Source organism: Acanthochromis polyacanthus, chromosome 11 (assembly GCF_021347895.1).
Source record: "Acanthochromis polyacanthus isolate Apoly-LR-REF ecotype Palm Island chromosome 11, KAUST_Apoly_ChrSc, whole genome shotgun sequence".
NCBI lineage: Eukaryota > Metazoa > Chordata > Actinopteri > Pomacentridae > Acanthochromis > Acanthochromis polyacanthus.
In genome coordinates this window covers 23005531-23149709 of record NC_067123.1, presented here as the reverse complement: position 1 = coordinate 23149709, position 144179 = coordinate 23005531, and the positions used below count along the sequence as shown (strand labels likewise).

General features: G+C 40.9%; 4 protein-coding genes across 4 annotated transcripts; 3 read left to right on the top strand and 1 right to left on the bottom strand.

Moving 5' to 3' along the window:
* Nucleotides 1–50187: 50187 nt before the first annotated feature.
* irx1b (iroquois homeobox 1b) lies at nt 50188–54364 on the top strand. The gene is made up of 5 exons (XM_022211952.2): nt 50188–50904; nt 51656–51898; nt 52353–53145; nt 53334–53394; nt 53995–54364. Exons 1-5 carry the CDS (start codon nt 50668–50670, stop codon nt 54041–54043), a joined length of 1383 nt encoding a protein of 460 aa, XP_022067644.1. The 5' UTR covers nt 50188–50667; the 3' UTR covers nt 54044–54364.
* An 18269-nt stretch (nt 54365–72633) lies between these two features.
* irx4b (iroquois homeobox 4b) lies at nt 72634–76491 on the top strand. Its single transcript, XM_022211953.2, has 6 exons — nt 72634–73200; nt 73602–73784; nt 74026–74138; nt 74528–74684; nt 74873–75020; nt 75108–76491. The coding sequence occupies exons 1-6, from the start codon at nt 73156–73158 to the stop codon at nt 75689–75691; spliced, it is 1230 nt and encodes a 409-aa protein (XP_022067645.1). The 5' UTR covers nt 72634–73155; the 3' UTR covers nt 75692–76491.
* A 4927-nt stretch (nt 76492–81418) lies between these two features.
* ndufs6 (NADH:ubiquinone oxidoreductase subunit S6) lies at nt 81419–85214 on the bottom strand. Its single transcript, XM_022211948.2, has 4 exons — nt 85030–85214; nt 84661–84714; nt 84173–84295; nt 81419–81556 (listed from the first exon to the last, which is right to left on the bottom strand). Exons 1-4 carry the CDS (start codon nt 85207–85209, stop codon nt 81488–81490), a joined length of 426 nt encoding a protein of 141 aa, XP_022067640.2. The 5' UTR covers nt 85210–85214; the 3' UTR covers nt 81419–81487.
* Nucleotides 85215–91572: 6358 nt separating this feature from the next.
* On the top strand, nt 91573–126627 carry lpcat1 (lysophosphatidylcholine acyltransferase 1). Its single transcript, XM_022211954.2, has 14 exons — nt 91573–91759; nt 101295–101434; nt 103397–103611; nt 105691–105803; nt 106021–106081; nt 109858–109916; nt 112081–112115; nt 112382–112436; nt 112658–112740; nt 112864–112989; nt 120618–120771; nt 122882–122980; nt 123055–123196; nt 123700–126627. Exons 1-14 carry the CDS (start codon nt 91694–91696, stop codon nt 123837–123839), a joined length of 1488 nt encoding a protein of 495 aa, XP_022067646.2. The 5' UTR covers nt 91573–91693; the 3' UTR covers nt 123840–126627.
* Nucleotides 126628–144179: the final 17552 nt, after the last annotated feature.

Genomic DNA, 144179 nt, shown 5'->3' with positions numbered 1-144179 from the left:
AGTCTCTCTGGGACCGATGCACTGCTGTTTATGTTAGTAATTACAGAGTCATTAAACCACAAGCATCCTCCTCAGCTGCTGAGGCTGAATATTATCTGTGGATCAATAATGCGTGTGCGCTGCAGTGTGGATGTGGTGGGAATGAGGGTTAGACGGAAAACTTGGGGTTGACTGCGATTAATGGGCCGTAATTAGGGGTGAATGTTGACACAGTCGCACACACACAAGACGTGCACACATGCAATAGCCCGAGGTAATTTGGCGGCACTAAATGAGATTATCAGTAGCGAAGTGATTAATGAGCATCCCTACTGCAGAGCCTTATAATCAACAGTCACTGCTCTGCTGTGATACACACTAGCTGGAGCTCTGCTCAGGTACATGATACGCAGCACCTGCTGCTAACATCAGCTTCTCCCCATCTCATCACCACACCAGGACACGCGAACAATCAAGTCTGAAATCTGAACTGATCTCTGGGGTGCCAGGAAAACTTTTTATTTCATTATTGGCTACTGATTGAATACAATCCCATACAGCAGTGGTGGGTTTAATTCACTTTGTCATTTTAGAGGGAATGGCTTAAATGGAAATTGAAATTAGGCAAATGGGTGAAAACTGATCTCTCTATGATTAAGATAAACTATAAAAATGCATATAAAAATATACAGCAGCACATCAGCATTATAACAATAAGAAAAGATCATCACTGACAGAACAAGTGCTCTTTTGATTAAATCTCACACCACATTAATTTGTGACAAAATTTGCCAACAAATGGAATCAATAATTTTTATAAAAAAATTTACAAATCAAGAAGATTTTACTTTGTACAGGAAATAAGAGGATAAATGGCAAATTAGGGTTAAATCTAAGTAGTACAAACACAATCCAAATAAATACATACATGTACTGTTCTTATCTTCTTATCTCTCTCATGCAGTGCTATGGCATGAATTCATGAAACTATAAAACTATTAAAAAAATAAAAATAAAAAAGCTATTGACCAGGAGCTTCCACAGGATATAAATAAAAGAAAATATGACGTTTTACAAACATTACTGGGAATTTGGTGTTGGGCTTTTTGTGCAAATGGAACTAAAATCTTCACTTTCTGTCAGCACCGTCATCAAAAAAACAAAAGAAATCTCTTCACACCTGAATGTGTGATAGATTCTGAGGAAAAACTCCAGCAGGCTTCTTCTCTTACGGCTGTAATGTTTATTAATTCACAAGGTTGGGTCTGATTTCAGCGGTCATCTCACTGGATAATGTGGGGATTCTTTGCAAAAAGATAGAAAAAAGCGGAAAATTGATCACTTAAAAAAAACCACGCTCCAAGTGTGTTTTCTCTCCCATGAAGCGAAAGCGAAAACAGTTGATACAAAGCAGGAGGGGGCAACTAACACATACACCTTTCATATTACAGCTAATATTAGGATTTATGGGAAATGTTCTCAGATGCTGTGAGATAAATAACAATAGAATAAAATTTCTTTAATCATTTATAATACATTTAATAAGCTATAATATACTGGTCGGCATGAGTTGGTGCTGATTCAGTTTAGGGGTTGATCTTTTAAAATGCTTAATATGGCCCAGCTCTACAGCATCTATTTTATTCTCACCTCCTACTCAGCGGTGGACTGAGCTGTTTCACCATCTCTGTGTGCAGACACCTAGATCAGATAATGCTCTCTAAGTCTCTATAGTGAGCCGTTTGAAGTAGCTCGAGTGAACTGCAGCCCTCCCCAGCCTTCGCCTCTTGTTCTGCGAGAGCTGTGTAGTGTGTGCGGGGTGACGGGGTCAGGGTGACTGGGTCCCCTCCATCTCCATATAGGCTGTAGGCTACAGCTGCTCCTATGAGATTGGTACCTCAAACACACAGACTGTGCCTTAGATGTCGCTGCATGTGTGTTTGTGTGTGTGATAAGGGCCAGAGGATAGGGACATCTTTACGGTGTAGAAGTGGGAGGATTATCCCATCACTGCTGTATTAAATACAAAGACGGGGATGGTAGGCCGGTTAACCAGGTGCTGCAGCACCCACCCTGACTGCAACCTCTCACCTTTACTACAGCAGACCTGGATATTCACTCTCTTTAAAATCCTCTCATCATGCAAGTTTTCACTGCTCAGCTACATAAACTCTGACGAATTGTCACTCTGCTGTCTTCTCCTACTACTTTCACATTCATTATAAGGTGCTATAAAGTGTAACTAAAAGTTTCATTACTATATTAGGAATAATTTGTTGACATCTAGTGATGCTCTGTGTTCCTCCAGTCAACAAACCATTAATGAATTGATCCTACTTGCAATTATCACCTGCATATCAAAACTCGGTTGTCCGAAAGCTGTTTATTAGTAGTTTATTATGACACGATCCACATCCTGGCAGCGCAAATACTCACTAGAGCAAGAGTGTCCTCAGTTAAAAATGGTCCCTCGCAAATACACTCCAGACTTCAGCGTTGAGCGATGATAAAATTATAAACTACAGCGCCATTTGTAGGAAGTAATGCACTGAAAAACCCCTCACAATATATACATAACCGCCTACCTTTTCTTAATGTAAATATCTTCACTAGGAAACAGTATAAAATTGTTGAACATCACACGCTTTCTACTTTAATCCTGTTATAGCTGTGCCTTTATTTTATATATCAGTAACAAGTGATTAACAGAACAGCTTTTCAGCTTACCAGATTAGTAAAAGGTACTTATTTGCTAATAACAAATCTGTTAATAAATGATATATGAACTACTTTTAAAGTCTTTTTAACAATTTCCCTAATTTCCTACTGATAACAAATCATATGTAAAATTGTAGTTTTTACAAAATTGTTCATGTGTGTCTTTGGTTTGCAAAAAGCTTAATACAAAGGGTTAGTTGTGAGCTTCAGACAAAACCTCACATACAGCAAATCATAGTGGGGATTATGCTACAAAGTGATCCTGTCAGATGATCTCACATGCATTTTATTAGATTTTTAAGTTTTTATTGTAGTGATTTTATTTTTACAGCCATGCAAACTTTCATCAGAGCAATAATCCATATGTTCTACTGTGATCCAAGGTGAAACGCTGCACTATGAAATGATCTATTAATCTGACAGTACTTCAAATAAAGGTGGAATTAGTGATCAACACATTAAGGAGACACAGTTCAGAAGCCAATCATATTCTGCTGAAAAGTCATCATTTCAGCATTCCCTAAACACTGCTGACACTGATGCCACTGTTTCCAAGTTGTGTTGGCCTGCAGCGCAGCCACTAAGTGATCCCAGCGACACAGGGCGGCGAGTGAAAGTGTGTGTCTGTGTTCTCCACATTTATCATCGCAGCCATCAGCACATGACTAATATTTACCCTGACCTCATCACTATTCATCCGCTGATGCCTCAGCGTCGCCGGGTTTGATTGTTTATCATCCTAAACAAACATGTGCTGTTGGACAAAAAGAATGCATACGGTAGGAATATGAAACGCTCTCGTGTTGCTTTCTGAATCAGTAACATGTGAGAGCGACTGCTGTCCGCCCAGGAAATCTGCTGATGCCGGTGTCCCTCGTAATCTGTTCAAGATGCTTCCTTAAATCACAGAGAGACAATCTAATGACACTGCACATCACTGTTATAGTCACTGCACAAATATGTGCTGCTGCATGTTGTTTACAGTTGTGCCTTCACAGTTTGATCTTTGGTCAGATTCTACAAATACCACATATAGTATCTGTATGTGTTTATGTGCTAAACCGTGTACAGTGTCGTATTCTAGTGGCCGTGCTCTTTCCTCCTCTGGCTCTGCCCGTGCAGATTGCCATTTAAAGTGGTTGAATAATTGAGGAGTAACATTTGCGTCAGCCTTCCTGGTGTGTGTGTGTGTGTGTGTGTGTGTGTGTGTGTGTGTGTGTGTGTGTGTGTGTGTGTGTGTGTGATGGAGAGACTGAAAGAGAGAGACACGACTTCAAGCAGGTCACACACACCTGCTGGAGTGGCTGCAGCTGAGCAGCCATTATTAATTGTGTCATTCTCATATCACATAGAGCAGAAATGACACCTTTGTACACAGAGTTAATTAAATACAAACTAAAGCTTTAAAAGTCCATTAAGACTAAAACATGACTTCATATTCTTTTTTAATAGCCAGCAGTTAAAGGAGCCCCTCAGTGCTCTCAACTGTATTTTTTATAACAACCAAAAGCAAACACATATGAAAGGATAACTCTTCGTGTGTGTGTGTGCGTGTGTGGCAACAATACAAATCGAAACAGATCATTATCAATAATGCATCAGTGGTTTCCAACTTTTTGGCCCTTCCTGTATCACGCAGCCCCAGATGCATAAATCTTCAAACACAACTTGTAAACTAGTCACAAATGTAGAATTTTCTTTTAATCATAAAGTTTTAAACTATTTTGAAACACACAATTCACCTCCCTTAAACAACTGGGAACTGTAGCTTTTAACAAATGCAGCTAAACAGCAAATCAATTGTGCATTTGTTTGGAACTATTTTCAGCTGTGGATGAATACACATCCATTTACAGAAGCAGTATGGTGTAAGGCCTAATGTATGTGTTTTTAATGTTTTTTGGACGTTAGTGGAGGTTGTACGGCAGTAAAGAATTATACATATATAAGACTTTGACAGTATTTCTAATACAGTTTGTTCATTGTTGCGTTTCAAATTTGGGATTTGTTAAAAAAAAAAACCTTTAGAATACCGCCAAACACTAATTTAGCTAAATTCTAGGTGGCTGTTCCCTCGTGTACGGCATTTTGTGCTTTTTGTCGGTGATATAGTTATTCAAAAATTATTCATTTCCTCATGGGATGATTTGAAATTTATACAATTATAGAGCATTTAAATTTTCCTGGATCCCCCTGAGCGACCTCTCCTCATCCCTGAATCCCAGTTTGAAAACTTAATTACTTGAATCTGCGAGACTCTCTGTTCATTAGTCAGTGAATGTGTGCCGCCATTTTGTGTTTCTCTTCTAATAGTTCATAACCCTCACCTCTGAACCTCAGCGTCTCGGAGGTAACCGAGGCCGACCCGAGGATTAATCCCCAAAATGGCCGCCTCACCGAGCTGTTTATCCACTGACCTTTTATTAAGAGAAGGTCCCTAACCTGAATGAATACTGTTTCACTGGCAAACACAGGCAGACTCAATTAATCAAAGCCTTGTGTGTGTGTGAGTGCATGTGTGTGTGTGTATGTGAGTGAGTGTCAGATTTCAGGCCGCACACCTCATGAGTGTGTTTTCACACTGCGCAGTGTTTCTTTAACCTCTCTTAAACCCATCCAGGCCTCACCAGGAAAGGAATCACAACAGACTTAGGTTACACATGTCCTACAGGGTGTGTGTCTGTATATGTGTGTGTGTGTGTGTGTATGCCTGTGCGTGTGTGTGTATGTGTGTGTACTGCAGGACTTTCAATTTTAACAAGGATTAGCTCTATATTTTCCTTTCATCAGTTTTGTGACGGATCCCCAAATATGTCCAAAATCAAATCGGGACAAGCGGCGCCCTGTGCGGATGTTTGGCCAGTAAAGCCCCTTCTACCTGAGCGGGTTTGAGGTTGTTGAACCTTCACTCAACAAGGGACAACACCCCTGCCCACACACACGTACGCGCACACCCAAACGTCCTCTTAAGTCATTACAACAATCCCCCTCAGTCCGGATCTGGGAGCTGCACTGGGACTCTTCGAACTTTCGATTAAACCAGACGCTGGCTAACTGCAACTCAAACAAGAGGCCGCAGCAGACCACCAGTGACGGTGTAGAAAAAAACGCATAGAAGAAGAAAAAAACATGTGGGCCCGTGCACACATTTGCACAAACACACACACACACACATATGCACATGGGCGGGAACGCAGTTACTCTTCATGAAATGTACAGTTGAAAGATGCAGCACAAGCTAAAGCTGAACAGTGAGCGTGCATAATGGTATTTCCATACTATGTCACACAAACGTATATTGACAATGCGCACGCACAGGCGCGCTCAGAGATGTGGGGGCACTATAAACAGCTCTTTATATCTCTCCCATTCAAATCGATTTGTTTACGGTCGGCTGCCAAAGGGACCAAATCTAACTGTTTCCCCTTGAATACATTAGACTGCGAGTGAGGTTAGGAAGTGATAATGACTTCCCCTGCTGCTCTCCCTCTCTTCTCCTCGTCCTCTCTTCACCCCCTCTCCTCCCTCCTCCCCTCCTCCCCCCACCGTCTCTCCATCTCCACTCGTCTGCATCTGTGTCTCAGATGGGGATTTTGACTTGTACTCGTCTGATTGAAGCCGGACGGACTCCATCTTTCTCCCCCTCTCTTCTGCCTCTCTTTGGTCTCAGGCACAAAACTGCTAAGTCAAAGCGCTGCTGCCTTCGCTGCCGCTCTCTCTCTCTGAAGGAAAAAGGGCCTTTATCCTCCAGGCCAGGACGCTATGGCTGCACACATCAGGACTGTGCGCTGAATAGCTGAGGGCCAAGAACCCTGAACACATAATTTCCTCTTTCGGATAGCTGCTTTCACTCCATTTGTATGTTCAAGTTAAACTTTGCGCTCACAAACACTGTGCTGTTCCTGAGGTTCAACTGTCAGATAATAATATAAATATGTATGTGTATAGGTGAAAACTGCAAATTTGCCTACTAATAATTTGATAAGCTATGTCTATAAAATACCCCATAAAAAGTGTAAAATCTTAGGATGGAGGCAGAAGTATCATCAGTAGAATTGCAATATAGAGAAACAGACTGAGCACATTAAGTAGATATGAAGCTAGATAGCATCAGAATAAGTTCAAGAACGTCAGGCAGGATTTCTGTGTTGTTCAGTAGGAACAGCATTTACTTCAAAACTGTCATTTAAAAGAATTTGTTTTCTACCGTAGTCACAAAGAATTACAAGGTTGTTTGTCCAGATAGGCCACGTAGACTGGAGGAGCACCAAAGACTTTGTTGCTGGTGAAAGTGGCTAAACTGATCTTCCTCCCAGACATCTGGTGCTGTCAAGTTAAGCTCCCTTGTGTGCTGAGTTTATTACGAAAGGTAACTCACTCATAAAGTGACAAAAGTATTCCACATCTCTGGTGTGCATTTGTGATTTCACAACTAACTTGTGTATTTTGGTTAAAATTAACTCAGGTGTGTTAGTGCTGCTGTAGAAGAGGTCAGTCAGCCCTTTTTATGGACACATCTCTAATGATTCAGAGCAGACAATGCTGCTCAAAATTTGCATCTGGATTTTTTTTTAAATCATTCCCATTTGACAGCATGATTAGTGACAGTTTTCTGTGGTGTGACAAATTCTAAACACATTGGCTTTTTGCTTTATAAACAGTAACTTTAAAAGCATATAAACATTATTTCAGTAGCTTACATATGTTCCATGTTACACCGAGATCAACCAAAATCAAGACATAGACACGGTTTGGACACAGATGTATCTTTACCGCAAATCAGGTAAAAATAATTAATCAGTTGTTTTGCTACTTTTGAAGTTAATGGATGTCTGTCTAAATCCTTCAGACCTTCCTGCTAACCATTTGCTCCGATAGAAAATATAACAGAAAATACAGGAAAGAACAACGCTGTAAAATAGAAATAAATGTCTTATAAAACATGGCCAGAGTGTGTTATCAGTAAAGGGAAATGAGCTTGTCTGTAATGTGGAGGAATCAGAGACACTTTAACCACAATAATGTTAGAATCATACAGAGATATTCATACTCTGCACCACATCCCTAATAAGGTTGAGGCTAGTATGAGAACAGGAACGGGGTGGCATGTCAAAGTACTGACACCTGATTATGCTGACAGAATGACAAAGAAGTTGAGTAAATTAGATTACAGTCACATTATTATGTTTATGATGTGTATCAGAAAAGTGACAGTCAGAAATGTCTTGTTCTATTAGCTGTGTAATATTTAATTTATGAATGTTGCTGCTCAGCTGACTGACACGCTCTGTGAGCCAATGAAGGAGATGATACCAACAAGTTTAATTTCCAAGGAACTACTTCTCCAAATATGCTCTCTAACCTCACTGGAAATCAAATGTCCTCAATCGACAGATAACCAATGGCAGAGTGAGCCGATGTCCAACACAGGAAAGTTTCTGTGTAAGGCTAGGTAGATGGTTTTCTGAATCTCGTCGATCATGAGAGCACTAATTGTGACTTTTGTGCTGTGCATCAACATTCTGCTGAATTTCACAATTTTCAGGTGAAGTGTTCTTGAAAGCCACACGGAGACTGATATTCTACATTTACATTGCTGACATCAAAGCCTCAGAAAAGGTCAAAATCAATCATGTGTTGGTCTGTACCTCAGTGTCCTTCAGACTCTTTTGCCTCTAAACTCACAGTTAAAGGTATTAATCTTTGAAAATAAACAGGTTACAAATTAATACTTTCATTATTTAAAAGGCTTTTTATCAAATGCTACTCAGACAGGGGCAGTGGTGAAAGAATTTACATCCTTTGTTAATGTTAATACTCTCCTTTATGCAAAGTAAAAATACGGAAATATTAACAGCAAACTGTAGTAGATATTAAAGTATTAACGTTAAAGTTCTGATTTGGTCCATCTGATTGATGTATTAGTATTATACCTGACATCTTTAGATCATTAATATTGGATCGTCAGTGTGTTAGCAGCACGTTACTGTTGCAGCTGCTGCTGGTTTGAACTACTTCATATCCAGTTTTATACACAGGAACAGCAGATAAATCTGAGGGCTCATCGGATGATTAACAGGAGAGAAAAAAAGTTCTGATACACAGAACTGTTTTTGGTTTTGAGACGTTTTCTCTAATCATTGATTTTTGGTGTGATATTAGATCATTTGAACATTTCTTGAAATGAAACCATGTCAGAAGTTTAGAGGAAAACATCTCCATTTCATGCTGACAACTCATGCACATCTGAAATGTGACCCAAACTGCACACAGCTTTTTGTAATATGGTTGGAAACCACTGGTTTACCTTTTAGCACTGTGCTGTATTTTAAAAGCTTGTTCTGTTGTCTGTTTTGTGTAAAATGTTCATCTTAAAAGTAACTAAAGCTGTCATAAATAAATAATAATAAATAATGATGTAGTGAACTGTCAATATAAACAGCATAACATAGCAATACATGAAAGTAAAGTACCCCAAAATTGTATGGGGGTACAAGAGTTGAATAAATGTACTTAGTTACTTTCTATTACCAGACAGAAGTAAATGATGTACATACTAGGAACTATTTTCTGCAGCAGATTATTACACATAATGAGTGTTGGTGTGGTGTTGGTGCTCATGCTCCTCTTTAGGAATGAATATCCTCCAGTGCAACAATTTGGCTCAGTCATGTATATTTGAAGAGTGCAGTATGTCATTCTGTGGCTACACAGGTAGAACTTATTATTAGACTGTATACAATTTTTAGGATTTTGTTAGCAATAGTGCAATATTCAATATTTAACCAAATTGTTAATATTGGAGGAATACAGTGTTTTAAGTGGTGTAATATATAAAGGAAGCTAGAATTGATGTGAGTTAACAGGTAATAGCAGTACAATACGGCCATTCTGAGGACTCATTTTTCTCAGATTTCATGGGTAGTTAATGCCCTGAACCTTAAAATTTAAGAGCAACAAGAGCAAAGAGAGAGAAAGATTGAAAGAGACAGAGAGGACTTATTGTACCAGTGTTAGCAGATGTACAGCAGTGGGATGTGTGACCAAAGCTCTGTCAAGCCTGCGGGTATCAACACAATGGGGACAGACTGTCATCCCCCCTGGCTATTAATATTACATTACTGTCACTTCAGACCAATCTCTCAGTTAAAGAGTTGTGTGTGTAGGTGTGTGTGTGTGTGTGTGTGTGTGTGTGTGTGTGTGAGCGTGTGCATGCAGGAGCTGTGAGTGTGTGTGTGTGCAAATAGAAAAATAGAGTCAAATTTGCAGCTAAAGCCAGATTATTCTTTGATCCATTATGCAGGGAGGCAGGAGCTGGGCCTCCATAAGTGAGTGCTGAATTATGTAAAGCAGCATGTGCGTGAGAGTGGGGGACCTTGGTGGGGAGGTGACTATCAGAGGTGGAGATCAGGTAGGACATGATGGTGATGGTGACATACATTGGCCGGTGAGGTCATGTCTGGTTCTCAGGGAAGCACAAAACTGCCAGAAGGTATCATCTGACTAACATGTGGATCTGGTTTAATACTGGATTACTGCCTGTCACAGAGCATCCACAAGTGTTTGTCTTTCTCAGTCTTTTGCGCGGAGCACAGCTATTAGGGGTTTGGACTGAGCAGTTTTGGGGACTGATACCAAGCATCCCCCTCATTGTCTAGCCTCTTTATCTTCAATGTCATATTTTTAAGTGATTCCTTTAAGGCGTAGTTTTGTTATTTACTCACTAACAGACAACATTTGCAGCAATGTAGGACATGAAGACTGGAATCTCAACTAATGATTCCCTCACTTTTGTTAGCAGCTTTCAGGTTTTATAGACTCCCACTGCCGGAAACTCATTCCAGGATTACTTAAGAATTAATTACCAACATCATCTCTATGCATATTTATGTGGCGACTGTTCAAAATGCCACGTTAAAATTTCATTTAAAGTAATTTGGACAAGCTGTCATGGAGGAACTTCAATTACACTGTGCTACAGACAACAACGCCACTCAGTACTTAACATTGCATCTAAAAACATACATAAACAGTGTTGGGCAGGCTACTGGGAAAGTGCAGCGAGCTAAACTAGCAGTTACTCTACATTAAATGAAGCTTCCCCCAGAGAAATACAGCAAGAAGCTACATCAACATGGCAAAAGTTGTTTACTGCATCAGAAGTTACTTTATTTATTTATTTTACATTTAATTTTATTCATTTGCTGCCTGCTGACAGTGACAAACAAGTAGCTGGTGTTTGCAGTTGGCACTAAGAATTAGTTCTTGTTGTCATGGTCGTACAGAGATGCTTCTGTCAGCTATGTAAGTCCGTGTGGGGTGATTGTGTCACATACTGATATTTAGTTTTATTTTAGACCACACTAAAAACTCCCGCTGTCCTTGTTGGTTCAGAAATGCTTGGGATAATGTAGCTTAAGTGGATGGTACCACACTACCTCGTCAGTAAAAGAGACTTGCTGCTAAAAAGTTATTTGAATAAGAAAATAGTGCTGTTACAACCAGTGTTGTGCATGAATGAGTTCAATGAACGGCGTTCACTGAATACGTTCATATTTACGGTGAACTGTGAACTGAACGATTCAGTTTTCATATCATGAATGTGAACGACAGCGCCGCTCACTTTGGTAAGAATGAGTGGCACACGCAGTTCACGTTCACGCTCATTTGAAAAGTCAGGTTTTACGGCACAGTGGAGGGCAGCGGGGGCGGGGTATGGCGGGGCAGCGTTGCGGAAATTAAACGACGAAGAAGAACTGTTTACGGCAAACACCATGACGGTCCAGCATGGCTAGTCCTGCTAATTCCCGCGATTCAGGCTCAGCTACAGGCATTGCTGAAGCCAGTTTTACAGAACACTTGGGAGAGTTTTGTGTACAAACAGAGGAAGACTCAGACGGAAAAAAACTCACGTTTTTGTGCAAACTGTGCCCACCGGGACTTCACATGCAAGTACGTCCGTCAGCCACATCGAGCTCAAATTTGAAACGCCACATAGAATTAAAGCATCCGAGCTATCTTGGCAAATATCTGCGACTGAATGATGAACGCAAGAAATCATTAATGAAGAGAGGCCCACCGCCGAGCAAACCCACCCAAGTGAAGCTCACTGCATTTAGTAAAGAACCAGCCGTTTCCTTCGTTTCTCAACAACAAGTGGACAAGCTTGTATTGGATTACATCGTGCGAGATCTCCATCCTTTGAGTAAGGTTGAGAAGCCATCATTCATCAAACTAGTGACTGGTTTGTAGCCATCCAGGCACGTCCCCTCAAGAAAGCAGGTACAGAAACTATTGAACAATGCATTCCAGGTGAATATTTCTGACTTAAGAACAAACTCTCTGAAGTTGATGCCGTATGTATGACAGCAGATTGCTGGTCCATTTTTGGGCATTACTGTTCATTGGCTCAACAAAAATAATATCTCTCAGAGAAGCTCAGCAGTACTTGCTTGCCGTCGTGTTAGAGGAGCACACACTTTTTATTGAGTACTAACAAAAGTAACAAATGAACGTGAACTAGTTCATTTTTAGATATGTGAACTGAACTTTGAGCTAGTTCTTTTTAAGTATGAACTGGCACAACACTGGTTACAACCAATTATATGGAGAAATGTTGATAAACTACTAATGCCGCTTCTTGCAGTGACACTATACAGTACATATTGCTCACTTTGGTTAATAACGGTACTTGTAAATGACAGTGCTATCGTTAGTTCTGGTGTCTCTCCAATCAGGACAGCCTTTCTAATGAGCACAGGAGCCAGCCCAGGAGCAGATCTAATAGTGTGGCAAGAAGTGGCAGAGAGCATTATGTTGTGGAAATGTATCAGCAATGAAAGGGTGGACATGGTCTGCAACAATGTGTAGGGTAGGTGTTTGTCAAAGGAACACCTAGCTGAATGCAGGACCCATGGTTTCCTGGCGGATCATTGCCCAGAGTGGTCCTAAAGAACCTAAAACAGAAGTCTAGCTGCTTTTAATGTAGCTTCTAGGATTATCAAGAGCATCCTATTACTTTTCTTCATATGGTGCCTTCTGCTGCCTTTTCTTCTCCAAGTAAATGAAGCATACATACTGGTTATCCACATGATGTTAAAGAAAACATGGGTAATCAGAACAGACCACCTTCTTCCATTGCTCCAGCTGTAGGTGCTTTCATCCATGGACAGAGGTCAGAACGGCTCTGACTGGTCTGCAGCTGCACAGTGTTCTGACACCCTTCTATCATAACAGCATTAGGGTTTACTTCTGTGGGATCGGACAACACAGTTCAGCCTTCACTCGCCACGTATATCAATAAGGTCTGGGCTGTAATGATCCTGCTGCTGGTTCACCAGTTTGTCTTTCCTTGGACCACTTCTGATTGGTGCTAACCACTGGATACCAATAGCACCCTGCAAGACCTGCAGTTTGGAAATGCTCTGTCATCAAATCCTCTCAGATCCTCTCACTGCCAATTTCTCCTGCTTTGAACACATTAACTTCAAGAACTTGCTGTTGACTTGCACCCTGGTATATCTCACCCTTGTGGCAGGTACTATTTCAACAAGACAATCAGTGTTTTTCACGTCATCTGTCACTGGTTTTACTGTAGTGCTTAATTGCTGTACGGTTCTGCCACTCATTAAAGACTCCATCCACCCTCTTGCCACAATTGTTGTAGATGTGCCCCTGTTTGCATATTGGATATTTATTTGAATAAAAGTCACAGCACTTCACAGTCTCCATAGAGGGTAAACATGTTACCAGCTGGAAGGCAAAAAGGAGTTTTTGGTTTCCTACTCTTATTTGAACTCGGCTTTGCTCTGTAAATCAATTAGGTCGATTTTTGGCCAAATATGACCTGATCACCTGTCACACATTGTAAAACTGTCGAAGCACTTTAGTGTTGTTGTTGGCCCAGGTGTTGTCACTGAGGAGAATGAAGGGTCAGTGCCACCTGCTAATGCTGCTGGACCTGTAAACTGAAGCTGAAAGCTGCAGCTGCTCCCGCGATTGATACACCAGACCCTGCCAAGAAAAAATATCACATTGATGCTTTTGTGAAACATAAAGATTCCAAAGGGACTCTTAAGCGATAGGAAAACAAAAATCACTGAAAGAAAGCTGAGGACTGTGAGGAGAGAGGTATAATTTGAATTGAAGGAATTCTTGCTGACTTAATGGGTTGGTGAATGGTAAAACTGCGAAGAATTAGAAGTCTTCCAGTTTAGTTTTATTCAGTTCTTCTCCGAAATAATTTTGACCTCTCACAAAATCTATTCGAGGCTGTGCAATTGCTCTAAAAGATTGCATAAGGACTGCCAACTTTCCCAATGATAATAGTTCTGATTGTTTGTTGTAACTGACATCTTAAAATTTGAAAAAAAAGACACTTGTTAAAGTTCTATAGCGGCACAAGGTGTTTCAAAAATTAGCCAGACTCCCCAAAGAAATCCCACAGATCTTTTTCAAAATGGCATTACAGCATACGCAACTTTTCAAGAAAACTTGCAATACAGATAAGCAAACAGACGACGCGCGCACACACACACACACACACACACACACACACACACACACACACACACACACACACACACACACACACACACACACACACACACACACACACACACACTCCGACTCTGAGCTTTGTGGGGAATATGGCTGGAATGTGAGATCGTCAACAGAGCATGTGGAAGAGAAGAGGAGGCAGCAGCCTGCCAGAGTGTTGTTATTCAGGTCCACACGCCTCGGCATCTGTGTCAGCTAATGAGAGAAACTCAGCTCTGTTTCATCTAGTCTCCCCGGACCAGGAATTAGCATCTCCAAAGACAGACGCAGCGAGAGGGACGGAGGGAGGGAAGAGAGAGAGACATAGAGGAGGGAGATGGAGAGAGAGAGGAAAAAATGTGGCAAAAAAATAAGTGTGATCGACAGAAAAAAAAAAGGGGGGAGAGAAGAGACGAGGGGAGAGAAAGAGACTGGCTTCCTAGACAGGGAGGTGAATATAAACACAAACTCTCTGTCTCTCTGTCCCTCACACACATGCTGTAGCATATTGACAAGGCAGAGTTAAGTGAGGTGGCGGAGTGTGAGACAGCCCTTAATAGGTCCCTGATGGACCCCCGAGATGAGAGGGCAGCCTCACAACACAGAGGAGGGACGGGAGGTGGGAGGGAGGGGGAGGGAGGGTCGAGGGTTGCAGGTCAGAGGTCAGCCAATCATTACACCACCACCACCACCCCCCCGCCTCCCTCCCCGATTCACCCTACCGCCGCCACCCATTCCTCTCCCACTTGACTGAACAGTGCCTAATGATTATTAACACGTTAAAACACTTAAGGAGCACTGGGAGCCAACGTGCCCCAGAGAGAAGCAGAGATGAGAGGGGAGAGGAGTGGAGGGGGAGGAGAGGGGAGAAGGAGAGGTATGGTAATGATGTGCTTGCGCATGATTTGCCGGATGGAAATCGCTAATCACTCCGTCCCTATGGTGACACCGTTGGGACACACGCTCACACGCACACTCGCACTAATACACTTACACTTTCACACAGAAACACTGATATCAACCTAATAAATATTTCTCTTTTGCATTTAATTTTTTTTCAAAGGCACGGTGCATATTTAAACGGCTGCTCATTAGCATGTGTGCGCATGTGTGTGTGTGTGTGTTGCACATGGGATCTAAGTGTGTGTGTGTGTACAAGTGCATTTTTGCAACCCCGAATTTTGTTCTCTTGTGTGTGAGTATCCGTGCAGTCGATTTGTGTGTACACAAGTGTGCGGAGCAGCGGGGAGCCCTCTCATCTGTGCTTAGCCCAGTAAATGGTGAGTGATTGAAGGGTTTGATGTGGAGTGATTCAGCTGGGAGCTCGTCTGTCTGCGTTGAGCCCCACAGCTCATAATCTCATGTAGCGAGGCTCTTCTTCGCCACACCGAAACTGAAGCCAGCAGAGATATTTTTCTTTTCCGCCGCCGAAGATGAACTCAAACCAAAGAAAACCCACCCACAAAAGTTTCCCAAAAGGAAACGGTACCCTTCAGCAAAGCAAAATGGGCTAATGAGATGAGAGCGAGAAGAAAGAGGGAGACAAACAGAGGGAAATAGTGAGGAATGGTGGGTCCATATTGAATTCTTAGTGCTTAGAAAACAAAAATTGTGCTGAAATCCTTCGAGAGCCTTAGAAAAATCAAGAATATTTAAACATTTTATTACAAACATTTCTGAATAAGTGTACCCACTAGACATTTGAGTGATCCCACCGCTAAAAATTTGTGATGAATTCTAACAATTAAACAAATCCATTGATGAGCTAACAATGAAACCAAGAACAGCTACAGCAATAAACATTCATAATGTAATAAAAATTAATAAATAAATCTGCTGTGAGCCTACACGAAGGCTGACAACAACGGTCAGAATCAATCTGGCTCCAAACTGTCATTTTCTTCCATCTCCAATTTATTCTCTTGATTTCCAGTCACACAACAAAGTGGCCCAGTAAAAATAAGCCACGTATCTTTGCACAAAATGCAATAAATATTACAAAATCCATGAGCCTTGGGCACTATTGACGTGAAGAAGAAAGTAGTCCACAGTGTGAACATGGAGTTCAAATGCTGCTGTGAATCCCAAACACTTTGGTGTTGGGAGGAAAAGACGGCACTGTACCGGCTGAATTCATCAAGACATTATACATTAGCTGGTTTAAGCTGTTAATAGTAAAATCAGCACTATATTCTAACACCTAAAGAAATAGATCGACTGGCAATGATTATAAAAACGACACAAATAAAACACACAGATCAGACAAAACACAGCCACTGACAAATGAAGTGAATAACATTAATCATCTCATTGCACTGCAGTGTTAGAAGCTTGGGAAACTTTGGGTCAACTAATCAGTACTGAGCCCCACACAACAGTTACCTCTCAAAAGTATCTACCTCTGGGTAAGTACTTCTTTCTCCCCCCAAAAAAACTGAAAGAGGGGAAGTCTCGTGGTGGGAAGACACACAAAGGTTCAAACTGTCCTATTAAGGTCTGCAAGTTATGGCAACAGAAACCAGACGCAGGTTGGATTAATAACCGAGTCAAAGCTGATGTCCTTGTTTTCTTAAACAAAATGGCCAAATGATGGGATTGTGATGGCTTAATGATGGACAGGTAGTGGCAGGTAGGATCCAGTCAGAAAGTGATGGGTGTTTCCGTAAGTCTCTGTTTCTCATTGTCCAGACTAAATAACAACCATTTTCAAATTAACAGCAGCATTTCCAAAAGTCTCCACTCTAAAAGTCCTAAAACGCTGGAGTGTCATGGACACTAGATGTAAATGCAGCAAAAATCATGCATTTTAAAACGAAAATGCTCTAAGTTGGATGGAACCTGAGCTTCTTCCTGTTTTCTATATCCTGGGTGTCCTACTCCACTGTTATTTTTATTTACTAACTGAAATGGAAAATAGCTTCCAAACTGTCAGCCAGCAAACAGGACATATTCAAAACACCTATTTGTAGCCCTGAGTGCTGTCTCAGAGCTGTCCAAATCGTTCCTCTTTTGCCCTCCTTTGCCCTGAACAGCTTCTACTCTGACAGAGGGGTTAAATAAAACTAGACGCACAGCTAATCAGTTGCAAACTCCTCCTCTATTTTAGACTCTCCTGGTTTCTGTTCCCTCATAGGTCAGCGCTGATCAGCCTGTTGTTGGTCACAGGAGCAGAATCGATGTACCCGTCGTAAACACTTTGCGCAGGTTTACTTCTGCTCCCGGACTGAATGCACTAATCCACTGGAACTAATTGATGATAGTGATGTGATTTCACCCCTCAACTGACACCTCACCTGTTTTTAACTCGCTCTGCAGCTGATAAACTCCTGATTCGCACACAAACTGATAATTTACCTAACTGGGTTGACACCTCAAACTAAAATGCTTTTAGCTCTTCCACTTCAACTAACACATTAAACCCCTTTAGTGCAAATCACACATTAATAAATAAGATTATTACGTGCAATTCACAGTATAGGCAAGCATTTACTTTTGGTAAACGAATAAAAAAGGACTGAAATAGCACTTTTTAAGCCTACATGACCAAATACAGTCAAGATGAGTTTATATGATAATGAATTTGTGGGTTCAGTGCATTTATGCGCTTGTATAAAATAGTAAATTGAGCTGCATTTGACTCCACGGTCACCGCTCCATCTGTCATAGATGGTAACATGCAGCATTTCAGGACGGACATGAAGCATTTCATCTGTTCCATCAGAGAATGTGTGTGTGTGTGTGTGTTTCTGTGTGTGTCCCAGGGGTGTATTGTGTCAGTGGGGGTCAGCTGAGCGGCTGCTGGGGGAGGATCTGCCAGTGAAGTGGTCAAGCAGCCCCAGATGGGTTTCTAATAGTCTTAATCCAACAGGTCACCGTGCTGGGTTCTGCCTCGCTGCCACTCCCCCCCATAAACCTGGTTTTCCTCTCCTTCTGCCTCCCCTCGCTCTCTTTCAACCCTCCTCTGCTTATCTAACCTCCCCCCCTCTCTGTCTCCCCGCTCCTGTCTCGCTCTGGTTGTCTTTCCAGAGAGGCAGCTAGAAGCTAATGAGGCTTGGCTGGCGTTTATCCAGCACCTCTATCCCCTCATGAGCGCCTGTATGCCTGCTTGTGAGGGAGCAGTGTAAGTATCTCCAGGCTAAATTTACTGTATTTATGTGGATCAAAATAAACATTAACATAAATAGCTTTTTATTTTTTTGCATCTGTAGGCACATTAGTAATAAGGATATCAGAAGAATCTCAAAAGTAGCAGACGTGAAAGGGAAAGCTGCTCTGGAAAGACAGGTAGTCATAGGCAGTTGGAAATGGGAATTGCAATCTGGATTTTTAGGGGCGGAAGACAGGTTTTCCGCCCCATTAAAAGGTTCCCAGTGCAGGGAGATGCGCTCCACCTCGGATAAGACGATCTCCTTATCTTCGGAACAGACAGATGGAAAATCACTCCCGCTTTTCCCTGTGTCCGTGAAGCACCTGCCTGTTTTTTTTCCACACAGAGGGACTCTCTCCCTGAGACACAAACACTAAACAGCCTCCTGGTGCACGCTTTGATGCTGAGATCTCCTGTTTCCCCACCTTGAGAACATTCTCAATGCATCATTAACTCCTATTGCTGTTATTTGCAGACAGATCGAGCTAATGAGACACATTTCAGAGAGTCGATTTCAAAAGCGGTTCACAGTTTGACAGACCACTACGACGGTGGTACACATTTGATATAATTTACAGAGAGCAGCAACAGATAGGAAGCGAGGCGCTGTGGAATCACGTGTGATGCTGCTGGAGGATAGAGACGGAGAGGAGACCTGTCACACACACACCGCTGTCGCAGTCATTAGTGCTAAGTGACAGCTTCTGGTGGCCCTTCAGTCAGCTGGGGAGGTAGAGGAGGGAGAGCGTGTGTGTGTGTGTTGTGTCAGGGAGGCGAGACAGCAGGATGTAATGTATTATATCAACAACAGGTTCACTCCAGCACCCCAGCCAACGTGACAGTGTTAATATTGCAGGATTATTATTCAGCCGAGCCGAGCTGAAGGTGTGATGACCTGAGCAGGTGACGGGACTAATTAACCATCGTTTGACCCTGCCTGCCTCAGACAGCTGCTCAGTCTGTGTGTGTCTGTCTCTGTGTGTGTGTGTGTGTGTGTGTGTGCACTAACTGTGGGCTTAAGAAATGATTTTTTTTATTCCTCTGCCAGTGAGGGTGAAGTAATTGTTCGTGTGCATCCACCTGTCCGTCAAACGTTTTAGGCATCAAATTTCAGGTTGTATCCCAAACATGACTTGATTTGCATAGGAAACAAATTAAATGATCTCACAGCTGTTGGCAAAAAAATAATAGATTTTTAACACTCCTGGTTGAAAATGCTCATTTGAATCAGGTGTTACGGGGTAATTCTGCAGCGTGCAGTCAGTCAGCCAGTCAGAGGGAAGTGTGTATAGAAGGAGTTTGTTTAATGAACGTATTGAAGTGTCTGTGTGGGATGCTGCTTCCTGCCTGCTGATAGACTGTAAATAACAACATGTGAATGAGGGTTAATCATCGGTGTCCATCAGCACAGAGAGAACACAGTTTGGGCTGAATGAGGCTGTGACTGGTTTGGGAGGCTCAAAATGGCAGCTTTTGCATGTCTTTTATGTTCATCTATGTATTTCAATGCATTTTCATCAGAGGCAAGCCGCTGAAATATAGAGCTTTATTCATTTAGCGAGACATATAATATCACCTGCCTTAAACTGAAAGGTGACAACAGAATATGCAAGATAAATAGGAAAAAATAGATGAGTAATACATGGATACACTCCTGAACAAAATCTTAGGACCAGGGGAAAAATTACAAAACTTCGCATTTCTTGTTAGTGGATCATAACCAGGTTGTAAGTAGAGCTTCAAAATGCAAAACAGAAGAAACAGGAGCAAGAGACTAAGAAACAGTAGGTAATTTATTTAAAACTGCATTTAAACTCAAACAGGGTGCTCATCAGCTGATCCAAAGTTTAAGACCATAGCCCCAAAAACACAAAGTAGAACTAAAGGTGTCAGAAAAGAATTAGTAATGAGTAGCCCAATTGTTCTTGTTGATCACTTCAGAAATTCACTTACACACGTGGACAAAATTGTTGGTACCCCTCAGTTAAAGAAGGAAAAACCCACAATTCTCACTGAAATCACTTGAAACTCACAAAAGTAACAATAAATAAAAATTTATTGAAAATTAAATAATCAAAAACAGCCATTACTTTTGAATTGTTGATTAACATAATTATTTAAAAAACAAACTAATGAAACAGGCCTGGACAAAAATGATGGTACCTCTATAAAAGATTGAAAACTATTTGACCAGAGTGACATGATTAACTCAGGTGTGTCATTTAATTGACATCACAGGTGTTTCCAAACTCATAATCAGTCAGTCTGCCTATTTAAAGGGAGACAAGTAGTCACCCTGCTGTTTGGTGAAAAGGTGTGTACCACACTGAACATGGACAACAGAAAGCGAAGGAGAGAATTGTCCCAGGACATCCGAAAAAAAATTATAGACAAACATCTTAAAGGTAAAGGCTATAAGACCATCTCTAAACAGCTTGAAGTTCCTGTGACAACAGTGGCTCATATTATTCAGAAGTTCAAGACCCACGGGACAGTAGCCAACCTCCCTGGACGTGGCCGCAAGAGGAAAACTGATGACAAATTGAAGAGACGGATCGTTGGAATTGTATCCAAAGAGCCCAGAGCAACCTCCAAAGAAATTAAAGGTGAACTCCAAGGCCAAGGTACATCAGTGTCAGATCGCACCATTCGTCGTTGTTTGAGCCAAAGTGGACTTCATGGGAGACGACCAAGGAGGACACCACTGCTGAAAAAAACTCATAAAAAAGCCAGACTGGAATTTGCAAAAATGCATGTTGACAAGCCACAAAGCTTCTGGGAGAATGTCCTTTGGACAGATGAGACCAAACTGGAGCTTTTTGGTAAGGCACATCAACTCTATGTTCATAGACTCAAAAACCAAGCATACGAAGAAAAGAACACTGTCCCTACGGTGAAACATGGAGGAGGCTCAGTAATGTTTTGGGGCTGCTTTGCTGCATCTGGCACAGGGTGTCTTGAAAGTGTGCAAGGTACGATGAAATCTGAAGACTATCAAGGCATTCTGGAGAGAAATGTGCTGCCTCGTGTCAGAAAGCTTGGTCTCAGTCGCAGGTCATGGGTCTTCCAACAGGACAACGATCCAAAACACACAGCCAAAAACACTAAAGAATGGCTGAGAGAAAAGCGTTGGACTATTCTAAAGTGGCCTTCTATGAGCCCAGATCTGAATCCCATTGAACATATGTGGAAGGAGCTGAAACATGCCATTTGGAGAAGACACCCATCAAACCTGAGACAACTGGAGCTGTTTGCTCATGAGGAGTGGGCCAAAATACCTGTTGACAGCTGCAGAACGCTCATTGACAAATACAGAAATCGTTTAATTGCAGTGATTGCCTCAAAAGGTTGTGCAACAAAATATTACGTTATGGGTACCATCATTTTTGTCCAGCCCTATTTCATTAGTTTGTTTTTTTAAATAATTATGTTAATCAACAATTCAAAAGTAATGGCTGATTTTGATTATTTAATTTTCAATAAATTTTTATTTATTGTTACTTTTGTGAGTTTCAAGTGATTTCAGTGAGAATTGTGGGTTTTTCCTTCTTTAACTGAGGGGTACCAACAATTTTGTCCACGTGTGTAGGCATGCTTGATGTGAGTGATTCCCGGACACTGGTGGGAACATTGCTCCATGTGGAGAAGACGGCTTCACGAAGGGCATCCACAGTCTGGAACTGACGTCCATTTTTGTAAACTTCCCAAACGTTCTCATTGGGATTAAGATCAGGCGAACACGCAGAATGGTCCAAAAGAGCAACGTTATTTTCCTGGAAGAAGTCCTTCGTCAGGCTGGTGTTGTGAACTGCAGTGTTGTCAAGTTGAAAGATCCAGTCATTACCGACCGGACAAATGCCCTCAGTACAGAGTGATGCCCACTGCAACATCTCCACATAGCCAGCCACAGTTTGACGCCCCTACACAACCTGCAGCTCCATTGTTCCATTGAAGGAAAGAGCACCACAGATTATGATGGATCCTCTTCCACTGTGCCGTTTAGAAAACATCTCCAGTGGGATCTCCTTGTCATGCCAGTAATGCTGGAAACCATCAGGACATCCACATACATTTTTTCTCGTCAGAGAATAAAACTTTCTTCCACCTTTCAATGTCTCATGTTTGGTGCTCCTTGCAAAGTTCAGATGGGAAAGTTTGTTATATAGCAGGAGATGTGACCCTTGAAGACGTTTTTTGGTCTTTGCGTTGTAGGCAGCATCAATAAGGGCCTGAATCTGGGTCAAGAATCGCCCTGTCTTTTCATGGACACCTGTGGATCCTCTAACTCTGCAGGTGAAATTTTAACCCTCAGGATCTTTTAAGATATTAAAAATGACTGTCTTACTGCATCCAACCTCGACAGTTGTGGCGCGTTGCGAGAGGCCTTGCTTGTGCAGCTAAACAATCTTACCACGTTCAATGACAGAAAGCTTTTTTGCCTCTGCTGTCAGGAGATTATGACAAAGTGAATATTTACTAATTAAGTCTGAAAGTCTGCACTTAAGCCGCATTTGAATTGTGTCATTTAAAATTCATTGTGGTACTTTACAGAACCAAAATCTCTGTCCAAATATGTATGGACCTAATAGCAAATTGGAGGGGAAAAAAAGCTGCCAATCACATTCATCTCTAGTTTTGTGTGCTTCGTCTCCTTTTTTGGCAAATGAATTACACTCAAACTACAAATGTGAGGAGATGGAGAGAAAGTAGGTAATCATAACTGCACGAATGTGTACAACAATAAACATTTACAATTCATGGATAGGTAAAAGGCAAGCAGATGAACAGATAAACTAAAGTTCCACAAGGTCTAGCCAGTGATAGCCGGATAGTTTTAATGTGGGTGATCAGACTCAGACCATGCAAGCAAAGCTGCCATGCACAAGTACATGAGAACTCTTGTAAGTTTATGAAGCTTTAATAAGCAACCCACTGAATAAAACCTGGAACGGTTGCGAAAGCTGTGTTTGTTTTAATTGTTGTTGAAGCTTGTTAGATAATTACAGCATAAATGACATAAGGTAAGTACACATAAGACACTTTCATTTGGCTGCAGGCTCTGGGTCAGCCTTTCATTGTTCAACAATTTGTTTACGCAGAAATTCAAAGTATGTTTCATCTCTACAGACTTAAAGAGTCTGTTTAGGAGCTTCAAATATATCCACTTCCAAATCAGTCAATTGTAGGTCAAGATATCAAATTCCAAAAATTCTTGGTCCTGTTTTTCTCGTGATGCAGCTCAATGATCATTACACAACATGAGTCTTTAAAACCACCAGTTTTTAAAACTAGTTTTCCGTGAAATTTGTAGTCTCCAAGCTTCAATGAGGTTATTTTTTTCACGTTTTGAACCCCCCCCTGCAGTGCTCCAGTTTGTTTTCACCAGCAGAGACTCTGTCTACACTACAGTTTTTAAATCCTTCTTTGCCCTCTTCTCAGGTGGCAAACAACTAAAACTGTGCATCACAGCCAACAGCTGATGAAGAAGTGGAAAAAAACTCAGCCAAAACATTACTTTCTGGCTGACAAAATCATTTGACAAAAATCAACGCAAAACCAAGTTAATGACAGTTACTTTCCTGTAAAATCATTTAAATGTGTTGTAACCCACTTCTGGGTAAGCACACGTCGCTACCTAGGTTCTTAGGAGCTGGGAGTAATAGTAACAACCACTGGACACAGGTATATGTCGCTATTGTGAATTTTAGTGATAGAAACTATTTAACAGCACACATCAAAATTACAGTACAATACCTATGGGCCCAATAAACTGAGAAAAAGACATAAAATGTCCATTTGAGGTATTCTGGTGCAACTAGTTCGTTGTGGATCCAATCAGAGTTCAAGTCAATAAGTCAAGCAGTGTAGCAGATAACTGCAAAATACTTCAGTTTGTGATGCAAGCACGAAATTTTGCACAAATACTCTTTAAGGTCCACTTTTTGTAAAAAAAAAAAAGGCATTAGCACGCAAAATTCCAAGATGGGGACCATTTTTCAAGATGGCCGCCATGTGCACCATAAATTTGTCTTCTGCAGCAAAATATTTGAAACAAAATGCAACATTAAGGGTAAAAACCAAAGATTCTAGTGTCTAACATTTTAGCCTGATTATTTTTTGTTATGTAACATCACACAGCATAGTTGTAACAGAGATGGCATCCAAAATGTCTGCCACGAAACCAAAAAAATGCTCATACTTCAGGAAATAATAGACATAGTGATTTTTGATCTATCACTAGGTTTTTAGGATCAATTCATTAGATGGACACCATTCTAGATTCCTAGTTATCATGTGTATTGCTGAAACAAAGATGCAGTCCAATATGGCTGTTACAATAGCCATAAACCATTGTTCACGAACTAGCAATTAGAACTAAATTAGGGTTTGTATGATTTGCTAACTTGATATAGTTTTCACCAATTTGTGATAATATAGTCTGCACTGTGTTTGTACCGGCTCATGAAAGTAAAGTGCATGGCGCAACTGTTCTGGCCCATGACATAACGTAGCACAAGCCTACGAACACATGCGCATGGCCAGTTGGCCTAAATTTCATACTTACGACATAAGATATTCTGATGAACATAATGGAAGTAACTTCAGCACAGTTGTTAAGACATTGAGATTTATAGATTTCATGGCAGCCATCTTGGACGCCATCTTTGCTTTGATCATTTGATTAGGTACGCTAGCCCAGAAAATTCTTTTAGATACTATAGTCCATAAAACCGAGATATACATGCAAAATATAATCTTTCATTCAAATACTTGGCTTGAAAATTGAACTTTTCAATCAAGAATGCAGCCATCTTGAAAAATGGTCGCCATCTTTGAATTTTGTGTGGCTAACTAGTGGCCTTTTCTTTTTTTTTTTTTTTTTTTTTTTACAAAAAGTGGACCTCAAAGAGTATTTGTGCCAAATTTCATGATTGCATCACCAACCGAAGTATTATGGGGTATTTTGCAGTTATCCGCTGCACTAAAGGGAGTAGTCAAAGTCAAGGAAAGGTGTCCAAGTAGGCCCTCGTTGGTGTCGGTAAGTGGGACTGACACAATCCTACCACAGAATCCGCTGAATGGTGTGGTGGTGGTTCAAAGTTCGACTGGGAGGCTCGCCATCAACTGGATCGCTGATCAGCCTCGTTGGACACAAGGGCTGGAGCTTCACAATTTCCAGGCATCAAATAAGACCTGACCTGTATTTACAAAACAGGTCTATAGTCCATGCTGTAATGCAGTATCATTCAATGAGATCTATTCAAAGTGTTGTACAACATTAAAATTTAACTTTTCTGTTAGGAAACAAAATACCACAGTTTACAAATCTATAACCATAGTTATTTCCAAAATAAATGTTTCATAGTGGCAGAATATACCATTTTAATCTACTGTAACTACAACAAAGTGCAACTGTATGATCACATTTTTCTAATGAATTCACTAATCTATAAAGCACACATTACCCTTTAAGGTAAAGTGAATAACTTGTACTCTTCCATGTATGTTGTCTCTCTTTTTAACCCTTCCGAGCATAGGATTTAAAATCTTTAAAGAAATAAATTAACGACATTGCTTTTAATTAACAACTTTAACATAAATTACAGCTTTGCTGCTTTTATCCATCTTAGTTGACTTAAAATGACATTTTACCTTTCTGTTGATCATGGTTTTAACCTTCAGTCACATATAGCAAAAGTAACTAGGCACTTCATGGCATAAAAGTCTCACAGTTTGCTTATTTTTTTTGCGATGCAAAAGGGATTAACATGAATTTTCAAGTCAAACTCTCAAATAAATGCTTTTTAACATTGCATTCTTCAAAAACAACATAAAATGTACAATGCACTGTACCATTGTAGCTAGCATGGTCACCGCGTGGTATTTTCACACACACACGTTAGAAAACAAGCAGACGCTAGCTTACCAAGAAGGCGGTTTTCATTTGGAGAAGGCAGGAAAAAGTGCGTCTTTGACGGTTCTCCAACCTCTAAAATAGAATGTCAATCAGTTTATATAATCGACTAAGTAATTTATTGGTTTTTCGTGCAAGACAAGCAGTTTTCCATACCCTTTTCTCTCGTTTTCAACTCTACGACAGCAGCATTAGCCATGGTAAGCTCCGTCGAATGTTTAAGCGCACTACTTCCTGTCTCATCCAAATAAAGTTCCGGTTTTCAAAATAAAACTCACAATACTTAAGGTGGAAATAACTAATGATCCAAAATTAACGAAAAAGATTATTTAGCCCTTTTGGCGGGTAACAGTGTGATCACAGACAAAGTTAAACAAGAAAAGTTGTCTTCCAATTGTTCTTTTCTTTGCTGTAACACAGTTGATTCTGACTGGATAAGCTTCACACACAGCTACTTAGTTTACAAATTGTTCCTCTGTTCTGCATCTTCCTCCTCTCTGTGGACCTTCACAGTTTTTTCTAAAGAGCTCAAATCATAACATAGTTGCTTTCACTTACATAGAAACCACTCAAAAGTTTGGAGTCAGTTAGAAACGTCCGCATTTTTGAAAGAAAAGCTTTTTTTTTTTTAATGAATCTGTATTACGGTCTAGACATTGATAATGTGGTGAATGACTATACTGGCTGAAAATGGCTCATTTTTAATGGAATATCTACATAGGGTACAAAGGAACATTTCCAGCAACCATGACTCCTGTGTTCTAATGCTACATTGTGTTAGCTAGTGGTGTTGAAAGGCTAATTACTGATAAGAAAACCCTTGTGCAATTATGTTAGCAAATGAATAAAAGTGTGAATTTTCATGGAAAACATGAATTTACCTAGGTGACCCCAAACTTTTGAACGGTAGTGTATTTTCCTGCTTATGTTGTTTTAAAGCAAACAGTAAAACCAGTGAACATTGTGGGACCACTGGTTGGTAAACTTGATATTCTTTGGTTAATCGACAGCGACTCTAAATATTTTCTACTCTGGAGGATTTCTGCTCTCACACCTAAAGTACTTCTCTGCTCTGTGCTCTGCTGTGTTTGACATTAACAATGAACTGTCCAAATAATAGTCTAACAGCTGTAAAGGAGCTAGAGTTGTTATGTAACAAATGATTTAACTGCAGCTGATGAACTGTGACTCTGTGTATATAATTTATCATTTTGAGTAAGTAGTGATCTGCATCTGTTCCATGTAGGAAGCTCTATTGTTTTGGAGGCAGTGGCTGCTGTGTGATGCTACAGATATCTAATAAACTCAGAGGAAAGACTCCTACAAACAGCTGGAAGTATCAAACTGAACTGCAGCTTCCATTAAGGTTTGTCAAAACCTGGATTACATTCATTATCGGTGATTCTCCTGACTCATTTCTGTTTATGTTCCCAGTCTAACTGAAAACCCAGATGTAACATGCTGTGTGGCCTCCTACTCCCCTCACTGTCAAAAAATGTCAGCTGTACAATGTGATACAAGTAAAGTAAAGCAGTTTATTCAACTTCAGAGCTGTGCAATACCCACAACAACGAGCAAAAGTTCACTATCAACCCAAAAACTCCATGACAAACAATAAACATATGACAGGTCTTTAACTTGTTCTCCTAAAACAAAAACACAAGAAGAAGAAAGCAAACAAAAAGGTCTTCTTACTCCTATTAAACTGCTAGGTGCCTCCAGTGTACAACGTGATATTTACAAAGATTTATATAATCAGAAGAACAAACTAAGCGGGTCTCTGTTTAACTGAATCTCCATTTGATACTACCAAAATATCCAAAGAGCTGTTCTAACAAACACTCTATATACACAGAGATCTAAGATACCAGCTCATGGTTAGGAGTGGTGGAGGTGAGGAGAAGAAGGATGATGTCAGCTGCAGTTTAAAAACCCTGTAATTCCCTCAGTCTGACCAACCCCAGATCTTCACCTGTTCCAACTCCATTACCACTCACAGAAGCACAGACTTAGGCTGAGAGGACGACAGTGAGATCAGGCTCATCAAAAACAAATGCCCAAGGGTCATAACACTTCATGAGAGTAAAGCTTTTATTTTTATGGACATTTTAGTTAGTAATAGATGTGAAATTGCAGAGAAAGGTGAATGAGGTTTTATTATTTTGGCAGGAAACTGTGTCTTTTGTGATCTCAGTGATGTTTTTGGACCGGTAGTGGTGCTAAAATGTGGACATAACCTTCCCCAAATCACTTCATAAACTGGAAGTAGGTTGCATCACTTATTCATATTAATGATATGGCTTGTGCTGTGTTGAAAGGAATACAGAAATGTTACTTAGTTTGACCTAGTAAGATGGTTGTGGGGACATTTACAAAAAAACAAAAGGACCAGGGTGCTCAGTCAATGAGGAGGTCGAGGTGTTGAGATGCTGTCAGGTTAATGGAGAGGAGTGCATGTCTGGAAGGGATTTTAATGACAGTATGCCATCACTTTACCACACTGATGAAGGCAGTCATGTCACATATTCCATGTCTTGATTTAAGACAAGGCAACCCCTTGCACATCTATTTTCATGAGGCAGCTTTGTACACCGTTTAACCTGTGAAAATACAGTTAATAGGGGGAGTCTTTTTAAAACATATCCCATGTCTGAAAAGGAGTTTATAGACACCTAAACTTTAGTGTATGTTCTCAACTTACTTATCACTGCCCCTGACCCTCAGTGCTTTTACTTAAATCTTCATTTTGGGAAAGTTTACCCACTCATGCTCACAAACCAAGCAGGCATTTTCAGATTTACACACTCTGCTGTTGTGGAAAAGCAACATCTCTTGGGCAGAGAGACTAAGGGTGCTTTCACACCTGTTAGTCCGTTAGAGTGGTTCGTTTGGACCCAAAAGTTGTTACGATGTTGCCAATTTCAACTGGTTCGGTTCGCATTCACACCAGTGTTTTCGCAGTTGAACCAACTACGATGAATGTTATATCTCCCCCCAGTCGTTTGGCGGCGCTGTTCACAAAAATAAGGTGTTTTAGATGACGTAGGTGAACGCTGATTGGCGCAGCATGTGAAGAGGGAAAAATCCTGGAAGAAAACATTCCATGGATCGAGGTTTATTCGTAAACAATGAACTATGCTCTCCTGTTCGTTCTTGTTGCCATATATTCGTATCATTGCTTTATGCAGCAAGCACAAATACTGCTTGTTGTTCCAGCATGAAGCTCGCATTTGGTACGAGAACATTACACAGTCATTTTTGGCTATGGAAGCTCCCGTAGACCAAAAAGTCTGCTGCGCCACCAAGCCGGTCCGAATGGAGACATGTTTGTGTTCTCACCAGGAGCGAACCGAACTGGAGTTCACATAGAAGCGGACCGAGACCACCTCTCGAAGGTGGTCTCGGTCCGGTTCTTTAGTCCGCACCAAAAACATCTGGTCTGCTTTCACACCAGCCCAAACGAACCGTACTTGCTGGTGTTGCGGACTCCAGTCCGCTTTAAGCGGACCAAAAGGCGTATGTGTGAAAGCACCCTTACTATATGGTATACTGATGCAATGGTTGTAAAAAAAAAAACACATTAAGTTTGAATGAGGACTTACATTAACATTATTCATATTCAACATGCAAAGCCGCGTCCTGAATTACACTGCAAAGTTTACATTGTTTGCCTAATTTAAACCAACTCTGCTGCTTCGCTTGGCTGACAACTGATTGACTACTCAGCTGTGTCTCTGTGGCGCTATAGAACATTTGCATCTCAGAAAATACACAGTGTGGTTACTGATTGGCCCACATGGGAGCTGACTCATTCACGGGGCTTTCTCGGATTGTTTCAGTCCAAGTTCTGAGCTACTACCTGTAAGAGAAACCAAAGCAGACACACACACCGACGCTGTGGAATTCTTGTGGGCCCCACACACACCGCACACTTTAATCTTTAATGACATGGTGATGATGGAGGACTCTTGACCTCCAGGTTTGCACACTGGCACGTACACACCTTAAGTCTCCGCAGCTCCTTTCCTCGGCTCGTACGTCGTGTCTTTTGGCTTCTCAGCGTTCCTACAGATTGGTGACTTCCCCGGTTCAACTCGTCGACAATAGGCAGGTCCTACACGGAGCTGGGGAAAGCTGGCCTGCCATTGTCCCAGCTGAAAGCCCAGTTATTCATTGCCCACGAGTTAAAGAGCTGACCCCGGTGTAACACTGACGGAGCTGGCTAACAACACTGAGGCCCTTTGTCTGGCCCTGCCTCGTCTCTGATCACCCTGTAATGAACTGAGAGCTCTGTCGAAAATTTACAGCCTTTCGCCCCTCTTCTCCCTTTCATCCAGCTCTCTGCCTTGTCTTCAATTTTAGTGCTCTTTTTCCTCAACAGACATCATTTTAAAGCGCTCCCCTCCCTCCAGAGCCCCTTATACAGCAACAATGCTGACAGTATGAAATGGGCCATTAATTTCCCCTCAATGGATCCCAGTTGTTTTCCCCTCTTCTCCTGTCTTCCCTCCTTTGTTTGGCTTGCTGTGTTTTGTTCACCTTCTCCTCTACGGGTGATGTGGTTTCTTCATCCCATAGGGGTCCGTTTGACACACACACACACACACCCAGACACACAACTAGGCAAGCGTTCTAAATGAATCACCTCCTACTGTTCTGATAATGGGGAGTTAAACGCTCTAAATGCTTTACGACATTTAATCATTACCTCACAGAGGCAGAAGTCCCACACACATACAAACACACACGAACACACACACAAACTGTTGCCTCACATGTTATCTATAAAACATACATTCGGGACATATGCAAAAATGTGTCCGGATCCGAGCAATGCCCAAACATTTTTTGGTCTGGCTAATATCTTATTTCCCCCCCCCCCCCGAAATATTTTCTCAATCTGGAATTGGTGATGGATTTCTGTGAACTGCGGATGGACCTGCTGTAATAAATCCTCTCCTTGAAGTGTGTGTGTGAGTGTGTGTGTGCGCGTATGTGCGTGTGTGTGTGTGTGTGTGTGCGTCTGATATCCCGGGGTAAATTGTTTCCTCCAGGCTTTGAGAGGTGGGCATTCAACAGCCTGCCAAAAGAGCTATAGGCGATAATTAAATGATTCCACGCTTGAAAGGAGAAAGAAACAGAGACAGAGAGGGTTAGAGAGAGAGAGAGAGAGAGAGAGAGAGGAGAGAGAGATAGTGAGACAGAAAAGGAAGGAGGAGAGAGAGAGAGCTGGAGCGAGAGTGGGGAAGGGAAACAGAAACAGAGAGAGATAAATTTAGAGAGAGGTTTTTGCCACAGTGTGGGACGGTATCACACTCTGTTGGCCAACACACAGTGGATCCAACCCGGTGCCTGAAGCCAGCGTGGAGATAAAGAAACATCATTAATCAGCCATGTTGGACCAGTCTAAACCGAGTGTCTAAACAAACCAACACGTCTAATTCCAACTCCAGTTGTTCTTACCTTTATTTCTGCATGTCTATAGACGCAGTAGCATTACAGTCATCTCCTGAGTGTTGAATGCCTTAGTCCAGGAAAGAACAGCAGCGATTGTTGATGGCAGAGATGGGAAGTACATTTACTCAAGTTCAATTTGGAGGTACTTTACTTGGGTAATTCCATTTTATGCCACTTTACAGTTCCAAATTTCAGAGGAAAATACTGTACTTTCTACCCGACTATATTTATCTGAAGTTGCTCAAGCTGGTGATTTCCAACCTTTTAGGATTCTTACAAACAGCAGTGTGTGGTCGGGTCACATTTTTCATGTCCATGATTTGTTAACGGCTTCACCAAATAGTATATATTCCCTTAAAACTTGTCACATAGTTTCATTTTAATAAATGTTCCGTTGATCCATTATCTCAGAAAAAAGAGAGAAAAAGTCCAAAAATTGAAAACAGATTTTTGGATGAGAGCTTTTTATTTCCTCTTTCCTCTTCCAATAATCACATGAAGACCTCTCAGATTTATCTACTGGATCAATATGTGTATCAAACTGTAGATAGTAGTTTAAACCTGCAGCAGCTACAACAGTAACATGCTGCTGACATAATGATGTACTTATTAATATTGTAATGATGCCAGATATAATAATAATCAGTCAGAGGGACCAAACCAAGACTTTCACTTTAAGATTTTAAATGAGATTTTTCATGCAGTGGAGTATTTTTACATTACTGCATTCATGCTCATACCTAAAAGTGATGCTGCTTTATTGTTTCAGCACTTTTTCATTCTAACGTTATTCTAAAATTTAACAAAAAACAACAGATGTTTTCATTTTAACTACAAATGTAAAAGTGAATTTAACCATATTACATTTTATGATTCTTATATTGACACTTTACAAATCAATAAATTGATGATGATGATTAAGATTTAGAGTTAATCTTTAATAAAGTTAAAATCAAACACGAGAAATTGAGGTGCTATAACTTCATTCTGTAGTTTGAGGTCAAGTTGTAAAAATACTGGATTCCAGGTCTTTCCCTGGTGCAGTTTACGAAGCTAATGCCACTTCTCTCCATGTCCTAAGCTTGCTCATATGGTTCTGTGTTTCATTTTTCTCCAACCTCCAGCTGATATAACTTATGTGTCGCTCTTTCTATGCTTTCTGTCCACATGCAAATACAGGTTCAGGGCACTGAAAACTGAGGTTTTAAAAAAAAGTTCTTCCAGGGTGATGATATTCAGCAACTCTATCTGCAGTGTTGCACTATTTGAAGATGTCACTGGGGATTTTTAAAATTGCTTTCTTAATATGAAGAAGACATTGTCAAGTTAAGCAGATGTCACATGTGAGCGCTCCATTTATTCCTTCCCTTAATCTTTCCTTACCTCCTGACCACACACTGAACTCAGGATGTGAACTCTGGTCTCTGGTATGTGCAAAAACAGCATATTTGCAATCACATCATACATAAAACAACCTTTCATGTGTGAGAAATTCACCTTTAGGCATTTCAGGACATCACGCACATGATGCAGACACATTTACACATTAAAATACAGCAATTCACATGTTAGGTGTGATATTTCACTCTTTTCTTTTTTTGGTTGGAGTAACTTATATCATACATTGTCTCTTTCTCCACTTCCCTCACCTCTTCTCCACCTCCCAGGTTTAGTATACGCTCATTTACATTCCTCAAACTGCCACTCACAAGCAAGACACACACACACACACACACAGAAATTGTTGCTGTATGTGCCAATTTTTTTTTTCAAGACTCAGAGCATTCAGTTCTCATCACTTGACACTCCGAGTTGCTCAGGTTTCAATGCTCAAACAGGGGGGGGAAAAAAAGAAAAACTCTCTCTCTCTCTGTCTCTTCTCTCTTATTCTCTCGCTCACTCTGACAGTAGGTGTTGCATACTAATGTGGTGTGTGTCTCAGGGGGGCGAGATGAGGAAGTCCTCTCCCATTACTCAGTGCCCACCAGCTGGGCAGGGGCAAGGGCTACAGCAGCCAGACAGATGGTACTGTCACCCCCTGCTCACACACGCACGCACGCACACACACACACACACACACACACACACACACACACACACACACACACACACACACACACACACACACACTGGTGTAACAGTGAGGAGGAAGTCATTAGCTGAGAAAACCACAAGATTCCTTATTGAACGGGGGGAAGACGAGGGGTGAGGGAGATATAAAGAGAGAGAGAGAGAGGTTTTATCCAAACTCAGTTCTGCTGAGGCAATCTGTCATGGTTGAAGTAATTGCCCCCGTCTTGCGTGAATGAAGTGATCTGTCATCGGCCACTGCATTACTGCTTTAAGAATCGCTCTGACACACACACACACACACACACACACACACACACACACACACACACACACACACACACACACACACAGAGAAACACACACACTCTTGGTCAGAAAGCCGTGACCCTCCTCAACGCTCCAACTAAGACGCAGGCAGCTGTGACATCTTGAATAAACCGCCCTTCGAAATATTTCAAGAGAGCGAGGGGGGGAGGGGGGGGGGGGATTGGAAGGAGGACTCACGGCTCGTCTCTCTTCTTCCCCTCCATCATTCATAATCAATCTTTGTCTGTGCAGAGTGTTGCGGAGAGAGAGAGGTGGTGGATGCCTGCCTCTGTTTTATCAGTAAAAGTAGAGCGGGCTCAGGTCTCGTTAGGTCAACATCCTCTGGTCTTATATTGTAGCTTGTTTGACTTGGTTGATACACTGTGTTGAATGAGAAAACAAAGAGGGGAGGGGAGGTATAATTGCACTTTAACTGCTGCTATTGGACTAATATTTGTCCATGTGGTGAAAGGAGGCATTAGTCACATTGATTAGGGGTCATTATTGGACTGTCTGGTTGTGAGTTGAGCTGAATGGTTGCACACGTTGGATGAATGTTGAACGCTGACGTGCACGGACAAGTGTCAATTTCAGGCTGCAGCTTAATGCCAATGTTTCAACACAATGAATATTTTGTACACAAATGTTAAGCCCCAAATTATTTATGCTTGTGCCAAATTTAGAGGTGAAGTGACAAAAGCTATGGTAAGACATTGTGATGGAAATGTTAGATGACTTCTGTTTATCTTTTATTTTTTAACATTTGTACTAATGATGGCATGCCTAAAATGATCCATACTCCTCTGTAACTGATAGGAAAGGCTTTATTTATTTCCTTAAAAATCAAACGGTTCTTAAATTTTCACACCAGCTTTCTTTATGAGATTTGTTCCACTCTTCTTCGTGATGATTTCCTGGCCTTCAGATTTCTGGGAATTCAGGTCTGGGCTATGGCTGGGCCACTTCAAAATCATATTGTTTCTGTGAACCATTCCTTAAACACTGTTTCAGATCATTATCTTCTTTAAAGGTCCAATGGTTCTCAAGGCCAATTTTCTCTGCGGACTGCTAATGTTTCCCTCTACAATCTTAGTGTGGTCGTCGTTTCTCATGATGTTGCTTTCTTTGAAAACCATGCCTGCTCCAAGACAGCCCCAAAGCATCACATTCCCACCACCATGCTGAACTGTAGGGATGGTGTTCATAGAGCTGAAAGCATTTCCTTATCTTCACCAAATGAAAGTCACATTCCTGCATCCAAACAGCTCTATTTTCATTTCACCACAGAACCGATGACCAAAAGCGTTCTACTTTATCCGGTTGAGCTCTGCATGCCTGTGCTGACGAACAGGAATCCTCCTTCGTTGGCATCCAGGTAGACCAGCCTAGTTCAGGGTCTGATTAAGATGTTGGTACAAGAACTGCTCAGATTCATCAGGATGGTCCTGGTAGTGATTATTGAATTCTTCTTGGCCTTTCACGTGACCATTTTTGGCCACGTGGTTCTTCTTTGAGGTTTTTGGCAGTGTGGAACTCCTTGTACTTTATGATTCTGCATGCACGGTGGACACTGGTACTTGAAAACACTTGGATATTGCTTTGTAACTTTACTAAGCTCTTTTAGCCATGACTTGCAGTTGACAAGTGATTGACTAGAGAACTTCCACATCAGCCGTTCTTATATTCTATTGTATTAGAATGCTGTAGACTTTGGTAGAAATGACCAGGAAAATTAGGAATGGCATGGAAGCTGAATTTTCTCAAAACTTTGTGACAGTTTTAAGTACACTGTCTGACTTTCCAAGCCCAAGAAACATATTGATAAAAACTTAGCATGTACATGAAAATTTTGGGGGCCTAACTGTACATCACATCAGACTCTACATGCTCTAACACTTACCAAATTTACAAATTACATCTTATTTAATAGCTTTGTCACAATACCACAGCCCCTCATGGAATACTTCGTAAGCTGTGTAATAGCTGTAATATTTTAGTTTTCTTCTCAGTGGCAGAAAAGCAAAAGAAATGCTGCCTGATCCGTAGGGAAAAAAATAGAACCTTTCCACTTCTGTTCTTACCGTGGATCAAACTCTTCTCCCTTTGTCACCAGCTCACGTAAGGAGAGGACATCACAAAGGCGATTCTTACCAAGCAACATCAGAGACATGAATGGTTTTCTGAAGGCTAATGTGACTATTTGGTGTTTCAAGAAAAAGATTTTCAAAGCAACACTGAATTCGTTTGAACTTCTTGCATTATCGTTGGTCATGGCCACCGCTTAACAGCAGCTTAACAGTTCAGACTCCAGCGGTGCCAACGTTGTGTGTCAATACAGAAAGTAGTTTGCCCAACACGTACAGTAATGGAAGTGTAAATACAACGTACAATGGCAGCATCACCTTTCATCGTGCTAAATGATACTTCCATTGCAGACAACGGATGTGTCATACACACAGAAAAAGGTGCCAGGATGTGCTCATTGCTCCCTTATGGGTGAGGGGGAAATAGAACAGTGGCATATCCTGACATGTTAATATGCATCAACGTGCAATTACAACCATTGAGATGGTGCCTGTCTGCCCGCTTATGTACACAGATGGGTGTGGAGGTTTTCATGTACCTCATATGCTGCTGGTGTGTGTTGCTCTTATGGGCGTGAAGGATTGGGGCGGTGTACGGGCATGTAACACATCTGAGGTAAAAGACGGAGACCAGGATTTGCGTTTTTCCTATTTTTAACCAAGTGCAGTCATGCCTTGCTTAACAAAACTTAAAAGAAACAGTTAAGAAATTCTTGAGCTGAGTTTGATACGACCTTCATATTGCTCTACTCTGTATGAACCGGAAGCAGCAGACAGTCAGCTTTAAGAGTGCTTCAGTCCACGGTTGTCAGCTGATGTCAGTTTTAAATATCTTGATCGGTGGTCTCTCTGAAGACTGGAAAGCATTGCAGATTAGATGACACAAAACTCAAGACAATTTGCTCAGCTAAAATGGCTTCACTGGCTTCATCTGTCTGGTTTCCGAACAAGACAATAAATGAGCAATTTCCAAGAAAAGTCCCAAGGAAATCCACTGTGGAGGAAAACCACTAAAGCACTTCAACACCATGAACCTCATCAGACATTTGAAGGTTAGTCACAGAAAGGAGTATGATGATTTTCAAAGCGATCAAAGGCAGAGAGAGAGAGAACAGAACTGTGCAGAATTACAATCACCACTCACTCATTTGTCAGTGTTTTTGAGCTTCTTGTTTCTTGCTGGGTACTTTATTGCTTGTGGTTCATTATCCTTCATAAATAAAGAGAAAAATGGAGCGTTCACGTTCTTAAAATGAGTGAAGTGATAAAGGCCATTTGTTTAATTCGATCAACTGGAATTGATTTTTGTTGCCTCAGTGTAAGTTGTTGTTGTGTGCGGTTTTAGTTTTTATTCATATTTATATTTTGCAAAATTGTTTTCCACTAAAAAGCTTTATTTATTAAGCCCTAAAGCTGTTTCCCGTATTCTGCTATGACTCATTGTCTTTCTCATCACTTAATTTTCACATTTAATAAACAGTGTTTTTAAGAATAGTTAAAATCCCTTCCAGTTGTCGATAAAACCCCTTCAAAGCTCATTGCTGTGTATCAAACTTTCTTTAATAAAAACAGTCCCCTCTTGCTGTAAAATAGCATGGATTAATCTCGACACTGTTGCTTGTTTTAGAATATGCAGATCTATGAGGTCTTTAAAGTACATCTTGCCACTTACACACACCACCACCTACAAGTCTGCTCAAACACTCTTTACACTATGCAACGGTAAGTTGTGCTACTGGAGAAATTCAGCCACACATGTTCAAACTGAAAACAAATTCTGAAGAATAACAATTATGCAAAAATCCCCACCTCACAAGTTGACAGGATTGGTCCCTTAGGTTTGTTATGTCTGAAACCCCAGAAGACTCAATCTGCGTCTTTAAAGACAAATAATGCTATGTGATAAAGAGAAGGCTTAAAAAAAACACTGTGATCCATATTAGTTGATTCTGCCTCCAGCAGTAAGTGATTGGCCCCAAAAGACCTGATACAAGAACCCTCTTTTAGTTTAGCACAAGACTGGAAGCAGAAAAATATATAATAAAAAAAAATCTATGACCACCTTGTACTCGACATACACTACTGTTCAAAAGTTTGGGGTCATTCAGGCAATTTCATAGCCTAGTCGCACTAGACAACCCACGGCAACGAATTTAATTCTCTGCCAGGGTGGGTCTAGTTACCCTCCATAAGGCTCGAGGCTGGATTCTCCTAAAACTGGCCGGACCAATCACCATGAAGCGTAGAGTCAGAAGGCGGGCGTAACTAAGTGATGACAGAGGCGCGACGATTCTGACAGAAACAACCGGCGCACAATAAACAGCTATCTTTCGACTCGGCTTTGGCCACAGCCCTTAAAGATTTGAAGCTAAAATTCAACTTGAAAGATAAACAAAGGACGGCACTGAAGTGTTTCATTGAGAAGAAAGACGTATTTGGACTTATGCTGACGGGATATGGCAAATCCTTAATATACCAGTTGGCTCCGCTGGTTGGGAAGCTAATGGGACTTAGCCACAATCCGGCGCTCTAGGAACTACGTCAGCCTATTCGTTGCATTGATTGGTTGTATACCTACCCAATTGCTGCAGAGTGATTTGATAGACAACCTTTTAGCCCACCTCCCTCCCTGTCGAGCGGCCCTAGACCCTTGTGCCTTCAGAACATGGGTCTAGCGCGGCTAGGCTAGCAATTTCATGTTTTCCATGAAAACTCACACTTTTATTCATGTGCTAACAGAATTGCACAAGAGTTTTGTAGTCATCCATTAGCCTTTCAACACCATTAGCTAACACAATGTAGCATTAGAACACAGGAGTGATGGTAGCTGGAAATGTTCCTCTGTACCTCGATGTAGATATTCCAGTAAAAATCAGCTGTTTCCAGATAGAATAATTATTTACCACATTAACAATGCCGAGACTTTATTTCTGATTCATTTAATGTTATCTTCACTGAAAAAAAACAACAGTTTTTCCTTTCAAAAATAAGGACCTTTCTAAGTGCCCCCAGATTTTTGAACGGTAGTGTGTACATTATACTGTATATCTCATCACTGTTTGCTTTTTTCATTTGCATTTGTCAAGAAGGTCGAACTGTTTCTTTACCTCCAGTTTATTTTTCAGGATTTTTTTCTTCACAATAAAATGCAATGCAACAGTAAATATGCAAAGGTACTGTAGAAGGAAGCCATTTTATAAGCAGTGGGACAGGATGTAATCTGAAGTGGGGAAGAACTGTCCAATATTCATGTTCTCTTTAGCTGTCAGCATCTCTGTTTCAAAGATGTTGTCATCCATACATGATTAAAAAGCGTCACACAGAAGTGAGCACTTCCAAATGAACTGTGGCACGGATACAATAAAATAACCAAAAACAACTGTCCTGCCTTAAAATGTACCTTGGTGAGATGTGAAATACTGAGTTTTTGTTGATGCTGTCGGGTCCTGGGTGTTGATTTAACTTTATGGTAATGTCTGGGGAGTTAGCACAGATTTTAGATTGAATTGCATATATTGTACAGGTGTTACTGTGTCCACCTTTCTGTACGTACTGCACCTTAAATCGCAGATACACCCCCCCGCCACACACACACACACACACACACACACACACACACACACACACACACACACACACACACACACACACACACACACACACACACACACACACACACAAAAAAAAAACTCACCACCTCCTCCATCACCTCCACACATGCACACTCACACAAACAGACGGTCAAATAGACATACAGTCTGTCATATTTGCGGCTGGTAAACAAGCGCTGAGAGGCTGTTAAAGCCGGCAAGCTGAGTAAACCAGAGACAACGGTGTGCTTAATGAACTGGGCTGCCTCCCAGCACAACATCTCATCATCACTTGGACTTAAACAAACCACTCAGCTGCTAATTGGCCGAGCTGCATGGAGCCGCTCTGAGGAATGTATGCTCCCCACCTCCACTGTTGCTTCTCAAAGGCTTGACAGACAGCAGCAAGACAGACTCTCTGTTATTGAGTCTTTGCACAGATATGTGACAGTCTGGCCTTGTGTTGGGCTTGACTGTGTACATCCCCACAGTCGCCGTATACTCTCATTTATTCTTCCACTGTAATTGGTATTGATGTTTTTTTCTTTTAACAAATTTGCCACTCGCAGTGTATTTGAGGTTAAATTTTTTTTACTTCACTTCCCAGAGTGCACTTGTCAATCAAACAGTGCAGTCGCTGGGATGGCAACGTGGCATCTTTCTTCTGGATCTTTGTGTTGATCAAGTGTGACTTGCTGCAGGTGTACTGCTCTTTTCATCAGTTTCGCTGTAGCAGCTTTCAACGCTGATGAAAACTATCCACTTCTTCCTCTTCTTCTTCTTCCGTTGTTCTGAACAAACAAATAAAGCCCATCACTTACTGTGTGCCAGAGGATTTTGCCCAGGAAAGCCCTACCAGACACCAGGTGTTTAGATTAGCAAATGCAAAGATTCATAAAGTGGGTATAAGCTGATTTATATTATTTGCAAACAAACATTTATTTATATGAAATGTTGCAGATTATTCCTGCCTTCTTGTCTGTGTTAGATCAAATCACTTGTGCTCGCTGCTGCACCATCTGAGTTTCCCCACATGGATCATCTCAGATCATCTTACTGTTTTTATGCAGCATTTAGAAACACACATCTATGTTGATATGTTGGAATAATCATATGACTTCTATGTTTACGTATTTAGGGTGTTGCCTCCGTCAGACATGTGAACAATGATCGCTTGTGCTGCAAGTTATTCACTCACTACATTGTTTTCACGGCGGTATGGGTTACTCCTCCAGGTCAGACCGACCTTGCTGCAGGGTGGAGATGTTTCCAGCGAGTGTAGGGTTTAGGAGGAAGTTGATAGAGCTTAAGTGCAGGAAGCACACCCAGCAGCACATCTCTGCCGTTAGTTCAAATTCATGTATGTGTTTGCTTTACTGTACCTTAGGTTTATTCAGGGAGTGTGCAGATATTTGTAACAAGGATATGAACGAGGTGGATACGGAGGGTGGAATTCACGACTAATAACCCTCAAAGCTGATGAAGTGTGTCTTCATGCTAAAAATTCTCTCGAGTTACACTTGACTTCTGTTATTCATACAGATAACCTCCATTTAAAAGTTGATCTCTGTGTTTGAAACTTCATATAAGATGATCAGAAGATCTTTAACATTTCCCCGCAAGTTTACACGAATTTCCACCGAAAACCCTCGCCTGCAACTTCACCATGAAGATGAAACTGTAGCCCATTCAAGACATGCACTCCTGTCCATTATTCTGCCAATAAATGAATTTAATCAGCTTCATATCTGAATGAGCGCCCAGATTGCTTTGCTAGATAAGTTACAGTGGCAATTTTACGAGGTCGGACCTAGTAACATTTTCGAATCACTTTTAACCAGTCTGAATTTCACTGCTGTCACACTAACTGATGAGCTTTCTTCTGTTTGGGACGCAAAGTGCTGATGTAGTGTTCACTCCGTGGTTCCAGACTAAAAGTCACATCACTGCCAAAATCTAAACAGTTGATCTTTGTGTCATTTCTGACCTTCTCTGAAAATTTCATCTAAAACCGTTAGTAATGTTGTTAACAGACGGACAGACAAACCAATGTTGATCGTTACATAACTCCACCATTCCTTGGCAGAGTAAAAAAACTTTTCTGCCATGATCAGATTAATGATCTCATCAGTAATAATTTTGACCAACTGTTAAAATGGCCTGAAGTTTAATTTGTCTCTTACAGTTGTTTGTAGGAGTCTTTCCTCTGTGTTTATTAAATACCTACAGCATCAAACAGCAGGAGGATCCTTATGATCATCTCGAAAGAGAGAGAGCTTTGTACATTTATATCACTTCAGTAACATCATCAATTACCTTACTTATAATTTATCCCCAACATGGAGACAGGATCAGTCAGGGTCTAATGGTAAATGACACTGTGTGCTTTTCTTTACCTCAGACAGATGAGCTGTCACACAGATTCATAGTGTTTTAGCTTCACCTAAATCATTTATTACTTATTGGTCCTTCAAAGGTTGAGTCTTGATTTCCATTGTGGCTTTTAAGACAATTAAATTTCACTGTTAGTAAAGTTAGTTAATCATCACATATGGGCACAATTTTCTGTGTTTAGGAAGTCATAGTTAAACTAAGCTGTTAGTTATTTGGGGTTTGGTAAAATCTTATTCGTTTTGATTCAATCTGTTGTTTTTAATTAACATTACTGAAAAAGTGACCTATGTCAGCCTGACAGAAAACTGTCATTTTAATGACTTTAAAGCAATGCTACATGTGTGAGAAGAACTTCTGTGAAGTCATAAGTGCTAACATTAGGCAAACTCTTAATAGTCAGCAAGTACACCCAATTTGTAGTCATTCTCCGTGTTAAACATTCTGTCCAACTCTTTTATATTCTTACCATTTGTTAAGAACAGAAACAGAATATGTTGCATGTGGGTGAAGGATTTCTAATTTTTTAAAGTTGACTTTAAGCAAATTAGGCTCTGTAAGTAAAATATTGTGGCCAAAAATATAACAAATTACTTGCAAAGTCAGATTTTTCATGAGCAGCATGGAGTGAATGAATTAACCCTCCCCATAAGATTATGGCCAAAATCTATCACAGCGTCAGCTGGGATTTGGTGCCCAAAATTTCAAATTAAAAAGTTGAACATATGAAAATTACATTAAGTGAAACTAGAAAAGCACTCAGAGTGCAGACCTCTGCCAAGAATAGAGAGGAAAACAGGAAAGCCATGCAGTAAAGGATCATGAGCTTGAATCAAACCTGCGTCTCTGACACAGTTCTGTTTGCGAATCACCTGCTTAACCAGTTGAGCTATCTGGACACCTTGCTCCAATTTGTTGGATGACATACTAACCTATGATGTTTTTGTCATATTTTGGACCACATACTAAAACATACTAAAAAATTCAAAGTGATCCAGAATCCAGGATCCTTTCCGGATTGCCACCAAAATTAAATCAGCTCTTCCTCTTACCATAGTCTACATCCTCTCAAAATTTCATGTGAATCTGCCCAGGCGTTTTTGAGTTATCTTGCTAACAAACAGACAGACAGACACACACACAAACGCTGGGTGTCACATAACCTCCTTGGTGGAGGTAATGATGGCAAACGACAACCTGATGTAATATGTAAATCTGACTTTGGTGTTTGATTTGACAGTTTCTGAGAAGTCCCTTTCTTCCAGCCTTACTTCATGACAGACTGTGTTTGACTGAATGACAACCTCATTTGTAATGACAGGTAAGTATAGGCTTATGTGATTCCACAATCATGTTGCAATTAGTCAACACACTCAGGCATATCTATAATGTACGACTTTACCATAAGATCTGATGTGAAACTTGTTCAAACACACAACAGTACGACTATATAAAGCAGAGGCTTCAGTTTCAGCAGGATGAAAGGCAACCCAGATCTTCACCATCTCCTTCTTCGCTAGCAGTTAATAGGTGATTAAGCCTCGCTGCCGACAGTGGGCCATAGGGAGCCAATTGATCTGACCTTTGGCCCCTCACTCTGATGGAAGGGGTGCTCGAGGTCAGGCCTGTAAGGGATACCGTCTTTATCCTTCCCTCAGAACGGCTGCTCAAAGCCGGGGGAGGCACCCAGCCAGGGTCCAAGAGTCTCTGGGGCCCCACCAGCACCGGCATCACATTCATATGGTCAATAAGAGGCAAAGAGCAAACACCTCTGTGGCCCTGTGATGCTTTGACCTGCACTGAGTATCTTTGATTTTCCCAAGGGAAGCTCACTTTTGCATCCAATAGACTCTTATGAGACAACCAGAAAGCAAATGTTGCATTTTTAAAGACATTTTAGACAAACAGAATATGTCAGAGGTGTGTTGAGGCCGAACTCGTCCAGCTGGCTGATCTCAGTCAGTTGTCAAATGAAGACTGGGCTGATCCTTCTCTCACTCAAGGACTTGTAGGGGATTTTCAGCGGAGAGGACTGTGTAATGCCACTTCTCTTTGAGGTATCCATTGAAGTCAGCACTATTGCATTAAGCTTACTGGTCTTCCTAAGGGCACCTTTTCATCACAACCCACTCACACACACAGCCACACACACACACATCCCTTCCCTCACACTCCCCCTTTTAAGTTGAGGTATTGTCTTTAACAGCATTATAACGGTATCATTCCGCTCCCACTGTGAACAACAAAGACAAGAAACGCCAAATCCTAGAACACAGCAATCCGTATGTGTGTGTGTGTGTGTGTGTGTGTGTGTGTGTGTGTGTGTGTGTGTGTGTGTGTGTGTGTGTGTGTGTGTGTGTGTGTGAGTGTGTGTGCATGCTCTTTAAAGCAATGCTAATGGGCCCTAAGAAGCATTAAAGTGACCCCTACTGTAACAAAAGAGTTAATAATCCGTTTAGAAAACAATCAGATCCACGGCCATGAGAAAAGCCCCCCGCTAAGTCTTTCTGTAAAGAGGAGGAGGAGGGAATTCACCTTTTTTTCAGTCAGCAATCTTGTTGAACATCGCTTGTTTTTATCGCTCTCTCTACGGGGAATGATGGAACTGTATTTAACGGCAGCTCTCAGGCCGCAGTCGGCGAGTAAAAAGACAGCGCGGCTGAGTTGCACAAGCGGGGCGACCATTTTGAGGGATTCAAAGTGACCCTGCTTGCTGGAGGTCAGGGTTTGTTATCATCCCCATCCACTGTAAATGAGCCCCATTGGACTTCTAAAGGAGCTGTTAACAAACAAACTCTGGCTCGCCCGTTAATTGCTAATGATAGGCTCTTTGTCGTGTGTTTCCCCTCCAGGTCAAAATGTTCTACCAACAGGATCCATCTCCAGGCTGTCAGGTCACACTGATACAATATGTGATATAAGCCATTTAGAAATGGCATTGACCGTGCTGCATGTCAAATATCGCAATGATTTTGTTAAAAAAAACTGCCAGGGAGTGATAGAATAAGTGTGAGCTCAATGTGAGGGATCATTTGACTGAGTAAGCTGACTGTGTTACCTCAGGCTGGCAGGCTTATCTGTTATGCATCAGAGTGATCCATCTGTTTTAACATCAGGTCAGAGCTGAATCTATCACTGCTTATCTTTGCTGTCAAGTAGGTGAGGACAGGTTTTTCTTTATCTCCCGGCTGCTTGTCCTTCCTTCCCTCTACCCCCTCCTCCGCAGTCTTTGACATCCTGGAAACTGATTACAAAGCCTGCAAAAGATCACTTATTGAGCCACAATAATAAGCAGAGAGAAGAAATGCCACAACGAGGAGAGGTAATTTGGCGCCTTTGCAAAGCATATCAGCTCTTGTCAAGTGTCATCGTCTTGACAGAGGTGGAGAGGTTTGGCTTGTTCTGCTTTTCAGGAAATTAACGTTTGTTTTGAGGGGTGGGAAATGAATAATTTCAGTGTTTTATTTTTGGGACTGTTTCATTGATTTTTAGATTTTTGCAGGATTGTTTATGACTTGAGAAGAGTGTTGGGTGCCGTTACGTTTCACTAACTTCGCACTGTGCAGCAACGCATAGCAAAAGTAAAACTTTGTTGCATTACTTTTGTTACTCAGTCTGAAAAAGGTGCCTTTAAACAATTTCAAATCCTTCATATGCACTGTAAAAGTCAGAAGATTATAGTATTTAACATTAGCAGCTATGTAATTATTAGCACTGGTGACTGCATACATTTAGAAGTCTTATCCTTGGGCTACATTGATACTAATTTGTTTACATTTTAAAGAGCCCCTTAAGTAAAAACCAGACCAGCAGACAGACAGACAAATGTATGCTGATGATCACGTAACTCTGCCGTTCCTTGCCGGAGTAATTCAGAAGTACATGCTGTCATAGAGAATTTTTTCCATGGATAACAATCTCAAAACTAAGAATTCAGACTTTCAGGGTTTCATGTGTTAAACATTTAAGGAGTCTGTCCTGTCAAACTTCAGGGTAGAGCTTTCTGTATCAATATATATTCTTCATTCTTCTTCAGTTTCTATTTTGAACACGTATGGCGGAATTGCTTCAATATCACAACTTGCCATTGTGAGGTGTAAAGTAGTTTTGCAGTGTTTAAAGGTAGAGTTGTAGGTGAGCGGGAGTGCTCCAGCTGCAACGAGCTGGGAGGGGTGAGGGGAAAAACGCTCAGGGACTTTATAGATCTGTACAATGCAGAGGTGGCAGCATTTAAGAGAACATCTAAGAGTGGCTATATGAATATGTTTCAGGTGTGCAAAAGTAGTTTTTTACAATCTACAATTTTATTTTGCAGATGCTTTTATCCAAAGCGATGTACATCTGAGAGTAGATACAGGAAAAGCAAGGATCTAGTCAGGAGAAAACAAGCAGGAGAAGTGCCATAAAATGAGTTCAAGTGTAAAGTTGAAAAATAAAGTCAACGTGTACTGCTGGCATGAGATTCAAACCCTGCTGCTGCATGTTAAAGTCTGCTGTCTAAGGTCAGTATTATACTTTGCATGTTTGCAAGGGGGAAGTTGAATCCTCAAGACTCAATACAGATATGTGGAGACTTCTACCAAGCATGCAAACCCTTGCCCTTGCATGCTTGGTAGTAGTGTGCGTACATGGAATACCTAGATATGACCAACTGCACATGTATGGAATAGAATCTTCCAAGTGGACTCTCATAGCCCAGAGAAGCAGCACAGTACCAAAAAGTACACATCTGTAAGTGTGCACGTCCGCATCAGAGTATAATCAAGGTTTAACGTACTGCTCCACCACATGCTACTCTCACCATTGACTTTTTTGCTCCTTATACCATCTCACCAGCTCTCGGTAAAAAGGCCTGTGAAAATAGAGCCAAGAGGAGATGCAGACTTGAATTACAAATTATTGAAAGGTTAAAAAGGATTTTTTGCCCCCTGAAAAACACTGCTTACCCCAGCTTTAACCCTACAACAGCTGGTAGCAAAAACAACAAGGTCAGCAACATCTGTAGTCTGTTATCTATGCTCAAGTATCCATTGGTAGTCCTGGCTGATGTCTTTGTTTTCTTTTGGAAAACTATCATATGAAGCATAAATACATGAAATACCAGCAAAAGTGTGACTGCCACACAAGGAGGACGGTTGTAAAACTGTTGACAGGACAGTTTAAATCCTGGGTTTGGCATGCTGCAAAATATCTGAGGTGTGGCTATAAAATAATAAGACTGAGCTGATGTCTGTTGGACCACAGTGAACATGCCTTAATCTTGAAGTATACATTGATCAATGGGCGGCTTAAACAGCTCCTGAAAGTTTCCGCTTCAGTGAAATGCAGCTGAATTGCAGCAGCAGTTTCCTTGTTTAAGAGCAACACTTCATATGTCTTAAGTTGCAGGCTTTGTCATTGGCTAATTAACTTTTTCAAACAGAGATTTTGGTTTGAAGTCAGTTAATTGGTCAGGCCTACAGAGCATAAATGTACACTCATACTTCAGACACTCAAAGAAAATGGCAACCAGTAAATATAATGAAACAGAGGGTGATTTTGGACCCAAAGATGAGTCTGGAGTCACAGTGGGGATCATTTCTCCTGTTTTGGTTGAACCATGTCGCTGCACCTCCAGCTCTCACACTGAGCCAACATGTTTTCCAGCACTGAGGTGGAATCAACCTTTATTTAAACGGCTGATAAAACAATAAAATAGTCAACCCCCAGAGTGAAACTGCAATCTCTTACGCTGCTAATTGCTGTAATGTTACTGCCCCACCCCGCTAGAGGGACATTTTTATAGATTGCTTTGTCTTTACTCTTTATCGCCGTTGCAGATTCATGTCTTCACACACAGCAATGCTGAGGTCTTGCCAGCAGTATCTATGAATGCCAAACAAGTCAATAATTTAAACATTATGGCATCACTGTTGCTGTCTCCTCTTTGTTGACCTGTTAGGAAGTACAAAAAAAATCCGCTCTATGATGTTTTGGGGCATCTTCATTTACCTCACTGCAAATTACCCAGGAGGAAATGGCCAGAGTGAGTGGATTGTGGGACTTTATTTGAATGTTTCCTGTGGTAAGTTATTCCTTTGTCTGTGCCGAGCTAATAGCAGGGAATGGGATTCAAATAGAGTCAAGCTGCCTCCTGAGATCCCTCAATCCACCGTCGCCATAAAAAAGAGGTCTGAGGCCAGTCTAAATATTTGGTAGTCTTAGCAGGTTCATGTTAAAAGACACACACACAGTCGCGCGCGCACGCACGGCACACACACACACAAACACACGCGGTGAATGCACAAGCAGGCCGAGGCTGTGAAGTTGAATGGCATAGCTCAAAGCCTTCCTCCCCCTATCCCTGCCTCTTTCTCTCTCTAAACCGCCAAACCATTCTCCCCCTTTCTCCAGCTCAGAGGAATTCATTAACTGCCTCTCCACAGAGACACTATGGAAATCAGGCAGCTACAAAGGCAAGAGAGGGAGAGGGAGAGAGAGGGGAGGGCGAGGGGAGGCGGTGGTGGTGGTGATGGTGGTGAATGGGGCTATATTATCCTATTAGATGGTGGATATGTCTCGTTTCCCTCCCCTGTCATGAGAAAAACATTAATTTAGAGTGAGAAACGAGACAGAGAGGGAGGGAGAGAGAGAGGCAGAGAGAGAGAGAGGGATGGAGAGAGAGGGGGAAATGGTGAGGGTCTTTAACATTGCTCTTTTATCGAGCTGAAATGGAGAGTCCCCTGGCTCCATTTACCTTGGCAATGAGGATAGAGCCGCTCTCCATGAATGCCATTTAAAATGCCATGGAGATTAAGCATCCTCCCTCTCTCTCTCTCTCTCTCTGTTTCTCACACACACATGCAGCAGCAGCAGCAGCAGCAGCAGCAGCAGCGGCGGTGGTGGCGGCGGCGGGGCTCGTCATAATATGTGTTTAGGAAAACAGCTTTGAGATTCATGAGTAAAGCCCTCTAGGTGCCAGCGCCGAGGAGGGAAGAGAACGGAGAAAGAGACAGAGAGAGGGCCATCACTTAGCTAGAGTGGGCTTTAAGCACTGTAATTAAATCATTAGACCCCCTCCCTCCCTCTCTGCCTCCATCCCTCCTTCCATCCCTCCCCTCTCCCTCCCTCCCTCCTTCTCTCTCTCTCTCTCTCAGCTCAGCCAAGCTCATCAGTGGCTTAGAGTGTGAAATGATGAATCTGTATTTATGGAGGATGGAGTAATTACACAGCTAACCTCTGAGGGAACCCAGGAGGGCCACAGGGCCACCGAGCAGGGTGCAGGGTGCTCAACCTCATTAGCACTGCCCAAGTGTGTGTGACAGAGTGTGTGTGAGGTGTGTGCGTTCAAAAGGAGCACAGTTTTGATAGCTGATTCTGTCAACGAGGAAACATCAAGCTGCACCCTCTCTCGTGTTGGATTCCATTGTTTCTGCTTTGTTTTTAACAGTCCCCCCACATGAAAATGTTGCATCTTTCACACCAAATAGTACCTTTTCCCCCTGTACAACACCAGTGGCTGATCCCAGGGCCTGACACAGTACAGTAGTCCATTCTTCTCAGCCCAACAGCTGTCATTTTCCAGTCCACAGCTCCTGTGTGCTCCATATCTCTGCTATCTCATATCCTCTCCGATCTCTGTCATTACCTTCAGCCTCCTTTATCCTGCCTCTCTAAAAAAAGTGCTCCACTGACTTCCGTCGATCACCAGGGACATTCCTCGCGGATCTGGCCGGCCATATCGATGTCTCCCAGCCCATCTGCTGGCCAGGAATGTCCCGGCATACCCCGCGAGTCAGCATGGAGGGAGAAATTACGGAGAGAATATGCAAAAGAAAGTGTTTCAAACGCATTGTCTTATTAACGGAAAGCTACACTTTTGAATAATTCCAGATGATATCACTGATATGAATGTGCGCATAACAACGTGATTACTTCATGTACAGATGGGCTGAGGTGGAGCATTTGTTAACTAACGTCACACTGACCACAAAAAGACACATTTACACTGCTCACACACACGCTCACACACACAGGTTTCCTTCTCTGTAGACACAGCGAGGACTGTAGGAATTAAATCACACACACACACACACACACACACACTCACACACACACACACACGACCTAGGCTAACCAATGCACTAATCGCCTGCCCCGGGCATAGGAGGAGCTTGGTGCTTAAGTAGGCTGCCAATCAGTCAGTCAGCTCCACATCCAGAAGCTCCTGCGGCCAGACACACGCATCACTCCGCACTCGAGGTGCCAAACTGCGGCTCTGACACAACTCGGAGGAAGAGGAGAAGTGGGGAAGCTTGACAGTTTCTAAAAAAAAAAAAAAGGGGGTATCTTGTGATTTAGACAGCCCCCCTTTCATCCTCCTCTTCTTCTTCTTTCTGGGGATTCCTACTTTCTCTGTTTTTTTTTCTCTGCGTCCTTCTTGCTGTTGTGTGACTTTGGAGAGAGATTTACTGTACGCGCTCTCCGGACATGTCTTTCCCTCAGCTGGGGTATCCCCAGTTCCTCAGTGCCGCACATGAGGTGTACGGGAGCGAGCGGCCGGCCTCTGCCCGGGAAGGAGCTGCCGAAGGCGGCGTGAGCTCCTCCGCCACCGCGGCGGCTGTCGGCTCTATGCTGGGGATGTACGGGAGCCCATGGGCGGCTCATAACTACAGTGCCTTTCTGCCGTACAGCGGAGCCACAGACCTCGCCCTCATATCCCAGATGGTGAGAGCTGATACTTGTTTCCTCACTGAAGCTGCTCAGGTGTTAATAATAGAGCAGCTACTTTGCGCTTTACTCATGTTGGTGTGTGTTTTTTATTGCAATGCGTAATTTAGAAATTACTCAAACATATCTAAATACACATATTGTTGCTTTTCTAGAATATTTGCATTCATTTTATTAATTAAAATCTCAACTACTATTTAAGTGTCTTTATGTTTAAATTGCAAATATTTATAGAGCTGTTTTGCACTAAAACACTCAATTAGAACAGAAAGTAATTATCATTTGGAGCGAGTCTAAATTTCACAATTTTGGGTTCAGATTTATTTTTGCTTCTCTGTAAATAATGCAAATTTGAGGGAATTAGATCCTGCTAATTTAGATTTTATCTGCTCTATGCTAGAAATCAATGAAATAATTAATTGAATTAATTGGAAAAACCTTTACAGAATATGTTAGAGACCACAGCTATTTTATCTGTCATATCAAAACAAATATTTCAAACAATTTTAAATTGCAACGACTTCATTAAATAAAATTACAGTTAAAATTCTTTTTAAAATGAAGAATTTTCGAGTTAAATATATTTTTTTGATGCTGTCAAATTATGATTTGCGTAAAACTTCCAAAAAACTTTATTGTCACAGGAACATCTCTTCACTTCTTGATTCTGATGCCTTTTCTGAACTTGAAGAAATAACTTTGACTCGCTCAACAAGTTGCCACCTCCTCTCTCCCAATAACATCTCAGGGCTCCCAGTACGAGCTGAAGGACAGTCCGGGCTCCCACCCAGCCTCCCTGCCTGTTCACACCGCCCAAGGCTTCTACCCATACGGCCAGTATCCGTACGGGGACCCGTCCAGGGCCAAGACGGCCACCAGGGAGACCACCAGCACCCTGAAGGCCTGGCTGCAAGAGCACCAGAAGAACCCCTACCCCACCAAAGGAGAGAAGATCATGCTGGCTATCATTACTCGGATGACCCTCACACAGGTGGGTGATGTGGAGAGTGTCAGCTGTGACTTTGTGTTGAAGAATCCTAAAAATCAGCCCAGTGCTGCGTATCAGGGGCCCTATACTTTGGGGAGACTTGATGAGCGCATGTTGAAAGCACCTTTTGTTGATCATTCACAGAGATAATAAATTACCAAGTGGTTGTTTTTAAAGGTTGCATTCATTTTTTTTTTTTTTTTATAAATCTCTGCAAGAGAACTGCTTATTTCCACTAACTGACACATTATGAAAATCCAATTGCCATTTATTCATTGAATTAAGACATCCAAAGAGAGAATCGAGATTTGTCCTCTCAAAGCTTTGTCAATATTAACAACAAATTATGGACACTGACTAAATAATTGTGGATCTTCTTTTTGCATGTTTAATAATTTCCTATACAGCTTTGAGCGTCTGATTAATAATGTGTTAAAAATGCCTTTTCCCTGTCTAGGTATCGACGTGGTTTGCAAACGCCCGCAGACGCCTAAAGAAGGAGAACAAGGTAACTTGGGGCCGCAGCGCGGAGGACCGGGACGGCCGCATCTTCAGCAGCGATAACGAGGACGAGCACGGCAAGAACGGCAGCGAAGACGAAGACGAAGAGGAGGAAATCGATTTGGAAACCGTCGATATCGAGAGACCCGAGGAGCAGCGAGCAGGAGAGCAGGGTTCCGGGAAGGCAGAGGGAGAGGCAGGCCTGTCCGCCAGAGAGCAGGCCTCGGAGTCGAAGAGCTCAGAGAGCAGCAGGACGCTTTCTGTGGAGGGCCTGAGAGGAGTGGAGGCGGCTGTTTCTCTCAATAAATCTCCTGGTGTGAAACTCGCAGTGGATCATTCACCCAGCAGACAGGAGTGCCAGAGACCACCGCAGAGCAAACCTAAAATCTGGTCTCTGGCTGAGACCGCCACCGCCCCCGACAGCTCTCACAAATCTTCCCCGGTGGCCCATGCGCACCACCCGGCTTTGGCCTCCGCCGGCCACCCGGCGTTACTCCCGGGTCATGGAATATATACATGCCAGATTGGCAAGCTGCACAACTGGGCCAACGCGGCTTTTTTGAATGCCAACTCTCTTTTGAACATGAGATCGCTCCTCGGAGGAGCGCCGACCGGACACCTGCCTCTCCACGGCGCTGTGCCGGCTGCGCGCCATGACGCACGGCCGGCAGCGGCTGGAACAGGAGCCTCGGGGACGGAGGAGGACAGTGATGTAGAGTCGTCGGGCAGTTTCAGCCCAAAAAGAGATGGTATGGACTGCATGTTATTTATTTTGTCCAGACTGGGCCTCCGTAGTTACCTTTTACGCACATGACGATAAGAAATGATCCAAAAACAATTACCAAGAGGATATCAGGCTCAATCGAACTTGATTTTTTGAAGTAAATATTTCACCAATAAATTGTCACTCATCTGGCCTTATTTTTTTCCCCCCCAGATGAAGAGAGCGACCACAGGCCTGATTCCCTGAAGTCCCCGTTTCAGCTGATCACTGACAGGTAACCTCGTGCATTTGAAATCAATTTGGCATTATGACACTATCAACCTCAATTTCTTTCCACATGTCTTCTGCTAAATGAACCTGAAAACGTAGGTAAACACTGCTACACCTGACTGGGCGGGAGGCTGAGCCCAGCACATAAATCATGTGATTGAGTCCCCCACTTTAACGCCTCGTCAGGCAGCAGTCTAATATATCCTCCCCCTCCTCCCCTCACCAACAATGAGTTATCGCCACCTATGTCATTTAAATAATCTGCCGCCATTTATTCACGCCCCCTCAGTGAATGAAGCTAATGCATGTCAAAGAAAGCGCTGATAGCAACATCATCAGTGAAGTGGAGCGTGAAAAGACATAAAACAATTTACCTACAGTGATTTTTTTAATTTGCATAAATAAAGTTTAACATCACCGGGGGGGGGGGGGGGGGGGACCTCCAAGATTTAAAATTAGTGGATTAAAAAAGGTGTATTATTAAGAACATCTAAGAGTAAAAAATCACCTCTAGTTTTTGATCCTACAGTTGATTTCAAATTCCAAACTGATGATTCCAAATATGTAGATGTTTAATTTCTGCATTCTTGTTGTCTTTCCTCAGACCTCACCATGGGACAGCATCGCAGCGAGTTCTGACAACAACAATATAAGAAGACAAAGAACAAAAGAAAGGAATAATTTTATTTAATGGAGAACAGTTTACCGAAGGCTATTTTTTTTTGACTGGGCGACCTGTCATAGTATTACTGTTTAGCTTCTACATGCAACAGAGATGGTTGTTTTTGTCACAGATTTGCTTGTATCTCTCTTTTATGTCCTGTTTTTTTCCCCCTTCTTCTTCCTCTTCTGCTCTTCTGTTGTGAATGGAAACCCTGAAAATTGTAAATACAGGATATGAATGTGTCTTTAAAGAATATATTTTTTGGGAACTAAATAAATGTCATTATAGTCATTTATTATTGCAGACTTTACCCCCCTCCTGTATTGAATTAATTCATTTAAAGGAAAAAAAAAAAGGGGTCTGCAGCGGGCATGAAGAGGCGAAACTTCCAAGGAAGGATTTTTCAAAAGTGTTTACCTTCTTTTAGTGAGATTTTTTTAAATGATTCTAATTTACATGATGATATATGACAGATATCAGTTTTAATTTGAACAGTCTAATTATTGTCAGCATAGAAATTCTCCTTTTATTGTTCCTTCCTCCAAGAAGTTAAGTGTGAGTTCACAGAGGATTTGGGTATTTTAAGGGTAATTATACATTTCTATTAATATTTATATAATGCATATATATTACAGCTAATTTCCATTTGACCCTTTTGTCCGTGTGTCTGGTTTGTCTCGTATTCTCCTTGCCAACTAAACCATGCACTGTCAGCCCTTTTCTCTTTACAAGAAAAGTCTCGCCTTTATTGAAATCTGCACTCTCGCCAAAACTCCTAGACTTATGCCAGCTTCTTGGAAGCCACTGCAAACGCTGCGGAAATTGAAATTGAAGATTTCCAGGACCTTGTGAACCTGCGCCTGTGCTTTCAGCCCAGGCCTCCTTGCTTTAATGTTGGATTATACCCCCTCAGTACCACCGCTGCCGCCTCTGAAATATGGATCAGACGGCAGGAAAGGCCAGCAGCCAGCGTGGGGGCGGCAGCTCAGGGGGAGGTGGACGGGAAGGGGGGGCTGCGTGTCGCTCCATGGCATCCTTGACGTTCACAGGCCCGAGCGCAGGGGGGGTCACGGGGAGAAAGAGAGGGGATGGTGGGGGGTCTTAGGGCTGCTAATAGTGATTGTTTCTCAGAGCTGTGGTCCTGTGCTTGGTTTAGCAGCACGTCATGCATGGCGCATAGTTTGGGGTCCTCCGGCCTCTCGAGGGGCCCAGACAGCTTTGGGTTCACGGACGGACAAAATCTAGATTTAGCTGTGCATTTAAGCACTGGTAGACGTAGCAGACTGAAGCAGAAATCTGCAAAAAAAAGTTGCAACTCTTAGATTACAACTTTTATTTTGACAGCTCAATCCCTGCAGTCAAGGTGTGCTTTAAATATGGCGTTTCCAATCTGTCTAATTTTAGGTGGTCACATTGAAGTCTATGGAGCACTGGGATGGTTAGAGCTGTGCTAAAATGGGATCATATGTGGCAACATGTCTGCAGAGGTGCAAAAAAAATGTGCCAATTGAACTGCTTTCTGTCACCCAACAGCAACAGTTGATAAGTCACCTGAAGTGCAACCGGTGCATTGACTTTGATGTCTTCTGCTAAAATGTGTGATTTAATTGAAACCGGTATAGATGAGGATGAAACGGGGCAGCAGATGTACAGTTTCACAGTCAGATCATGGTTTAAGCGAGCGTCGTGCACTCAAAGACAAAGAACCTGAGCCACCAGATTTATGGACCAGGAGATGTGACTCAATGCTGCCACCTGACTCTCAGATACAGTAGGACATGAATGTACCACGAGGACTGCAACAGTGGCTGCGTCTGTACTTCCTCTCAGGCACAAAACACTCACCCTCACTGCGAGTCCACTTTGATACATTTAGCTTAAATGTAAAACTTTTACTGGTGCGTCTTCTGCACAGATGTCATCTGAGTTGACAGATTCTGACATCCATCGACCCATCAGTGAAAACCACATCTTTCTACATTTGGTATTTTAATGTGAAGAGTTCTTTTTGAAAAATGCATTGACACAAAGCATAAAATAAGGCTGCTTTCAGATAAATGATATGGAGATACAAGGTTTCCAAAGGGCAGCAATGACGTCATGCTGCTAATGATAGAGTGATGGATTTATTCTCACTTCAACTGGGCTTAAATGACCAAAATATAACACAGTGCCAAGAGCTCCTCCGCCAAGCCTCATATACTGGCCTTATTGTAAATACCAATTCCGTCTTAATTCGTACAAATTTGTACTTCTCCTGCCAGAACCTAATTTGTATCTTCATGGAGGATCACAGCTCTCACAAAGGCTTGAAAAACACCTGTTATAGTACACGTGTGCTCCTCTAAGACAGAGTGTTTAACAGAAGGTATAAAGTTGGGCATGTCATTTTTCATCCTATTATAATTGATTCAAAACTGAGCTGATAAGCTGTGCTTTGATTTATACCCTCACTTCACAGTTTTGTGGTGTTAAACTCACGGCTGTTCAGGGTTTTTCCTGGCTCCGGAAGGGCTAGAACAGACAGTCAACATGGCATATTTGACAGAAATCTGTGCATTTTCTTGCTAATTTTGACTATAAGATAAACAAAAAACATCTAATATGCCTGAGTGAATGAAACTCCAATTAACAAACTGAAATTGCTATTTTCATTCTTAATTTTTATCATTTTGTCGCAGCTGATTTTCATTTGGTGCCGGATAAAGTGCTCCTTGCGGGTAAAGTCCTGGAATTTACTGAAAACACAGTTTATTTAAATGAATGAATTGGTCTGTATTTTCTACTGTGATCAGAACAGGGAGTCCTACGAAAGCACAATTTTATTTATTTGCACATTTTGACGCTCACACGGACTGAATTCACCCATTTCCCCAAAGACATCCTTAAAGAAACAGTTTGTTGAGAGTCAGTTGTAACAAAACCACCCTTTTAAAAACAAAGCATACAATTTTTTAATTTTGTTTTTGTATGATGCAAACAAACAACATATAAAGTATGAATTAGTGAGCTCATGTATGCAGATTTTGTTACTTTTCCACAGAACCCGGCCTCATTTTCCCCACTATTTCTAAGGTAAGCTCACAAGCATCGGATTTCATAATGATGCTGAAAAGTGACTTTAAATCTGACATTTGTGCCTGAGCAAAAATAAGAGAGTCGTGACTGGTGGTGCTTTCAGGTGGATCAGATTTTTTTTTCCTCATTCAAAACTCTGTACAGAATTCATCCATCTCTCCATCCTTCCATCCACATTTCTATTAACACACAGAGAGAAAGAGTCAGGAAACAGGAGATGGAAAGAGCAAATTCGAGTGTAAAGAGAGCAACTGAGAGAGGGAGAGATGATGCAGTGAGAGCTGTCATTGATGTGAGAGCAGCATGGAAGGAAGCCAGACACTTGAGGCCATTTTCACTTCCTCTGCCAGCTCTGACAGACTGCCATCAGCACCGCTGAGGAGAATATCAGCCACTCTTTCGCTTACACACACTTCACTTTTTCTACACTTCATCCCAGCCAGACCGCGCTACTGTTCTTCCAAGTACCCAAACAATATGTTATTCTTTCAAAGTTGGAAATCAGTGAGCTTAGCATGATGGAGCTGAAAATGACATCAAATGGCCGTTTTATCAGTTACACAGTGTGTCCAAAACATGTTTTGTTATAAAAGGAGTGGAAAAAGTGAGCAGATCCAAAATATGATTAGTGGATTCTGGCTGGTGCCATCACAAACTTCTTCAGAGTACCAAGTTTAGGCTTCGTGTTGGTTGGTTGTCACCCAAACAGTCCCAAAACTTTTCAAAAATAGAACCAGGTAGACAATGTAAAAAAAAGAAAAGAGCCAGCAGTGAGGTAAACAACCATCACTAGGAATAAGACTCGTATCAGCCCCTCAAACTCTCAGTGTGAACAGAGTCTTCATTGGTGCTTTGGTGTTCTGATATAGGCTCTTTGGTGAGTTCTAATCCCTATTAAAGAGGCAGATTATGGAAGGGATTTGGCTTTGATTTGCCTGTCCCACTGCTCTTTTCTGTCAGCATCTCACTCTCTATATATACACCCTTCTCTCGTTTTCTTTCTCTCTGCTCCGCTGTCGTGTTGATGGGATGGTCAGGGGCTGAACAATGATTACCTCCATGTGTCATCCCCCTCACACTCCCACCCATTAGCCATCCTCCTGTGATTATGGCCACATGTATGAGGGCCCCCGGTCGCCTGAATAGATTTGTTAAAGGCCCCCAGTGGATGAGAGAGGTCCAAGCCCTGTAGCCTGGCCCTCGTGTGCGGATCTGTCCCCTTTCGAGGCACTCTGCATGGGGGTGAACTCTATGCCAGTCCCCCCCCACTCCTATTCCTACAGCAGTTATCCCTCCTACTCCTCTCCGCTCCTCCGCCACGCAGAGATAATCAGGCTTATGTAAAGACGACGTGCTCTTTTGACAGTCATCAGCTCATCAGTGATCCAATCAAGCCCAAATCCGCCATTGTTCGCCCCTCAAAGTGTCTCAAATCCGCTTGTGCAGGAGAGAGGGGCTGCGCTCTTTATCCTGCCAATCACTCCTGACATTCCTGCCACTGTTGCCATGGCCTGGGGTCAGAGGTCGTGAAAACAGAGAGCATGAGCTGACTCGGGGAGAATGGCGGAGCACTAAAGGAGGGACTCGCCGCTCAACGGCCCCATTGGTCAGCCAACGCAGGGGGTAAATGTAGACAAGTTAGGACTCTATAGCCCCGCTGAGAGGGCCAGCCGGACAGAAAGAGACATGGGCATGTGAGGAGAGAAAAGGGGGGATGATGAGGCAGAGAAAAGGGCCGAGGGAAGAGACAGAGGGCAAGAGAGGTGTGTGCGGAGAAAAGGGGTAAAAAAGAGGGTTAGGGAGGGACAGCGTTTGATTGCCAAATAGGCTTTATGGAGCTTGACCTTGAGGGGCTTGGAGAAGAAAAGGCCTGACACACAGTTAAAGTGTGTAATAGAAATAATGAACATGTGAGTTCATATTTTTGGAATTTTTAACGGATTTTCTGTATCTAACACTTGTTGTTGCAGGAGCTCCTAGCCCAAAAGCAGCCAGACAAAAAAAAAAAAGAAAAAAAAAAGGCAGGTTTGATCCATGTGTGTGTGCGAATGCTAGCTGCTGAGCTGTAATTTGAAATGGAAATGTACCTCCCAACGCAATGAAGCTAATGCATGTCATTGCAGGATAAGCGGGGCACTGGGTTAAATCTGTTGTAATGTTGTCAAAAGAATAATTTTCTGTACCCAGTGTATACGTAAGTGAGCAAATGTTTAGCCGAGACAAGATATCATAGGGAATTTACGCCATTCACTGTTCCTCCATAGGGATTAGTGGAATTAAGCGTTTACACAAAAGCAAAGTATCAAAACTCATGAGTAATTCAACAAGCTCCACAATACTCAGTTTACCGAGTGCTGCTGCTTAGCCTGCGTTTATTGTCGCGTTGCAGCTGCGAGTACCGTACAGACAAATCGCAAACATTGTCACTGGCTTTTAAAGGAGACAAATTTAATATACAGGGAAAATACACACAACAAATACTATGAAAGGGTGGGAGTGATAAGTCTTTTCTCTTGTTGTCTGCCTATTCATGGCAATAATCTGAGGGAAGAAGCAGATTAGGACAGAGGGCGGGTTTGCGGCTGGGTGTTCGCATCGCTGGCTCCTTTCAGCCATTTTGAAACAATGTTTATCCACTGGTTTGTTCTAGCATCGCAACTTAGCTTAGTGTACTGCTGTGAGAGTCCTGAGGGGGCTGAGGACTCGCTGCGTCTTTGTTTGGCATCCATTGAGACACACTGGTGTGTTGGAGCAGGGCGGAGAAGCTGCACAAAATTAATGCATATGAGGTCGTGGCGATTTCTGTGATTTGCGTCTGAGTTTGTGAAGTATTCGGGAAATGTTGCGAGGAGTGAATGCATCAAAGTCTTGTTCAGGATTTTTACAACTACTGTTTGGGTGTCAGGAAGACAGTCAACCCCTGGTTTGACTTTCTAGAGACTAAAAACGTGCTTTGTGATGTTTAAACTGCAGGAAAATTCCGTCGACGCAGGTTGTTTTTATTATGCCAAATGAAGGCTGGAACTCTAATGAGAGTTTCTAATGCAAATAATTTATTTCTATGAAGCTCCTGTCAGACAAGTACTCATTTTAATTCATCTGAGGACAATTGAATGTGTCGGCTTCATGTCTGAATGAGCATACTAGTCTCTTTTCCATAAAAGTCATGGGGGCAAAGAGTTCAGGAAGTGATGCAAAAGCTGCGACCTAATCCCAGCTATTGTTTTGAAGACGCAAGAACATGAGGAAAAAATCTCCATCTGCTACGTCCTAGACAAAACTCTGACCTCACGCGTCATCTGTCACTTTATAAATCCAAAGTCCAATCTTGAGCATATTGCAAACACTGTGCTTATATCGTCTCTCTCCGTCACTGTTGCGGGTCTGAGTGAAGCCACGTCATGCAAAGTTATGTGTCTCATGTGAAGAAAACTTTCTAGAAATGTCTACAGCTAATGAAATGAGCACCATACTGCACTATAACCACAAAGAAGTCTCCTGATGTAGCCACATTGGGCGCATGAGTTAGGGAGGCACACTCATGTCTGTGTCAGAATGAACTGTGGTCATTTTCATGATCATCCAATGAAAATTATAATTATTATTTTTTTAAAATCTAATGTCTAAGGTGTTTTTATTTTATATGCTAAAAGACACACTATGTGCAGAAGAAGACGCCAACACCATGGATGAGCATTTCCACCTAGAAACTGCTGCTGACAGTCTGAAAAACACAGATTCGGGGTTTTATATGTAACAAACCAAAGGAACTACTCTTGTCAGTTTACAGGCTGGATTTTCTGCATCATTATTCATCTTCAGAGTTGGCTTCTGGCTCAATTACACAAATGTTACAACTTGACACTATATAATGTAGTTTAGTTGAGTGCTTGAACAGGGACTGTGTAGATCTGCATATTCTACAGGAACTCGCGGTATAGAGTTACACAGAAGTTATTGTAAGACAGGATCAGATTTTTGTCACAGTAAAAAATTCTAAATATGTATCTTATGACAGAGATGTGTCTTTAGGGGTTAAATCCTTAACTGTGGGACTTTAAAGTTGTGGTACAGTTGTATTTTTTGGCATTATCAAGCAGAAATTCCACAGAAATCTATGAGTATATTGAATTGCAAGCCATCTGAGAGGAAACTAGACCCTTGCATCTCATCTTGACTCAGATTTTAGGCTTTAGAAAATCTGGTCCGTGACAGGAGACTTCAACCAATTACAGACTTTTTAACCACATCATGTGAGATAGGACAAAATCTACAATGAGAGCAGGAATTTTTGGGCACAATGGGTTACACGGAGAAGAGCGGCTTTTGAATCCTTTGTGATGCCACATATTAATGTTGTCTTTTAATTTGACTTTTTTTGCACATCAGGCAGAGTGTGGAGAGAGGAAGTAGGATCATTTTTGTTTTGTTTTTGTTTAATTTATCCAGTATTTTAGTGGGTAGTCTAATATGTAAAAAACTAATGATGCCTCGGTCAGTCACTTTGCTTATTGCGAAAATATCCACTTTGAGCCCATCACAGCTGATACTGAGCAAGAGGCAGGCCACTAGTCCATCAAAACCCTAACACATGCTTACATGTGGCTAATTAAGATTCCTCAGATAACCTAGTATGTATGTGTTTGGACTGTGAGAGGAAGAACCCAGAGAAAATCCACTGAGAACATGCAAAGTTCACACAGACAACTGACATCTTCAAAACCTTCTTGCTGTGAGGTGACAGTGCTAACCTCTGGATCACCGCTGCATCAAGTATAAAAGTCAGCTAACTTGGGGCTGCATTCTAAAATATGAATCATTGTGTCAGGGCTGCATGGTGGCTTGGTGGTTAGCACTTTCGCCTTGCAGCTAGAAGATCACTGCTTCGCGTTCCCTTCCCGGGGTTTTTCCGCCTGGAGTTTGCAGGTTCTCCCTGTCCCTTTCTCTGGGTACTCTGGCTTCCTCCCAGTGTCCAAAAAAATGCTGAAGTTAACTGGTAACTCTGAATTATTCGTGGGTGTAAATGCGAGAGTGACTGTTTGTCTACAAGTGTTGATCTGTGACTGGCGGCCTGTCCAGGATGTCCTCTGCCTTTACCCTAAGTCAGCTGGGATAGACTCCAGCGCTCCCATGACCCTAATGACGATTAAGCGATATATAGATAATGGATGGATTGTATGAAGCACCATCTACATAAATATGTTAGCAAGCTCTCAATAGAAATTGAGTTGAATCAATATTTTTTTAGACTTGAGTGACTGTGTAGTAAAAAAAACATGTTTCATTTTAGGAAATTTTTGACATAAATGGATTTGTTTTAGAAAAATGACTGAAATGATCTCATAAGACAAAGATTCTGCCAATGTACAGTAACACCGGGTGAGAAAACCCTTTCTGCTGTCTTTCACTTTGTGGATAATGACAGATGACTCGTGGGTCACATATCTTCACAGTGTAATTACATATGAGATGCGTGCATGTGCATGGACACACACTCTATCATTCTAGCATGTACACACACACACATACACAACTCCCCCCCCCCACACACACACACACGTACAAACAGTTGCAGAGTAATGTGAGTCCTCATTCATTTACCCAAGTCGTTTAGGGTAATAGAGCTTAATGGAGTGTATTAACCCTGTCCAGCTTGCGTTTCCCCCTCAGATGTGTGTGTGTGTGTGTGTTCATGCACATGCACAGGGAAAGGGGAAACCTGCCAACTGTTTATCTGCAAGGGACACACACACAGGGGGAGCAGAGATCTGGTTTCCCACTGTCACAGATGCTTACCCGCCTCTCCATTAGTGATGTGATTGGAGTGGACATAGAAAACCAGCAGCCTTGTTCCCACTGGGGCAATCCGGGAAAATTATTGCCCAGCTCCGGGGGAACGTCAGCGCTCCAGAAAGAAGCACTTAATTGACTATTATCGCATACAACTTCTCTGTCAACCGCATAGCATGTGTTTCTGAGCATTTGGTGTGGATTAATACTTTGTGAAATAGTGTTTGATGACACGGAATCCGTCGCGGCAAACAGGAAGAGGCTCACAGGAGCTGCAGGGCTCTATAGATGTAGAATGAGGAGATCAGACGCTCAGCAGCGTTTACTGGGGAAATAACAAATAGATGATCAGTGAAGATTGAAGATTCACAGAAAAGTTAACATCTTTAGTTTGTCTTTACCCTTTTTTTCTGTTTGGTACCAGGAGAAAATCATATGGTAATCTATAAAGAACACTATGATGTTTAGTCTTTGATTAAAAAAAACACTGTGACAAACATCATACACTGAATATGATGAACCATAATGGCACTAAAACAAAGGGAGGAAGCTCAGTTGGGGCGGACGCTGCTGGTGGCCAGAAGTCCTGGGAGGTCCAGTTAGAAATGTAACACGAAATCTGCAACCGCTCCTGAGTGTGTGCAAGCAGACAAGCAGGCCCACTGTGTAGCCTTTGGTCAGTCTCTAAATTGTAGATGACCTTTTCACCCTGGTCAATAACAACTGCAAGCTGAGCCCACTGCACCCTCAGGCTAACACCAGCACACACACACCAGAACCACAAGAGTAAGGCTGCAATTCCCTGAACCACCAGAGGATGGCAGCTGCGGTCTAAGCAGCAGAAACACTGGCGGGAATGTAGCAGTGATTCCCCTTTTCATGGCTTTCCTCAATCTATAAATCTAAATTGAACACCCTGGTACAGTGCTCTGTGGCAAAACGTGATTCATAGTTTTATAGTGTTGTGGGATTTTCTAATTATTTCATTTTGTGGTTTCAGTGTGGATGAGTTATTTCATGATGACAGTCATGGATTTTTTTAAACCAAAGAAACAAAGTACAAAGATTCAGATTCAACTTGCTTAACCAAGATCTTGGGCCTTCTTTACCAGCTCAAAAACATTTTCAAAATCAATAAATTATTCTGTTAGTGAAGTTCTAAAAGGTTCCAACATGCCCATAACATAAGCAACATGCATGGCCTACAAAATTACATGAATTGTTTCCTTATTTAGTTCTTTGTATTTTTACCATCAAATCTGCACATCCTGATTGCAGCACAGAGAAAACTTTCCAGCAGCATAAATTGCATATAAAAGTCACAGAAAGTGTTTTTTTCTTAAAGTTAGCAATTATTATTGTTATACACACTGCAGTGGGGTCTGAGGAGACACCAAACAAAGAGAAAAAAAGCTGTCTAAAGGAGTAGCTGTAAAAAAAATACTGGTCAAAAAAGGTCAAATAATATGACATGAGCGCAGAGAGGATATAGCATATATATGAACAGAAATCAAGGCAGATCAAGAGAGATAATGGATAAATAAGCAGGGAGGATCAATGGGTGAGTTAAGGTAGGTTAAAGTGTTTGTTAAAGGCTCTATCGGTCTCTGTGGACTGAGGCTTGCAGAGCTGAATAATGTATGTCCGCTCCCGGAGTAATGAAGTGGAAGTGATAGGGAGGAATACGGCTGGCCTCCCAGGGCTCAGCGCAAACTGTACACACTCTTAAGGACTGCCTGTAGCCTGAACCTGTCTAACTCTCAGCATCTGTCTGTCTGTCTGCTTCTTTTACACCCCACACACACTTCCACACACACCGCACTGTGGCTAAGAGGGTTAGCTTGTCTCTGTTCCCGTGTCTTACATCATTGATGAGGAAGACCAGGGCATTTATAGTATCCCACTCAAGAGTTCAACAGCTCCAGATCTTCCACGAGGCTCTTATTAGACAGGAGCAGGAAGCAGTGTGCACAGATAGCATGGCTGCTGTTCAGTGGTCACACAGGTTACCTGGTGTTGGCAGCCTTGTTTGTGGATCAGATCGAGCCTGGTTTGCACTTGTACTCGGCTGCTGCTATCCTGCCTAACAAGAGGCAGCCGCAGTTGGCCGTGTCTTGTGGTGGAAAAGAAAAGGCTGCTTTCTTTCCTCATGACCCATTTATTGCTTGTCCTCTTCTTTCTCCCTGAATATCTCTCCTTTTTCTCAACAAGCAGAAGCTGAACAAAAGGGGGAAAAGTTACCTTATATCACCCCGGTGTTCAAGGCATTTCACCCACGACTTGTGGGGCACAAAGGGGATATATTCTGTATATTAAGTGATGCAGGAGCACTGTGAGCAGAGCGAGTCTTGCACGAAAACACATTTTCTTTTCGCATTGTTTCACTTTATCTCAGAAGATCTTTAGATTTCTGTTGCAACGCAGGTTCAGGAGAGCATACAAATACTACCTGAAACACTGTCCTATTTTTGCTGCTGTCAGATTGATGAAAAGATGTTAAAGGAACAGCTTGACATTTAGGGAAGCACTTGTATTTGCTTTCTTGTCAAGAGTTATATGAAAAAAAATTATATTACTCTCATCTGTGTCCAGTGCACATAACTCTACTGTCATCACCTGGTGATTCAACCTGGAAGTTAGGTGCTCTGTCCAATTTTTAAAAAGTACCTCTAAGGGTTGGTTAATTATCATGTTCTATCTTTATTTTTTTCTTTTACAGAGGCTTGTTGATGCAACTTCCTGGAGTCTTGTCTCTTCAAGCTACCAGTCATTCACCAGAAGCTCTTCAAAGTCTTGGAATGCTTTGTACATAAACAGCATTCTTTGTTAAGGGAAAGTTAGTTAAGGGAACTTCTGTCAAAAAAAATGCACACAACTCCTCCACCACCCATTACCCTGGTAGCATAAACGCCTTGGATACCCGTTGCTGAAATACAGTATTGAAAAAAATGATACCATTACACAATGTGTACTACTGAAATGTATGGGACTTGTGAATAAATGTAACTAAAAAAAAGATGCTTTACAAGATAATATGGCTAAGCAGGTCAATCCAATGTTAACTTAGGCTAGTTGTAAGGTAAACCATTGCCTTTTTACTTAGAGATACTAGAGTAAATTATTTATTTATTATTTGAGCATTTTTGTTTCCATTTAGCTTAACCGCTCAAATAATTGCGTCAGTGATGACAGTTTTAGTCATAATGTCAATACAGACATTTGTAAATGCCTTGGCAAGGCTCCCTCCTTTTGTTTGGCTCTCTTGCAATGTGCAGTAACTAATGGGAAATCTTGGGTGTCAGCTTTCATTCAATGTTGTTCACGTATTTGTAGTTTCCTTTTAACTTCTGCTTCCTACAGTTTGGAATCTTACTTAACATGGGTGACCACACTATTACAAGGATCTATTAGACGATCGTAACTCAACTACTGTTCCTTGCCAAGATTTAGTCTTTTTCAAACTGTAATCACAGGCAGCCAAAAGTTTTCATGTCACTGCCTTGATGTTCCAAATCATAATGGAAAAATACATATCTTATAACCTCATCCCTTGTCTGACTCCCAGGATATTAACTTCTTATAGAAGTCTACTCTTTCCCCCACAGATTTCGTAGAGCATTCTCCTCCCATTCCACTATCGGTGTTTTGTGGTTTTCAAAATGACCTTCACTAAACAAAACAACAGCAACCTCCAAGCAGCAAGTTTTCCCAAAGATTTGGATTGTCCAATACAGCAGTCCTATTTATCTATTTTGGAGAATTATCCATATCAATGATAATATCACCAGAACAATTCCCTTGTCGCTGTATGCCGGGGCACCATCACTGCATCCCGGGCCAAATACAAACACAAACAAAACACAAACAAGCCAGAGTTTTTTTTTCTCTTCACTGCAGCAGAATGATAAAGAGGTACAACCAGACCATTCTCCAGCACTAACATATAACTATAAATATTTTCTTTTTTGCCACACTTTGCACTTTTAACAGTGACTTAGATACATATTCATCAAATTTTAAACTGTTCTACTGTTTTAATCTGCTTCGAAAATGACTTTTACAGACTCTTTTTTTATTTGGCACGTGTTCTACTCAGGGATTGCCTTCAAAATGATGTTGTATTGCTGTCCTAGTCCTATTGCTGTACTCCTAATTCCAGCTGAAATTTAAAATGGCTGCAGTTAAATCTAAATACAATCCAAAACTAATGCCAATACAGTACATTTTGTTAATTTTAAGATCACTATGTGCTTTAACCTATGAAGCTGCTGTATGTTAGCATTAACTATTACATTACTGAATGTATTATTTAGCTGTGGGTGAAAAACAGTACAGGAGAAACTTTCAACTCAAACGTGTGTACTGTAGCTCAGTATCTCCACCAAAGTCAGCATCCATCAGCAAAAGGCAACATCAATCTCAAGTATCAGTTCACTGTATAGCGTATCACTCAAATCTCAACTAGTTCAGCACTGACAGGACGTAAAAGGATTCCAAAATGAAATGAAATTCAAAACAAACCTTCACAAAAATGAATTACATCTAAAATTCTGGGAGATTTTGCTGTCCTTGCTGACATGAAATGAATGCAGCATCAACCCCACAGTTGTTCTTACATTTTCTATTTTGTGCTGATTAAATACATGTCTAATAGTGAGCTTTAAAAGTCCCTGCTGGGGGCATTTTGTTCTGTTCTCCCACTTTCTTTGCCTTTTTTTTAGCTGAATTCTACACATCACATTATTTCGTATCCAACTCAGACACAAAAAAACATTAAAATCATGTTTTTACTCGGGTTGTTAGACGCGTTCTCGTTCCAGTTTAAGCCCTTCAGCGCCACTCGCTGAGATCTTTTTTCAAGGTGAAATAGCTAAAACCAAGATGAAGGCTCAAAAAGCATCTACATGTTAAACAGTGATTAAAATTGCATAGATTTCAGACTTTAAGGTGGAAAATGTTCAAATGCGATGCACCGTGATTGAAAGAAGTTGCGATTGGAGTTGTTTGGCTCTCTCTTGCAAACACTTTCTACGGTACTTAGCCCTCCTCCTCCTCTCACATTAACATGTTTCTATCATTAAACCCCACGCCCCACCCACTGCATAATAGCTGGAGCTGGATGCAGGAAGTAAGAATGTGTTTCTGTTCTTTTTTTGTGTGTGTGTGTGCAGCATCTTGAATGAATGATTGATGTGAAGGGAACAAGATCAGAAAGATATAATCACGGTCTAACGAACGCGGAGCCTTAAGAAATATATACTGGAGGAATGCCATAAATTTATAAACAGGCCATGTATTAATATATAAGTAGTCGATTGAATATTCAAAAAGAGGGAAATAACATAATCTATGCACCTCCATGCGCAGTGCATGCTTTATATTCATTCTTTGTGGAATACCCTGGAAGAAGGGAACAAAAGCTTTGGAAGTTGCACCCGGATCCCCCGTACTCTGTACATTCATCCATCCCTCACAAGTTATTTCCCCATAAACTATACAAAACCAAGATTAAACACAGTCATGTTCATTGTCAGAGGCTAAACAAATTGCCATTTTCTTTGAGTGGCATATGTTTTGTGTGAAGACGTGCAACGCCAGCGCAGGGAGATAACTTAATTTCCAAGCTTTGAGCACAGATGAGGGGGAGACAGTTAGTCCGTGTTCAGTATATGAGCACCTTTCACGGGACAAATGGAATGTCAATCAAGCGCCGGTACACAGATGCCTTCTCCCCGGTGGGGAGCGAGATGCTTTCTGGTGATGCGGCTCTGTTGTTCCAGCCTTACTCTGGGTGCACTGGGAATATTTTGTCCTTTTACCCCTCCACATCCCCTCGCTCCATTTCAGATCCCTTGAATATTATCGATTTCTTGGCTCCTCAAGTTGGCTCCTTTTGGTTTTCCCTCGTCTCCACATCCAATTCTTCAGGCACGGAAAGGTTCTTACCCCACTCTCCTTTGATACCATTTGGAGGAATCGTGGTTAATTATGTATCTGGCAAGACTAAACAATGCTTAAGCAGAATACAATGGAGAACCACCTACTGACAACATGTTTTATTGTTTTTCATCAAAATATCAAATCTTGTTATCTTGTTATTATGCAGTTGGAGTTACTTCAGCATTACTTATTTTTTGTATAATTGTGTTTAGACTAAAAACTGTTACAATCTAAATGATCAAAACTGTTTTTTCTTCTGAATTAGTGCCTATACTTGAATGATATCATGTAGAACATTAAAACCAATAAAAAAAATCAATAATCCATAAAACTAATTTTCACAAAATTAATCATATCTTATATTGCAAAAGTTGGAATATTGGGATATTTTGCTGTCTTTGCTCACACTAAGTGAATACAGCAGAAACTCCATAGTTGTTTCTTTTACGTTCTTGTGCTATCAAATACACGTCTGATAGTGGATGGATTTTGTTTGCTGACAGTCAGGTGAGCTGCTCTCCCACTTTCCTTTTTTATTTCTTAAAGCAGACCCTACACATGAGAATATTTTATATCCACTACTCCACTATTTACTTCGTATCCGTAGGCCCTTCAGCACTACTCACTGAAATCTTTGTTCAAGGTGAAATAGCTTAAACTGAATTAGTGTCCACACTTGTGGCAAGATAGCACAGATACTTTTTTGTTTTTGTTTTGCTTCTGTTTAGATTCAGACAGAGGAATAGTTGAAATTTGAAAAGAAATTAGAAGACTGTTGCTATCACAATCATAAAAATGAGTATGTGGTTATTGTTGTTGAACAGTGTGTTTTGTTGACCCATTCATCAGCCCTGATCTCCTCTTTGTATGACTTTCACCCACAGCACTGAGGTTTATGTACCATGTGGGACTAGAATTCTTTCATTTTGTTTTGTTTTATTTGTGACAAAAATTTTGTTTACAATCGCTGTTTAGCTTTTGCACCAAATTTCATGACCAAAGCTTGGAAAAGATCATGGTTTGATCACGTTACAAGCCACACTTCACATTGCCTGAAGTGTTAATGACAATATCAGTTGAGAAAATCTGGCTGCTGTGTCATGGTGTCTATTTTTTAACATTCAAGGAATTTGAAGTTACTTGGAACAAACAATTTGCCAAACAGTACCTGGTGTGTTCAAATGTGATGCCAAGAGATCCTGACAAAGCAGCAGTATGTGACAAATTGTAAGCTAGACTGGACTATGACTTTGTGGCGACATAACTATGTCATTTCCTGTCATACTCACAATGGCCACTAGAGGATACAGTCACAGTGAAATGGAACTGCACTGTAATTGGTTGCTTACACAAATTAACTATGGAGTTGTTTTTGTATGGGAGTATAATGTTACTTAAGCACTTCTAGTACTACATCGTCTGGTTTGATACAGAAAAGGTATTCATGAGCCTGAGAGGAAACATCGTTAGCATTTAACAAAAACTGCAATCTTTCCCTAGCCTAGCCGCGCTAGACAACCCACGGCAACGAATTTAATTCTCTGCCAGGGTGGGTCTAGTTACCCTCCATAAGGCTCGAGGCTGGATTCTCCTAAAACTGGCCGGACAAATCACCATGAAGTGTAGAGTCAGAAGGCGGGCGTAACTAAGTGACGACAGAGGTGTTACGATTCTGACAGAAACAACCAGTGCACAATAAACAGTTATCTTTCGACTCGGCTTTGGCCACAGCCCTTAAAGATTTGAAGCTAAAATTCAACTTGAAAGATAAACAAAGGACGGCACTGAAGTGTTTCATTGAGAAGAAAGACGTATTTGGACTTATGCCGACGGGATATGGCAAATCCTTAATATACCAGTTGGCTCCACTGGTTGGGAAGCTAATGGGACTTAGCCACAATCCGCCGGCGCTCTGGGAACTACGTCAGCCTATTCGTTACACTGATTGGTTGTATATCTACCCAATTGCTGCAGAGTGATTTGAAAGACAACCTTTTAGCCCGCCTCCCTCCCTGTCGAGCGGCCCTAGACCCTTGTGCCTTCAGAAACATGGGTCTAGCGCGGCTAGGCTAATCTTTCCCCAATCTAAACCAAAAGTTTCTTTTTTCTCTAAACCGAACTCCCAATGGTAGTCTGATGCCACAGTTCTGTGCTTAAAACTAATGCTTCATTTACTCTCCCAAAATGCATCTGAACAAAATCTAAGTTCTCTTAACAAATTTAATAAGAGATTAAATATTATGCAAATTTAGAGACATTCTCTGATTAAAATTAAGTTTGTACCTTGTAAACAAATCAATTTAATTATCGTGTACTAGAAGACAAACAATGACTAATATAAGCAGTCCCGGCAGAGTGTTTCTGTGTTTTAAAAACATGGATTCAGAGGGTTTTGCACATAAGAAACCTCAGGTCTGTCTGCAGAGAGGGACTTTTAGTGCATCATTAGTTTTCTTCAGAATCAGTTTCACGTTCATCCATATCTGCATGGCTGAATTACTCCAATATTGCAACCTTCCATTCTGATATGTAAAGAAGTTTCATAGTGTTTCAGCAGAGTTGTAGGTGAGCTGGTGTGCTCGAGCTTCAGTGAGTGGAGATACTTGCATTTAGAAAGATTTCATAGATCTGCACATTGTCAAAGAGATCATGGGGTTCAGTTTAATCTAAGTCATTTCCAAGCAGGCAGGGATTATTTTCACGGAAGTCAAATACTTTTAAATATGTAACACTGACATGCAGATGAATTTTTAGAGGTTTAATCAATGATCGGAGAGAAAATTTCATTTACAGAAGGCAGGCTTGCAACCTCGCAATTACTTACTAAAAATGTATGTTACCTTGAATCTTCCACCAAGGCCAATTCCCAAACTCAGTTTTACTAAAAAGCAGTCTGGATCTTCACCAAAATTTGATGGGTTCCTCCAGTGCCATGATGGCATGGTCGGAAGTGTATTAGATCTGATGTCTGTTGGCAAAATGGTGCAGGAGTCCCCAGTACAGAGGCATTGGAGATGTTATACAAACATCATTGCGTATCTGTGAAAGGTATATCTACGAAGGGAATAATGAGTCTGGGTTGGGAAACAAATTAAGAAACCCACAAAGAAAACCAGCAAAATCCTCCCTTATTTTCTGACTCAAAATGCAGCATTAATAAGTTCCATACATTCATATTCTAGTTAGGTTTTTGTTAAATTCTGCCCATTTGGGACAAATGTAACTAAATATTTCACCACCACAAACCCCTCCAACATTTTCCACATCCTTTTTTTCTTACACCTGCCCTAGACTTCAACCTCCTCTACATATAAAAAATGAATCGAAATCTAAAGAAAAAAAAATAGTTTCCACTTCGTCAGGGCAGCTTAAGACTTTGTTATTAAAAACATGACAAGCCATTCAGCTGCTAAAGGTGCTTACTCAAGGGAATGCATGGAGTGTTTATTCTTTGATTAATTTGCTTGGAGGAGACCTGAAATTTCCCCACTCATGAATATTTGGGTGACAGCGAGACTTCTCCGTGGTGACAAGTTATCTAAACTACAGGGCAAAACGATTATGCTAATATCAGGTTGTAGTCATCAATCATCTCGTGTCAATGTGGTGTCAACGCATCACCACATCCCTGATCCCCCCTCTGGCCATACTGTGTGTGTGTAGGTGTGTGCGTGTGCGTACCATGTCTGCAGCTGTGTGTGTTTATTTGGAAAGCAGAATTGATCACATTCTCTTTAAGCCTAGGGGACTGTTGGGGTTGCACTGCGCAGAGCTGTTCTTTTGGATAAGAGCTGAAAGAAAACTGGGAGGGAATTAATTAGGTGAGTTTCTTCGTCTTGATATGAACACCGGGCTACACGCACAGAGTCCGGGCTGACGTCAGAGAGACGCGCCTTAAAACCAAAGAGCGCATCACAGAGAGATGCATGGTTTGATCACACACACACATTCACATAGACACACACAAACTGGCTTTGGATTGTAAGATCGCAGGGACACTGTAGGAGCTGCGGCAGCGAGGTGAATGAGGCGGAACTGCAAGAGAAGCCAAGAAGTTACTTTTAAAGTCTGCTAATCGCGGCGCGTAAAATGAAAGTCGTGCGTAAATGTCTGCGCGCCTTCATTTGGAAACGGTGGTAGATGATATTCAGATGAAAAAAAGAACAAAAACTGGAAAGTTCACCGTAAAACTCGCTCTGAAGTAGTGTCAGAGGCAAAAATCTGCGTTTGGTACGGATGCTGTTGGATGTTTCCCCGCGTCTGCACTCCTGCGTTTTTGATCTTATTTGAACCATGGCTTACTCTCAGCTGGGATACTCCTACTCCACCACCCCACAGGTACTGTCAATATGCTGGTTGTCTTTATTGTTACTGTTGGAGATTTAAGCTGAAAGAAGACGGTGTTAAAACTTTATCAGAACAGACGTACTCAATTTTTAAATTTGACTCGTTCTAAAATGATGCAAAAATCAACTCTTGAACGGGTTGTTTCTGCTATGTTTTCTACTTTATTTATTTGCTTAATGAAATGACTGACTAAACGTAAAAACATTTTTTATTAAATTTAAGGAAAAACATAAAAAAATAAAAGTAGAACATGTATTTAAGTTCCAATGTAGACACAACACGAGGAGTTTTTTCAGTGACAACTACTTTATACACCGACTTCTTATTGTTATTAAGTGTTTGCGATAAATTTTCATGTGTGGGACAAATTGGTTTTATTCGTTTCTCCATAGTTTTTGATGACCTCCAGCTCTCTGGCCGGCTGCCTGGAGGCGGGAACTCCTCCATCCCACCCGGTGCTGCGCTCCCCAGGTCACCAGCTCACCCCTGGAGCTGGCATCGGGGTTTACAGCGGCCCTTATCCAAAGAGCCAAAGCTATTACAACACCTGCGCCAGCGACGCTCTATATTCCAGAGTAAGAGCCACATTTCACTATTAGCTCACTGATGTTGTTGGCATTAACTTTAAATGTACAATTGCTCAGAAATCTGTCTCTACTGATTTCTCAGTAGAGACAGAAAAGAAGGGAGGAGAAGGAGAAGCAAACAAGCACTGAAGCCATTCCCAGAGCATTTCTGAAATAAAAAAGGGAATATTTTTAGAGTTTAAGTTCGATTAGAATTTTATTCATGGCATTTATTTTTCAATCTTTTCAGGGGCCACTAGATCCCAAAGAAGGAGCTGCATCTGTGCATGTGGGGACATCTCAGACTCCTGCCTACTACCCTTATGAATACACATTTGGACAATATCCCTATGACAGATATGGGTGAGTCAATGAGTGCTTTTATTGCCTGTAAATTAAAGCCTATTTCCTCAAAAGAAAACTTCAATATATTAATATCATACATCATTTACTTAGGGCTGCTGACAAATATTTCTAGGGTGTCTGTCGCAACTTTATAATGACTTCACATACTTTTATGTTTTCAAATTTTAGTATTATAACAGAACTCTAATATCCATATTGGGAATTAATGTCTGGGACTGGTATATGCTATGCAGCAGTGGTTTGATTGTGGTATAATATCTCTCCTAAGACATCATTCATGTAGTATTTTATAGTCAATAAATGAGAGGGGATTTTTTTTATAGCAAATAACATTCACTTTTTTAGTATGAGCTAACTATTATAGTGATTATCACCGTCTGTCTCAGGTATTCTTGCTCAGACGGCGCTTCACGTCGCAAAAATGCCACCCGAGAGACCACCAGCACCCTGAAGGCTTGGCTGCAGGAGCACCAGAAGAACCCCTATCCAACGAAGGGGGAGAAGATAATGCTGGCTATCATCACCAGGATGACTCTGACACAGGTGGGTTTTAGAAAAATATTATACACTTGATGGAACATTTTGTCTTTATTTTTGATTACTTTAATTCCACATTTTTTCTTACGTCGTAGTATATTTTTCACCTTTCCTTTTATTACTTCCCATATAATAAACTTACTTTTTGTATGATTTCAAGTTCCTTTCTGACCTCCATTGCTTCCCTCTCTCAGGTGTCTACATGGTTTGCCAATGCACGCAGGAGACTGAAGAAGGAGAACAAGGTAACGTGGTCACCACGAGCCTGCAAAAGCTCTGATGACCGATGCTGTGAAGACGACAGTGACGAGGCCGAGAAGCCACCCAAGAGTGACATTCCTGGTAAGCAAGGCCTGAATGTTTCTTGGCTTGCTTCAGCTTAATTGGCATGCACAGACTTATTGTTGTCTGCATCATTCATTGTTGCAGATCAGCAGTGTGCAGACCTACAGAGTGATCTTGAGGACTTCGACCTGCTGGAATCAGACGCTTCCGACTGTGAACCGAAAGCACAGTTTATACCCGAGGACAACGAAGCAAACCCAAACACAGACCTCCCACACGGGCATCTCACACACAGCTCAGACCCACTGCACGGAAAAGACAGACTGTCCCCAGACTGCCCCAAACTCACACCGGTCCACCACCAAAACAGCTCCTTCTATCTTAACCCAGACCTTCGGAACACAGACACCAAGCCGAAAATCTGGTCCATTGCTCACACTGCGGTGTCTTTGGAAGCCAGCTTGCAGCCAGAGTACCCTCCTTGTATGCTGTCGTCGGCCGGGTCTTCCTCACCCGGCTATGCGACAAACATGGCGCTCACCAAGGCAGACAGGCAACAGGAATCACCAGTCGCTACACTCAGAGAATGGGTGGACGGAGTTTTCCACGATCCTCCTTTCCAGCAGCCCAAACCGGCTGAGGCGTGGAAAGGCTTAAACGAAGCAGTGATGGACAGCAGAACACCCGGACAATCCTTTGAAATTGTTCGGCCTACATCATCTTTGTAGTCCACCAACACATCGTCAGTGGGACATTTTGACTGCTGGACTTATAGCAAAAGTCTATATTTTGTTTGGGTGACGTGATAAATTGACCGTTCGCTAACACCTGATGAAATTTTTGTTTAAGGCAAAAGAAATCCAAAGCAGGATCCTCATTTCTAGTCCACAGGCGTTGATTTTTCAGTGTGAAATGAACAGTGTAAAACTTGTGGAGCTACATGTCAGATCCACAAGTCTGTCTGACTTCAATGTGGATTTGTTTTAAAGCAAGAATCTGAAATATGCATTCGTGCACTATGTACATGATATCATGCTAAAAGCCTGAGGCTTAAGTTTCATGTCTAGAGCAAAAAGTCGGCATCACCACCAGCTGATACTACATGTAGACAACATGCAGCCTTTAAGGATGAGACATGCCAACAACTGCAGCTTACATTAGAACAGTTCTATCCATCTTTAAACAGCTTGTTGTATGTTTTTGTTTTGGAAAGGCTTGGAAAAAAGATTCATGTACATTACCAGACAGAGCAGCTGTGCTTAGTTACAATTGCTAAGCCATAATTGGAAAATTGTTATTGGACAATGAAGGGGTTTAGCGAACGGTCAATTAGCAGTGGCAATTTGATATCCCCCAACTGTCTTACAACTTACAGACTCTTATAAACCTCATCGATGATCAGATGTCACCACACACTTCCCCGCAGCGAGGATGTACGGTTAACACACATGAAAAATATACAGTATTGTACACTTGCACTATAGCCTGCACATGCACTGAGTCACAGAAATAAAAAGTGTATTCTGTAGCATGGCCAAGTTCTCTGAGTGTGCCCTTACATTAGCTGTCCACTGCACTGGAACCAATAGTGGAATCACTTTGGATGATAGAAATCCCGTTCAGGAGTAGTGGAATATACCTCCCCAGCTTTGGATATGCGTGTGTGTGAGGGTGTTTGTGTGTGTTTGGAGGGAGTGAAAGGGGGAAAGTGGGTGGTATTCAGCCGTGACTAATGGAAACACACAGAGGAGGGTGCTGCTAAATTGTTAAATCGATGCCACTTCCACCTCGGCTCCAGATATAGCTGCAATCAGTGATGCGTCCCTTTTCATTAGGCGGCTTTTGACTTAGTCAACCTGGGACTGCAAGAAAATCCAACATGAGCAAAATGTTTCATACAAGCTCTTAGATAATCTTAAGTAAGATTTGCATCTTTATCCACTCTGGTGATTTTTTTTTTTTTCATACAGGCAACAATAAGAAACAGCCCTGAAATAAACATTAAAATAAAGCTGGCTTCATTAGACATAAATGTTTTATTTTAAAAAATACATTCCCATCAACTTTAATTATTAAAGGAAACTTCGCAAATTTAGCCCACAAAACATTTAAAACGACGCTTTTTAAAACGCAGCACAACAAGAAACAGTGAGAAGTTAGGGGTTTTTTTTCCACCCACATCTTTCTCCTCCTCCTGTTTTCGATTTAGGAACAGTGATGAAGTATTTATCAGAACAGAGGAGGGATCTGCCTGGGCTTTGTATGGAATTAACCATTTCAGATTAAATAATTCAGGATGAATTCAACCGAGAATTTCATTCTGTTTCTGCCTCATAAATAAGTAAGGTTTAAGATGATAAATAATGACATCTGACTTCTTATTTCTTTAAAGTTTTCTTTCTTTCACTCGCTGGCGGACAGGATCTTACTGTGGCAGACTGCAGATAAATCTTTTTTATCATTTTATTTGTTGTTGTATTTTGCAATAGTCTATTTTAAATTAATGAATACACTGAACCGATACAGTTTTGTTTCCTTTTTTAAAAAACACAACTTGAGGTAGATTTGACTTGAGAAGAAGAGGTGGTGGTATCATGAAGGATGTGGAATGGCAGTCAGATAAGAGTTCGGCTCAGTGCTGAGTGGGGTTAAGAGATATAAGGTTATATTTGTTCTCACTCTTAGCCGTCTGAGACATGACTTTTCTCTTGGTTACAGAGCACAGGAAGAACTGCAAAGGCACATACAATATATACCCAACAAATAAAATCTGATCTAAGCTTGGTAAAAAAAAAAATGTCCATGTTCACTTAGTTTTTAGGGATAGATTTCACAAATCCAACGTATTTAACTTTGGTTTTGCACAGTGCATTTGTTCCCGTAAAGCTGTGTTGTACAAACTAATGTTAAATTCATTCTACTAGGTTCTATTTTATGGTTACAATTACATTTTGAAGTCACAGCACAGCTGATCTGAAAATTAAATCACCAATAATGATTTTTTTTCAGTCAGTTGAGGGCAGCAATCCTAACAGTTATATTTAAGAATGATATGACAAACAGGTAAGAAGCAACATTAACATTTATTATTTCTTAGAAGTGTCAAATAAATAACACATATTATATATCATTATTATTCTTGGTAGTAGTAGAAGTATCATTATGAGCATTATTAAGTCCAACATTCTTGTTTTTGCTCTATTTTGGCTTTTCCAACTCCTGAGTAAAATATCAGTCTCATCAAGCAGATAAATGTGCCATGGTGCTTTTCTGATGTTGCAGTTTGGTTGTTTTTTTAGAACCTTTTCACTGAAAACAGCTGCCTATTTTGGTCAAAATCTACAAGATCTGTGAGGCTGAACTGAAGCAGAAGGCTAAAATTATGGGACAGAAAACCTAAACAGCGAGCTGAAAAACACTGAAAATCTCCATACAGTTGAGAGGAACATAAAAATCTAGTAATAATTCTATATGGGTTCATCACTGTGAAGGAAAGCATTCATAAAACACAATGATTAGATTCATTGCTGTTATAAAAATACAGATTATAGCGACTATAAAAGTGTTATTAGTTCCCATTCTGTTGGTGGAGGATTGAATTCCTTTCTGGGTGACTGACTAAAATTGTAAAATCATTTTAAAATCAGAGCATGATCAACCTAAATTTCATAAAACCTGCTTGGATAAAGTGTTGTATGTGAGCTTCACAATGACTGAAGAACATGTAACACTTCAGAACACTATCAGAAATAGAACCATGGCTGATTTCTTGCTCGTACTTTACATGTTTCTTGAGAGACTTCCCTCACCTCTATTTTTCACTCTTATCTTGCTCCGCTGACCGCTCACACTCTGCTCTCCTCACTCCTCCAGCCATCTTCTCTTACTTCTTCTCCTTCCCCACATCTGTCTCTCATTCCCCCCATCCTCCATCTTCTCCCTCCCGCCTCCTTCCCTCCGCTCGTCTCACTTCACCTCTGTCTGCTCTCGACACACGAGCTCAACATCCAGTCTGACACGAAGGCCTGCTCCCTGGGCCATATAATGTGATTAAGACTCGTTGTGTTGCTGCACAGGTCGGGGAATGTTAGACCCACTGTTTACTTGTCTGGCTCACAGCTCCAAGAGTTACTTGGCCCTTTGTGTCTTATGGGAGAATGGACACAGACGTGATAGGCAACAGGGCTTTTAATTTGACCCTGAACGGCAAACTGATCATGTTTACGTTAATTTTGATTTACATTTATTGCTTCTTCATATCATTATTTCCTTCTACGCAATTCGGAATCACTTCTACTTTTAAACTATCAGGTGGAATGTCTTGCATAGGAAGTATTGACAACTTCAAATTACTCCTCTCTGCACCTTCTGTCTGACACCTATTTCCTTTCAACACTGTCTGTGCCTCTGTTGCATACTCAAACACGCACACACTCACTGGCATAGATATACACTCAGTTCTTAGTCTCTTGTGTCTTGTCACACACACTTTGGTTTTCCGGGGCTATCAAAGTGCTGAGTGCAAACTCTCTCCTCCAAAAACTGTCACATGTCGCCAGAGGTGTCTCGCTCCCTGCCGTAACCCTCTGAGCTCCTGGCACAAGAACAAGTCATTATTTCCATGGTAAAGGTCAGAAGCTCTGTCACCTGACTCTAAAGTGGAGCTGAGTGGAGTCGCCCCGAGACAATGACCAAAGGTCAGTTTTCTGTTTTGCCTCTCATACAGTAAGTGTAGATTTGAGGAGGACGGGCTGCTCCCAGATCTGCCTGTGAGCCCCTTTTGGTCACAGTGGCTTTCAGACATGGAGTCTCAGATAATTGGCTGCAGGGAGCTCCATAATGAGCCTCAGGGCCTGTAATGTGACACATCTTCAAGGAGAAATATTTTAATAGGGCAATTACAGCGATGAGGAGAATGTTTTGTGTAGAGTGAGCGATTGTTGTGGAGGGACGCTGCGTTAAGGAATTCAATGGCATTTAACTCCATTATCTATTGTGAGGCTCAGTGGTGAGGACATTTTCAATATGATTACAGTCTCATTTCAGCTCATCTTTGTCTGGATGGTCTGACCCAACAGCTCAGGTCATATTATGCTTAAGGGTTGTATTTGCAATTACTATCTAATATTATGCAGAAAGAAATGGGTAACTGGATGTAGCGGGAGAGCTTGTGCTGATTTAAAAGTTCAAAACTGAACCCATGAGTGAGTCCGTCTGCAAATTGGATGAATCCACCTTTATAATCTGGAGTTCCTTGACATAAGCGCATGATGTTGAAGGATATTATATTATGCTGGGCGATGCATTTAAGGGCAGTGAATAATTAAAGGGTGCAGTTAAACCCGGCACAAAAACACCGCGCTGTTTAATTCAGCACAATTCATATGCTCAGTTTCATCTGAAGATTTTGCCCCTGGCATCGCCTCCAACTCAACCAACCACCACCTCTGAACCAGTCAGACTTACCAACCGCAAGACCAGCCAGTCAGCTCTCTGACACTGACCCGGCTCGCCTGCCTCATTTTAACAATGCACCTCTCTCCCCTTCAATCATCCACTGTGGTCTGACTATAGATGAGGTTAACTACAGCATAAGCCTCACTTCCAGAAGTCACCAGGGCCAATTATATCAGCCTGACAACTCTTCCCAACCTGAGCTCTATGGTGTGGAAAATGCAGTTCCACTGGCTGCATCACTGGGGACAGAACAGGCCAGTGCTGTCTGGAGCCTGAGCCGAGCGCGGGCCAATTTGGCATGCAGAGGTCTATGGAGAATAAGCCTGATGAAATATATATATGATCTTCTTCAAACATGTATTGTTCCGTGCTGCTGTGTCTTATCACGCTGGCTCCCTCCTGGTATCTTCCAGGCTTGGCAGAGCAAGACTTTGCAGCGCAGATTGTGGGGATCCAATGCAAAAGGAATGCTAAAGCTCTCTCAGCGCTCTTCAGACTAAACAGCAGAGACAACACTCATCCTATACGTGCAGATCAGTCATTCATGCAGGCGAGAAATATACTCAAACAAGTCCCGCTGATAACAGTGGAGCAGAGAACAGTTTTGAGGTGCAGCGCAACTCTCACAAGTTGTTCAGACCAAATAAAGGTTTACTGCACACAAACCCTTTTAGTGTCTGGATCGGAAAATACATAAAACTTGCCTTTTTATTTCAGGAGGGAATATCCTTTATCATCTTTGTCCGTGCTGCACATATCTGCAGGACACTGCTGACCTCTGTCTGTCACACAGTGGAACTGCATCTAATCATACCAAACCACAAAACATCCTCTACTGCAGGAGCATTTATCACACAGAAAAAGAAATATATTTCCAACCATACTGGACTGTAGAAGCATGTGGAATGGAACATTTTAGACAGTATAGTGGAAAATAATGCTGTCTCTGTGTTTATTCCTGAGGGCTTTACAAAGAAGAATGCACTTTCAGACAGGCAGACAGACAAGACATAATTTATTAACCAATATGGCAATTTATACAGAGAAGCATAGACAGAAGTAATGTTTCAGTGGTGATGCTTCTGCTTGAACTGTAATCCACAGTAGCCACATGTGCCCACCTTTGTGTCTTTATCCTAAAAGCAAAAATAGTAGAGTTATACGAGTGCAGTTTACAGTTTGGGTCTTTTACATCAGCTGTTAAGGTGATAAAGAAGGTGACAGAACCTAAAACTCCAGTTAGGGCCAGTAGCTATCAAGACAGTGGTTGTCAACTTTCTTTGTAAATCCAGGCTTTCTTCTTCAGGCTCTGTGTAAGCTCCCAGCCTCTGGTTCACAGTGTGACTCTTCCTCCAGACAAAATGAAATGATCGTGTCACCTACTTCAGTTAAGATGACCAGGGAGGTATCCTACGAAGCAAGTTTAACATAGCTGGGCTTTCTCTGTGGAAGTTGGCTCGACAATAACAAATGTCCCATTCAGACATAACAGGTATCACGATGGTGGGTGGCAACTTACTTTGTTAACTCAGGCTTTCTGCTTCAAGCTTTGTTCACACAAAATGGGATGTTTAACGCATCACGAGACTCTTCTTTGCACAAAATTAAACAATTACGAAGAAGAAAAAGATGGTAAAAGACGCTGCTATTGCAAATTATGCAATACAGGTACACTGGTAGAAAACTGGTAAACGTATTTATTTTACCGATCAGTGGAGCTGCTTATTTGTAACCGGCAGCACATTAGAGCTGTTAACTTTATATATTTACACAGAATAATGTAATGAAGTGCATTTATGTCTGATACTGTCCCATAATGCAGGATATCACACAGTTTTGCTCAAATCAAAGTGAAATTAATGTTACAGATTGAATATTCTCTGTAATAAATACCAGTAGAATAATCAATTTTCTTATCTGTGTTCTAACGTCTGCAGTACCAGCAGTGTAAACAGTCTCAGCAGCTATTCAAGACCAATCATAAAAACAGATTTATGCGAATTGATCCTCACCAACTAAATACATGTCAGATTCCCATGGCGACGTGACAAATACAGCTTGTGAAGCTTTTTTTATTCAGCTTCATTCTGTGTTTTAAAAACGTACAGATCAACCGGTTTGCGAATAAAATACATTCCTTCAGCTAAGAATTTGTATCACTTATAGAGCAGTGGTTTGATTTGAAAACGATTTGGCTAAAGGAAGACAATGCCTTCAATAAAAAAATCTGAAACTCTGAACATAATCTGCTCCTGACCAGGTCAGCTCCACAGCACAAGTTACCACAGTGATCTAGTCAGATAAAAAGAGTGCCACCTTTATGACACTGAAAACCAACTTTAGGCTCAACAAAACTTACTAAACCAGTAACTCATTTCATAGTACAGCCCTCTGGTTGTTATAGTGAAGAGCTATGACGAATATATAAATATATATTAAGGTAAAAAAAAAAAAGTGCTGTTACTACATATGATACTATGAAAAATGAGGAAGAGGTAGAAGACAATTAATTGTGTTAGTGAATGTCAATGCAGAAACTTATTTCTGTCTTGACAAGTTCACTTTAGAGATGTTTAAATTTTATACATTTAGAAATGATACTCGAGAAGTTCCTTTATGTCACATACTGTACATAAGAATATGTGAATATCTCTTTCATTCTTGTCAGATCCAATTGAAATTAATCTGAATACTAATGTTAATACTGAATACTAATCTGTGTTCGATTATCAGTGTCAGCGGCGCAAAATGGACTTGACAGGAAATTAAGATCAAGCAGTAAACATATTTATTCATTTTCCAAATTTCCAACTGAACCCATGTAAGTCCCTGTAGCAACACATACATATAGTTTTGTTCAGTTCGATTCCTAACAGAGAGTTCAACAAATTTTCAAGTGCCTCAGCTGTATCGCTCAGAGACAATAAGGTCAGGAAAAGTGTTGGTGCTTCTCCCAGCTGATTTAAATCCCACACTATCAATAGAACATCGTCTAGACGGGCTAGCTGTGCAGTATCAGTGTTCCAGCCAGTTTAAAAGAGAACCACCTTTGCAACACTAAAAAAAAAAAAAAAAAAAAACAGATCTGGCTTTAGGCTCAACATACCTCGCTAATTAATCTTGCTGTGCAGTACATCTGCCTGAGGTACTCGGTGATCTTAATAATTGCAAAAACTTTACCATAGCAATGGCCTTTTCTGTTTTCCAAAATCACGGGCAAGAAACCTGCTTGATTTAAAAGGGCAGTGCAATTCTAGATGCCCATTCCTGCAATCTGATCATTAATCAGAATGAACAATATGAATATACAGGACAGTTTAAAGAGCACATATTATGCACACTTTAAAGCGCATATTCTTTAACATTTTTTAAAATATCATATTAGCTGCAGCACCTTTTTACATCCTCTGAAACACTGTGTTTTAGCTCCTATTCTACTCTGATTGTCCCGACAAAACTGAGGTAACATTGGCTATGTACCATAAGCACAGATCTTTGAGTACAAGCAGAGAAGTAACTCTAGCAGAATCAGTTCTAATGAGAAAACAATGGCAGACTACAAGGCAACTGCTCATTCTTTGTTTGAGGATGTGCCATACTAGACATTAGACAGGCATTATGCAAATATGTATCATGGATGTCTATAAGTAACAGAAAAGGCAGGTAAGGAGCAATGTTCTCTGTGGGTGACCGTAACTCTCCTTGGTGTAGACTTAAAGGAAGGGAAATCTTAGTTATACGAGTACTCTTACCAAGTTGATGTAGACTTTGGGGTGACCCAGAGCTCCTCCACCTCCATCACAGGACACCACTCTGGTCCCAATGTCAGTCACTGGCTCCTCTGCCACCAGCTTGATGGCAAAGTTCTTATTCACCTAAACACACATCAAGGAAAAACAAAACAATATAAAAAGGACTTCTGTTGTTATCTCTGAGACAAAATGAGGGAACAGAAGACAGTTAAACACTGTAATGGTGTTCATTGAGTACCTATTTTGGCGCCCTTCTTACATCTAGTAAATGAGTAATATGACATTTTTGGGACAGATTTCAGCATTCGGTAAAATAAGTAACAGAAATGCATTTTAGAATAAGATATTTATCCTTGACATTATGTATGATACAATAAGAAGATGTATGTGGCAGTCACATTGTTTGATATAAGCGAGAGCGTTGGTTATACACTGAAATGAGCAGCAAATCAGAGCTTCAATAAGCTCATTTGGTGGATGCCTCTTACCTCTTTCTGTCTGCCAACGAACCTGGCTCTCCTGGGATCTTTTTCATCAAACACCTGAGAGGAAAACAAAGTTGTGCATTAGATTACAGCTAACACTTGACTTAGAGGTCTGTGGAAATTGTTCTGCTAGCTGTGACAAAGAGCATAAATTATATCTGCTTTAAGCAAAATATCTGTCAACATAACTTGGATATAATGAGATATTATTTTTATAAATAGCCCACATTGAATTCTAAATAAATGATTAGAAGACAGACTCGTGCACATTTGTCCGATAATGGGCGTAATGTAGCTATTAGCTACAGTGAAGGTTAGCTAACATTAAGCGAACCGCAAACAACACCAACAGAGATGCAGTAATAAACGCACCTGTCCAGTGTGAGTAATGGCTTCACCGGTGCTGGAGACCTCTATGCTGTAGCGGTGAGCAGGTACAGCAATCAGCCTCAAAGGAGAGACGAGCACTTTAGCATTTTTACTGAAGGACAGAACTCTACCCACAGAAGCCGCCATGTTTACAACAGCCTGTTTACCCAAGATGCCTTGCATGAATATTGGGGGAGTTGATACCCCGAGTTTTAACTGTCAGGTACATTGAACTTTTGCGGTGTATACCAATTACAAATCGTATTTAGGGTGTAATTTATTCTAAAATCGAAGAAATTTAAGTACGGACATCTTGTATTTAGACTGTGGCAGTAAAACGGAAAGCGAACTCATTCCAAAGCTAAACAGAGAGTCTGTCTGACAGACATAACTGAGGGCTAAACTCTAATTCTAAAAGTCACCCGGAAGCGTTTGTAAGAGCCTCATAAGCAAGAACATTACAGCGGTTGCGTTGTTGCGATTAAAACACAGCTTTCAGAGGTATAGACCTCTGTTAAAACCCTTCTAGGACTTCCTGAAAGGTTTGTTTACGTTCTGTGACTTTTTTATGTGACTGTATCCAGTCCTGGATTAAGGTGTAAACCATTTTACTGTTTAGCTTTGAAGCTAGCAGGTCAACTGTGACACGCTCGTCTCCTTGGCGTGTTGCATATCTCTCCTGCAGGGACACCGGGCTGTCCTGTTTACATGTATTTTATTATACAAGAAAAATAACAACTTGTCTCTATCTTTACTAAAATGGCCCCCTTAAATCTCTCTGCGTGTGGCTACTCGAGGCTTCAGAGTTATATATATTTCATAGAAAAGCTTAGCAGTTTCGACTCGACAATAAATATATATTTCGGATTCTTATAATACAGGGTTCGGTTATGTTTGCCCTAGTGCAATGATTTATTTATTTGTCACTAATTATAAACATGCATTTTGATAATTTCCTCGATTGACCAATGATTCATTTAGTGATTCTGTATAAAGTTGGTGTAAAAGTGCCAATCACAACATACCAGAGCCTGGGATTAATTCTTCAAAGTTTCTGTTTTTCTTGACCCAAAGCCCCAAAATATTCAGCTTGCTTTGTAGATCATGTATTTCTTAGGAGTTTTTTTCTTGAGAACTGACTGATGTTTTACTCATCAAATACTACACCAATCAGCCACAACATTTACACCTTTGTAATATTGTGCGAGATCCCCTTCTGCAGCCAAAGAAAACCTCTAAATCACACGGACACAGGACTTCTAACTGTATCCTGTGATTTCCTGGCTCCAGGATGTTGGCAACAGTTACCTTTGGTCCTCTGGGTTGCAAGGTAGAGCCTTTCTGGCCTGGACTTGGTCCATGGATCCCATGGATGGTTGTTCAGATTAAGGTGCTTAGTGGAGCTTGGTGGTTCGGTCAACACCTTGAGCTCTTGGTTGTGTCCCTCGATCTGTTTCCTGAGTAGTTTTTGCAGTGTGGTGGAGCACATTGTCCCACTAGAGAAGGCCGTTGGAATCTAGAGTGCCATTAACTTCAGGGGATATGCTTGGTCTGCAGGTGGGCGGTATGTGTCAAAGTAACACATCCACCTGATGATCAGTGTTTTTCATCTCACAGTCGGTTGGTTTTAGTTTCGTGGCTCACTGGTGTTCACCAAACCTTGATCTCTGCAAATAAAATGATCTGTTTTGAAATACTCTCTGCAGGTTTTGATGCCATGGCCCCCCTCCTGCTGAAACACCTGGCTGCCTCCCTGACTCGGCAAGTGGTCCAGATGAGCCGGTTAAATCTTACCTTCTCCTCATCGGCAGCTGGTGCTTACAGATGTCTCTGCACACTTACCGCTGCCCCTCGCACACTGTTTCTCTCATCAGACAGGGTCAGCTCCATCCAGCTCCCCTCGTCTGGTTCGTCTCTTCTGGGACAGTGCCGGCAGCTTCCCTGCATCCAGCCGTCTGCAGGAATGAAAACCAAGTCTGCTCTGAAGAGGCGCTGCAAAGACTGTTTTTTTGTTCGACGAAGGGGACATTTATTTGTGTTTTGCAAGACAAATCCAAGACACAAGCAGAGGCAGGGCTAAAAGGTTGAAGCAGTATTGAGAAAATTGCTTTGAGGTTGTGGAAATTTACAAAAACTGTGTCGCGATAATAAATTTCTTTGATGGAAAAATGTTGACAGCTGTTTTCATACCTTTTGTATTTCCTTCTTAGCACCAACGCCTAAAAACACACAATCTGATTATAGTGAAGAAGCCACAGCTATTGTCTAACCTCCGGAAAATTTGATATAGTGAGAGTTGTTAATGTGAAATGATGACATGCATCTAAATTTAGCAAAGCATTTTTTTTGTAAATGAAAAACTTTATCAGTAAGTGTTGACTGTATATGGTAAATTGTGTGTCCCTTTAGACATATAATATACACTACCATTCAAAAAATTTGGGGTCTCCCAGGCAATTTCATGTTTTCCATGAAAACTCACACTTTTATTCATGTGCTAACATAATAGCATAAGGATTTTCTAATCATCAATTAGCCTTTCAACACCATTAGCTAACACAATGTAGCATTAGAACACAGGAGTGATGGTTGCTAGAAATGTTCCTCTGTACCCCTATGGAGATATTCCATTAAAAACCAGCCAATTCCAGCTAGAATAGTCATTTACCACCTGAACATTGTCTAGACTGTATTTCTGATTAATTTAATGTCTTCATTGAAAATCTATTTTTTGTTCAAAAAAAGCATTTCTAAGTGACATCCAACTTTTGAATGGCAGTGTATATGTAACAGGTTTATTATCTTGTTAACATGTTCATATAATAATGTTTTTTTCTTATGATAAAAGACACATCATGAGTGAAATGAGCAGTTAACCTCAAAACCTCAGAACCTTTTCAAAAACACTGACACGCAACAACCCTCAAGAACTTGCAGCTAATGCTTTCGGACATGTATTACTGAATTAGTCCAATATTACAGGTTACCATTGTATACTAGGTAGTTTTACAGTGTTTAGAGTCTTAGGTGAGCTGATGTGCCATGTGGTTAGAGACGGGGGCTGGGGCTTCATAGATCTGCATGTTATCAAAGAAGCAACGTTATAGAGTTACATTTAGGGCAAGAAGGGAATATTTTGAAGGGGGGAAAAGGTTGTATGGTATAAATCAGTGTTAGTTGTGACAGCTTTAATGCTTCAAAAAAATCACTCACTTATAAATTTGAATTCATTTAAACCAGGGGTGTCAAACTCATTTTGGTCCAGGGGCAGCATACGGCCTAATTTGATCTCAAAGGGCCGGACCAGTAAACTTATAGCATAATTACAGAGAAGTAACAATTAGTCTAAATTTTTCCGATGTTTTAGTGCAAAGGAGAACAAGTATATTAGACAAATTTTTATATGTAATGAACTGTCCTTTTAAAAATTATATTAGAAACAACCAGAGATTAAAGTAAGTGCAATTTCAACAACACTATGACTCAGTTTAACATTTATTTGTGTGTATTGTGCATTAAAACTGATCACAGTGATTGTACGATGGCACAACAGCATCAAAGCCGTACTCTGAGGATGAGTTCGTTAAAACTTGCACACTGAAGGCTGCAGAAATCGTAAACCATCCTACTTCTCATCCCCAGAGACACAGCTGTTACATCATTATAGCTACCTCTGTAATCCAGTTCCTAAGTGAAATTAATTAATTAGGTTAATATTCTTGATTTTATTGTCCTTGGGATGAAAATGATTTATTAAAAGGAAATATTTTATTACCCAGACTTTAGCTTTTCTGCACGGTACATTTCCACTATTCTTCCACAAGAGGGAGTCAAAGGCTTTGCTACAAGAATACAGGTTCCAACCTGCAATTACTTAATGTAATAACTATCACTATATGCTACCCAGCCCTTGTGAGAAACCAGCTGTTAATCCCAAAAACTCAATGGCCGCATTTGATGTGACTGTACGATTACAGAAAGACAGAGAAAATACCATGAGCACAACAATACTGAGAGCCTGCAACATGCAAACTGAATAACTGAGGAAACCAGACTGGTTGAAAGATGTTTGGCAACAAACACAGAGAATACGACTGGTCCTGCTTGAATAGCCTTTTGAAAGGTTAATATTTACTGACGAAGGAATGAGGAACAACAAAACACCTGTGTACGCACATACCAAATGTCGTTTCAGCTGAACATGTCTATTATCTAGAGAGCACAGCAGGTAAGTATTGATCCAGTATTTGGCACCTTTCAATGGCATTTCACTAAAGCACAAACACATATTAGAAGTTTCCTGCATGCCTCCCATTGTGAGCCCTGTGAGCTGTGAAATGTTGCAAAATAGGCAAGACTGGTTAACATGGAATACTGACTGATCACAACTGTGAGTCAGCAAGCAATTTTTTGATGTGAGGCTAATAAACCAGTCAGCCACCGGATACAATGTAGATCAGCCATCTGTTGCTTTGAGGCTCAACAAAGTCTGTTTACATGGACAGTTGCTGTCATCTAGAAAATAAAATACAGCCAACAGAAATTGATGGGAGGATCAAATGCAGGAGGAAACTGGACTTCAAATGCCTACTGTACTTCAATGAAGGCCATCACCACAAACATCTCAAAGACACATTCCACAGCCAGCGAGTTTGTGTCGTGTATGTGACAGTCTGGGTGTTTCTGTGACAGTCGCTTCAATGACTGACCTAGATATTTCAGATGTCCATTTTTATACAAAAGCTTCACGATGTGATCTTTTTTTTTTCACCCATGCACTTCTAAATTTGGTGTCCCAAGTGGCAGAGGTTTTACTCATGAAATGTTCAAATATGAAACAAAACTTTACACGAACAAACTGTTAAGGATGATATTAAGATATTTTTTGGCTCGCACAGGGTCCAGCATGTTTGGTGTGAACCTGCTCAGGACTACCTCAGTGAAAGCATGGTCCTGACAGTGGAGCATTGAAGTGTGAAAAAGGTGAAAAAGGTGTTGGGGAAGTGACATTTGCAGATGACTCTACGGATGTTTGTCGATACCAAAATGCTGCCTACAGAAGCTTGACAGAAGAAGAATGTTCCAGCATGATAATGATCTAAAGCACGCTGCCAAAAGTCAAAAATAGTGAAAACTATGCAAAGTATGTCACCTGACCTGTATCGAATACAACACCGCTGAGATAGATAGATAGATAGATAGAAAAAAGACATCTGAAGAACGACAAAACATCTCTCTAGAAATGTGGTATTCTCCATGTTACATAGAGTCTGAATACAATAGAGTCTGACAGTAATAATAAAGATGGATATGTGAAATATTAAAAAAAAAAAAGATATGTGTGCAAACTGTTGTCTTGTGGAGTTTCTACTAAGGAATCTGTATTTTTAAAAATGTAAATCCAAAGAGTTTTTAAATTTCATCCATCCATCCATTCTCTATACACCGCTTTATCCTCACTAGGGTCGCGGGGGGTGCTGGAGCCTATCCCAGCTGACTCGGGCGAAGGCAGGGGACACCCTGGACAGGTCGCCAGTCTGTCACAGGGCTACATATACAGACAAACAATCACACTCACATTCACGCCTACGGACAATTTAGAGTTTTCAATTCACCTCAGCATATTTTTGGACTGTGGAAGGAAGCCGGAGTGCCCGGAGAAAACCCACGCATGCACAGGGAGAACATGCAAACTCCATGCAGAAAGATCCCAGGCCCACCCCGGGAATCTTCTTGCTGCAAGGCGAAAGTGCTAACCATTACGCTGTACAGCCCTTTTTAAATTTCAGTTTAACTTAATTTAATTTATTAGCATATACTGTATTGTTAAATTAGTAATATGTATAAATATCTGCGAAGTGATACAAATTAGAATCGTGACTTTCAATGATATTGCACAGGGGTGTACTCTCTTCTGTTGTAGATTGTATATTATTTGTGCCGGCATCAAAGGAATTTTATCAATTGCTGTAAGCACAAATGTTTTAGTAAGTAACCCTGATTTCTTGTGGTAAGTTTTTTTTTGGAAAAAAAACTGTAGGATGCAGCTAAGCAAAGCCAGTAAGAAAGATCTGTAATTATTCTAAACCTTAATGTTCTTTGCAATTAGGAGGAGAAACCTTTAATATCAGTGGACCAAGATCAGAACTGTTAAATATCGGCAATCGGTTATTTATAAGATCATTTAAAGCAGCTTGGCCACGGATTTGCGAGTTTATTTTTTATGCCTGACGCTGGTCTCTATAGAATTTATCATTGGTTTCAAAATAAAAGCATCTTTCTTCTGCTGCTTATGTCATGCGGTGGGCTTCAGTGTTTTCTTGAGCTTCAAGCCTAAAATAGGACAAATGTAGACTAGTAGTATATAGAGGAGTGACCATTTGTTTGAGGCAACAGTTTGTCACTGTGCCACCATTAAAATTAGGTCGCATTACATAAACTTCACGCACAGTTATTTTATTTTGAACCTGATGAGCATAAACCACGTGGTTGAGCGGCGCTGCTGGTTCGCTGTGAGGAAGCATCCTCCTCCAGTCACGCCCGGATAGCATCAGTCTGCCGGAGCCGGAGGAGGGGCGCTTCTCAGCGGCGTGGAACCAAACAGTCAGCGGTACAGGACGGCTAAACACCACTTCTGTTTAATTGTTCGGCTGTCAATCTGTCAGCAATGAAGACGACCCCCAGTCACCCTTTCGTCCACCAGCTGAAACTCACGGACAGCGAGAAATTAAAGGTATCAGTTTACACATGGTAAATGACTTTTTGTTTTGGAATGTAACGTCAGTGTTTGCCGTTTAAAGTTGCTTTCATGTGTCTTGTCAGTGTTTTGTAAAGCCAGTTGACTACATTTAAACTTCACCTACCTTGTGTGGGTTGACAGAGACTTTCATGACATCCTGTTTTTTTGGGGGTACCTTTCTTGACATAATATCAAAACAACGTCATTAAGAAAGCATTAAAACATTCTTCATCAGCAGCAGGAGTGATGTGGTGTTGTGAAAGTGTAGTTAAAATAATTTCACAGAGTTTCATGGTTGTGTCACTTGATAACTGCTCACCTTAAGTGGTCCTCAAAAGACAGAAACAGTAAAAAGGACATGAACCATGAGGTCAGTAAAGTAGTCCTTGTTGTCCTATATTGAGCTAAGCAGCAGCATAACTTGAACATGACTTCCTCCTACCTCAGTCAGTCCTTACTTCTTACTTCTCTGTTTCTAATTCCCCCCCCCCCCCCCCCCCCCACACACACACACACACACACACACAGTGTTTACACTTGGTTGTTAGCAGAAGGCTAAGCAAGTTGACAGCTAAACAAGTGTGTTGTGTGCATAGTAATCCATAGTAATCCTCATTAGAATCCAAAGTGACTAATTGTTTCGATTAGGTAAAAGTTAAGATTTAGGATCTAGAACTTCAACAATAAATCGATTAATTGGTCAACCAATGTAATAATTGTTCAATATTTTTTACAAACAACTTGAGTGTTTTTTAATGCAAAAAACATTCTCTGATTCTACTTTCTCACATTTTAATAAGTATTTTGTTTGCCTCTATGTGACAATAAATTAAATATCTTTGAGCTGTGGACTAAACAAAACATTTAAGGATGTAATTTTGGGAAACGCTGGTTTTTCTTTCTTTTTCACAGTTCTCTGACATTTTCTAGACCAAACAGCAAATGAATGTATCCAGAAAGTAATAAAGAGATTAATTGGCTATGGAAAAAAATGTTGCAGCTCTATTAGGATGTCTCCAAATACAGTGAAAGCGTGTAAAACCACCTTCTAAATAGTGAGATACTCTGCTGGTTCTGCTACCCTTGGGCAGCTGTGCCAACATCCCTAAATCAACACCTAAACGCAATGGACTCTGCTTGAGGAGGGCAGTATGTCTGAAATACTTCGTCATCAATCAAGCAATGGATTCTCATGCTTAGATTAGTGGAGTCTGCTGACAGCATGTCAATGCCCTGAACACGTGTTACTATGTAGTGTGGCCTGCCTGACCAACCGAAAAAGTAATTTTATCTTGCTACATGCAAATTGGGAACTAATTTGCATTGATGGGTTCATTCACTGCAAGTGAATAAAGATTTTCCTAAAGAAAGCCCTGGAGCTTGTCAGAGATGTGCTTTCTGTATTGTTTGCAGTGCTATAATCAGATGCTCTGCTCTACATCAACAGGTTTATCTTTCTCCCCTTAGGGGCCCAGAATGCCTGCTTTCAGGCAGAGCAAAACATATAAACACAACGTTCAGGAAGTTGGTTTTAACACTAGCACCACTGCTTCCTAACAATTAACAATTCCACTGAGATAAGTGGTAAAACTCGTACTTTTGGCATAATTTTTCACTGCAGTAAACCATGATTTTAGATATAGCAACTTCACTTTGGTTTGCCTATTGCTGTAACTACACTGCTTTTTCCCCCAGCACTTTTGGTGGAATGTCCTCATTAGTACGTGTCAGTTTTTCCACTGGAGTTGCAGTAAATTGTAAACAGTTGCGTTGAGTCAGATGACAGCAGCATGACACTGTATGCAAACTGGACCATGTGTGTGTCTGACTTTGATTCACACCTCCTGCTGCCTGCTTCGTGTGACACTGAGGTGTGTTTTTTCACTTGATGCTCGTGTCTACTCAGTTGCACGCACTCATGTAAACAACCATTTGCATAGTTTATTTCTTCTTTTGACTCGGTGTGTTTATTATAGAAAGAGAATTGTTTGGTGCAGAAGTACATTTCTCCCCCTTGCCACTGGTCTTCCTGGAAATTTTTTCCTAACTTTCCAGTAAACACAATCTGCAGGACTGTAGAGCAACAAAGTCAGCAAGTAAAACAGACAGACAGTAACAGTTATTCCAGCTGAGTCACCCATTGCCGAACAGTGAATATCACCCAAACATGGCTGCCAAGTCTCCACCTCGCTGACAAAATACCTGTGACATTCGACACAGCCCCACTGTCGGGGGACTGGTTAGAGAGCTTTCTAAGAATCAATATCAGATATGACTCCAACAATATAGGAGTGTAACAGGTACTGCTACCTTTGTTTTCATGTGGTAGATTCAGTTCCCACTCCCTGGCTTTATTCTCTGCCTGACATGGAACCCAAGTCTAACAAGCAGTTTGACAGATTGAGTGCTTCCTGGACCCCCTGGTGGAAATCAGGGCACACTCCTCTTGGCTCGTTAAAAACAATTAGCCAAGAGCAATTAGCCTTCACTACAGGGTACAGAGCAGTTACATTATACTGGGCCACATTACCCAGAGGAGATAGATGTAATATGGCAGGGCGATGGAACATAGTGTGTTGGAAAAATAACATGAAAATTATTTTTGTTTTAAATGATTTTGATTGATTAGGACCGTCGACTGACATTAATAAGCTGATTAATTTTTCAGGTAATTGTTAGTGACACTGAAAAATGTCCATTGTAATACACCAGAGTCAACAATCATCAGCAAATATATTGTTCTGTGCAAGTAACAGTTCAAAATATTGGAGCTACATCGATTTCGGACCAGAAAACCACCAGTTAACGCATCTGAGAGACTACAAACAGGAAGGCTTTGACATTTGTGGAGTCTAAACATATATATGGTGCACCATACGAAGTGGCATTGTCCCCTATGAAGTGTAGAAAGGTTAGAGCTGATCTAGCTTAATGTTTTTTTCTAGGGAAGTTTCTTTTGTGACATTGCAACTCACTAGTGCCATTTATGAGCCTACCTGCTTGGTAAATTCCTACATTTTTAAAACCAAATTACCCCAGCTTGGCAATTATACATTTGAAGTCTAAACTGACATAGAAAAATAACTCTAATGATGACACCATTGTTCATGTGTAAATTGGTGGAGTTTCTTTGTATTATCCCAACAATATAAGAAAAAAACCCAACAGTGTTGTATTTTTAAAGTATTTCATATTCTTATGGCTCCATAACACCGCTTCATCTCATGCTGCTACTTGACTAGACATTCGTCCCTTTGCGTGTCTTTGCGTACATGCTTGGCTTTGCGTGTTTTGCCCTTGTATGTCTGTGCTTGAGTTAGAGTGCAGCTAACTGACACATACAGCGTATATGTGTGTGTTTAGAAAGTGCAAGTGCTCAGCTGTAAGATGGGTTGAGTGTCTCCATGTCTTAATGGCCCCTGACAGCTTTATTGTTGCCATCTGTACAACCAGGCGGTTGGATGTTTATATATATGTCAGGAGACAGTCGGACCATCATGGCTTCTTAGAATCTCTTAAATATTAAACACAACACAATGGCCTCACGGGTTGCTAAATCTGCCCCTCTGATTAAATAATGTTTGCTGGTTTTATGCATTTACAGTAAGCTTCAGGAGTCGACAGCAGAGCCATTGCTTTATTCCTTCACACTTATTCTGATTTTACCTTCTGCATCACACACAAGTGATTCAGTTGATTAAAGCAAAATGTTCTCCAGTTACAGTACGTGATTGTGGTGCTGAAAAAAAAACTGCAAACTGCTTGACTGCATAATTAATAGGCTTATCAATATTGCTGTCTCATTGTGTATAAGTTGCTTAGGTGGATTTTTTTCTGTTCAAGGTTCAGTTTTGTTGTACCATAAAATTACAGCTATTGTCCCTTTAAGCGTCTCACAAAAAAGGCATTATTTAATGAATAATGTATCAAGTAATAAAAATGATTTTTAGTGTTTTGATGTGGAGATTAAATTCAGCGAGCTCACAGTCTCAGTTGCTCAGTTTTAGTCTTATTCTTTCAGCTGCAACTTTTGTGATGTTAAATGGTTTTGTGTGAAGAACAAATCATTTCTGCAAGTCTTATAAGGCCAACAAGTGGGCTACAGGGCTTTAGTGTTTCAGTCGGCTTCTGTTTTAGCATTTTATTGGTGTACAAACGCCTTTAGAATGATGAAATGTTCAGTAAATCTTGCTGCCCTGAAAAGTATTTTCAAAGAGAGCTGACTGATCAATAGGCAGTGCTTTAATACAAGCTGATGTGTTAGCTAGAACATAACGTGCTCCCAGGCAGGTTAGGTGTTCAACATAAAGTTCAGCTGCAGATGCTGAGATATTGTGACTTTTAATCTCTCGACAATCTTCGAAAACACTGGATCCATTAATTCCCATAATGCAACTCATGAACACCTTTAGCTAGATCCTCGCAATCTCATGATTCCTGTACATCTTTCCATGCACTAAGTTTGTACCACCCTTTCTGATAACGTCTTCAAAGCTTTAGGCAGGAGTAAAGATGACCCTGATAACATTATTAGTGTTTTCTCAGATTTTCTCAGGCCTCAAAAACCTTTTCGCAAAGTCACAGAACACAATGCCAACATTGACCCTAGTCCTCATTAAACAAACTCAGTGTTCATGAGTTATGTTTTTCCCAATCTTGCACATTAGAGGACACTTTAGAGATGGGACTTCATGCTATGGTTGGTTTTGTTTCTGAAATAGATGGGGTACAGTAACAAATTATTACTCAGAGAAAAAGAAAAACTTTTTTTTAGCACTGCGTATTTCAAATGAGCGTAATGCTGCTGAAGAGCATTGTTATTGCAAATTTCAAATCCTCAGCTGTAGATCAGTGGCTGCTCTCATAAAACACTGTAAATTGCTCCCCTTTGCCCTGCCCCTGCTCATTCTTATGCCACCTCCCGAGAAAATGTCAGCAGATCCTCCCAGATGGATTTGTTAAGCTCTGATGATGATGCACAGCCACGGGGGGTGGACAGTCAGGGAGAGGCGTTAGTGCATCATAAATCACCACCGTTGCTGTTTATTTATTAATACAGCCTCCAAATGTGCACCTGGGCTCCTCCAGATAGGGAAATACATAAGGAAGAAGGGATAGATGGGACAGGAAAGGGGGGAGAAGGTTAGATATGACTCCCCAGGGTGGTGACAAAAAGCACATCAATGCAAAGTAGGTGGAACACGGTTGTAGGGAGAGCAGCATGATAAATGAAGGTGCAGCCGAGTGAATAAACATGGAGAGTGAGAGACTGATTGATGGATGGATAGTTGAAGAGAGGAATTCCTTTGGGATTGGAAATTACTGTAAGGCCAGCCGGCAACTTGATTAGAGGGCAATGAGGGAGCGCAATGAAAGCACAGGATGAAGAGATGGAACAGAGGTCCGACAAGCAGTAGGACGGAGCTTAAAATGTCACAGAGTCTGAATTTATGCCGGAGGCCGTGACTTTGTGACCCTGTTGTCGGGGTCATGGTAAGACTTAAATGCAACGTCTAAACTCTAAACGTTTTCATGCAGCGCCTAAGCCGAATGGACCCAGACACTATTCTGAGAGTTGATGTCCACCACTCTGTAGAGAAAGGACGTCATAGTGATTAAAGTGCATGTTGTCAAGCATCGGTTGATTAGACAATTGCATGATCGGATACTGTTTGAATGACAGTATACAATTCTCATTTGTAAACTGAAGACTATTAAATGTTTGTGCTCCATTTATACTTAGCCTTTCAGCATTAATCCGCTTTAAATATGTTGGATCGTCCCTGTTTAACTTGCAGTAAAGACTCCTGTATAGTGTTTTACTGTCAAGGATCAAATAAGTCCAGTACATGCAAGAGAAAAATCAGCTGTCACAGATGATAAGCTGAAAGAGACAGTGTGAAACGACTAACCTACCCCCTCTGAATGCAGTACATAATCCTTTAAAAAACGTGGAGAAAACCGTGGTTAGTGCATCCACACACTCTCTCATTATACATTTAGGGAGAAGGCATGACAGGTCAGTCAGTCACATGACTTTTCGTCTCTTCTATGCCACTCTGTCTTCAGTAAACTTTATTTCGTTGACAAAACCCAAAGCTTGTGACCAGAGGTTGAACTCACACAGTGTTTGCAGAGTTGCTTTATCTTACTTCCTACCTTTCAACGAATACAGATAAGTAAAAGTGACTGTTATGCAAAGGTAAAAATACATATGATAGTGCCAAACTGCCTGCACACCCATTCATTTTGAACACATCTGTTGACTAAACCAGATGACATGCAGTATCCTTTTACTAAGGCCCAAAGAAGAATTTGCATTTCTACAATTTTGCAATTTCATTTAGCAGACGCTTTTATCCAAAGCGACGTACATCTGAGAGTAGGTCCAACACAAACAAGGTTCTAGTCAAGAGAAAACAACTAGATAAGTGCCATAAAACAAGTTCAAGTGTGAAAATAGGACTGTGATGTCTACAGGCAATGCAGATGTAGTGGGATTTTTTTTTTTGAGGTCTGTGAAGTGCAAAGGTGTTCAGAGAAGAGCTGCTTTTGTAATCTATTCTTGTGATCATTGCCATTCTTGTTTACATTCCTCCTCACGGTTCTCACCAGGATTTTTTTACAGCGTAATGGCAGGTCCTCCTGCACGCACACGCGCATGCGCAATACTCTTCATTAAATCTCACGAGCGGCCGGCCCAGATGTCAACCAATGAGCGTCACACAGATGCTCCAAATGCTCGTGATTTAGGTCACTATTCAGTCGTTAAAAATGGCGTTATCTGTCAAAATAACAGCGTAGCGGCCCTAATCACAGCGTAATCTTTTAAACTGACAGTGTAACGGCCCGTTACGCTGAAATGCACTGGCGAGAACCCTGCTCCTATTGCACACGCTGAGACTGGGGAGACGAGGTCGACCATCTCTTCCCACCCTCCTCCTTCAACCCAAACTTCTACCTTCATCCTCTCAAGCTTGTCCATCTTCCCTCCCCCACCAGCTATGGTGACCTCCATCAGCTCAGTCCCACCTCTCCTCACTCCCCCTTCTCTGTTGTCTCGGTTGTCCATGTTAACATGCTGCTGTTACATATAATTTCCTTTAAAGGATCAATAAAGTATATCTTATCTCATCTTTATCTTTTTAAAGAATGATAGGGACTCTGCAGATCAAACACAGTTTGGTAACTCGTTCCACCCCGGGGGAATCCCAGCGAAGAAGAGTCTAGGTATCGACTGGCCCTGTTGTGGTGGTGGTGCCTTTTGTTGGCAGAGCATAGTGAGTGGGAAGGAGTGTAGACCTGAATGAGAGAGTTCAGGTAGGAGGGAACTGTTTTCAGTGTAGTTTTCAATTCAAGCGTCAGTGTTCTGAATTTTATATGGGCAGCACCTGGAAGCCAGTGAAGCAATCTGAACAATGGGGTGGTGTGCTGTTTCTGGTTGGTTCAAAACCAGACCTGCTGCTGCATTCTGGATCATCTGCAGATGTTTGACTATGCATGCAGGGAGGCCTGCCAGGAAGGAACTGCAGTAGTCGATGCGTGATTTCACAAGAGCCTGTACCAGGAGTTGTGTTGCATGTTCAGACAGGAAGAGTCTGATCTTCCTTTAATGTATAGTAGTTTAATTTCACTGTTGTACTGGTGCATGCACAGAAAAGAAACAAAACTACTGGTAAATGGAAACACCTGTTAAAAACAATCCTTGCCGTGACATAAATTCATAGTTGTGAAATCAAATGGCAAAAGCCAAAGCAACTGGATTTCAAATCAGAAAGTCACTAGCTTTGGAATAGTCCATGGGATGTTTGGAATTAATGTGTAACAGTTAATACTTTTATTTTAGCGAACCCCTGAAAAAGAAATTTCCTCTAAAACTGACAGAGGAAAAGCTAATCATAGAATGTTCATAGATATATTAAAATAACTTACCAACCATTGTTTTAAACCCTAAGAATGTATTTTTGTATAGCAAAGTTAGACATTTTCATTTTTGCCCCTCTATAATAACTTGGTGTAACTCTCAACTGTTGCTTTCCCGAAAATATTCTGATGTACATCGTCCCTGCGTGTCTCTCCACCCACTCCTTCCAACTCATGGCACCTTGAGCACACCAGCTCACTTGTGATTTTGCTCAAACACTGTAAAATTAATCTATGCTACACAATGGCACGTTGTAATGTAGTATTCAAGCATACATGCTAAAAGTATGTAAAAAATATTTCAGTTTAGCTTAATTTGCCATCACATCTGGTTTTCATGGTTAGAGCAGCTGTTGGTTAATGCTATGTTGAGAAGCTACTTTGTCAGAAATCCAACAGAAGAGCAAGTGGTGTGTCATTCTGCAGTGCAACTAAGCAGTCACATTGTTCGAGTAAAGACGTCAGTAATTTTAACTGCAGTCTGATTTCCTGCTTCGCACAGCACAGAAAGTTTTCACAGAACACCGCAGTTAATTTGATTTCCTTAGAAGAGACAGTTTAGTATAGTACAAACACTGAGTTTTTTTCAACCTGGGGTCTGTTTTCATATGTCATTTCATACATGTGAGTGATGGAGAAATGAATTTTCGCCATAGCTCCAGTATTTAGCCAGGCAGACAGCTTAGCAGCTCAGCTAGCAGCTCAGCTATCGAAAAGTATGGGGCAACTCCCCCCCCCCCCCCCCCCCCCCCCCCCCCCCCCCCCCCCGCGTCAAAGTCCGCATTAACGTGTAGTTAAAACGAATAGTTTTGCTGAGTTCAAGCAGAGTCACGGGTGAGCTGGTGTGCTTGAGCTGCAGTGAGTAGTAGAGGGACAGGTGGAGAGGGAGGTCAGGACTTCACAGATCTGCTCACTCTAGATGAGGCAAAGGTGTAGAGGTACATCCAAGCCATTTTAGTGCAGGAAGGGTTTATTTCTATGATGAACGCTCCTAAATTTGTAATTTTGATACATGGAAATGGCTTTTTGAAGGGTTAAATCACTGACTGGAGAGGGATTTTGATAAAGATCCTTCCATGCGCGCTGTTCTTGACCTCACTATTGACTGGTGACGTGACAACATCATAAACTGCAGAAATAAAGCACACTTTCTTGATCCCAGCTGCCTTAAAACAGAAGAGAAGAACAACACATTGTCCTTCTCAGTCTGCATTCAGAATTGTTAGTATTCAGTTCTCTCTTTTGTGGTCAGCAAAATACTTAATTGCATTTTTTGGATCAGATCCAAAAAGACTCCTCTTTACCACAAATATTAGAACTGATCAGAATAATAATAAGCAAATAGCTAAATCAAGTGCTTTTAAAATGCTGCTTCTGTCATTTCATACCACAAATAAGTGAGCTCCCACACAAGCATCTTGTCGTTTACGCACTGTTTGAATAATGTTGAAGAATGGAGAGTATGTTAAGACTTTGAATAATTATTGTTTGACAGTTGGCTAAAAAGCCACAGGAATATTACAGTGAGTAATAGGTTGTGCAAATGCAGTGGTATTCTAACAATGTAAACTGTACATATCTCTCTGTGTGTTTTCTTTCTCTACAGGTAGCGCTGATGTCGGTTACAGTTTTTCCAGTGCGGCTGCTGCTTGTCTCTTTCTTCATGCTGCTGGCGTGGCCCTTCGCCTTCGCAGCCTCCCTGGGCCGCTCTGAGTTTGTCATCGAGCCACAGTCATGGTGGAGGAGGTGTGTTGGCGAATGTTTGTGTGTGCGATGGAAAATGTATGTGCAACTAAGATATAGGATTGCACAGAAATAAGTGAAAATTTTACTATTTTGTACAGAGCAGTATGTTAAACAGTCTGGTCTGCTCATGGTTTACTGGGGTCTGTTGAAAATGATTTCTAAGTCTGCTGATATAATTTTAGCCAGTGGAGATGTCACCACAGCTGAAATGTGATAGAAAAAGGAATTCGGATAATAAACAGGCTAATAAATATACATGCACTACTGTTCAAAAGTTTAGGGTCACCCAGGCAATTTCATGTTTTCCATGAAAACTCACACTTTTATTCATGTGCTAGCATAATTGCACAAGGGTTTTCTAATCATCAGTTAGCCTTTCAACACCATTAGCTAACGCAATGTAGCGTTAGAACACAGGAGTGATGGTTGCTGGAAATGTTCCTCTGTACCCCTATGTAGATATTCCATTACAAATCAGCCGTTTCCAGCTAGATTAGTCATGTACCACATTGTCAATGTCTAGACTGTAATTCAGATTAATTGAATGTTTTCATCATTGAAAAAAAATGTTTTTCTTTCAAAAATGAGGACATTTCTAAGTGACCCCAAATCTTGAACGGTAGTGTAGATGCAGTCTGTGTACATCCATCCATACATCTATCCATCCATCCATCCATCCATTATCTATACACCGCTCAATCCTCATTAGGGTCGCAGGGTGTGGAGGGCATGGAACACTGGGACAGGTTGCCAGTCTGTCACAGTGCTAAATACATAAGAAGTTATTGACATTACAAGAACCTGTGGAATATGGCCTTCAAATATTTGAAAACAGTACTGAGCTTCTAAAAGGTATTGGTTATAGTTCGCTGTGTGTGTGTGTTTGTCTCTCCTGCTCAACGTCCTGCTCATGCAGATGTTGTAGAAAGACCACAGAGGCAGCTGCACACAGCATGTTAACATGCACACACATGCACACACTGCTTTATATTGACAGACTGAACAGTAATGGTGACCAACTAACATTATCAGCAGCACCCAGCTCTCATTATGAGCTTTTGCTACATTAGTCTAAACAGGCTCACATTAGTGTTTGTGAACATCCGTCTAACGTTGCTACAGCAGATGCAGCTGTCGCATTTCAGAAGCTGTTACATTTGTGAATGTTAACATTGTGATGACATTCTGTTAATATAAAGTAACAACTGAGACTGTCTCAGCTTGAATATCTGCACAGATCTGGATGTCTGTTCTTGAGCTGCTTGGATAAGTCTGAGCTCTTTTCTCCATGTTGAGAGGGCGGCATAGCTCAGTGGGTAGAGTGGCCGTCTTGCAACCGAAGGGTTGCCGGTTGTGCCAGTTGTGCTCATGTCGAGGTGTCCCTGAGCAAGACACCTAACCCCTAATTGCTCCTGGTGGGTCGTGGTTAGCGCCTTGCATGGCAGCTTCTGCCATCAGTGTGTGAATGTGTGAATGTGACGTATCATGTAAAGCGCTTTGGGTACCTTGCAGGTATAGTAAGGCGCTATATAAATACAGACCATTTGTGTTTCAAATGTGACGCTTTTTGCATTCTGACTTTGGACTTCGAGCAGACTTCTATAACTGATCCCTGATCACTGATTCAAGCTCTCATGACCTCCTCTCATGGTGTCAATATGAACCGATCTGAAGTAAAAATGTGCAGACTCAGCTAATCAGAATCAGTCAACTCGGTTAGCAGTCTTGAATTTCTCTTGGGATTACAAAAGTGTCTGTCCGTCACATTTAGAGTACTAAGATTCGTGACTGTAATCTTGAACTTTCACTTTAAAGTACACAGAAATAAGCACCGAGGGGCGTATAAAGCTGAGTTGTGAATTTTGCTAAAAATGAACAGGCCGTCACCATCTTAGCATTTTAAAACCCAGGACATGGGGATTGTACAGACATTTGCAATAGTGTGTGTGTGTTCTTTACCAGGCTTGTGGACCTGTGTCTACGAGTGATCATGCGAGCCATGTGGTTTTGTGGAGGTTTCCATTGGATCAAGGTGAAAGGGGAACGAGCGGCACCCTCTGAAGCTCCCATCCTCACTGCGGCACCACATTCTACTTACTTTGATGCCATCCCAGTAACCATGACCATGTGCTCCATAGTCGCCAAACTGGAGAGCGCGAGCATTCCAGTCTGGGGAAGTGAGTGAGACACATTTACCAAAAACAAAACCCCAAAAACTGCCGTAATAACATACAGCATATGCACAATGTAAAGCGTTGCATATAAGTTAGGTTTTTGTCAGCTAAACCTTTGTTAGATCTACATCATTTCTATTTTTTATACTGAATTTCTTACTGCTACACACGTGGACAAAATTGTTGGTACCCCTCAGTTAAAGAAGGAAAAACCCACAATTCTCACTGAAATCACTTGAAACTCACAAAAGTAACAATAAATAAAAATTTATTGAAAATTAAATAATCAAAATCAGCCATCACTTTTGAATTGTTGATTAACATAATTATTTAAAAAAACAAACTAATGAAATAGGGCAGGACAAAAATGATGGTACCCATAACTTAATATTTTGTTGCACAACCTTTTGAGGCAATCACTGCAATTAAACGATTTCTGTATTTGTCAATGAGCGTTCTGCAGCTGTCAACAGGTATTTTGGCCCACTCCTCATGAGCAAACAGCTCCAGTTGTCTCAGGTTTGATGGGTGTCTTCTCCAAATGGCATGTTTCAGCTCCTTCCACATATGTTCAATGGGATTCAGATCTGGGCTCATAGAAGGCCACTTTAGAATAGTCCAATGCTTTTCTCTCAGCCATTCTTGGGTGTTTTTGGCTGTGTGTTTTGGATCGTTGTCCTGTTGGAAGACCCATGACCTGCGACTGAGACCAAGCTTTCTGACACTAGGCAGCACATTTCTCTCCAGAATGCCTTGATAGTCTTCAGATTTCATCGTACCTTGCACACTTTCAAGACACCCTGTGCCAGATGCAGCAAAGCAGCCCCAAAACATTACTGAGCCTCCTCCATGTTTCACCGTAGGGACAGTGTTCTTTTCTTCGTATGCTTGGTTTTTGAGTCTATGAACATAGAGTTGATGTGCCTTACCAAAAAGCTCCAGTTTGGTCTCATCTGTCCAAAGGACATTCTCCCAGAAGCTTTGTGGCTTGTCAACATGCATTTTTGCAAATTCCAGTCTCGCTTTTTTATGAGTTTTTTTCAGCAGTGGTGTCCTCCTTGGTCGTCTCCCATGAAGTCCACTTTGGCTCAAACAACGACGAATGGTGCGATCTGACACTGATGTACCTTGGCCTTGGAGTTCACCTTTAATTTCTTTGGAGGTTGCTCTGGGCTCTTTGGATACAATTCCAACGATCCGTCTCTTCAATTTGTCATCAATTTTCCTCTTGCGGCCACGTCCAGGGAGGTTGGCTACTGTCCCGTGGGTCTTGAACTTCTGAATAATATGAGCCACTGTTGTCACAGGAACTTCAAGCTGTTTAGAGATGGTCTTATAGCCTTTACCTTTAAGATGTTTGTCTATAATTTTTTTTCAGATGTCCTGGGACAATTCTCTCCTTCGCTTTCTGTTGTCCATGTTCAGTGTGGTACACACCTTTTCACCAAACAGCAGGGTGACTACTTGTCTCCCTTTAAATAGGCAGACTGACTGATTATGAGTTTGGAAACACCTGTGATGTCAATTAAATGACACACCTGAGTTAATCATGTCACTCTGGTCAAATAGTTTTCAATCTTTTATAGAGGTACCATCATTTTTGTCCAGGCCTGTTTCATTAGTTTGTTTTTTTAAATAATTATGTTAATCAACAATTCAAAAGTAATGGCTGTTTTTGATTATTTAATTTTCAATAAATTTTTATTTATTGTTACTTTTGTGAGTTTCAAGTGATTTCAGTGAGAATTGTGGGTTTTTCCTTCTTTAACTGAGGGGTACCAACAATTTTGTCCACGTGTGTATATATTAAATATGTATGTTCAAACAAACTGAGTTTAAATTCATTGATTTGAGATCTGGTTACATCCATTTAAAAAGAAAAAAGAAGTCTGACAGCACCTGAACATTCATAATTACCCTGATGAAAGCCTTAAGACCTTAATTAAGTTTTTAAGACCTTAATGTGCACAAGAGCAATAATAACTTTCATTAATTTTTCTTGTTGAAAATTCACATTTCTTTTTTTGTCTCTCTGGTTTTGGCCTACGTCCAAAATCTGTCTCTTTATTATCGCCCTCACAGCTTTGATCAGATACATCAGGCCGGTGTTTGTGTTTCGGTCAGACCAACACTCAAGGAGAAAAACTGTAGAGGAGATCAAGCGGAGAGCTCATTCTGGAGGGAAGTGGCCTCAGGTAAAGTATTTGAGTGTGCACATGAAGACACAGACACACACACGCGCACACACACAGAAGCAGCCTCACCTCGCATCACATTACCTTTGAAAGGTGATAGCACTGGTACAGTGAGTGACACACTCGGGTGAAGGCCAGGCTAAAACAGGGCCTGGAAGTCAAACGCATTTGTTTGTGTGTTTTTGTGTGTGCCTTAATGTGTATTTGTCTGTTCCAGATCATGATATTCTCAGAGGGGACATGCACCAACAGGTCTGGTCTCATCTTATTCAAGGCTGGTATGTGCTCTGTCCTCCTCCTGCTTTAGCTGGATCAGAAAACCCGATGGAAAGTAGTCTGGTGTGGTGTGTTTGCTCTTAGCAATTCGGAATAGCTCTGGTGCAGACAAATTTTATTGAAAACATACATTTTCTTTTGTTTGCTTTTCTCTCCTTATTTTTATAGGCACTTAACAATGATAGCCCTTAAATATTTGTGGATCACAGATGATACCTACAACCCTTTGGCTATCCATTAATATTATTTTACCAGCATCAGGTCAAAATGAAATTTTTTTGAAATGCTTTGGTTTATGACCAAATTCCTGGAAAATTAGTGACATTTCACAGAAGAGACACAAGGACAGAGGCACTGCATTTACCAAATATAGGACATCCCTGATCCCTCAGGTTTCATTTAGGAAAGACAGCAAGGAGACACACAGAATCTCAACTGACAAATGTGTAGAAATAATTTAACTGTCCCAACACTTAGAGATATCACTTATAGAGAGATTGTAATCCAATATCCTTTTTGCCAAATTAAATGGTGAATATCTCCTCATGGTTCTCTAGCTTTCTGCCCATTTACAGCACTTGCTCTGTAAATGGAATGCAAATGAAGTGATTTAGACTGTATGTAAAAGATGCAAAACCTAGCCTACATTCTTTCAGGGGGCCAACAGGGGGCGACTTCTCTGGTTTGAAAAATCAGTGACTGTATAGAAGTCTATGAAAAAACAAGACTATTACCCTGTGATTTATTACTTAAGGAAACATCTTCCTAATAGGTTTATGATCTCAGTCCCTGGTTTCATGTCTCCTTTAATACAACATGTTGTTCAATTTTTTAAAATTTTATTCCCATTTACAATATAACAAGAAAGAAAGTAAGCTATGTTTTAGGGTGGAACTATGTTGTATTTGACAGATCACTATCATACTGGTGTATGTGGTGTCCTCGACTTCTAAGCCAGATCTTTGCATCTGGTTTTAAAGGAGCAAGATGGCAAAAGCCAAATTTCAAAGTCAAGGCTTTTGGAACATCATGGTCTCTGAATCCATCTTTTACATGCTTTTCAGATTTTAAACAAGCAACATTTAATTTTCTGAATAAACATGAACACCGTTAAAGTCACTGATGATGCTGTCATTCCTATTTTCATAGGCTGCTTTCAGAATCAGGGTTTTGAATGTTGGGATTCACAAACTTTTCAACTCGTCACCCCCTTTATAAGGTTGCCAAAATAATGACATACACAGCCTCGCACTGACACACTAACAGGCTCATCTAAACACAGCCATAACAACAACACAAAAGAACACAGCAGCCTGACAATCGTAATATTTTCCATTCGTAATATTTTATTAGTAATGTAGCAGAGGCAAGTAGCAGAATAAATCAAAGTAATCCCTGTGTATAAACTGTAGTACTGAATAAACATACAGTATGTAGGAGGGTACATCCAAGCCAAGATCTTTTTAGTTCTATGAGTGCAGTTGATGATGTGATAACATCAGATTTCTGCTCTCTCTCCGCTGTCCTTCACGTTTTCTGATGCAATAACTGTGCAAACCAAAGCTTAGAACTGAGTTGCTCAGTAATTCATCACGGTTCTTTGTATGGGTGGGTGTGTCTGTTAATAAAGAGGCTCAGTGTGATCACTTAGTTCAGTATCCCTTTCATTTAGTGTGCCTGAACTTGTAAATGATTATTTATACATGGAGTTGACTGCATAGCTGCCAACTCCAGGTGTAGATGTCAGAACAAATTATTTTTTATTGGCCCAGCAGCTTTGGAGGTGCAGTGTCTTGCTTCAGGACACAGAAACTGGGCACAAAACCGTTGCACCCATCCCTTTGAGGGCTTGTTTTTCTGCTCACATCCCGTGTGTGTGTGTGTGTGCTACGTTGTCAGCCATTGTTCGCTGCCTGCTATGTTTAATCCCCTTTCTTCCAGTCTGTAATTCTGTCATTCCCAGTAAGCCCTGTTGGTCACACTCTGTCCTGCTTTGGTTGTGTGTGTGTGTGCACGCGCTTGTCCAGTTTGATCTGTCTGCTGTGTGTTACCACTCCTCTCTGGATGTGTCTCCTCTAGTTACATCTCATCACTGGCTCCCAGCACAACAGAGGAACTGTGTGTGCCTGTGTTAATGTGCTTTTGCCACCAGTGCATGAACACACTCTGAGATACCTCCAGTTCTTTTCTCATTTCAAACTGTCTTTTAATATGGCTGTCTCTTTCATCTTCACCCTTTTCTCCCTGTCTGTCCTCTTATTATAGTCATTATTATTCAAAGGGAGTAGGTAGTCATCGCTTTTATCATTTTTGTGCTGCTTCATGTTCTCTCGTAGTGTCATTAGAAGCTTGAACAATCTAACTTCATTCAAAGGTCAATTAGTCATCTGTTTATTGATGGAGGTTCTATGTTGATTGCAGCTGCTCAGAGTTACTATCTTAGTTCTTTTTTCATCATAAGAGTTTGATTCATTAAGGTCGCCTCTGGTGTGGGAACTTCTCAAACCACCACCTTCATAAGTGTCATGTTAAAGTGTTATTGAAACCAGCCTCGGCCTGCCTTAAGGACCTGTTAATTATATACATATTTACAAGCATTCAAGCTGTATTTTTTCAAAGCAGCCTGCTGGTTCCAGGTTTTCTCTTCTTATTGTTGCAGTTGTTTGTATAGTCAGGTATTGTACTGTATATTTTGTTTTTGGGAAACACTGAAGAAAGATGCGTCTAAGAATATTTTTTATCTCAAAGCTCAAAGTCCTACATCAGGTAAAGCTTCACTATCTAATAGTTTGACATTTATCAGCCACAACATTTAAATAGCCTGCCTAGTTCTCCATGTGCTGCCAAAACAGCTTTGGCCTGCTGGTCCATGGACGCAGGACTTCCAGAGGTGTCTGGCATTGGGTGTTCGCAGCAGCAGAACCTTTGGGTCCCGTGGGTTCGGGGATGGGGTCTCCATGGTTCAAAATAATTATTCTTTGTAGCAAAACCTCATCGATTTAATTTCCATTTCTACACTGTACCTCAGCCCTATGGAGTGTTCAGATGTCTTTCAACTTGATTCGCAAGTTTACTGTTTTGGTTCAGTCCACTTGTCAACCCCGTTTCAACTAACTAATCCAGTTAGTAACTAGCCGGTTAGCATACTGGAGCATGTTGCTCCCAAAAAGCAACAAGTTTTCCCCACAAATTGTGCTCTGACCTTATCAGATGTGTCCAATCATGACTCCAAATCAATGCTAATGGAATGCCAATGGCGAATGTGTCTCTGAATGTGTAAATAAGCGGCTTACACATTAGCAATATTAACAGAAAACTTAAGGTGTAAGTCTTATTCTCATGTGTAATATTATTTCCCCATTCTAATCTATTTGAAGGTTACACAATAGCTTGAATAGGTCTTTGTCCTGAGATAAATACTATCTCTAGCTTTTATGAGCTAACCTGTCATCAACATGACATTGCAGAGTCTCAATAGAAAGGATGTTTGCCAGTGCTGGAGGTTATTCTAAGGTTGTGAGGTTCATCTCAACCGGTACACTCTGCTGTGTTCAAATCAGTCAAGATCTGCTGGAAGAATGTACAGTGATGTATTATAATGTAGTTTTTGCTAAGTATGTATGTATTATGGAACTGATATAAAACATTTATCAAATACAAGACATTTCATAGTTTGATTGACTTTATTTGTCCACAGGATTAGTGGAAATACTGTTCCTTATACTTTATCCTCTACTATTATTCTCTCACTACCTCCCTCTTCTCTTGTCTTTCTCAGGTGCTTTCATCCCAGGACTCCCAGTGCAGCCAGTGATACTTCGCTACCCAAACAAACTGGTAAATACCCTGCATTCTGCCTTTCCCTTCCAGTTCCACTTTCTTTTTATCCTTTTTGATGCCTGCTCCATACCTGCAAACTCAAGTTTAGCTGGACTCCACCTAAATGTAGACTTTGTACACACACCCATACATACTGACACGCTCGTGATGTAATGGTTTCTTTTCTTTGCATTAGTGTGCGTTTCTCTTGTGTTGAATGACTTCATGTTCTAGTGGGATGATATTTCATCCCCTCCATCTTCTCTCACACTCGTCATGCACACACACACATAAACACACAGGTGTCATGTCTCTCTCTCGGCACCTCTTCTCACTCTCTCATGAATTATGCACTTCTTATTACCTCGTTTTTCTTGTCAGTTTCCCTAGAAAGCTTTTGTCACAGATTCTCCTGTTTAGATCACTTTGCCTGCTTTAGTGACGACGTGGCACTACAAGGCAGCTCAGTGTAGCAAGGAAAGTATAAATGAACTGCACTAACAGGGTCACTTGCCCTTGGTTTGTGTTTTCCCATCCAGACTCCTTATTTCTGCAACAGCAGGTTTTTTTCCATTCCGCCTCTTTCCATCTGTTCATTTAGCTGTGGTGACCTTCTTTAACTGGAAATGGAAACAAACACTCAGACAAATCAAAGCACATTTGGTTGTCCTGGGTGAACAACACCAATGCTCATGAAAGAAGCTAAGAAAATCACAGGCCTGTTGTAAATGCAATGTTATCTCAATTTAATGTGCAGTTTTACCACTATTAATTCAGAGGAACGCATAACCGAATAAGGTATTATGAAAAAATTCAGAGACAATACCTATTAAAAGCGAATCTGTTTCTGATTTAACTTTGACATAAAGTCCACCCTCTGCAATGCTGATGGATCTCCTCAACTGTGTCAGAACAGCAGTCCCTGTACTTGAATTTCTTTTTTGGGAAAAAAAGTCACAGGCAGTTGAGTCTGGCAAAAAGACCAGGTGAGGGAGTAACAATTGTGTTGCTGTTTCCAAGATACATATGTATTTTCAACATGATGGGAGCAGGCACATTGTCGTTTTGGGAGCATCCAGTTGCCATTGCATCCCAGCTCAGGCTACTTGTGTCAGTTTTTTTTTGCCTTTAGACGCATAAACTCTGTGTTGACAGCTTGACGATGGGAAACAAAATAACTGCACAACTCAGTGAATGTCAAAGAAAACAATGACTATGCCATTGGTGCTCCTGTGATGATGCGTCATCTTTCATCTGGGAGACTCTTCTATTGTTTAGTCTCTGCTTTGTGGCCATAGACCCCCTTCTCATCAGTAATTATCCTCGACATGAAGGCTGAATCATCCTTTGTTCTGTTGACGGAGGTCTTTGCAGACTTCCACAAGTTGCAGTTTCTGCAGATCCGTAGTGAAATTGTAAATGCAACCCTACAAGTTTTTTTTCTCCATTTTCAAATTTATCATCTTTGACCTGACATTGACCCAGATGACATGATTTGAGGACATTTAATGGACTCCACACAACGCCTTCTGAAGAAGTGAAAGGCTTTTTATAAATTCCTTACTAATGCAGTGGTAGCCTTTCTACAAGTTTTTCTTTAAACATACTGAATGTTTCATTATCTTGGGACAATGATGCAATTCTAAGTGCAAACTGATGTAAAAACTTATCATTAATCTTTGTTTCATGCCTTCTACTGTAAAGACATTACAGTGTATTACATTGCATGTTAGACGCTGATTGAATTGGTTCAGAAATCACCAAATCATGGTCAAACAAATATTAAATGTAGACGTAAGGTGTTCACAGAGAAACTTCTTTTAGCTAATGAAATGGACATTTATTGTATGGAAAAGGTCAGACATTGAAACAAAGTACCTGTAAGTGAAACACATTTTGATTGGATGGGAAAATGCAATGTCATTCACAGAAATATAAAATTAGAAATATGAAAATGTTGTCTGGAACGCTGGTTTATGTATTTCAGCATAATCAGTACACATCTCAGCATTCGCGCATTAATCAGCAGTAAGGAGTAATCTATTAAAGGGATTTGCTCTTTAGAAACACACAACTGAGAAAAATAAACAGCAGTTTCAAGGAGTTAGTAGAGTTTTGTAAAATGGGCTGGTGTTTCTTTGCTTTTTCAAAGTGATTTCCTCTTTCCTCGTCCTTTCCACAGGATACTGTTACATGGACGTGGCAAGGTCCTGGAGCGTGAGTGTCTTTCTCTCACACACACGCCTACACTCTTCCATACACAACACACACACGCACACAGCTTCCTCGGCCCTCTGCTAAGTATGTGGTTTAAACACCAGTGACCTGTTTTCCATTAGAAAGGAACGTAGTAAAGTGCTTTAGGGGAACCTACAGTATCTCCAGGACCATCTGTTCAGTCTTGTTTGAATTCATCATATTATTTTTCTCTTTCTGTTTCCATTTTGTCATGTTCACACTCAGCAAACTGTGTTGTTTTCCAGCTTTAAGATCTTATGGCTGACTTTGTGCCAACCTCATAATTCTATGGAGATTGAGGTGAGTCATTTAGGAATCTATAAGTTTGTAAATGAGATATTTAGAGTTTTCTTCAATCTTTTTTCCAAGTTGTGAAAAACAAAGCAACAAAAATGGGGCAATCATCCAGTGTAATGAATATGACATGTAGAATTCTGTCTTTATTGTGTTGTGGATCAGACACAGTTTCATGGCAGGACAACAGCACTGAGATGACATTCTCTTTTTCTGTCCCTCCCTAGTACTTACCTATTTACACTCCATCAGAGGAGGAGAAGAACAACCCTGCCCTGTTTGCCAATAATGTCAGGAAGCTCATGGCCAAGTAAGTGTGCATGTGTTTGCATATTTGCACAAGTGGCTCTAATCGGATCACGCTTGCTTTGGGTGCCTTTAACTCACAGATGTAAATTTAGGTCCTCAGAAATTGTTGCCTCTGTTCCTATAGAGCATTGGAGCTGCCACTGACAGACATGTCCTTTGATGACCGTGACATCAGCCTGTCACAGGGCCCGCTGCGTATTTATGACTACAGCTGCTTGCTGGAGTTCAACCAGCTGATGCGCAGCTTAGGGTGAGTGGAGGGAGACTGGATTGACTGGTTGAACTGGGTGGCGAGGGGGAATGGAGGTGTATAAACACTGACACCTATTGGTGGCACAGCAGAAACACACACAGAGAGGTCCTCAAGACTGAAAGTTTTTTTTTTTTTTAAACTACACAGATATTAGTCTTCAGGTTAGATACCAGGGGACAAACTAAAACATTAATACATGTGTTTGTATTTCATTGTATTTGTAAGCATGTCACATGGTTTTGGTTAACTGGCAAAGATGTAAGTGTTGAAAAGGAGTAGTTTGTTTTTTAGAATTTTTATAAAGTCGGCTGTCTGCACGTTTTTTTCTTTTCTCATGAGCACTAAGAGGAATGATAAATTGACTTCTTTTCAAAGTACATACATGATGCGAGCATACATTTCAATAAAATATTTTGTATTAGCCCAAAATGTATAGTGGACGCTATCATAGTGTCGTAGAAATGATCATATGCTGAGCACAAGCCCAACAGGCCAGTCTCACCGCCTTAGAAGCTGTCTCGGAAACATTCGCTGATGCTTATTTTGGACTAAAAACCAGGTTTCTATTGAAATGAATGAGTGGAGAGCCACAGCCGCAGTACCATTGGTCATCAGGACGTCACCACTGCATGTGTAGAGTCCTCAAATCTGCTAAAACCAGCTTATAATGTTTGGCGACTTTGTCCCAAAACAAACTTTACCAAACATTTTTATTCATAGGTTGTTCTACGGTACGTGTGCATGAATGCACAGCACCATGCTTGTATTAGTGTAACAACATAATTGGCTGAATGCTTTCAGGTTCAGCTGTTACAAAGCAGATGACCTTTTTGAGATAAGATGTGGGACATATGTTGTACAACTGCCATCCTCGGCGGTACGGAATTCTCTCTAAATTTCTTGTCAGGATTCTTTAAGTGGCAAGTCTCTCCTTTACAACATCTCTGACTTATTGAGTTGGGGTTCTGTATCCATTCATCATCTGTATGAATGCAATGAAAAACTGCATTACAAGCTGTCACTGCTTTATATTTATTTTCTTTTTTAATTTTTACATTTTATGCAAAACATTGATTTTTTTATTTCCCCATCTGCCTAAAAATAAGCTCCCTGTGTTGATTGTTTTATTCAGATTTTGTGCTTTATTGTCGCGAATAAATAAGGTTGAAATGTTGAAAAAAAACAAAACTACACACACAAATTTTAATTTACTTATATTAAGTGCTTGGCTTCATTTGCCGCAGATATTAGATCAGAGTATTTCACACTGGAGAGGGCGACGTATACATGTATGTGAACATCACATTCAAACTAAGCAAGTTCACACACACAGTGCTGATTAAGCCCATCGATGCCAGGTAAATCTTTCTGTATTTCACAATATAATGGAATTTTAAAAACGGTATCCGAGACTTGATTCTCAGACTGGTGCATCAGTAGTGACCAAGGCCGTATTACCGACCGGGCGAGTGGGGCGGGCGCCCCGGGGCCCATGGCCCCAGGGGGCCCAACAATAATGCAGACGCCAATTGCGATTACGATGCCGATTGCGATGCCGATTGCGAGGGCTTCTGGGTCATACGATACAGTGACTAGAGGGCCCCTAGGCCACGGCAATCAAAGGGCCCCTGGGCCATGGGAAATGGCGACCAAAGGGCTTCTGGTTCATACGATACAGTGACTAGAGGGCCCCTAGGCCACGGCAATCAAAGGGCCCCTGGGCTACGGGAAATGGCGACCAAAGGGCTTCTGGTTCATACGATACAGTGACTAGAGGGCCCCTAGGCCACGGCAATCAAAGGGCCCCTGGGCCATGGGAAATGGCGACCAAAGGGCTTCTGGGTCATACGATACAGTGACTAGAGGGCCCCTAGGCCACGGCAATCAAAGGGCCCCTGGGCTACGGGAAATGGCGACCAAAGGGCTTCTGGTTCATACGATACAGTGACTAGAGGGCCCCTAGGCCACGGCAATCAAAGGGCCCCTGGGCCATGGGAAATGGCGACCAAAGGGCTTCTGGGTCATACGATACAGTGACTAGAGGGCCCCTAGGCCACGGCAATCAAAGGGCCCCTGGGCTACGGGAAATGGCGACCAAAGGGCTTCTGGTTCATACGATACAGTGACTAGAGGGCCCCTAGGCCACGGCAATCAAAGGGCCCCTGGGCCATGGGAAATGGCGACCAAAGGGCTTCTGGGTCATACGATACAGTGACTAGAGGGCCCCTAGGCCACGGCAATCAAAGGGCCCCAGCTGGGCTACGTGAAACGGCGACCAAAGGGCTTCTGGCTTCTAGGCCACGAGATATGCGGTACGGCAACCATGAAATACGACAATCAAATGGCCCCTGGGCTGGGTATATTAAACAAGAGTCATCAGAAGATGACCTAAGCCATGGAAGCTGAACAAATTAAATTTACAGAATTCTGAAAATATCAAAAGGCACCATTTCAGTAGTGGGTTAAAGCACATACCAAGTTTCAGATGGATATCAAAAACGGTTTTCGAGTTCTGCCCCGGAAACGAAATTATTACGGACGGACAACGTACGGACGGACAGACAGAAGAGAACACCTCTGTCTGTCTGTCCGTATGTAACGTTAGTCAACATGGTTACAGTCCGCCACTCTGAAACACCACCATTCCGACATGCAGCCTTTCCGGAATAAGTCTATTCCGAAATACCTCCATTTCAAAATCTCATTTTACGCGGAAAGAGACAGTCCACGCATGCGAGAGCAGCGCAGCAACCCTAACCTACAACCTAACCCGAACAACATCCTAATCCTAATCTTAACACTTAATTTGAGCCCTGTAATCCTAAACTTTTCAGAATGGTGGCTTCTTTCACAGTTTCAGAAGAGTCCCCAGTGATGCTTGATCATGTCGGAATGCCGGTATTTCGGAATGGCGAAAGACCCCCAGTCTACATAGCCCACCGGTGGGATAAAAAAAACCTAATATCGATTTTTTTAGAAAGCAAGTGTTTGACACTAACGTAAGGCATCTAATGTCCCCTGCCGTTATCTCATATAACATATTATTGAACCACATATCCCAATGAAAACCAGTCAAAGTTACGTAACGACCTTGAAAATTGGGTCAAGGTCACCAAAATCGACTGGTGTCTGTGCGCTGCCTCCATAAATGCAGTGGTCAAGTTTGAAGACGATAGGGCGGACGATTCATGAGATATCGCGTTAACGAGAAATGCGACATTACGTACGTAACTACGTACGGATTACGGACGCCGCTGTATTGGCCTCACTGAGTGGACTGACAGAAGGGGCGGAGACTGTGGCTCTGTCTCCTGCTTCCGGCTCCCCTTCTCCTCAGTCCTCACTCAGAACTTGACCGTGACAGTTCAGCTTGACGACTTGCTTTGCATTCAACCTGTGCCTTATCACTTGTTTTTTTCATATTCAACAGCCTTTTTAAAGGCTTGTGCGCATTTGGAGCATACTATACTATTATAGTAGATCATTCTACATATAATAGTTTAATACTCAACAGCCTTTTTAAAGGCTTGCACACATTTATGTGTGAGCATGGATAGTGCATTTTGTGTTTAAATAACGTTAAATCACCTTCTTCACTTTAAGGCGTGTTGTGCTGTATTTCATTTAGCCTAGTGAATTTACGTAGCGACCTTGCATATTACCGTTACGTCACTCTGCCTTCAAGTTTCACATAGCAACTTTTGGCCGTTTTTGACAGCCAAAAAGCTCAAGATTGAGATATTTTAATTATCAATTCATTTTCAGTTCTGCCTCAGTCAATTTACCGTCATTTATTTCAAATTCTATTGTCTGCCTTGGTAATTTTGTGGACGTCATTATTGCGTTGACATCTATGCTATTTGATCGTTAAATCTCTACGTCAATATCACATTCGGAAAATACGTAATTTAGACTTATTGTTTTGCACCATCCAGGGACTGTTTGACGTCGAAACTATGGAATTTTTCTGTCACGTCATTAGGTCAGGAAGCCTTTTACATTAGCCTTTTTGTCATTAATAGTAGTATGGATTTCAAACAAAAAAGTGGCGCTTCAAAGCGAAAAGCCAAAAAAATCAGGGAGGCTAAACAGGCCGACTTCATAAAAACTGTGCCTTTGATTTCTGGCTTTTTTGATAAGCCAAAAGATTCCAATGTTGATAATGTCATCAGTGGTCCGAGTTGCAGTAGTGCAGAGACCACCATTGATCTGATGGTGCCGGAGCCCACACAGTCAGGCATAGACCTGAATTCTCAGGCTCAGGTTTCAGGGCCAGACCTAAACCAGACATCACCTGAGAAAGGTATGGAGGATTGCACAGAGCTCAGTATCACACCAGAAGCTGGAGACACCATCTCTAGTCATGATTCTTCGGCTTTGTGCTCAAATACCACAGCCCTTCTAGACCCGTGTACTCTTGCAACAGCAGACTCGCCGTCAGACCAGGATGAATACACTGAGACCAGTATCCCTAGGACCTCAAACTTCTGGTGTGAAACCGTGAATGACCCTGCTTTGTGGCCAAGTGTCATTACTGAAAAGGCCAAGTCGATTCTGGTTAGTCGAGGAGCAGTTGCTTTTCAAAATCGGAGTGAGAAGTACCCAGCCTCAATTAGAGATATGACCATGGGGGGTGGCACTAGGACTTTCAATAACTCCCATATCAAATGCTCTCTACCAAATGGCCAGTCCGTGAAAAGGCAGTGGCTCCTTTATTCTCCTTCCTCTGGTAACATTTATTGTTTTGCTTGCAAACTCTTCTCAAGTAAGTGCAATGCATTTGTCTCTGGGTTTTCTGATTGGAAACATTCTGAGCGTATCGGTGAGCATGAGAGGAGTGAGGAGCATAGGGCTTGCATGTTAGCACTAAACAGACGTTCCAAAGACACAGGAAGGATTGACTCTGATCTTGTGAAACAAATAGATGCCGAAAGGCAATACTGGCGGGAGGTTTTGAGAAGAGTTGTTGCTGTTATTCAGTTTTTGGGAGAGAGGGGCCTTGCATTCAGGGGAAATGACGAGCAGTTGGGATCAGCTCACAATGGCAATTTCTTGGGCATTATCGAACTGTTGGCCAAATTTGACCCCTTTCTTGCAGATCACCTCCAAAGGTTTGGAGGCAAGGGCAAGGGCTCTGTGTCCTATCTCTCGTCCACAATCTGTGAGGAATTCATCAACTTAATGGGAGAAAGAACAAAGGAGGCAATTATCAGTGAGATAAAAGACGCTAAATACTTCTCTGTTATAGTTGACTCCACTCCAGATCTTGCCCATGTGGACCAACTCACTTTTATTTTCAGATTCGTTGAAACTGGGGGAGACGTTGTTGAGCGGTTTCTGGCTTTTGAGCCAATTGAGAGTCATAGCGGGAGCAGTTTGGCCGAGTGTGTTGTTGCAATGGTGGAAAACCTGGGCCTAGACATAAGTAACTGCCGTGGCCAGTCATACGACAATGCAAGTAACATGTCAGGCAAGTACAATGGTGTTCAAGCTCATCTGAAACGCATCAACCCGTTGATTTGTTATGTCCCCTGTGCTGCACATTCATTAAATTTAGTTGGAGTCAATGCTGTCGACAGTAGCCCAGAAGCTGGGCGTTTCTTTGACTTTCTGCAGTCATTCTACACATTCTGTGCCTCTTCAACACACAGGTGGGGAAGGGTGTTCAGAAATACAGATGTGAAGCTCACCCTGAAGTCCTTGTCGGGCACTCGCTGGAGTGCAAGAGCTGAATCGACAAATGCTCTGTGGAAATATTATGCAAAATTGAGAGAGTCATTGAGCAATATTTCCAAAGATACGCAGGAGAAACGTGACACTAGAAGTGAGGCCTCTGCACTTTGTGACAAGCTGGACACCCTAGAGATAGCTCTCATGGCTTACTTTTGGGATACCATACTACAGCGGTTCCAAGCCACAAGCCTACAGTTGCAGAAACCAAACATTAACATACATACAGCTACACAGCTTCTCATTTCTCTTCGTGATTTTGTGGCAGCACAGAGAGACAATTTTGCCCATTTTGAAAGATCAGCCATAAAAGTTAGTGTTTCTGTTTCTCAACACTACAGGCATGATCTCCAGCGCACAAAGAAGCGCAAGCATATGGATGATGAAAGTGCAGAGCCAGAGGTTGAATTTGGTGGAAAAGAAAAGTTTCGAATCGAAACATTCAATGTTCTAATTGACAAGCTTGTGTCCTGTCTTGACCATCGCTTAACTGCATACACACACTTGACCAATCTTTTCCATGTTCTTTTCATGCCTGATAATATGTCCATCAGTGAGCTCACTTCAAGGGCTGAAGCACTTGCTGCAGCATATCCAGCAGATCTGACCATGAGCCTGGCAGATGATCTTATTCAATTCAAATCATTCATTCCTGAAGAACAAAGATGCCCAAATACAATGCTAAAGACCGTGGTAAATTTGGGTTTGCAGTCCACTTTTCCAAGTCTTTACATTGCACTTCGACTGTTCTTGACTCTGCCCATTACGAACTGTGAAGGGGAACGGTCATTCTCCAGAATGGCTCGAATCAAAAATGAGCTCAGGATGAAAATGAGCCAAAATCGTCTGAACTCCCTCTCTCTTCTTGCCATTGAATCACAGTTTGTGCAACAGCTGAGCTTTGATGAGTTGGTTGATGATTTTGCTCGAAGGAAGAGCAGAAAGAGACCTTTGTAGGGGGGGCTTGGGTGGTTGTGCTCGGGCCGGGGCAGGGGGGACTGGTGGGAGGAGAGTGGGTTGGAGGGGGGCACTTTCAAACTCCCTGCCCCGGGGCCCAGACCCACCTTAATCCGGGCCTGGTAGTGACGTGTTTTACACAAGTCAGAAAGGATAGATTTGCCAGAGCTGAAGAGGGGAGCAAGTGTAGCGAGGAGTGTGGTGGGAAAAAAATGGAAGCATCCACAAAAAGCTTCTACTGCTCCAGATATAAAAGACACTCAATACTTAGAGGAAGGACTACAGTCTAGAAAAGAAACACCAACAAGGACAAGCATCACGAGCACTTTATGGCAGTGCTTGTCTAATTACTTTGACTGCTGGAGGAAGGAGACAAATGTTCTGCACTGTTGATTTAAGTAAAAGAGCAACGTGAGTAAAACACGTCTAACATTTACTTAGCATTTTACTATACTTGGCGTCTAACTGCTTTCTAGCATAAAGTGCTCACAGTGCAGAATGGCCAGGTTAGAGTGCATCACTTTAGTTATATATCATAATTATTACTGCATGTATTATTAATTTGAATGTACAATAGAAAGTACAGCACCTATACAAACTGTATAACAATTGAGTAAATCCCTGTAAATACTAATACTTACTATTGCAAAGCTACTTTGTGCAGTAGCACAACAAAACTGAGACCATTCCAGTTACCAGGTTAAAGTGACAGACCATTGTAAGGCTGGGTGAGAGGATTCAGATTTATCCTAAAGTGATAAGAGACACTTTACTTCCTTGAATTTGAACATGTGGTTAGTTGTGTAGAATTTTACAGGGTAGCAAAAGTGAATGCTACAAGCCTATATGTCACAGATATGTTTTCCAGTTTGACTAACTCACATTCATACATGATGTGATTTCTTTATTGTTTCCTCTGCTTCACTCTGTCATAACAGGCTGAGAGCAGGAACCACAGCCTTGACACTGGAGGAGCAGGCCAAGAGAGCCAGAAAGCTGCAGGGAGACAGACTGGGTTTGGAGGACTTCGCCCAGTTCCTCAACCTGCCAACTACAGACACGCTTGAACAAGTCCACAGCTTCTTTGATCAGGTAAACACTATGAAAAATATAGTACACAGAATTTAACAAAGAAGGGTTTTAAAAACAATATTGATTCATGTGCGTTTTAAAACAGAATACAGCAACAGAATAAGCTCCACATACAGTGGAAAAAATACATTTGTAAATGCCATTGTAACTGTTACTAACAGATACTTCCAGTATTGATTGTTGTGTTGATTGTTTTCTCAATTATTTTAAAAGTTGTTTTTTTTTCTAATTTTTATTAGTTGATCATTAATTTGATCGTTGACAGATATTTGATTAATTGTTAAAGCTTTAATAAACACATTAAACTACACTACCAGTCAAAAGTTTTCGAACCTACCAGTTTTTCTATTTTTTTTGTCATCAGCCCATAATACCTTCTTCCAGTCTTCAGTACACCGTTGGTGATGTTTCATGGCCCAGGCAAGCCTCTTTTTTTATTCTGACGTTTTAGTGAGGGCCTTCTGGCTGCAACTCGACCTGTCAAACCTGCAACTCCAAATCTTGAAACTGAGACTTCTTACTATGACCACTATTAATGCTCTCTAGGGTATGGACGGGGTTGATCAAGAAAAGTTGAGACACCTGTAGGATTTAGTAGCGCCAACTTTCAGGACTTGATCGACCTCCATTGATTTAAGAACAGCTTTAGGTTGTTAATCCATTTCTTGTTCCCTGAAAAAAGCCTTTTTGTATAATTCTGAAGGTACATTATTTTTCTGTTTTGACTAACCTTACATTTTTTTTAACCTCTGGCAGTTCACCACTTACCTTTGTACCATTTAGAGCTATTCACTGAACTACTTGAATTTCAATAAAAAAAATTTGAAAAAATTGTGCCGTAAAACTTTTGACCATTAGTGTACTTTAGACCTTTGGCCGCTATTATCTGTCTTTGCTTCAAAATATGATAGTGGTTAACAAGCTTCAACTCGAGGACGGTTTAGTTTTCATAGCAGCATGTAGGACTAAGAACTACATTCTACCTGTGATAGAATGAATGTTATGGACAAGGAGATCACAGTGAAAATAGTATGAGAGCAATGTAGCAGATATTCATTACAGCGGAAGTGTTTTCTTTGATATTGTGTATGACTTCCTGTAACACTTTGGGAGTTATTGGATTTTTTTTGAAATGTCAGTTCCATCTAAGAAGTTCTCCTGTGCCACTGAGAGGTTTCTGACATCGTAACATGTTATTATTTGAAGTGCAACACTGTATTTAATAGCTTGTTGTTTGTGTAGTTGTTTGGCTGTCATTCATTCCACGTTTCAGCCTCATGTGTGATTATTTAAGCAGAGCAAGACTGAGTTTCTCACTTCCTCCAGCTACAGTACCACAATAGCCTGTAGGTGATAATTGCACTTTCTGGTTTCCTGTCTTTATCCTAGTTTATTTTGTGGTTTGATAATACTTGATCAGCTCCCCCTTCTGGAGAATTTGAAGTGCACTGAATGTCAATTAGTATAAATTTGCTCGATCCTCTCAGAAAAAAACTTAGAAGTGGAATAAGTTCTTCTTTGAAAATCAATCTCAGTGGTAATCAGTGGTAATGATTGTTTTGTGTTTAGAGCTGGTTGCTGCCTAAATGAAATAACAATACTTGCTTTTGGCAGAGTGCTTTTAAAGTGCATAAAGACCCATACTTGTTGCATGAACTTTAATTTCTTTCTTAACACTTCAACAAGTTCAAATGAATGAGGACTTGTATAATTAGGATGGAAGTGTTTTTTCATATGAACATACACAGTAGAAACCTCATACATCCACCACAGACACCCTTCTAAGTGTAGATGATCTGAGTAGAGTTAGTGTGTCTTGCTGAGAAAAAAAATGCGTATGAATGAGGTAAATCTGTTTTTTTTTTAAAATGTTCTTTTAGCAATCTTACTTGAACTGTGAGCATCTAATTTTACCATGGTGGTAATAGTGGAGCATGGAAGTAAACTGTTTTGTTTACTTCTGTAATGTAAAATGCAAAAAAATGCATGTCTCCTGAGTGTACACGCTTTCAAAGTGCAGATAATGACAGTTTTGCTGCAAGTAATATTTTTAAATAAGATCAGTTTGTTTCTGTGCTGCTTTTGCTCATTGAGATTATCTTGTTCTCAGCATGGAGTTGGGCAGATAGACATCAGACGCTATGTTACTGCCCTGTCCGTCATTCACCGACCTTTAAAGCCAATGGACACCCTCAAATTGGCCTTCAAGGTGAGCACTTTTACCACTCACTCTGGCTCTAGTGGTATTATAAGACTGCAACAGAACTACATGTGTTTGTGCAGATGTATGAGAGCGAGGAGACTGGGGAAATCCTAGAGGAGCATCTGGCAGTCATCTTTGAAATAATGTTGGGAGTGAAGGAAGTGGACCTCACAAGGATGTTTTTAGCACTGGGAGGACCTGACACAGGGAGGATCACTTATGGTAAGACCCCGTTTAGGTTTTTAAGCATTTTAAGCATTGTACAGAATTGTCAGATAATCCAGTGTGCCACTGTACATCATGTTATAGATGATTAACGGCATGCTGTCACCATTGCATTGGACTTCTTCTTGGCTTTATTGCAGTAGATGAATGCCATCTGTTGGAAGAGGTTTTTAAGTGCATTTTCTAGACACTGTCAAAGCTGTTTTGTACACTAGTTTACTGTCCCATTAAAGCAGTTTTTCCTTTTAATATTAAACCATCTAGTAGATTTCCCAGCTGCACAAAATGCTAATTGTACTTTATAGATAAATGGAGGCTTTTAGTTTTATCGGTAATGACAATTATCATAATTATACTAATGCCTCTAAACAAAACAAGTAATTATGTTTTAATGCTCCACATTGCACCCTACATTTGGACTAAAAGTTTTGTTGTATTGCCTTCTAAACCAAAAAAACTTCCATGTAACATTTGTCTTAATCTGTTGCCTTATTTCCCAGATGAACTTCAGAATTTTATACAGAAGTTTCAAAACTTCGCCCTGGAATGCCTTGATTTTAAAGACCATCCACGAAAATTCTGCATCACTCATCGTACAAGCTGCAACGGCAATAACCAGGACAAAGACAAAGATCACTAAACAACAGACTTAACCCTCGATTTACATTCTCTGTCCTGCCTGACAGTATCGTCTACAGATGCTGCAGTTTAGCTGCCACCACAGTGCCTTTAAGTGCAGGTAGAGAAAGAACAAAGTTGTTAGGAAAGGTAAGAATCTGAACTCCATCTGTTATCTCAGTTCTCTTTAGAGTTTTTTCATTTAGTTTTCTTTATGATATAAAGAAAGCTGTTTTTTAATGCTCTACAGATATTTATTTAAAATTAATTTTCTCATGCATCCAATGCAGATATTTGAAAGAAGGTATATTTTATCCTTATGGAAGAATTTGTGTTGAAGGTTAGCACTGTTTTTATCTCAGGCAAATGGACCATAGCACATTGCCCTTGTCTGCTGCTATTCAGTTTCATACAGAAAGACAAAGAACTCTCATTTCAGGTAGAAACTAAAGAATCTGACAGATATACAACCCGCAGCCATTAAGTGACAAGTCTGGAATGCTATCCTATAAAATTATTTTTACTTTAGCTACCATAGGCCAAAGTAAAACAGCTTTAATGTTCTGATCCCCAAGCACTTTCTAGGTGTTTTTTGCTCCTGTCAAATTTTGACTCACCAAAAATGGAAAGAAACTTGGAATTAATGTACAGGATTTTTTTGTAGTGTTAGCAGCACTGGAAAAAACTGCTTCCCCTACATACTAAATACTGACATTTGTAATACTTCTCTCCTCTCTGCTTTGTGTAAACACAACCTATAGTTCAGCCCAGTTTAGCTAAAAAGTCTAAAAAAATTTGTCACATGACTGTTTGTCAGTAAGGACTTCTTTGCAGGATTATTATTGATGTTTTTTGTCTGTTTTTGCGGAATTTGATTGCTGCAAACAGTTTATTTTTGGCATTTAGAAAAGCAAAACAAAAGACAGACGTGTAGAATGTAGTGATTTTGACGAAGTATCTCAGTTTTAGGCCTAGACTCCAGATGAAACAGCAAGTCACAGATAGGTAGTTCTGGGATTGTCAGAAAGTTAAAAATCCAACTTATTTCTGTTTTTACCATTTCTCTCCATGATAATTGGTGTAATTTTTTTCATTTGTTAAAATGACAACATGCCCTTCAAACCTGCTGGCGGGTTTTGTGCTTCACAGGGCTAATGAGCAAAAAAGTGATAATTGGGCCTGCATTTATCGAGATGTCTTAGAATCCTAGAAACTGTGCTAAGTTAGCACAGTTAGCAGGAAGGAAAACCACACTTACCTCAAAATAGGAGTTAATTGTTACTTTCAACAAAGAAACACTGAAAATGCAGTGAGGGATTTCTTTTCCTGACTTTCTCAGTCACAAATTATGGCATGCTGTAATTATTCAGACAGCTGTTCGGAGTTGTACTTAAATGTGAAATCTACATGCAGAAAGTAGTAAATGCTTTATGTACATGGGTTAGTAAAATGTTACTAAGTTATCTGAATGATGTAAAATGTAATGCTTACAGCTCTATAATTTACCAATAATCTATTTGCATTAAGATGCTGAATTTTTTTTAATTGTGACAGTTTTTGTGGAGAGAACATTCTGCATTCCATGAACGGTCAGGTTACCGTCACCTGGAACCCTTGAACAGGTTCAGACATTTCTTGAGCTCTTCTCGATGTCCACCAAGATAGGAGACATGTTCTACATAAAGACAGTTTCAGTTCAAATCTGAAAAGCTGAACCAAAGACATGTCAGCCTGACTCTTGCCTTCCTACAGCTAAAACTACATCTACCTTCAACCTTTTCCGAGAGGATTATAAAAGACTGACTCCAAACTGACTTTTCTGCATTCTGGTGACTTTATATTTTCATCAGTCTCAGAATTCATACATTTTTTTATGTAGTTTGATGAATAATCTAAGTTATTTGATGTTTTTAATGTCAGTACTGCTTGTCCAGGATAGTTTCTACACCTGCAAGTTAAAGACCCACCGAGGAAGATTTTAGCGGAGCCTCGGCCTCCCGTGAGCCTCGGCGTGCACTGTCGCAAACCGTCATACCCACACAGTGTTTTTGCCACAAAGTTAGTCAACTAAACCAGTCAAACTAATCCCATAGTCTACTAACCACACATCGCAAGCAAGACACACAAAAGACAAAAGAACTGTATCAAACTTACAAAGAGCTAAAGTTATGTACCTGTCTAGGAGAAGCACAGCCAGCTCGGCATCTGTTTTGATTCCTTTTTGCTCCCGGAATTCTCTCCACCTCTGAAATGCCCTGTCCAAGATGAACTTTTCTTTTGCTTCGTTGTCGATCTGACAACTTTTTTTGCTTGCAGACTTTGCTCCGTTTGCTTACTTTGGCGCTCCATGTGTGCCGTCTTCTCAACCAACTCTCCGCTCTGCTACTGCTAAAAACAACTAGCTTGGCTCCGTCAGCGCATGCACACCGTATTTGCTGTAAATCGTTCTGTCTCTCACAGGAAATTCTAGACAAGTCGACAAAAAATTAATAAAATACAAATATTTTCAAAACCAAAATGATTCATGAATCGAAAATGGGGGCATTAATAAGTGTAAATAACGAAGATTCATCCACATTAATATGAGACTTTGTTGCGACCATAAAAATCTTCCTCGGTGGGTCTTTAAGAAATTTGAAAGTGCCCTACTTTTCCTAAAAAACAAAAACAGAACAAAACATGGACTGCTTAGGACCATTGTAGAAAAGCAAAGTTCAGGTTTGAAATGAATAAATAGATAACATGTCTTCAGTTTTCATAAGGGCAGAAATCAAATCATTTTGCTTTATGAATAAAATGCGTTCAATTTTCTTCTTGTCACTCACTTTGTTCACCCACTAGGTGGAGCCTTGCTCTCATACATTCACCTCAATGTTGTTTTCCTTCTCTCATACTGCTCTACAGGGTTTAAAAGTCTAACCAGTGGTTCACAGCTGTCATAAAGCTCTTATTAACTGAATTTTGTCTATTGCTGCATTTCCTCTCTGTCTCTGCAATCTGTTAAAATGATCTTGTCTCAAGGACTTTGTTTTTTCCTTTGATCAATTTTGGCGACACCACAGTAAATGAGATGTCCGTACTTACTAATGGTATTGCTTTCATAATGTATCTTCTCCTCTTAGTCCACGTGGGGGTGCTACCTCCCTATGCCATGCACAGCAGAGAGCCCATGTACCGCTGCCCACCTGATGGACAGGAAAAGCATTACCTCATCCCTTCCTTTCATTCCTTCAGGTAAAAATAGACAGATTAAGCCTGGGCTTTGATGAGAGAAGCCTACAGAGGAGGTGTGGAAGCAGGGAGAGAGGGATAGAGATGGAGGGGAGAGACTAAATGGATCGTTCTGCTCCAAATCCAATTCCTAATAGCTGGAGGGAGGGAGGGTGGGTGGGAGGAGGGAGAAGAAAACAGTCAAAGAAAGAGGAGAGGGAGAGTGGAGATATCACGTCTAACAATTAAGACCTGCCTTCGGGGTCTAAAGAAGAAGCTTTGTTGAGAACATATAAATTGCTCATTGAGCAGTGCCTCTCTGCAGTCTCCCTCAGATACTCCTGCCTCAAAGGAATCTGCCATAAAAGACGGCAGCAGCAACCCACAGCAGCATAGGAGGGCTGGAATCTGTTCACAGTATTTGGGGTTCCGTCTCCAGCCGTCATCCTGGCCGAGCAAAATCCCCTGTACAGTAAACACAAGCCTGGATCTAATCCCACTCACCGTGGTGTGGGAAACATCACAGTACATTTGGTGGAGATCCCTTGTGGTAACTGTACTCTACAGGGTCAAAGATCCACCTCAGATAACAATTATCTTCTTTAATTTTGTTGTATATGCCAAATGGATGAACCCCTTGAGGCCTAGAAATTAGCACACTGTCTTCTGAGCCAGGTAGGATGTCTGCACTGCAGCAACGGTATTATATATCAAGTTTCCTTTTATGTTTAAAGCATTATATTATATGACTGTAAAGGTTTTATCTACTGGGACTTGTGGTCAGAATTATCTACTGCAGTTATTCCCAACCAAGAATAGAAGTACTCCAGGGTGGCTTCTGCAGTTACCAAGAGGTACATAGAAAGGTTGTGAAGTAGCTCAGTTACAATCAAAAGATACAAATAATGATTTTATTTTGTCTCCACAGCGAGTACATGCAAGCGTCCAGATGGGACAATGTGTCCACTGCTACAGATATTTAGATGTACTATGTTTTTATCCATAAAACATCACAGATTGAGTAAAGTGTATTTATGTGTCACATGTAGCCTCTCAATAGCTTGTGTAGTAAAATTTGAATTTATTGCTTGAGCATTTTTGTGTTGTCTTGACCGTGAATGTTGTTGTGCATCGAGTCATTTCCTGTAGAGATGAATAAAATTTCAGTCTTTTAGCTTTAGGTATTGAATAATTAGTTAAGTAGAGTTTTCCAAATAAATGCTGGATAAATATAGAGGGTAAATGGTTGAAGCAGTTTGATGACATTAGTAAACAGATAGTTCAGTAGTTAAGTAAAGAAGGTTAAACGTGGTTACATCAAAGTAACACAGAGATGGCTGAAAATAGTTAATGACACCCTATGAAAATAAATCTGTTTTTTTTTCTCTTTTTTTTTTTTTTTACCTTGTTGGCATGTTCATTTGGTGGTTTTTTTTAAAAAAAATATAAGACACAATTTGAATTATATCTGTATTTAACACCATTACTTAGCATTTTCCCCTTGAAAACATGTCTTAAAAACACCGATTCAAACTTCCTGTCAGCTTGCAAGGTGGGCCTTTAATCCAATCTTATAACTTGCCATTTTTCTCGAGTAGTTTTACAGTGTTTGAGCAGAGTTGTTGGTGAGCCGGTGTGCTCAAGATGCAGTAAGTGGAGAGGTGTGGATGCATCAAGAAGCCCAGATTTCAAAGATCTGCATATTCTAATCTAGCAGACAGTACGGAGCAAGTCTGTCGAATCCCATCTAAGCCATATTAAAGCATGAAGGAATTATTTTCATGGAAAATTCTTCGAAATTCTTCTAAATTTTCCATAAACACTTCTACACAGAGAGGGGTTTAATCAATGACTAGAGTGGAACTTTAAAAGTAATGGATAAGTCTTTCTAAATAGTGACAGTAATGGACAACTAATTCACAGTGTTGCAAGAAATAATTGACAGATGGTCCAAAATAAATAGCTACAAGGATGAACAGTTCAAACAATTATAACTACTGGATTGTCTTGATGTTAACAAAAAGTAGTAGATAGCCACAACAATAAAGCCACTTTATGAATGTTATGTAGGTCCCAAGTGTGCCACCAAACAGCTCAGACCCAGTGGGCCATGAACCTGCGGTGGTGTTCTGTGGTGTCCAGCACCTGAAGGTTCCTTTGGTTCCTGTGAGTTGCAGCATCCGAAGATTAGAATTGTTTTGCCACATTCTGCTCTTGCTTGATTGATTGAGGTTTGGGGTGTTTGGAGACTAGGTCAATGCCTTGGGCTCTTTGTCATGTTCCTTGAGCCATTCCTATGCAGCTTCTGAAGTGTGGTTGGGTATTTTAAGGACAAGGCAGCTGTCATTGGGGACTGCTGTTACCACAAGGTACCATGGGGAGGTGAGATTAGTCTGGAACAATGTTCAGGTGAATGATATGTGTCCAAGTAAAATCCTTATGAATGCCAGGACCCAAGGTTTACCAGTAGAGCATCACAGTGTAACGTGTTAAATGGTTGAAATATGCAGTTGAAAGTAGTTCATAAAAGGTTCAAATAGTAAGCTAAATGTTCTGATAAATGGGGGCTGGAGTTGATGTGACAGTGCTATAGGGGCATGTCAAACAAAGATGGTTGTGAACCACTGATCGACAGCGTCTGAGGGTGTTTGAAAAAAGATCTTTGTCTGGCGTTCAACTGTAAGTGGGATCGTCTCTCTCTTTGCTGTCATTCCAGTCTCTTCCACTCTCCTAATTGAACTGGTAATTGTCGCTACATTCTGACTTTGATTTCACTGCAGCATTGCTCATTCAGCTGGCATCATTTAAATATTTTACATTTAAGTGGGTTCTAGCTGTGACCCGGTTCTGCTTAACTGTTCACTTCACAAGTGAAATGCATTTTTGGGGGAGTGATGGATGACACATCAAAACAAACATGTCAGATTCTTCTGCCACTCTCAGCTTCATGTTGTGGTTTCATATATCAGCCCACAGAGTACACTGACAAAATAATACATTAAATCACCACCAGTGAAATTCTCTTTCTACTGAAGCAGCACAAGCTTAGAGCTGGCTCCTCTGCTCGGGAAGCAAGTCAGTGTATGAAAGAAATATATATCACAACATATTACACAATGATTTATTTAAGTGTTGTCTATTATTTCTAAAGGAAATTCCCAAGTGTGGTCGTCAGTTTCAGCAGGGATTAACCATTTCAGACTGAAATGCAATGCCCCATCGGAAAAGGAAAGGATTCTTGAGGTGATTATTTATTAAAAATCATAAAGTAGCCTCGTGATCAAAAACTGGGGTGGGTGGAATTTTGACAACACGAGTACTATACATTCTTCTTTGCTGATGCTAAATGCCAACTTATATCATCCCGTCCTTTAAACTTTTAGTCTGCGTATAGTTTTTGCCTGTATTTCATTTCAGTGTTTTTCTCCCAGAGCTGCTGTTTCGAGGGAGACTGCCGCCCACCCTCATGGATTTTTGTTTTAAGAATGCTCCACAGGTCCTCAGTAGGGTTGAGGTCAGAGAATGATGGTCACCACACAGTGATTTTTTTTTTTCTTTTACTCCCATAGCAACAGTGTTTTTTTTTGTGAAGCATTTTCCTGCATGGAAACATTTTCTATCCAAAAGGCTTGATTCTTCTTTTTATAACGGTAGGAGGGATACACAGTAGCTCGGTGGTTAGCATTTTCTCCTTACTTTTAGAAGAGCCCTGGTTCGCATCTCGGCCTTCCCAGGATCTTTCTGCGTGGAATTTTTGCATGTTCTCCCTGTGCAAGCATGGGTTTTCTCCAGGCTTCCTCCCACAGTTCAAAAACAGGCTGAGGTTAACTGATAATTCTAATTTGTCTGTAGGTGCGAATGCGAGTGTGATTGATTGTCTCTATATGTAGCCCTGTGATAGACTGGTGGTCTGTCCAGGTGTCCCCTGCCTTTGCAATAAGTCAACTAAACCAACCCCCACGGCCCTAATGAGGATTAAATGGTGTCTAGATAGTGGTAGGAAATGATCAGTTAGGAGTTCAGTGTGCTTTTCAGGGGTCATTTTGGCATCCTCTGGGATCCTAAAGGGACCAACCATCTCACTTCCCAGTATTCTAACACACATCATCACTCCACTACATCCTCCCTGACATTGTAGTGTATTTAGAACAGGGTGGCCATCTGGAACTCCATCCATCTGAATCATTCGATGCAGCGCAGTATTTTTGAGCCCAGTGCAAAGCTCTTTCTGTGAGAGCTTTGGCTGTGATGGCTGAAATGCAGCTCGTACATAACAGTCAGGCCCTGGAGGATCGTGTATCTAGAGCTTCTTGGGACTCCGGAGATGTCAGCATTGGCTGAAATATCTGTTTGCTGCCAAACGGTGGCTTCTTTATAGCTGTCTTCTGAATCTTAAACCAAAAATCTCTCATTCAATTGAAAATTCAGTGCACACCGAGAATATCTAGATGGTTTTCATTTATTAATAGTCACACATTGCTACAAATCTGGGAGCAGGCTCTCATTATGGCATCTGTGTAATGAGTGAACCTGAGGAAGCTGTGTTATTCCAGCTTAGCACCCGGGCAGATGAATGAGCTCACAGCTGTGCACAGGACTATCATCTGTTGATTTTCCTTAATTAGCCTTTACCTCACAGAATTTGTCTTTGTGCTCAATTACCTAGAAATGTTTTCACAGTTCAGTGATCTCCCTTTAGTTTTCATACCTCTCATGAGTCATTGCACTATTTCAAAATTTTCATCAGGAGAAAGATGTTTCTTCCCCCTAATATTGTACGAGAATTAATGATGAGAACTAATAATGAGAAACAGCTTCTTTAAGTTCCCTAAAATTAATGTCACCTGTCTAACGGTTTATCAAACCTGTCTGAGACAGAAAATAGTAATTTCAAAAGATATGATAAATTAATAATACTTGCAAAATGATTTGGAACACAGTGTACAGGGAAATCGCTGGAGTCACTATAGGCCTCCTCTATGACACTTCTATGTCTGAAGAATCTCTTTCAAGGCTGTTTTTTGTGAGTGAATAGAAGTTCCTACTCTAGAGTAGCAACCTTTGGGTGTTGCAGCCCGATCTCACGAGGATTCGTGAAACTGTTACGTAAATTTTTGTTTCGGTTTCGTGCGCACCAACACGATTTCGTCATGTTTTTCGTGCCGCTCACCACGAAATGCGCACCAATGTATTTTAAACGGCGGACTTTTCGTGCCACCCAGAACGTATTTCAAACGAATGTGTGTATTATATTTTTAATGTAAAACCATGGCGAATCCAACGCTATATTTTGCATGACATCGTCCCTAACCATAACCCTAACCATAACCATAACCTAACCATAACCCGGTGGTACACTTACCAATTTGCATAGGAATTTAAAGAATGTCCGGCGGCCGGCGGCCGCAAACGCGATCACACAAGCAGTATACGCCGATGGACAGCTTAGATCGTCATGAATCCGCTGGTATAAACCACTTTCAGCTGTGATTACCACAGCGGGTTTCGTTGTGAGCAACACGAAAAACATTTCGTGGTGAGCGGCACGAAAAACATGACGAAATCGTGTTGGTGCGCACGAAAAAGAAACAAAAAATTTACGTAACAGTTTCACGAATCCCCGTGAGACCGTGTTGGGTGAGCTTGATACTGAATGGTTGATTCTGAGGGAAAAAAGCCATTTCTCTGCCCTCTTGATGTTGTCATTGAGTTGCAGCCTTCTCTGTCATCAATAGTATAAAATCTGTCACGTCGGCCAACATAGCAAACCCTCCTTTGCTGTATTTCCTGCATGCTTACAGAACTAGAGGTACATCCAGTAACTACTGTGTTGTTGTTTTGATGTACTCTGAGTTAAAGTCACATTGAAAGTATCGGATCGTACAGCAAATTGGACACAGAAAGGCTGAAAGAGCTGGTTAGCTGGATTCTCCTGTAAACTTTCACAACACATCACACCCTCATGTTGCATCTTCTGGGAACTCTGAAACGCTACAAAGGCTTTAATCAAGACAATTCTTCCACTAATTATTTAGATATTTTCTTTTTGGGCCAAAATACTCGACCAACATTGCCAGTGTAAAGTGTTAAAAAAAAAAATCAAGCCTATGCTCAAGTGTTCAAAAAAAAACACCACATTTTCTCAAATTGACACTTGAGGTTGGCACAAACTGTCAGTCAGTCCCCATAGACTCCAGTGTAAAAATGTCCAATTTTACAGCAGGAAAAAAAATGTTTGCAGCACATTTCCCCATTAATGCCATGTGTACACGGGTACATTTTTAAAGACTTCATCCATTTCTGTTGTATTAGGCAAGGTTTCAGACTAATGTTTCATGTTGGTGCAGATAAATGATTTTTATGTTTTGCCCATTTATAATTATAAAGAAGACCTGAGACCTAAAGTCTGTTAAAGGTAGCTCTTCTTTGGCTATATTATAAGCAGTGGTAAATGTCATAATCATTTCTAGTTTCTCACTGGTTTGGTTTGCAGCTGCTTGGCGTTAAAACAAGGTTTTTGTTTGCACATGCAGCCAAACTGACCACACACTGGAGCACTGTTCACTGTTCCTAAAGTTATGCATAATTAAGGACACGGCTACTTTGACTGATGCTGTAGGTGGATAGAGTCATAGGATAGTGCTTGACCCAGAGAGGTTAACATGGAACACTTCAGATCCACTCATACTCTACCTCTTTGCTTGCTTTTGGATTAACTGGGAGTCATCAGGAGTCACACCAATGAGCTTTGAACCTGCTGTTTGGAAAACCTGGGTGACGTCATGGAAGGCCCTCCATCTTTAGAAACATTTAATGATCTAAACACCTACAAGTGGTACAGTCCGATGACCACTCAGAAATGGGTTGTCACTCCTCCTCATGTAGTTATCTTTATCTTTTTCCTCTCTTTTGTCAATGGTGCACTGCAGGCTTAATAAAGGTACTCAACAACATGGCTGTTTTTTGATTGGCTGATGGTTTCATCCACTTTGCTTCACTCAGCACGACATCTGTGGGCTGCCTATGGAGGCTTTACTCTCTTCTACTTGTTTGGGCTGTTGGCCTCCACAGACTATACTCCTTTTTTGCCTCATGAGGGCTTCATGCAGTGCCTGCTCCAAAAACAGAGTGATGTAGGTGTTGAAGGAGGGATGCATGTACCAAATTCTTCTGAGTCACTTTCTATGTTTTCATGGTCCAATCTGCTCACTTTTGAACATCCATCCTTTATGTCATATCCAAAGATGTTCTTTTTTTTAATGCATCATATGTTAGAAGCCAGATACAAAAAAAATAACATTTTCTTAGAGAGGAACAGGCACCCTGCTGTTTGAGTTGCTGTGAATCCACTAGATCAAAATCATGCCAAGAAGCAAGTACCGCAGGCAATTCAGCTTAAAAAAAAAAAAAAACTTATGTTGCTTTTTCATCTCCATTTATTTTGCAGCTGCAATGATTAAATATGATTTTGACTTGGAACACGTTCGGCTAGCGGTATTGACAAGCTTGATAAGCGGGTTTGGACTTACAAAAAAAAAAAAAGAACAGTGTTGACAAGCAGCTCTAAAGGCATCCATTGAAAGAGGTATCCAAGTAAAAAGCTGTGGAAAATTGATATGTGCATGTGCCTTCACTCTAAGTGCTGCATATTGATGGTCGATGGGCTGCATCCATAGAATATTGCTATATCCTTTATGTTTTCCCTCTGTGTTGCATTCATGAAGCATGGAAACGTGCACTTGATCAAGGGACGCTCGCCATAAAAGACACTCTGTGCTGTATGGAGTCCATTAGCCATTGAGACGAGCAGGGAGGAAACACTTGCATTGAGAGATGGAGAGATGTAAAGAGAGCGAAATTGTGGCTGAAAGGTTCAAGGCAAGTATCAAGAAAATAAATCAGAACTTGGCTGATGCGATTGTCAGGGTGCAAACAGGATGTGGAGCCTATCAGGTAGAACGGCAGCATCAGAGAGCAGGCTGGGTTTCCTATAGAGGAGTGGGACAGTGGCAGTTACAGTGATGACAGATGTTAGAAATGGAGATGGGACACTGTGGACCTGGATACAAACACACTGACTGATGCTGCTTCAGAGCATACCTGTCGTCACATTTTCAGCCATGATGAATCTTTTACATTACTGGGGACTTTGTAGAAAAGCATGCATAGTTAAGCGTGAATTTCCCATAAGGCTTTGGCATATTGTGCTATAATATAAAAGGCAAAAAGATTTGTCCAACGCATTTCATTTGAAGAGGGTTTATTTGGGAAGAACATGTATCAATTAAAACCATGATATTTAAAAATCTAAAAATTGGTGATGTCATATTAAAGATTCCTCCTATTTTTTTATATATATTTGGGATTGTTCTTGTTATTTTACCTTTTTTACATGTCCATGTGGAGATTTTTGTATGCCAGAACACCCATCATGAGTCAAACACCAGCATTTCCTTGAAGCTGCACTCTACCACTGATGCCCAAAAACATGCATTCACATTTCTGGGGTCAGGAATGGATTATTTCAATGTAAAAATAAATAAATAAATAAATATGTAGCTTTAAAAATGTTGCAATATTTTTTTTTCTAATTTTCTGTAGATATTGTGCAAATATTTCCTTTGTCAATTCTTTAAGCCATGATAACTGTGCAGTGAAAATCTGATATCATGGCACTTAGTAGATCATCATGATGACTATAGGTTTATGAAAGACTGAGCATGAGTTCAAGAATCGTCACTTACACAAAAACAAGAATACTTTCGATGCAGATTTGCAGCTAAAAGCAGAAAAGGGGCCTTGAGTTATGATTATTATTTTTTATTTCATGATGCTATCATAACCCAGTATGTTTTCTGCCAGTTTGTTATTTTGTGTGTGGACTGAAAAGAAAATCCAGTGTTCATACACAACTGCTGGCTGTGTAAATGGGAAACAAAGAAAGTGTATTTCAGAGAGTCCTGTGCGCATTCATGCTTGTGCTCAGGACAGAGAGAAAACTGTGGCTATATGCTCTAAGCTCATTAGTTCTTACTGAACATAAACATTTTTAATCATAGCTCGCAAATACAGAATTCTCACTGTAGTTTTAATAATCTTAAACTAACAGTGCATTTGTTGTCATTGGTACTATTTTCAGCTGGAAACTCCCCACATTCATAGTAAGTACATTTTATCCAGTGCTGTGGTGCAGCTCACTGATTTTTAAAAAAAAAAATTTTTTTTTTACCTGTTGTTGGACAACATGGACGCTTGTGTAACTGAGAATAATCTACATCATATCAGGCTCAGACTACGCTCATAGGATCCATTCATCGCTGGCTTTGGTCTTTAATAGGATTTGACAAGAAGAAAATACAAGTATGAATATTTCCAGACGCATCCTGTACATGGATTGTTTTTATTGCTAGAGCATGTTTCCACCGAAACAATAATGTTGAATTCATGTGGGAGTTTGTGAAATACATCACACGCTGTTTTACAAAGCAGCCTTTCCTCCGTTCCAATAAAGACCACGCTTTTTGGTCCATTTAACACAACCTATAGACCACTTGACTGGCCGTTAGGAGGGGTAATGTTCAATTTGGCATTCCTAGAAGCGGCATCAAACTTACATGATGTGGCAGACTAAAGAAACAAAATGCTTTTCTGTTTTTCATTCTGCTTGTTTTCATTGCTGGCTCCTATTGAGATTCTTTATCCACTTTTTATTGACATGACATCGCCGTGACTGTCTTCCATCTTTCTGGTATTGAATAATTTAAACAGGTGTGCGGGTTTTGTAAAGCTAATTTATCACATCCAGTTAACGGAGTCATATTCCCATCCCGGTGCCAAATGGACAGGTCGTCATTTGGCCTGCAGCAGGCTGTCAGCGGGGCTGAGGCTTGTGTGTGGTTGAATTTGTTAGTGTGTAAGCGTCCATCCTGCCTTCAACATCAGTCCTTTTCACTGCAGCCATAATTACCACTGTGTGAGGGTAACCAACAGTGGCGGATCTCATTATGCCATGATATGGGTCGCGTCTGCATATACAGGCGCACATGCACTGCCTATTTACATATGAATGTATCCAGTTTTGCACGCACACCCACAAGCAAGTACACACTCATCTCTCCACCCACATGCGCACACACACAAACACGGCATTTACATATAAAAGCCTTAATGTGCGACACACACGTTACATAGTACACACACACAGCAGCCTATTCATACATGCACCTCACACATATGGGCTACTCATAAATTTAGACACTTCCGTCAGAAGGCCTTCGCCAGCCGACAGGGATATGAACCCAATATAGCATCCCAGAGATAAGCCAGTGACTCTGGAAGCAGAACTAATATTATTTGCACGGTGTCGAACGTTTATCTGGCGCCGCCTGCAAAGTGATGGTTCGGTGTCACTTTTGTTTAATAATGATGTGCCAATAGTAATATGCCTGCTGGCTGGAAACCTATTACAGTTCAAAAGATTATCCAAATACAATCTAATTTGGAATATTGCATTTTGACAGCCTGTGACTGGAGGAGGTGGGATGGTAATGCGATATTTTCTTTCCTTTTTAAAAATTCCAATTAACATTTTTAATGCTCAACAAACCAATGGTGACTGCAAATATGCAGAGGTGTTTGACTGTGCCAAATCTCCTGATGGGTTTCAGACAAAGGAGTGGGAAAAATAACTTTTACACAATGCAAACTTTTGATTAGGTGAGCGACGTGTTTGGGCTCTCCTGTCAGTTGACTTTAAATTGACATTGTAAGAGAGAGAGAAAAAAAGCTAATCTTTAAATATACTGTAGGAGAGGAAACAGTTTCAGACTATGATACCCAGTGGTGTAGTCTAGTTCTTTTTGTAGTGGGTGTACTCCAGCCTCATAAGCCTCATAGCTCCAGCTGTAGTGATTCCTAAAGTGGCAGTATTCACAGGACAAGCAACAAGCTTATTAAAACACCGAAATAGTGTCATTTTGTTTTGCTTTCTTTTTGTTATTTTTTCTCCACCGACTGGTGTTGGATCCAGGTTGTTGACTCATGCCCCTTTTCTTCTAAGCCAGGGGTATTCAACTAAAATTCAAAGAGGTCCAGTCAGAGAAAATGGATTAAAGCAAAGGTCCAGAACATCATAATGTCTAACTTGAATTAGTGTGATGTATGTTGTTGTAACCTGGTAGTTTTATTAGAGTCTGCCTGTAATCAAAAACTGACCTTCAAATAAATTCAGTACGGTTCAAAAACATTTCAACATTTATTCATAAATAACTTTTTATAGAACTGTATAGCCAAAAATAAAGTGTAGAACTTAAAAAAACATGACTGAACAACCTGAACCAACTTATATACATCTTTAACAATACCTAAATCTCAAAAATGTAAACAACTGAACACTTTCACATTGTTTTCCTGGCTTATATCACTCCCCTTATATCCCTGCTGATTACTGAACTGAGCTGCTGCTTGTCCTGCCAGTGTTTTGAATCATGGCCTGAATGGTGTCAGAGCTGTTCTCAAACATATTTAGAGAAGCTCATTGGTGAGTCTGGAACAATATTTAGTTTGATTATGTTCATAGTTGAGAAAGCTGCCTTACAGCTGTATGTTGAGCCAAACATGTTCAGCATGTGACCACAGTCTGTCCTCTAGAGATGTATAAGGCACAAAAGATACGACTCTAAGAACCGATGCTTTGTAGTGAATCTGAAGAGCCGACTCCCAGCTTATTTAATGGAGTATGCAGTTTAACACTGTCCTCGCAGAAAACTTGTTACTGGATCCTAGATTAAAGAATCTTGCCTTCAGTGACAACAGAGCTGTTGATGAGACACTTCAGAGAATAAGAGCAGCCGCAGCAGCCTGACACCTCCACCATTAGAGGAACCATGTGGAGGAGGAACCTCAAACTTCTGCTGTGTGGAGCCTCTTTGATGGAAGAGCTACAGGAGATGATTCAGGAGAAACCCAACAGCTGATGTTGTAATGGAGGATCATATCTAGAGGAACCCCTCATCCAACCAGCAGATGACCCACCCTAAAAACACAAAATTCTTATTTGTCATTCACCATTCTTATCAGGGATGACAGAGTTGCCTTCTGTTGTCTTTCTCAGTGGGGTAATCTTACATGCAGCCTCCTTTAATATCGCATAGATTTACATTTAAACTAGAATTACACAATTACTGCTCATATAGATACACTTTAGTGACATGCAAGTCTACGTGAAAATGGAGGAAATTAGTTTAAAGAAACATCTCAGCATTTACTGCACATTTTACACATCTGTCTTAAGATGGAATAGTAATTCAAAATGCTACTTATCACTTATTAAGGCCTGTCTTTACATACCTGCAGCGCTGAATTTAGCTGCCTTATTATCACCTTCCTCTCATAAATACTTAACCAAGATAGATCAACACGGCAGATGAAATTGTTGGGGGGAAAAACGATAGACTTTATCTGGTTATTAAAACCGAAATTAAAATCCACCTCAGATCATCTAACATTGTTATATATCACCAATATCTAATGTTTAATGTATTCCTGAAGTTATTTTGTGATGAAGTGTTTTAATTTACCCCTTTTTTCCCATTTTTTTTTTCTTGTGCTCACAGCCGCTTCCCCTCAGCTTGTTTCATCTACAGCCCTTCACTCAGCTATTTCCTGCTTTTGCGTGAACGGCTTGTGACAACCAGCAGAGAAGCAGTGAGTAGTTGCTTCAATCAAAGTGGACGTATTAATATCACAATTGTAGAAATAAAAGATTCCGTCCGACTTCTGGAAGGTTTTAAGACCATGAGCTTTGAATTTTTCATTTTCAGTTCCCTGAACTTTGTCCCATTTGCTCATTTCTTGTGACGTCATCTCAGTCGTATTGATGATGGCTTTCCTTTAAAGTGAAAATGACAACACCTAGTGGGAATGTAAGCTGTTAATTTACGCACAGATGACCTGTTTACAGGTTTGTTGCTGAGCTTCTGGTTCCATACCCGACATTAACATTCGTTTAAGTGAAGCAAACAAACAGAAAGCCTCTCAAACCTTTAACTGATTGTCAGCTGTTTTCTAGAGCACAAGAAAACCATTAATGTCAAAGTATGTAAAGATCACGTCTACCTCAACTGCAGAGATGTTCATTAATAGTAAATGTAGTATGTAACACAGCAATGTCTGGTTCGAAGTTGCTTGCTGTTTATTATTAACGGTTATTTCATTTATCCAATATCTGCTGAAATTATAGCATAATTCACGGTTTTCTGATTTTTATTTTACAACTTTTTCAAAAGCCATGCATGCACTTGAGTACATTTCAGAACTTCTCTGCCTGTATTCTACCTCTAGACCTCTTACAGCCTCATAACTGCTTTTATCTGTTTCATTATCAAGGCTAGTGGGTAAAGGACATCGTGCTTTTGCTTTTGCTCTTCAGCTTTAGAATTCTCTTTCAATCAAATGTTCCACCATTTTTCTAAGAAGAATCTCAAGATGTACATGTTTTGAAGGGCTTTTTTTTTTTTGCTCTTAACATTATTTAATCTCAGAATTTACCTGCCTTGTAACATGCACTTCACTTCAACTCTAGCTCTTTTAAACTGTGCAATATAATTATACTTGATCGGATTTTAATGTTTACATTAGGTTCTTAATGAAAATGCGGCGATACATACAATAATTTCATAAAAACCTATCAGTGGTGAATAATTTAATGCCGCTTAAAGAGAATCATCATGAGAAAACACACCCAAGTCTTTGATGTTCATGTACAACGTGGGAGACAAAAGTTATATGACTGCACCTATAACAAGCAAAACCAGTAACCAATATAAATGTAGCTACCATCCTCTTTGAAGTGATCCCCTTGTGAAATAACACTCTGCTCCCAGGGCTCCTGCCACATTTGGAACACTCCATGGAAATCCTATCAAGCATCATCTGTGACAAGCACTGGATCTCGTCCACTGTTAATAAGCCGCCTTTCAAGTTGGATTTCATCAAGGAAGAGGAAGAAGATACAGGGAGCCAGATCTGGGAAGTAAGGTGAGTGAGGAATGTTGTCTTTTGGTGCATCCAAAAACAAAAAGGATGCATTTTCAAGGCCCTGCCAGCAGGCATGTTGACATGACGAAGCTCCAAACTTGGTGTAATTCTGACCAGACATGTCTTCTCCAGTCTTGGAGGAAATAGGATCCTCCACCGTTAAGACTACTTGTCACCAGTGATGATGCTCAAAATAGCGACAGACTCACTGATTATTTTTATTTATTTACTGTTCACTTAACAAAGACAATGCATTTATAGCACTAAATATTTATAGAAGCTCATTTCTTTCTGTAGCTCCTGGATGGTCAAACTTGATGAGGAAGTTGCAGAAGTAATAGTTATCAGTCAGATAGTGATGAATTGCAAACATACTGAATGAAACTGACATGAATATGAGAACCTGAGGGGAAAAAAATCCAGACAGAACACACTAAATCAGGAGTGTCAAACATGCGGCTGAATTTGTAAAGTGTAAAAATTACAGAGAAGACATTAACTGCAAATTGTAAATTTGTAAAACTATAACTTTCAGTTCATTTCAAGACCATGACAAGATGTTCTGATCTTAAAGTAAACTACTAGATTGCTCATTGTTCTTTTGTGATTTTTTGCATCTCATATTTGTAATATTTTGTCTTGTCTTTGATGATTTTTGTCTTTTTTTGTCCGACTTTTATTGTTTGTCTCATGTGATTGTCATTTTGCTTCTCGCTTTTGTTGCGTTGTGTTTCCTCTTTCTCTCCCTTGTGTTTTTGTCTTATTTTTGTCATTTTGTGTTTGGTTTTATACGTTGCTTTTTGTCTCGTTTTTGTCAATTTTTTCGTTGCTTTGTAACGTTTTTTATCACATTTTTTGCCTTTTTTTTGTTTTGTTTCATGCCGTTTGTCTAATTTTTGGTCATTTTGTTTCTAGCTTTTATCATTTTGTGTCTCACTTTTGTAATATTTTGCCTTGTTTTTGTTGTTTTGATCATAAAGAGAAATACTTTATGTATAAGATTGTGAATGATATTCTAAAATAAGTGACTTTAGCTAGAAAAAAAAAGAACAAAAAAACGGTTATACTTTGTAACTGGATACCATTAGTATTGGTGGGTGGCTGTGGTAGAGCAGGTTGTCCACTAATTGCAGGATTAACACTTTGATCCCTGTTGAAATCTCCTCGGTCAAGACACTGAACCACAAGCTGCTCCCAGTGGCAACCACCAAGGTTAAAAGGTGCTATATTAATGCAGAATGTTTATTAAAAAGATCTGATTTTCAGTCTGAGGTCAGGCTGTAAAACACTAGATGCAGTTTGAATTTCTTAAAATTCTAAAATGTATAAGGTTTTGCTGAACTGTTATCATTTCTTCATATTTGAATGGTAATTGAAAGTAACATTTTTTATGTCTTTAGTTTCACGAATCGCTCTACTCCATTCAAAGGTGATGAAAGGATGTATTCAAAAGAGCCGAAAATCAGACTTGCACAAATTCATCTGGGAGGCTATGAAAATATGAGCGTTTTTCATTCAAAACGCTGCCTTATTCATTTTAATTAAGTTACCTTAATGCCCTAATAACCATAGCAACATCACTTGAGAACTAATGATGATTAGGGTCAACCTGCAACTGCTCAGTGTAACAGAACGTAGGCTGATAAATAATCATTAACGCTCTCTAAATTAGGTGGGTTTTTTTGCCATTATTGTTGACTTGATAAGGCTTCTTGTCAAGAATTGCCCTGAATGTTAATTTACTCTATGAACACGTTTAATAGTCAGTAATTTTAGATCTTGAACCTTTCACTCCACGCTTGTAAATAAAGTGTCGGATTGGAATGTATGGCCATAAATATGGTTAATTTCTTTTTTCTTTGCAAAGTTTCCTTTGATGCTGGAGGTTGGGCTCCTGTAATGAGACTTGTGGCTGATGAAACAGGGTGTTGCTCTGCCCACCAGAGCTTGTTTCATCTTCAGAGCCTCTCACATCGGCTCGGCAAAGGTCGATTGGTTGTGGGCTGCAGAGGACTTCATCTTGAATGTACATGTGAAGGCTGATTCTGTCTAAAACGGTACATGCTGTACTGGAACACGAGAGAGCAAAACTTTTCTTTCAGTGAACGATGCTGCAGGGAAACATCCGCGAACTGAAGTGACTTTCTCCACATCACTGTACATACCGTCAGCCTCCTGCAGCATACAGGGGCCTGCGGTCGAGTATTTCACGGTGATGGACTGTATATTGCGCTGCTCAGATAAGAATTTGGCCATTGCAAATGCTTAGATTGAGTTGTGCTTGCGGAGGGAAATAACATCTCTTCATGTCATGATGTGTGAGACATCAGCGTGGTCAACCGTAACCGTTTCTAGAATTTTGATGAGTTCATTGGCAGTGTGATTGCCTGCTGTTGCTTCAATTGTAATGGAGTCGGGTGCATGTTTAGTTTTTAGAAGAAAATGTTAATTTCAGCCTGAGGGCATGTAATGACAAATGAAAGTGGTAGCAAGACTCTATTTGCTGCTGCATCCCTGTATTTTTCCCCTCCTCTTTTCTTGCGGGGCTCACATTCCCTGTTCAGTTCTCTGCTCTTCACAGCGGGCACAGCTGCTTTTAAAGCCGGTGTCGAGTTCAGTGCCAAGGTGATAGTAATATTCGGCACTGCTTCCCCTTTTTCGCTGTACTGATGGCAAAAAATTTGTAACTGAAATCTTAATATTTAGCTTTTTTTTTTTCTTTTTTGGTTTTGCTCCGTCACGTTAATATCATACCCACGGATCTACAGATTGCTGAGATATCCGAGACACAGGAATGCACAAGGCAACAGATGCCATTGTAAGCGCGGCAATGAGGAGGAGGCGGGAGGGCAGCGGAGTGAGAATTCAGTGGAGTAGTAGGCAGTATAAACAGAAAGATCAGCAGCAGCATGAATGACTGTCGGATGATAAATGCCACCTCATCGACTTGAAGGCGATTGTGTGAATCTGCATGAATAAAATGTAGGCCTCATTTGTGAAGAACACTAACATGAAATTTCCCAAAATAGAACCTAATGTGGGATTTCTACAGATACATGACCTGAATGAAACAGAAAGATGAGCATGAAGAATTGTGGGTGATAGCAAGCAAATT

Excerpts from the sequence above, each read along its gene's own strand:
- ndufs6 (XM_022211948.2), bottom strand. The coding sequence starts at position 85,209 with ATGCAAGGCATCTTGGGTAAACAGGCTGTTGTAAACATGGCGGCTTCT. Across the intron at positions 84,296-84,660 it reads TCGTTGGCAGACAGAAAGAG|GTGAATAAGAACTTTGCCAT; the intron begins GTAAGAGGCATC and ends ATGTGTGTTTAG. Across the intron at positions 81,557-84,172 it reads CCAAAGTCTACATCAACTTG|GATAAAGACACAAAGGTGGG; the intron begins GTAAGAGTACTC and ends TTTTGCTTTTAG.
- irx1b (XM_022211952.2), top strand. The coding sequence starts at position 50,668 with ATGTCTTTCCCTCAGCTGGGGTATCCCCAGTTCCTCAGTGCCGCACAT. Across the intron at positions 50,905-51,655 it reads TCGCCCTCATATCCCAGATG|GGCTCCCAGTACGAGCTGAA; the intron begins GTGAGAGCTGAT and ends ATAACATCTCAG. Across the intron at positions 51,899-52,352 it reads CTCGGATGACCCTCACACAG|GTATCGACGTGGTTTGCAAA; the intron begins GTGGGTGATGTG and ends TTCCCTGTCTAG.
- irx4b (XM_022211953.2), top strand. The coding sequence starts at position 73,156 with ATGGCTTACTCTCAGCTGGGATACTCCTACTCCACCACCCCACAG. Across the intron at positions 73,785-74,025 it reads GCGACGCTCTATATTCCAGA|GGGCCACTAGATCCCAAAGA; the intron begins GTAAGAGCCACA and ends CAATCTTTTCAG. Across the intron at positions 74,139-74,527 it reads TATCCCTATGACAGATATGG|GTATTCTTGCTCAGACGGCG; the intron begins GTGAGTCAATGA and ends CGTCTGTCTCAG.
- lpcat1 (XM_022211954.2), top strand. The coding sequence starts at position 91,694 with ATGAAGACGACCCCCAGTCACCCTTTCGTCCACCAGCTGAAACTCACG. Across the intron at positions 112,741-112,863 it reads GTCAGGAAGCTCATGGCCAA|AGCATTGGAGCTGCCACTGA; the intron begins GTAAGTGTGCAT and ends CTGTTCCTATAG. Across the intron at positions 120,772-122,881 it reads TCCACAGCTTCTTTGATCAG|CATGGAGTTGGGCAGATAGA; the intron begins GTAAACACTATG and ends TCTTGTTCTCAG.